At 47.0% G+C, this 124,112-nt stretch overlaps 6 protein-coding genes and 1 non-coding gene across 14 annotated transcripts; 1 reads left to right on the top strand and 6 right to left on the bottom strand.

Annotated features, from left to right (window-relative positions):
- Positions 1 to 13,349: 13,349 nt before the first annotated feature.
- Positions 13,350 to 32,980, bottom strand: ADAM11 (ADAM metallopeptidase domain 11). Of its 4 annotated transcripts, XM_036838355.1 has the most exons (27): positions 32,847 to 32,980; positions 32,207 to 32,382; positions 24,147 to 24,223; positions 23,917 to 23,983; positions 22,867 to 22,952; positions 22,710 to 22,785; positions 22,257 to 22,323; positions 22,119 to 22,186; positions 21,703 to 21,777; positions 21,551 to 21,622; positions 21,184 to 21,350; positions 20,561 to 20,645; positions 20,347 to 20,437; positions 20,179 to 20,230; positions 19,570 to 19,669; positions 19,416 to 19,487; positions 19,214 to 19,306; positions 18,750 to 18,830; positions 18,155 to 18,205; positions 17,988 to 18,051; positions 17,662 to 17,761; positions 17,334 to 17,453; positions 17,074 to 17,242; positions 16,870 to 16,984; positions 16,692 to 16,782; positions 16,025 to 16,042; positions 13,350 to 15,497 (listed from the first exon to the last, which is right to left on the bottom strand). In XM_036838355.1, exons 1-27 carry the CDS (start codon positions 32,911 to 32,913, stop codon positions 15,482 to 15,484), a joined length of 2,316 nt encoding a protein of 771 aa, XP_036694250.1. In that variant the 5' UTR covers positions 32,914 to 32,980; the 3' UTR covers positions 13,350 to 15,481. The 4 variants fall into 4 exon arrangements, with proteins under 4 accessions (XP_036694250.1, XP_036694249.1, XP_036694251.1 ...); XM_036838354.1 differs by having other exon boundaries at positions 13,350 to 16,042; XM_036838356.1 differs by lacking the exon at positions 17,334 to 17,453 and having other exon boundaries at positions 13,350 to 16,042.
- A 6,089-nt stretch (positions 32,981 to 39,069) lies between these two features.
- On the bottom strand, positions 39,070 to 72,586 carry DBF4B (DBF4 zinc finger B). 3 transcript variants are annotated; one of them, XM_036835921.1, is made up of 13 exons: positions 72,380 to 72,586; positions 71,854 to 71,916; positions 58,044 to 58,198; positions 54,664 to 54,849; positions 53,991 to 54,041; positions 53,116 to 53,203; positions 51,863 to 51,936; positions 49,858 to 49,891; positions 48,327 to 48,372; positions 45,895 to 46,011; positions 42,224 to 42,332; positions 41,961 to 42,085; positions 39,070 to 41,129 (listed from the first exon to the last, which is right to left on the bottom strand). In XM_036835921.1, exons 1-13 carry the CDS (start codon positions 72,399 to 72,401, stop codon positions 40,190 to 40,192), a joined length of 2,010 nt encoding a protein of 669 aa, XP_036691816.1. In that variant the 5' UTR covers positions 72,402 to 72,586; the 3' UTR covers positions 39,070 to 40,189. The 3 variants fall into 3 exon arrangements, with proteins under 3 accessions (XP_036691816.1, XP_036691817.1, XP_036691818.1); XM_036835922.1 differs by having other exon boundaries at positions 72,408 to 72,586; XM_036835923.1 differs by lacking the exon at positions 45,895 to 46,011.
- A 3,307-nt stretch (positions 72,587 to 75,893) lies between these two features.
- Positions 75,894 to 76,578, bottom strand: LOC118886336 (protein tyrosine phosphatase type IVA 1-like). Of its 3 annotated transcripts, XM_036835927.1 has the most exons (3): positions 76,474 to 76,569; positions 76,158 to 76,380; positions 75,894 to 75,994 (listed from the first exon to the last, which is right to left on the bottom strand). In XM_036835927.1, the coding sequence occupies exons 1-3, from the start codon at positions 76,567 to 76,569 to the stop codon at positions 75,894 to 75,896; spliced, it is 420 nt and encodes a 139-aa protein (XP_036691822.1). The 3 variants fall into 3 exon arrangements, with proteins under 3 accessions (XP_036691822.1, XP_036691820.1, XP_036691821.1); XM_036835925.1 differs by having other exon boundaries at positions 75,894 to 75,987; positions 76,148 to 76,578; XM_036835926.1 differs by having other exon boundaries at positions 76,158 to 76,578.
- Positions 76,579 to 78,181: 1,603 nt separating this feature from the next.
- Positions 78,182 to 78,703, bottom strand: LOC118886337 (calmodulin-alpha-like). The gene has a single exon (XM_036835929.1). The coding sequence runs from the start codon at positions 78,633 to 78,635 to the stop codon at positions 78,186 to 78,188; it is 450 nt and encodes a 149-aa protein (XP_036691824.1). The 5' UTR covers positions 78,636 to 78,703; the 3' UTR covers positions 78,182 to 78,185.
- Positions 78,704 to 88,481: 9,778 nt separating this feature from the next.
- CCDC43 (coiled-coil domain containing 43) lies at positions 88,482 to 98,937 on the top strand. The gene is made up of 5 exons (XM_036835924.1): positions 88,482 to 88,762; positions 92,671 to 92,758; positions 94,264 to 94,399; positions 96,101 to 96,159; positions 97,318 to 98,937. The coding sequence occupies exons 1-5, from the start codon at positions 88,559 to 88,561 to the stop codon at positions 97,503 to 97,505; spliced, it is 675 nt and encodes a 224-aa protein (XP_036691819.1). The 5' UTR covers positions 88,482 to 88,558; the 3' UTR covers positions 97,506 to 98,937.
- A 1,597-nt stretch (positions 98,938 to 100,534) lies between these two features.
- MEIOC (meiosis specific with coiled-coil domain) lies at positions 100,535 to 116,435 on the bottom strand. The gene is made up of 7 exons (XM_036836744.1): positions 116,430 to 116,435; positions 115,675 to 115,809; positions 110,376 to 110,491; positions 106,207 to 108,076; positions 105,568 to 105,702; positions 102,675 to 102,855; positions 100,535 to 102,241 (listed from the first exon to the last, which is right to left on the bottom strand). The coding sequence occupies exons 1-7, from the start codon at positions 116,433 to 116,435 to the stop codon at positions 102,012 to 102,014; spliced, it is 2,673 nt and encodes an 890-aa protein (XP_036692639.1). The 3' UTR covers positions 100,535 to 102,011.
- On the bottom strand, positions 110,034 to 110,163 carry LOC118887591. The gene has a single exon (XR_005018070.1). It is a non-coding gene; the product is annotated as a small nucleolar RNA SNORA11 (small nucleolar RNA).
- Positions 116,436 to 124,112: the final 7,677 nt, after the last annotated feature.

Here is a 124,112-nt window from a genome sequence, read left to right as displayed (position 1 = left end):
AAGATGCCCTTTTTCATAGCTGGGTTAGAACTCCTCTGGGATGGCTGTGGCTAAAAGGATTTGGCGTGTTTGTGGCATTAGTCTGGAGGGGTAGGTGACCTTAAGGGTGGAGGCTAAGGTCTAAGCACAGAAACCAGGAACATACCCGATCTCTGGCTCCCTTTGGTTCTCGAGGCCTGGAGAAGAGGAGTGCCTTCTGAGAAAGATGCTCCTCACAGATGTAGACCAGTCTTGGTATGACTAATTCACTTTGTGAGAATAGAGGATGTGGGAGAGGGCTGAGGAGAGGGTAGCATTTATTCCAACAATGCCCTCTGTTACCCCAGACACAGAAGAGCTGACTGAGTGACAAAATAGTTCATGCGTCAAGCCCACCCTCAGCGGCACAGATTGTAAACTGGTCAGCCAAACCATATTTGGTAATAAACTTGTGAGCCGTTTGAAAGCTGTTGGAGCTGTTAAGTCACTGCTAGTTTGGAAAGCGGATTCTTTGGCAGATTTGCCATCAGAACAGATATTAGTACCTGGAAAAGGTGTTGCATCAAAGTTAAAGTCTGTTTTCTTTACTACATAGAGATTAAAACAATATTTCTAAGGGTTGAAGGGCTTATACCAATCTTAACATGTAATACTTTTAGGGTTTGCCTCCTTTAGTTATTTCAAGTTGGAAGCATGTTACACAGGGGCATAAAGGATAGGGGGGTTGGGGCGGAGCTGAGAACAGAATACACGTCTGCACATTGATTGCCCAGTGGCTTAATCCAGCATCCTATGCCCTTTTCCTAGCGAAGTGCAGAAGCAGATATTAGTGGGGCTCTCACTGTGGCAGGGGGTGAATCCAGCTGGGTAGACCTTGCTGTGTTTACAGCATTTTTTCCAAATGTGACCCTTGGACCACCTATGAAGAAGTAACAGGGAATTCCTATTAAGATGTTGGTTCCTTGGACCCATCTGAGGCCTATGATAAGAACTAATAAGTTCTCCAGGTGATTTTTAAAAAAATCTTTTATTAAGGTGTAATTTACATGATGTAAAATTCACCCTTTTTAGTGTATAGTTACAAATGCATGCATTGAGCAACTACCACTGGAAGATACAGAATAGTGACATCACCCAAAAATTCTCTCTAGGTAATTCTTATGTATATTAAGGTTTGAGAACCACTTAGGAAAAAAATAAAAACGTGAAATGTGGGCCAGAATAAAAGCGAGAGGGAAATTGTTTTGAATGATCTCTGTTCAAGGAGGTTTAAACCTGACATAGCACATGAGTGTCATCTCATGTGTCAGCTCAGATTGGTGGCTGGCTGGAGTGGAGGACTGCAGATGATTCAGACACTCATCTGGAATCAGTGGGATAGTCCATAAGTGATTTGGTGGAGGGGCGGGGGCCGCTGGGAAGAATGCTGTCTCCAACTAGATGTTTAAACATAAGTTTTTTTTTTATTGGAGTATAGTTGATTTAAAATGTTGTGTTTCTGTTGTACAGCAAAGCGAATCAGTTATACATTCACATATATCCACTTTTTTAGATTCTTTTCCCATATAGGTCATTACAGAGTATTGAGAAGAGTTCCTTGTGCTATACACTAGGTTCTTATTAGTTATCTATTTTATATATAGTAGTGTGTATATGTCAATCCCAATGTCCCAATTTATCCCTCCCCCCGAAGCATAAATTTTCAAAACATCCTCCAATATGCACTCAGGACTTCTGGCTTCTGACTATGACTAGACCAAGAACCATCCCACCTTGTATATGAACGAGTTGGTGTCTTTACTTCAGAGTTTCTCCACCCTACATTTTATAACATCTTTGAGGAAATTAGAAATAGGAAGTGACTCAGGGTTGGAAAACAAAAGGAAAAAAGATGATGACATGGTAACAAGCATCCGCTGTCAGTTGGTTTTCTCTCCTGCCCTCTCAATCCTGAGGAAATGGCACAGCATTTCCTTGCCCTGCCCTTGACATGCTATGCCTACTTTAAACGAGATTCAGGGATTGTGAAAGAAAACCTATGGAAGCCCACTGCTAGCGCCTCAAGGAAAAGCTGACCGGATTCCCTCTTTACCCTCGGCCGAACCTCCCACAAGTATCCTTGTCTGCTCTGCTCTGCGGGGCCATCACACAGGGTATGGGCTGGCTGACAGCCTTAAACTCCAGGCAAAGCAGAACCAAGCAACTGTTCATAACCGATTTCGGTGCATAGCCAGTGACCTGAATGGGACCTGACCATGGGGAAAAATGATACAGAACTAGATAGCTTTTTTCAATTTTATTTTTAGTTTGTATAGTCAGTCCCGTGAAAGTGAAATTTTATCTTTGCTCTGGAAACATTGAAAAACACTGACAGGGAGCTCCTTCAGCCTGGCCCATTTTCCTGAAAGCGTGTTGCAGCTGTGGCTTCTGCCCAGCAGGCAGAGACTGATGTTCGATCCTGTACCCAGGTGCTGTTGAGAGCAATGGCAGGCCTCAACTTCTGACTGCAGAGTGGTCTGCGTAAGGATTTAGGCTCCTTAAGACACTTAATGCCAAAAGCCCTGGAAACAGAGTGAGTGAGAATTGTCAGTGGATTGTTTACTTCACATTCAGATGGGGAAATGATCACAGACAAAGGAGCTACAGCTTTTTTTTAATATATAAATTTATTTATTGTTGGCTGCGTTGGGTCTTTGTTGCGCATGGGCTTTCTCTAGTTGCAGCACTCTTCGTTGTGGTGCGCGGGCTTCTCATTGCGGGGGCTTCTCATTGGGGTGGCTTCTCTTGTGGAGCACGGGCTCTAGAGCGCGGGCTCAGTAGTTGTGGCACACGGGCTTAGTTGCTCTGCGGCATGTGGGATCTTCCAGGATCAGGGCTCAAACCCGTGTCCCCTGCATTGGCAGGCGGATTCTTAACTACTGCGCCACCAGGGAAGCCTGAGCTACAGCTTTTGAACCAGTTGTGATTATAGACCAGCTTGTGATTATGGTGTTTAGTTCCAGTGGTCTGCTTTGGGGGGCTTGTTGACCTAGAAGACACATAGTGTGGGGTAGGAACTGCTTTTCCTTTATCTTAATTGACCCTAGGCAGTGAGCAGCCGCTCAAGCCAGCTCTTTGAGTTGTCGGCTATGATCCCAGGAAATAGCTAGAAGAAGGAAGAGTAGGGACTTCCCTGGGTCCAGTGGTTAAGAATCCGCCTTCCAGTGCAGGGGACACGCATTTGATCAGGGAACTAAGATCCCACATGCCTCAGGGCAACTAAGCCCGTGTGCCACAACTACTGAGCCTGCGCTCTAGAGCCCGCGAGCCGCAACTATTGAGCCCACGTGCCTAGAGCCCGTGGTCCACAGCAAGAGAAGCCACCGCAATGAGAAGCCCGCGCACCACAACGAAGAGTAGCCCCCGCTCGCTGCAACTGGAGAAAGCCCGCACATAGCAACAAAGACCCAACGCAGCCAAAAATAAATAAATACATTTATATTTTTTTAAAAAGTAATATACGTGCACATGTCTTAAAAATTCAAAGTACCAAAATGTGTTAAGTGGGTGAAGAGTAAATATCCCTTTCCCAACAGTTTTTCTCCCCAAGTGTAAAATGCTGGTCTGCTTTTGTGAATTCTACACAGGTTTCTCCTGTGCATATGTCAGTCTACGTATGAGGTGTCATCCTATAGACACCTCCATGTCTTATTTTTTCACTTCCTACATCTTGGAGCACTTTTCACACCAGCATTTGTAGACCTACTTCGCTGGATGCCTTCAGTTTTATACTTTGTGCTCCTAGCAACCCTCAACACCGTGTTCTAAAGAGAACAGGAGAGAGAGCTTCCCAGAAGTGAATTTGCAAGTGCTCACCAAAAACGAAGACTGTGCAGGTGCTTGATGGGGCGTCTTCAGCTGTCTCTCCGAGCGTAATTTCGTAATTTCTAGTGTCTTCGTATAATACATCCTCTGAACAAGGATTGACATGTCGTTTTGGCTCCTTCCTAAAAACAAAAAGCTATTATTAAATTTAGCCCCCCATAACTTTCTCAGATTTAACATCTACAGATTTAGGCCAAATCATGGTAAGATGAAGACCAGTAAATACACATTTCTGATGTGGTCTGATCAGAGCACAGTTACTGCTTCTGTAGAAGTGAGGTTTCCTCATCAAGGATGGTAATGGGCCCGCTGCTCTGGCTCTATTGGTCGTGACACACTGGAGTATTCTCTTTTTCTGGGCAACGTGCTTTAGGAGGAACATGGGTAGGTTGGGGCATGTCCAGAGGAGAATAACAGGACAGGGCAAGACCTGGGTCCCTAGCCTGTGAAGGGCACTTAAGGAATTCGAAAGGATCTTTAGCTTGAGGGAGAGAAGACTTGCACTGGGGAAATAGGAGCAGTCCTCGCAGTTAAAGGACTCGCCTAGGAATTCCCTGGTGGTTCAGTGGTTAGGACTCCAGGATTCCACTGCAGGGGGCACTGGATTGATCCCTGGTCAGGGAACTAAGATCCCGCATGTAGCGGAGAGAAAAAAAAAAAAAAAAAAAAGGACAGTCCTAGGAAGATAAGAGGACACTAGGAAGGAGGAATCGGAGGGAGGAAGAACGTGGTTACAATTTAAGCTTTCTGGTAAAGAATCTCTAGGGTTTTGAGGTGGTGTGTTTCCCATCATTGTAATTCACACAAAGGCTAAACTGGGGGTTTTGCAGCAGGAATCAAGCGGGAAATAGGACAGATACTTTCTCAAGTCCCTCTCATTTTCCGATTCTGCAGTTCTGTCTGAATAAACAGGATTTTAGTCTCCATCCCCCTTTCAAAAACACTGACTATTAGGATTTTTTTTTCTTTTATTCTTTCCTCTGAAGCTCCTGGAGAGGCTGGGCAAGTATTTTAGTAAGTAAACACTATAAATCTTTGAAGTTTATGAATTACTCAGAAAAGGGAAGAAGCCATGGAGGTCCTTTGAAGCTAGTGGCCGGCTCTCGTGTTGGAGCAGGAGGCCTGTTCTACCTCATAGCTCCACCGTCTCCGCTCTGGGCCACGGCAACTGCACAGGGTGTCATGTATTAGCGTCCTCCCCAACAAGGATGTTAGGTAGCCCCACATAAAAAAAACTCTGCAGGGCTTCCCTCGTGGAGCAGTGGTTGAGAATCTGCCTGCCAATGCAGGGGACACGGGTTTGAGCCCTGGTCTGGGAAGATCCCACATGCCGCAGAGCAACTAGGCCCGTGAGCCACAACTACTGAGCCTGCGCTCCGCAACAAGAGAGGCCGCGATAGTGAAAGGCCCGCGCACCGCGATGAAGAGTGGCTCCCGCTTGCCGCAACTAGAGAAAGCCCTCACACAGAAACGAAGACCCAACACAGTCAAAAATTAATTAATTAATTAATTAATTATTTTTAAAAAGCAAGTTAAAAAAAAATACTCTTAAAAAACAAAACCAAAAAAAAAAACTCTGCAGAAGTTGCAAAAAGACGGAAAACGAGACTCCCTGAGTGCCTTTCCAGAGTTGTAGAAAATAGGACCTTTACATCAAAGTTAACAGGGTCAGATGAACGTTACAAGCAACATAGTGGGTTCAAGGGGGCGTGTCCTCTAAGGCTGGGTTTCCTTATCTGTCAAGCGGGGCTAAAATAGGCCTGCATTTGGTGAGTGTGAGCGTCACCTGAGATGCTGCGCCAGTGCCCGGCCCACAGTAAGCCCTTACTAACTAGGGGCTGTGAGTTCTAAGGCTTCATACATGAGGGTACTTGCTGGGAAGAATGGTGTTTCCACCGATAAACCTGGAAAGGCTCAGAGGAAATATGGTTGAGGGAGAGGGTGTGGGATTGGGAATATAATCCCAATTCTTTTTTACAGTAACAAGTCAGTTATCCTTTCTGTTGTGCATTGGGAAAGAAATTTCCAGAGTGAACACCTGCTGTGCGGTATGTCTCAAATGAAACTGTTTTGCTTCCACACCCCAAAGATCATTCACATTCCAGATTAAACCCCAGTTCAACACGACAGGGGCTTCCCTGGCGGGCCAGTGGTTAAGACTCCACGGTGTGGCCGAAAAAAACAAACTAAAAAACAAAAAACAGGACAGTTGTGAGCCAGTCTGGATTTTCAGGTCCAGTTTAATGTTTCCTATTTTTTTCCCCTAGCCCAGTGCACAACTCTCCAATCCAGTCCAATTTAGTCTTTGGATGGCACTGCTTTTTTTTTTAACTTGACAAACATTAAGCACCATGAATATTGCAGGCACCAGATTACATGCTGGGAATATGATACTGTGAAAGGCAGGCTCTGCCCACCCGTCATGGAGCTGATGCTGTCTGGAGGGTGGGAAGCGTGCGCGGACAGGCTAGTGTGATGGAGTGTGCTGAGTGCTCTGATCTAGGAAGGAGAACAAGTGTTCCAAGAACATGTGGGGGAGACACCCAACCCAGGTGTCTTTCTGGAGCAAGCCACATCCATTCAGACCTAAATGATGAATAGGAGTTAGCTGGATAAAATGAGGGTCACGTCATAAATGGGAAGAAGGTCCCAGGATGAAAAACCTCAAGAAACTGAAAGAGATTCCTAAGGTTGGAGTCTAGGGGAAAGGTGGACCTGAAGTGAGCTGGAAAGGCAGGTAGGGAACAGGCAGGTGTGCCAGAGCTCCGCATTGAGGAGCGACTGGAGAGGGCGTGGCTGGAGGAGTGGAGCTGGCCGTTGCCAGGATCCGGATGCTGGGATAGAGAAGGAGATGGATTTGGAGTTGACAACCTCCAGTGTTTGCTCCAAGGACTGGATGATTGATGAGGAAATGTGATGGTAGGAGCAGCCAATTCCATCAAGAAGTGTGGCTGGGCTTCCCTGGTGGCGCAGTGGTTGAGAATCTGCCTGCCAATGCAGGGGACACGGGTTCGATCCTGGTCTGGGAAGATCCCACATGTCGCGGAGCAACTGGGCCCGTGAGCCACAACTACTGAGCCTGCGCGTCTGGAGCCTGTGCTCCGCAACAAGAGAGGCCGCGATAGTGAGAGGCCCGTGCACCGCGATGAAGAGTGGCCCCCACTTGCCGCAACTAGAGAAAGCCCTCGCACAGAAACGAAGACCCAACACAGCCATAAATAAATAAATTAAAAAAAAAAAAAAAAAACGATGAGAGGCAGCAGAGGAGAAAAAAGGAGAGAGGATAGGGAGAGAATCTAGAGAAAATCTCTAAAAAAAAAAAAAACAAGTGTGGCTGTGAAGATTCGGGGCTGGTAGCCAGGGGTGTTCCGGTGGTGGTGGTTTTGTTTGTAAAGATGGAAAGGTCTTGAGTTTGGAAAGAAGTAGAAGCTATCAGGGGAGAGGATTAGTAAATGACAGAATGGGGACTTCCCTGGTGGTCCAGTGGGTAGGACTCTGCTCTCCCAATGCAGGGGGCCCAGGTTCGATCCCTGGTCGGAGAACTAGATCCCACATGCATGCTGCAACTAAGAGTTCACGTGCTGCAACGAAGATCCCATGTGCTGCAACTAAGCCTAAATAAATAAATAAGTAAAACTTAAAAAAAATTAATGGCAGAATGATGTCCTGAGAAGGTAGGAGGGGTTGGGGTTCAAGGTAAAGAGGGATTGACCTTTGGGGGGAAGGACTCAAGAGCACTGGTAAGAATGCAAGTGGGACCCTGGCAGGGCTTAAGAGTGGGGTTTCAGTTTGAGTGTGAAGTAGGAGGCGAGTGGTTATCTGGGTGAGAAGGGGTGGGATGGGGTGAGTTTGTAGGGAGCAAAGGAGGTGGGATTAAATGATGGGGAGAGGGAAGAGCATCAGCCAGGCAAATGCAGGTGTGCCTGTGCCATTGCTGCGAGCACCCACCTGAGGTGGGAGACTACTGTTTTTTTTTGGTTTTGGTTTTTTTAATTTTACTTACTTATTTCTTTAATTGAAGTATAGTTGATTTACAATGTTGTGTTAATTTCTGCTGTACAGCAGAGTGATTCAATTATACATATATATATTCTCTTTTTAAATTCTTTTCCATTATGGTTTATCATAGGATACTGAATATAGTTCTGTGTGCTATACAGGAGGACCTTATTGTTTATCCATTCCATACATAATAGCTTACGTCTGCTCACCCCAATCTCCCACTCCATCGCTTCCCCAAGTCTGTTCTCTATGTCCGTGAGTCTGTTTCTGTTTCGTAGATAGGCTCATTTGTGCCATATTTTAGATCTCACATATAAGTGATGTCATATGGTATTTGTCTTTCGGACTTACTTCACTTAGTATGATGATCTCTAGTTGCATCCATGTTGCTGCAAATGGCATTATTTTATTCTTTTTTATGGCTGAGTAGTGTTCCACTGTATATATGTACCACATCTTCTTTATCCATTCATCTGTCCATGGACATTTAGGTTGTTTCGAGACTACGGTTTTGTAATGATGTCAACATGGGAGTCACTCTCCCCCTACGATCAGCCCTGCTTCCCACCACCCTACCCCTGTGCCCTCAACCACACCTCAACCTGGGAGTGACCCCCAGAGAAGTGACAATCATCTCATGACAAAACAGAGTTTTCTGGGACAAACTTCATACGGTCTGTCCCCAGTGGAGACGCTGGAACACGTTCCTGCGGTGGCCTCTGGAGTGACGGCGGCCCCTTACTTTCAGCAGCTGCCAGGATCAGGCTTAACCTGGAGGAAGTTACAGGGTTCAGGCTGAAGAAAGGCAGAGCGTGAGTTTATTTTTAAACCCAAGTGGGCACTCCAGCTGCCAGGGAGGAGCAGACAGCTCTTGGGGAGAATAGAGGTTGGCAGTTGGTCAGACACTTGTCAGGAAGCATGTAGGCTGCCAAGTGGGCAGGGGTTCAGGTGGCTGAAGGCCAGGACTGTGCCTGAGGGGTCAGGGTGGGGACTGCAGGGAACAGCGGTTAACACTTCAGAGCCCAAGACGGCAGTGGGGGCTGGAGGCCTGAGCCCAGCGGTCCAGGCTGCCCTGGGGCCGTGAGTGTACCGAACACGGCCGGCATCCCTTCCCGGGGGGTGGGTCAGGCTGGGTCTCAATTCGTGGTCAGATGGACCACGTGAAGAGCTCTGTGCAAGAGCAAAGGGCAGTCCAGCATCAGCGATGCTCTGTTGGCATTCTGGGGGACCAAGTGTGCCTCGTCCCCTTACAGCTGAGCTGGAATACAGCACTGCGTGGGGGATGGGATCCAGGGCTTCACAGACTCATCAAGCTCAGGAAGTAGGGAGATACTTCTCCCAAGTTCAGGCGACAGCAAGTCCTCCTGAGGACTCCTGCCCCAAGGGCTGTCACTGCACCTTTCAGGAACTGTCACCAGGGATGGCGTCCAGGTTGTAAGGTCATAAAAGAACAGTGATAGTTTGAGTCACAGCACCGATCGACGTTTATTTCCCACCTTGCTTTCAACACCAGGAGGCCTGAAGAGCCCCTGTGAATGTGGAGCTAAGGTTGGGGTGCGGAGGGTTCCTGGGCTTGGTGGGAGCTCCTGGGGGCCTGTGTGAGCCAGGGGTGCAGAGATCTCACTCCCTTAAATGTATCTGTAGCAGCTCAAGAAATGAGAATTAATCTCCATCTTCAAAGGCCAAATGTTGAAGCTGAAGCCATTACTGACAGCCCTTGAAGTCCTTTCGGCAAGAAGAGTCGTCCTCAGCACCAAGCCTCGGGGCCGGGGCTGCCTGTCTCCCGCTGACCTTCTGAACAGGTTGATAGAAGTCTGACTGTACCTACAGCAAGTGCCCGGGGGCCAGAGCCGCTCTGAGGGCAGGACACATCTAGATCTCTCAGTCTAGGTTAAGTTAAAATTCCCCAATCCTGGGACTTTCCTGGTGGTGCAGTGGTTAAGAATCTGCCTGACAGTGCAGGGGACACGGGTTCAATCCCTGGTCCGGGAAGATCCCACATGCCGCGGAGCAACTAAGCCCGTGCGCCACAACTACTGAGCCTGTGCTCCAGAGCCCGCGAGCCACAGCTACTGAAGCCTGTGCGCCTAGAGCCTGTGCTCTGCAACAAGAGAAGCCACCACAATGAGAAGCCCACGCACCGCAACGAAGACAAAATAAATAAATTTATAAGAAAAAAAAAAATTCCCCAATCCTGCCAAAGTCATCCTAGCCTCTCTCTCGCCTTCTAGAAAGGTACACACAGGATCCCTCTGACCTCTTTCACGAGATCTTGTCCATTGCAGCTGATCCAAGTCTTTCTTGCTGTAATTTGTTTCCTCTCTTCTGTCCTTGCCTGATTTCCAAGTTGCCTGGGTTTAGATATTGCAACTTAGTAATGTTAGTTATTTTCTGAACCTGTGCTGTCCACTCTGGGAGCCACTGGACACAGGTGGCAGTTGAGCACTTGAAACACCGCTGGTCCAAACTAAGATGTGCTTTAAGTAAAAATACATTCCTGATTTCAAAGGCAGAGGGCAAAAAACAAATGAACCCCCCAAAAAACCCTCAAACCCAATATAACATCTCAATGATTTTGTTGATTACATGTTGAATTGAGATTATTTGGGATATATTGGATTTAGTAAGATGTATTAATATTAACTTTGCCTGTTTCTTTCTTTAATGGGGCTACTAGAAAATTTTAAAATACATACATAGCTTGTTTCTGTGGGCTGCATTCAATTCTGTTGGACACTGGGATGAGCCAGAATGAATTTGTAATCATTTCTTCAACTCCACGAGTAAGCTCTGAGCAAATTCAAGGTGCTAACGTCCCCAGCTCTCCATCCCGGCCACCTCCAACTCATGAGGGCACCAAGGGTACCCACACATTAGCCTGAACAAATAGAACTGGGAATTGAAATCCGCACCCATGATTCACCCAGAAATCCTCAACAGGTGGGTGCTGGTTTAGGGAGTGAGACTCAGAGACAGTCTGGGATAGTGATTTTATCTACTTTTTTGTTTCTACTTTTGAAAAATCAGATACCTGGGAATTCCTTGCAATAGGTGGTCTTTTTAAAAAAATTTTGGCTGCACCGTTAGGCATGCAGGATCTTAGTTCCCCAACCAGGGATGGAATCTGCACCCCCAGCAGTGAAAGTGTGGAGTCTTAACCACTGGACCGCCAGGGAAGTTCTGCAATAGGTGGTCTTCACAGTAAGTTTAATTTCTGGTTCCACATCACACTTTTTAGGCACCACTCTGCCAGAACTGCCTAACATGTTCTGAAACCCAAGTAAGTACAGGTTTCCCCCACTATCTGAAAGTAGAGCGTTCCTAGGAGAACTTTCATAAGCCAAAATGGAGTACAGCAAAGAAGCAATTACCTTAGGACACATCTTGCTAACGAATGCACAAAATAAATCAAGATAAAGCACCAATGCTCACAGTGCATCGGCAGCGTGGTTCTGCGTGTGGTTCCTGGGGAAGGAGCTTGGCGGTGCCGCTCTCTCTGCTTGGGATGCTCGAGGCCTCTATAAGGGCTGTTGCAAACATGCTGAACGCTATTTTCACCTTTCATCTTTTTTTAAATTTTATTTTATTTATTTATTTTTGGCTGCGTTGGGTCTTCGTTGCTGCGCGCGGGCTTTCTCTAGTTGTGGCGAGTGGGGGCTACTCTTGCGGTGCGTGGGCTTCTCATTGCGGTGGCTTCTCTTGCTGAGGAGCACGGGCTCTAGAGCGCGCGGGCTCAGTAGTTGTGGCGCGCGGGCTCAGTAGTTGTGGCTCGCGGGCTCTAGAGCGCAGGCTCAGTAGTTGTGGCGTACGGGCTTAGTTGCTCCGCGGCATGTGGGATCTTCCCGGACCAGGGATCGAACCCGTGTCCCCTGCACTGGCAGGCAGACTCCTATCCACTGCACCACCAGGGAAGCCCTTTCATCTTTTTTTAATAGAAGTAAAAATCCTCTTCGAATTTCTTTCAGTTAAGAAAACAGGTACTAGTGTAGGTCTCTTGTAAAAGCAAAGGGGCATAAATTGAACTTTCAGAAAACGGGGGATGTCTGTACTTTTCAGATTATCTGTTTGGACCAGATCTAATTGTTCCATTCCAGCCTACAGAGCCTGGCACCTGGGCAGATGGGAAGTGCGCTGGCATCAGAGGTGCTACGTCCCCGGCATTCCCGCTGCCCACCCCCCTCCCCTGCGCCTGCTCCGTGGCCTCCTGCACCTCTGTGCACCCACGCAGGTAACATGTGGGGCTCCGGGCTGGGCCTGAGGCTGAGCGGCTGTTGTGAGCGCCGACCTACAAGGGCCAAGTGTGCCGACCTACAAGGGCCAAGTGCTGAGCCTCCCGAGTCCTCCGCCAGTGCCTGTCGGCAGGCACACTTTTCACCACCTGAAGTATCAGCTGTATCTACACATCAGACCGAGTTTGAAGGTCACCACGGGCCCAGAACTGAGAAGGGGTATGCACGGGGATTGGCAGAGTTGAGAGGCAGGAGCAATGAAGTTAAAAGCAGGGTTTCCAGCCCAGAACAGAGAAGAGAGGGCAAACCTAGACTTCCGGTCATGACTGAGGTTTGAGAGCGATTCTTGCCGGGCTGCCTCACCCGTGAACCCAAAGGGAAAAAGCTGACCTTCTGCAGTGGGGGAGTCTGGGGGTAGAGGTTCCAGATGTGCTGGGGGATTGAGATGCCGGAACAGGGTGGGGACCAGGAATTTAGGCCAGCACTGCCCCGAGTCCTACTATGTCTGCACGTGGAGGTGGTCCTAGGAATCCTGCCCTTCCGGCGGCAGCTTCTAGCTGCTCGCTCTCCCCAGGCCCTTGCCCACTGCAGCTATTTCTTGCTCCCCTTATCTCTTCTCTACCCTCCCCTTCCTTCATCCCTGCCCCAACCTCTCTCATCTTATCTTTCCCCTGAACAGGCAGGACTTTCAGAGCAAGATATCTGCAGGCCCAAAACGCTCTGGAGGGGAGGACAGGAGGAAGAAGTCCTTGGCTCAAACTGGGCCCCCCGTGGGGGAGGGGCTCTCAGCCTTGGCCTTGCTCAGCCCCTTCCCGCCCCAGGCACACTGAGGAAAGAGAAAATTCTCTGCAGGCTCAAGAGCACAGTGCCCTTGGGACCAGATAGCGGTTTTATCCAGCTTTCTGGACTCTCTTGGGAGGTGAGGACAGGCTGCTCTGGCTTCAACCATAAAAGGGAAGTTGGGTCTTCTGCCTGTTGGTAAGATGCTTTCCTAACTCAACTCCCATCTGCTTTGCTGAAGCCAGAGACGGCAGTTATCTTTGTCAGGAGAGCAAGGAAGCGGAAGCGCCAGGCCCTCCACCCAGTCGATGCCTATTTCCTGTCTGGGGATGGAAAACTACGCCCTTTCCTCCCAGCCTCCCAGAGCCCAGTCCTGGGTGCTCCCTTCCCACCTCCAGTGCCCGGTCATCACACCCCCTCCTGGGCCAGAGAGGACAGGGAAGGGTCCTGGGCCACCGTGTGGTCATTTACAGAAAGGAGAGACACAAGTCGGTGTGAGCTCCATGGAAGCCCCCGGACATGATCTTTAATTGATGTTCCTGTCCCCGCCTCCCCACCCCGAGCCCCAGATGACATATTTACAGGATGCTGTATGGAGCCAGTTCCAGGCCCAGGTCAGTGCAGCCTCCCCTCCTCCCTGGGCGCTGCCAGGGTGGGCACTGCCAGGGTGGGGCAGGAGGGTGCGGACAGCTGGGAGCCAGGTGGACTGGTCACAGGAAGTCTTGTGTTCTCCACATGCCCACCCCCACCCCCATGTGCACGCACACACAGACACGCCTGTGTGTGCAGAGGTATTCAGACTTGTGCGGAGATGTGGATCCAAATGCTTGTGCCAGATGCATCGCCACCTGTGTGCACGTGTGTACCACCAGAGGATGCCTTAAGGTACCGCAGCAATAGTGCAAAACCCGGCCCTTAGCCTCCTGCCCCTGCCTCAGTTTGTATAGCTGGTGGGGCAGTACTGGCCAGAGGGGTACCCCATCCACCCCCCTCATTTGGGCAGTGCCAGCTGGAGCTCAGTATCAAGGACCCCACTGCAGCTGCATCCGGCCACCTTAAAGGGTGTCAGTGGGCCTCAGTCCCCAGTTTGCCCTGAGGGGTGGTGCAAATAAACAGGGAGCCATTTCTTCCATGATTCCTCCTCAAAGATGCCCCAGGGGGAGGCAGCTCAAAGGCCCTGGGGTGTTCAGAAACCCCTGCTGGTCTGGGTGGGGGTATCCCTGGGAAGAGGGGCTCCGTTCATTTGTGGCTTTCATCCAGAAGGTAGCTTGCCCCCCAGCTTGCCCCTGCCGGCTGGTTTTCAGCAGTTAAGGAGGCAGCTCCTCTGTCCCAAGCGAGGGTCATGAGGAAAGGCCCTGGGCAGGACTGTGTTTGTGGGGGGACTGAGGAATTCTGCCAGCCTCGGTCTCGGGCTCAGCTGCAGTGGGGATCACAGGACTAATGGGGAAACCGACTGTAAACTTACTACTCTGCCCTGGAGTGGGGTTAGGGAGCAGAATGGGTTTGACGGGGACTTGAGGACTTTTCTAGAAGCTGAGGATCAAACATGAGACTTGCCTTTTCCTACTTCCTCTTGCACATCACAGGCAGAGCCCCTAACCCTCCAGGCACTGGGCCACCCCTGGCCTTCCCGCCTTGGGAGAGTGCTCCCTGGGAAGATGGCCCAGCCTGGAACCTCCAGGCCACGCCAGGGGGCACCTAAACCCTGAGTCAGAATCACCCTTCTTGAAAGGGGGAAGGTGCCATGTTATTTTAGGGACTGTATTTTCTAGGACCGTCCTCCCAATACATGTGTCCTGGCAGGGACAGCAGGACGGTTGTTTTGGAATCGAAGACAATCTGGGACATGTGGTTGCCGTACCCATAACCTAGGCCTTGGGCACGGAACAGGCAGCTTTGGTTTGAATCAGCACTCGTACTTCTCTCCAAGCTCAGCAGGGCTGGGCGGAGGGGGCAAGCAGGGATGCCAGGCCCCTGCCTGGCTTGGGGACGACGTCTGTGTTCAGTGAGAAGATTCCAGGTGTGACCATCCCGGGGGAGGGATGGGGGGGATGGTCAGACCTCAGCTCCTCCAGTCCTTCCTGAAAATGTCAGAACATCCCCACAACTGCCCTGGCCCCAGCACCCCCAAAGTTACATTCATCAGTTGAGATTCAGTTAAAAAAAAAAAAAAAATGTAGATGTCAGCCCTCCCCCCCTAGGTCCCAGAGAGCTTAAACCCTGCCTGGTCCCAGCTGCCTGGTTTTGAGGAGGGGCCATCCCAGGCCACGCCCACTGGTGGCTGCCTGCCCCACTGGGGCACCCCTCTAGCCCTCCCCCCGCCCAACTTGAGCTGTGGCAATCTGTGATGATGGAAGGTACATTCACACAGGGAGAGTTGGTGTGCAAGGCCAAAGCTGCATGAGGTGGGGTGGGGGACCGTGGGGGAAATGCCCTCCAGGCCTGGTCCACCCTGGTGGTGTGAGGGCAGGGCCACAACCCGGCCCCAAGCCCCTGTAGGGCCAGGAGTTGAAGGGCTGAGCCCGGAAGACATTTGCACGATGCCTCCCTCCGTGGCTGGGCGGGGGCAGCCTCCTGGTTCAGGGCCGAGATGGTGGACGCCAGGCTCGGAGGGAGGGGGAGGGCACTTAGGCCCCTCCAGACCTGGAATGGAGAGGGGCATCAGGGGAGGATATAAGGCAGGGCCCAGAAGGAGAGCCCTCGAGCCGGGCCCCGGGAGGTCAGTGCTGGGCCCTGGAGGCGGCAAGTCACAGGCTGGCCAGGGAGGGGATCTGGCGGGAGGTCAGACAGCGGTGACATGAAAGACAAAACAGATGGGACGCAGAGGTAGGCTCCCTTCCCAGGGGTTGGGGCCTGTGTGGGCAGGGGCACAGCTCCAGGGTCCACGGGGCCAGAGGTGGTCTGGCCGTAGGAAGGGCAGGAGTTAAATGACCAAGGCCTGAGGGGGTGGGTGGACTGGAGGAGGGGGCAAGGGGCAAGTTGAGGACTCTTCCTGGGGTGAGTGGGGTTCTCCCACCCCTATAGTGATGGCAGTGACAGCAAGGGTGGAGGAACCAGCCCCAGCTCCCCAGCCACAGAATGCGAGGTGACGAATGAGATGGAGGAGACAGGGACAGCGGGAGGGATGACGTGGCCGGCGTCACACTGCCCCCTGCTGGGTTGGGTCATACCTTCCTCGGCGGATGTTTCTTCAGGAGCCAAGCAGAGGACAGGCAGAGAAAGGAAAAGGAGCCATCTGTGACCTTCTCCTTCTCCCAGGGAGGGGCCTTCTGGCTCCCGGGAGACCCTTTGCCCCAGAGATGGGCCAGGGGCCCCGGGACCTAGACGCTAATGACAGGCCCAGGGAGAGCTACCAGGAATACCTACTGAACTTGGGTCCTGGGTTTGAGTCCTGACTGCAACTAACTCACCGCATGACCCTGGGCCTCAGGTCCTCCTCTGTACACTCAGGGGTTAGACCAGCTCGAGGGCCCCGGACACGGGTGCCCACAGAGCACCGTAGGCTGGGTGGGGCCTGGGGACGGAGGACTCGGGCAGCCCCCTGCTCAGCTCCACTCTGTGGCCAGGCTGGGACGCACTGAAGCACAGGGGCCCCCATCTTCTCATGTTTCAAGAGAAGCTGGAAATCAGGATTCTTAATGTAAAATCTCCTGGTTTTTTAAATGTGAGCAACCAGTTTTTTTAAATGTTAAGATGCTGTGGGCTGGCTTGGATTGTGATAGGCGAGCTCCGGTTTGGCTAACCTCTCAGGGAGGCCCCCTCAACTCCAACAGCCTGGGGTTCTGATAACCCCAGAGGATGCCGGGGGGGTGGGCAGGGGCCGTGTGTGTATCTTACTTAAATCCCCAGCCCGTGCCGCCCAGGACGATGGCTGCAACCAGGACAGCCCCAGCGATGGAGCCGATGATGATGTTGGTGCCGCTGGGACCTAGGGAGGAGGGCAGGGCTCAGTTGGCAGGGACAGTCATGGAGGACAGGAAGGATGGAGCCCCACCCCGGCCAGCTCCAGCCTCACCCTTATATCTCTCCGTCTCCCCTGTGGGCAGAGACGTGGGCAGGGGGTTGTGGATACTGCAGTCCTTGCCCGTCCAGTCTGGCTGACAGATGCATTTCCCTTCATTGCTGCAGACCTAGAGGTAGGGTGGGGCCAGTAGAGGTGAGCAGGGCCCTGTCCCCACTTGTAAGCCCTTCCCCTGATCCCTGACCTCCCGGCACCCACCCCTTGGTGGGAGCAGATCCGGTGCTCCCCGCTGCCAGGGCAGGTGCTGAAGTTGAAGGCAGAGGCTGGCAGGCAGCGATGGTCCAGGCACAGCATGTTGGGCCCGCAGGCTGTGCCGTCCTCTACGTAGCTCAGGTCTAAACCATCGGCCAGCTGCACATGGCCACCCCTGGGGAAACATCACAGCCGACCTCTGCCCTTGCCCCCGACCCCATCACGGCTGCAACCTCCCCTTCCCCAGCCATGGTCCCAGCCCACACCTGCAGTCCAGCTCCTTGCCCTGGTGGTAGAAAGTGACGCTGCTGATGTCTCCCCCTAAGTCCCCCAGCCGAGGAGCTCCAGAAATGTTGACACAGAGGAGGAAGCCACAGAGCACATCCCTGTTGGGGTAGTGTGGAGACAGTGGGCCCCAAGTCTGACCTCAGACCCAACAACTGACCTCGTATCTGCCCTCTCCCCATCCCCTGATTTTTCACATAGTCTCCCACTGGGACTCATAGCCCGCCCCATCTCTGAAAAAACCCTGCCCAGCCCCAGAGTCCCAGCCCCAAAACTGGGGAAGCCCAACCAGGAGCTTTGACTACTCACTGTTTATTGCACTGGACCCAGCCTGACCCCTTGCGCCCACAGTTCCCACGTTCTGTCCCCTCCACGTTCAGCTTCTCGTAACAGAAGCGATCAGCAGCCGCTGTAGGGAGATGATGCCAGGCATCACCCCACCCACTCCAGAACCCACCTGGGACCTCAGGCCTGCACCTCCAACACTGGCCTGACCCCAAGTCCAGCTGGGTCCCTGAGATCCTGGGGAGCTGCACATCTGGTGGAAGGCATTTCAGCCAGAGCCTGCCCCCGCTCCAGCCTCTCAATTCCAGGTACTGCACAGTCCCCTCTCCCATCTCCAGCCAAAGACTCACCATGGCCCCAAAGGGCCTGGCACTGCCGGTCCCGGGTTTTGCAGCGACCTCCGTAGCAGCGGCCCTGAGGGACAGACAGGAGACAAGGGACACAGACACTGAGGACAAGACAAGAGACTGCACTGAGTCAGAGACCCAGAGGGGGTGGAACCTCCACCCCATCATACCTGTTCGTGATCACAGTAGTAACCATCCAGCTTGTGCAGGTTGGGGGGACACTGCGGAGAAAGGGGCTGGACTGAGTAGAGCTGACCCAGGACTGGGAGCTGAGGTCGGCCCCAGGGAAGAATAAAGGGGTGCCAAAGGCCCACCAGGTGGGGGCTCAGGTCACAGGGCTCCTCCAGGTCAAGGACAAGAGGAGGGAACTCAGACCACATGGATTGGCAGGTCCCATAGCTTCTCCAGTCTCCCTCAGTTTCCTGCACCTCCTTCACAGGGCTGGGAAGACTAAATGCCTGGTATGTAATAAGTACTTAGAGGTTAAATAATATTATTATCCACTGTGATCCCTAGTAGACACCAGGCACTGCGCCAGGCACTGGGAACACCAGCCAGACTATAAATACTGGTTCAACGATTGGAGGAGCAAAGCCAGAAGGCATGAAGAACTCCTTTCTCAGATGAGAAACTGAGGCTGATCAGCGGCGGCGACTACAGCAGCGGAGAGGAGGGGCGCGCAGAACAGTCACCCAGCAGAGCCAAACGGATAGGGATAGTGGTTGCCTCGCTCGGGACTCCGCAGGGCGGCCGGGACGGACGGACCTGGCTCGAGTCCCCGGTGCAGGTCTCCGCGACGTCGCATTCGTTCACGGCCTCTCGACAGGACACACCCCGCGGCTCGTACTAGGGAAGGGATGCATTGCGGGGCTGAAGCAAGAACCACTGACCCCTCGTCTTCCCGCCTCCTCGGCCCGGTCCCTGCCCGCTCCCTGCCCGCTCCCTGCCCACTCAGCACCGCCCCCAGGTCCGTTCACGGCTCCGCCCACCCCGCTACTTCTCAGCAGGTGCTCCGCCCCACTCCCCGTAGCTTCGCCTTCAACAGAACGGAGAGGGCCGCACGCCCAGCTCCTCCCTCCCCGTTGGTGCTTTCTTCGCGTCAAGCCCCGCCCCTACAGATTTGCCTCCAGCGGCTCCTCCTCCTTAAGTCCCGCCCCCTATCTGGACGTCCGCAGCCCAGTCCCTCCCGGTCCCCGCTCCTTCCCGTCCCAGCGGCGGGTCCCCCTCACCTTGCAGCGGCGACAGCAGAGCCCGTCGCTGCACATGGCGTCGTGAGTCAGGGTGCATTTCTTGCAACAGTTCCCGCCCGCGCGGCTGCACTCCTGAGGGAAGCAGGGAGAGGGCGAGCCCTGACCCTCCCCACCCAGACCCTCCCTCGCACTCACCCCTGCGTTCCCCGCCCCCCACCTGGCACCAGCACCAGTCTCGCACCTGCACCGAGCCGCAGTCGCACTCCTCCCCCGCCTCCACGAAGCCGTTCCCGCACTCAGGCGGGTCCAGGAGCTGGACGGGGAAGGGGTGTCGGGAGTCTGGCCGGGACCCTGCCCAAGCCCTGCTCCCACGTTCCCAGCCCTGGGGCTGGTACCTTGAGGGGCTTGTTGAAGAGGCAGCTCCCGCCGCCCTCCTGCAGAAACTGGTTATACTCGTCGATGCTACAGCGCGAGAACTTGCGGGGTAGGTAGAACCTGGGTAGGGATGAGGGGACCGTGCCGCTAAGTCCCCGCCAGCCCACTGTCTCGCCCCTTCTCAAGATTGGGATGGGGTGCACCGGCGGACTCGGTCACCATCTCGAGGAGGCTGAAGATCTATGTGCCTGGACACTGCATGAGAATCCTCCTGCCTGCCCATCAAGGGGGAGTGGGCAGGGGACACCGCTCCTGGTTTCTCCCCGAAACCTCAGGACTCCGGGAGTCGGAGGTTTGTGCGCCAAGGAGGGAAGGTGCCTCCAAATGAGGCTTTGGCGGCGCCCAGTGGCGACAGTGCGCACCTACAAGCCTGAACAATTTGGGCGTCCTGCTGGGGAATGTGCGTCTCCCTATGCAGTGTCCACAGACAGCTGCGCTTCCTGGAATTCTGAGTGGTCCCGAGAGAGAACTCGGTCTCTTGAGGCCACCGGGTCCAGAATGTCACCCAGTGCTCGCTCTGAGACTCCCTTTGCCCAAGATCCTCCCCCATTTTGTCCCCAAGAACTCACCCAGTGTCCTCCATGATGCAACCCAGCCAGTTGTCCGGACATTTGCAGTCCCCTGAGAGGTGAGCCAGGTGAATATAAGGGAGGGTGAAGAACCGCCCCCCTCCCGTGGACACCCTCTTCATCTCTAGAGTGTGGGTCTGGGCGGGGTGTGAGGGTCTTCACTGATACCTGCCGAGCTCCGGTGTTTATTCCACATCATGCCCAGGTTCTGCCCCAGCGTCTGGGCCAAGGTCACCGCCATGGCCCCCATGTTGTCATACTTGGGGTGAGGAAGATGGAGCACAAAGATGTCTACATCCCTCCCAAAGGCACAGGGCTCATGCCCTTCGCAGCCCCTCTCCTTCCCACCCCGCACCCCAGCCACGCCCCCCACACTGCTCACCTCGTTCACACCCCCACCCCTGGACAGCGAGCAGATGCCCCCCACGTAGGCAGCGCCACTGCTGGTGCTCTGGAAAGTTCTGCCCCTGGAAGGGAGAGGCTTGTCAGGAGAACCCACTGCCTTCCCCGTGGTGGCTCCCCTGGGCTCTGATGGGGAGACAGGTGAGCCCCCCCTCCATGAGGAAGTGAGTTCTGCCCTTCATGTCAGTCTGTGTGACCTCAGGCAATCCCCTTCCCTTCTTTGGGTTCATTTACCCTTAAGCCAAATGAGGGATTCCTAATAGATCATCTCTAACTGCAAGGACCTTTTATCAGATTTTTTTCCCCTACCAGGGCATTGGAAGGGATGCCCTGAGGAAGGGATGCTGGGACCATTTGAAAGGGGAAGAGGGGACGAAGGGGAGGTTATGAGCAGAGGAAGACCACCGGTGGTAGGGAAAAGGGGCCTGAGCCTAAGATGCAGGGGAAGATGCCCAGCCACTGCTGCAAATGGCTGAGAGTAGGTACAAGGGGAGCCCAGTCCTCACACCCTGCAAGCGCGCCTGGCCCAGAGCCATGTTCAGTAACCCTGTGCACCGCAGCCACCAGCAGAGGCTGGCAGGGTTCATGGGGTGGGGGACTCACGAGAAGAGGTGGGTGGCATCACTGGGCTCAGGCAGGCCCTCCCGCCGGTAGACCATGAGACGGGCCAGGGTCTCCAGGAGGTCATCCTGCACCTGGATCTTGTCCCCATCTGCCCACGTTTCCATGGCAACCAGCACGATGCGGGTATTGAGCTGTTCCTTGTACATCTAGGCCAAGAGGGGAGAAGATGAGGAGGGGGCTGGAGGGTGGGAGTGGGTGTGGGGCAACAGGGCTGGAGGAAGGTCTCAATCTGTCCTTCCAGGAAGTGGGGGTCAGAGGCTGACAGTGTCCTTGAGAGCTCACCCCGAGGATGCGTGCGGTGGCGTGGGGGGTGGGAGGAGAGGGAAGGGAAGGGAGGGCTGCTCACCACATCTGCCAGGTTCACCACGGACTTGGCAAAGTTGCTGGTGAGGACCACCGACTGTCGCATCTGCTCAAACTGGGAGAGAAGAGAGTGGGCGGAGGGCGAGTCTGCTTCCAGCCCCTCCTCCCAAAGTCGCTCCCAGCCTGGGACTGTACCAGCTGGTGGTCGTTGATCACAATCAGCTCCACATACTTGGTCTCACTGTGCACTGTAGGGTGGCCCCGGCGGACCTGGGGGGGGAGGTGGGCACTTGGAATCAGTCCCCTCCATGCCTGGTATCATGGCCAAGCCACAGACAGACTCAAGGGGGGGCTGGACTCCAGCCAGAGACAGTGTCAGCTCCCCACTGGTGCGGGTCCCATCCAGCCTTGGTACCAGGGCAGGCAGCCTCGGTTTGCCTAGACACTAGTGGTAGGGCCTAGGGTGGGCGCTTCCTGCCAGAGGTGGTTCCCTGGCTTCCAGCCACATCAGTCTGAGCCCTCCTTTGCCCCGCCTATGGATGGGGGTGTCCTCGTGCTCCGGGCCACAGCCCGAGGTCTCTGCAGCAGGAGGTCTGTGCGGGCCCCCGTACCTGCCTTTTCCTTCTCAGCCTTGGTCGGTTCGGAGAAGCAGAATGGGCAGGGGCAGCAAACAGGCAGCCTGGGGGGAGGGTGCCGGTGAGCGGGGGGCACAGTCGGCCCCCTCCCTAGCCCCATTTTCCCTCCCTTACCTGGTTCCCTGCATCTGAGGGGGGCTGGGAGAAGAGGGGTCCGGTAAATGAGGTGGGGAAGGGGTCCCTGCAATGAGGGGAAATTAGTTCTTGGGGAGGCCGACCAGATCTGCTCTGAGCCCAGTTGCGGGGGAACATCTCCATCCCTTCCCCCCACCCCACCCCAGGGTGACCCAGAACTGGCCAGAGCTCCCATGTCGGATCTGATCTCCCAGATGCTCAGATTCCGGGGTCAAGACCTGGGGGCACCCTTAGAGATAGGGGCAAAGGACACTGGAGCCTGATGGGAGGTTACCTGGGGGACAGAGGGGACATTGGAGCTGGGGGCACGGGAGAGGGCAGTGAGGCTGAGGTTACCATGGCAGGAGGATGAGGAGGCAGCAACAGCCACTGCGGTGACAGCCATCGGGACGAGCGTGGCAGGGCTGTCAGAGGGGCCAGGGAGGGGCTCACCTGGAGGGTTTCCCGAGGCCTGGCCACCTCGTGGGGCTCCACGATGTAGGTGAAGTTCCCGTCAGAGAAGACCCCACTGCAGCGAGAGAGACGCAGCTCCCCACCGTCCCCAGGGCTGGAGGCTCATCCCGGCCGCCCAGCCCCTCCCCATACTCACTGCAGCCCCTGGCAGGTGGAGAGGGCAGCAAAGGAGTGCGGGTTGCCTCGGAGCCTCCCCTGGTAGTAGCAGTGGTCTCCAGCCCCCTGGGGGAGCAGAGAGCATGAGTGGACGTGCTCCCTTCCCCGCATGAAGGCAGGAGGACGGGTGAGGGCTGCGGTCCCTGGATACACCTGGGGGTCTGGGGCCGGGCTCTGCTCGGGCTCTGCTCCTAATTTGCTGTTTCACCCTGGGCAAGTTCCTAGCCCTCTCTGGGCCTGCTTTACCTCACCTACAACGTGAGGACTTTGGGGCACATCAGTGGCTCTTAAGCATGAGTTGGGGCTGGTACAGGGATCACAGGCTCATCTGAGAATAGCTGACGTTCATATAGCACCTACTGTGTGACAGGCACCGTTCTAAGCACTTACCATGGATCAGCTCACTTAATCAGATGAAAGCTATGGACTCACCCCCAACACACACACACCATTTCACACACGGTGTGTTCACAGACGCCACAGCCTCTGTGGACCACCCCTGGACGCATGGTCTGTGGCTGAGGAAATGTGAGCAGCGTGTGTCCTCCTGGTCAGGCTCACAGATCAGAGGGGACGAACACCCCCTCCCCTCTGCTTCCTGCAGAATTACTTGTGCTCCAGTTACTGAACAGTCTGGAGGGGGAGGGCCGAGGCTATTTATAGACACTCATTCATCTTTGCTTGCACCCCTGGGCCTTCAGGGCTGGGACCCTGGGGTCCCAGGCAGCCCGGAATTCCCAGGGCCTTGGTGCTGAGCAAGAGGGGCATTCCCCCAACCGCTCCCTGCCAGAAGATTCTGGGCATGGAGCAGTGGGGGTCCTGGAATGTCTCCATGCTGGCAGACAGGGTGGCTGGGGGTCAGCCCTCTGGAGCTGGGCGAGGGGCGCTGAGGGCACCATGCCATTCGACAGGCCACCCTGAGTCCAATCCTGGAGGGGCCAGGCCCATCCCGAGTGTAGAATATACCCCAGACCCCATCTCCACCGGCCACCTTCATTCCACCTCCCCATCCCCTTCCAAAGGCACTCACGGTGCTGTGCTGGGTTGGCCCCTCCCGGCTGAAGTGGCGCTCCACATATTGCGAAGAGAGAAGGTGACTGGAACAGAGTGGCAGGAGGAAGGAGCGGGTCACAGTGGGGCTGGGTCCTGTTTGGGTCCCACCACAGCTCAGATCCAGGTGCCCTGCCCCGCCAGCCAAGCCCAGGCCATGCCTTGCCCGCCCGCCTGCTGCCCTTCCCTCAGATTCAAGGCCACACTCACTGGTTCAGCTCCAGGTCCAGAGTGAAGTTTGAGTTGAAGGCTGGGATGACGAAACTCACCTGGGCCAGGTGGACAGGCTGGGAGAAAGCGGGGGAAGGCAGAAGGGGAGTCAACCTGGGGAGGCCTGAAGGTGGGAACTGGGGGGACTGGGGAAACCCAGGGAGTAGCCCTGGGGAGGGGATGGCCCAGGCCCAGCAGCTGTGGGTACCATTGATCTAGGGGGAAGATGCTTTCCTCCAAGCTCATCTTCCTCCAAGACCCTGTTCCTTTCCTGGGGGGAGGGGCAGGAGCGCGCATCCCGGGGCACAGGCCTCCCGGCTCTCTGGGTGCCAGCCCACCCTCTCTGGTGTAGGTGCCTCCCTGGGGCCAGTCTACAGTAGGGATGGGCAGGGGCAGCTCAGCCTGCCCACTGCCTCACGCCAGGCCCTCCCTGCTGCTGGCAGGGCCACGCTCACCCACAGGTGAACTAAAGGGAGGCCCCGAGAAGTATCATGGGAAAGAGGCAAACAGGAGATGGGGTGCAGTGCCATCCTGTCAGGAGGAAAGAACTTGGCTCCTCTACCCCCGAGTCCATTGCCCTCTTCCTCACCCAAAGCAGCTCATCTTTGATATTTCAATCCCATGGTTAATTTTTAAACACGGAAGTTTTCCTGATAAATTTTTCAGAGGGGCCTTTGCAGTGGGGCTGGGAGGTTCCAGGTTGTCATGGCAACGTACCAGGCCAGAGCAAGATGGCTGCCCTCCCGAGCCTGGGTGCCCAGCTACTGTAGCGGGTGGGGATTCCAGACCTGACGCTAGTGTTCCTGGAGGGAAAGCGACCCCAAGAGAAGAAGGGGCAGGAGGGTCTGGGCTGAGGAGAAGTCAGCCTTCTCGGCCCCCCACGTCCCCACCCCAAGCCTCAGGTCTTACAAAAGATCTCAAAGCACGGGAAGGGCCTGAGAGGTGCTGAGCCTTCTCACCCCGTCCGTTTAAGAAGACTGAAATCCAGATCCCCAGATGAGGGGCCCACCACTGGGCTGTACAGATGTGAGGAAGTTTGTTGGCTGCCTTTCTTTCGGGGGGAGCAGGTTACAAGGTGGAGGGGAGCCCCGATGTCACAAAATTCCAGAGCCTGGTGCTAGTCGGCTTCCTGACCAGCCACCTAGACTTCTAATCTTCATGAGCGCTTGTATGTGCCAGGCACTGTTCTAAATACTTCACAGGTATCATCGTATTTGATCTTCACTACAACCCAGTGGGATAGATGCTAATGTTATCCTCATCCGACATATGGGGAAACCGAGGCACAGAGAGGCTAACTAACGTGCCCATGGTCGTAAGGCTAAGAAGTGGCAGAACTGGGATTCAAGCCTAGGGAATCAGCTTCTAGGGCCTTCTCCCCTCAAAGGCGAGGTAAGATGGAAACGGCCCAGTGTCCATGAGAGGCCCTGGGAGTCAGGGTGAGGTAGGCAGCCCTCTGAGCCCCAAGGACACTGACTCACCCCACCCCAGGCTGACCGAGGCTCCAAGCTCCATCCTGAGCCCCTAGAGCGTCAACCAGATTTGAAATAGAAAGTCAAGGACAAGGAGTCACTGCTTCCCTCTCCCCACCTTGGCCTGGACCATCTCTGCCCTTCCCCTGCCCCTGGGCCTCGACCAGCTCTGTCCCCAATACCCTAACTCCTTGGTCTGGACCATCCCTGCCCTCCCTCTCCCCTCCTGGACTTGGACTATCTCTGCCTTCCCCACCCATCCCTGTCTGGACCACCTCTGCCCTCTCTTGCCCTCAGGTCTGTTCCTGCTTGTTCTTTCTGGCCCCCACCGACAAGCCTCTATCCCGGCCCCTATGCTGGCCACCCAGGAGAGCAGCCTGTCCAGGTCCCTTGCCTTGATTCCACTCTCTAAAGTTGGTAGCCTCAGGGATAATCCAGCAACCTCTCTGAGCCTCAGATTTTCCCACTGAAAATGGTAAGATGAGCCCAGATGCAAGGCTGCAAGGTTGCCTTGTGTGGTAGAGGTTGTCCTGGACCTGGAGGATTCTGGAAGAGTCGACCTTGGTGCTTGCAGAGTCTCCCCCGCTCAGAAAGTCAGCGAGCTAACCCATCTGGCCTCCCCACTCTCTGTGCAGACCAAGCTGACCCCAAATCAGGGTAAAGCCAGGACCGATGCGGGAGCAGACACCAGGTGGCCTTTGTCCCCACCACTTCCTGCAGCCTGCCGAGGCCTCATCCCTCTCTTTACCTGGCAAGGCCTAACTGTGGGGCTGGGAGGCCCTCTTCCCCAGCAGGACACAGGGTTCAGGCCCGGTAGGATCCTGGGGCAATGCAAGGGCAGCTGCTGGGTCTGGGAGACAAGCCCAGGAGGGGTTGGGGGAGCCACCAAAGGCTATGGGAAGAAGAGGAGGGAAAGTAGATAATGGGGCACGTTTGCCTAACCTGGCCCAATGCAGGGGGACTGGAGGGGACACCCTCTGTCTGCAGGAAGAGAAAGATCAGGCAAAGCCACCTCAGTCCCCAGGACCTCTGTACCCCAGGCGCCTGGGTAGGGGGTTCCTGCTGGCACCAGAGTCTTAACCTCCCCCCCCAACTCACACACTCCCAGACAAGCTTTCAGCCCATGTTCTATCAAAGCCAAACTGCTCCTGGCCTACTTCCTGCCGGACCTGTCCCTGACCTCTCTCGTTGTCCCTCAGTCCCTCCCTTGGGAGCCCCTTCTGTCCCCGACTGCTGCCCTCCTTTGCGCCCAGCTCAGCGCTGCTGGTGACCGGCTGACCGGGCCTCCACCCTGTGCCCCGTGCTTGCCTCTTGCTCCCCGGCCACCGACTCTCACGTGCTCAGGCTCATTTGATCTCAACCTGCCCGGGCAGTCTGGTGCTCATTTTATAAACGCCAGGGAGGGACACTTGGAGGTGACTGGCCCAGGGCCACGCTGGGGAGGAGTTGGGTCAAGGCTCACCCTCGGGCCGGAGTTCCTGTCTCTCATGGCCGCTGTGACCACCTGGCTGCAGTGACCTCACCCTCCCCTGTCACCAGCTGGTCTACTCTCCAGGCACCTGCTTGCCCCCCACCAGATATGAGTGTGGAGGCAAGGAGGCAAAATCCCCGCTGAAGTCCCAGAATCACAGATACAGATGCCAGGACTCCACCCCAGACCTACAGAATCACAGTCTCGGGAAGGGGAAGCCTAAAGATCTTTCGGGTTCCCAAACACCCCAGAAAGTCCGAACATCCAGGCGCTACCCCTCAAACAGTTACCCTGAATTCCCTCCTCCCGAGCCTCCATCTCCTCCCGGGACCTTCTCCTCCTCACCCTCGTCTGTGACCACAGAGCATGCACCCACCCACCCCACCTGACGGGGCTTTGGCCCCTCTCTATCCCTGGGACCTCAGGCACATCGATTTCTTTGGTCACTGATTCAACTTTTCACAGGGGTGGCCTTTAGTCCCCTGGGGTTCGGGCTACACCCACCTTTTTCCTTGCCCAGGGGCTCAACACTTATGTTGAAGGAAAGGCATCAGAAGGCACGAGTGAGCTGCATACCCTCTCTGAGCCTCAGTTTCCCCATTGGTAAAATGATGTTGTCATGAGGACTAAATGAAAGCCCTTTTTAATGTGTTATTCTCACAAGGATTAGTAATAATAATAATAAATGAAAAAGGAAGTGTAAATGTTCCAGCTGAACAGTGCTTTGAGGCACTGGAGAAACCATGTGGGCTCGGGGTGGCAGAGGGGGAGGAGCCAGAGAGGCAGGAGCCCCACCTGGGAGAAATCCCCGCCTTCCCAGCCCTGGTCCCCCAAGATGCGCTGAGCCTCCACTTTTCGGCAGGACAGCGGGAGTTCCAGATAGTGAGAATAGTTGGACCAACTTCCAATAATGGGATTTGACCTAAATGCTTGAGGACAGAGTGACTCCTTCCAGGGTCATTAGTCTCTCTGGGGACAGACTCTGGGCAGCTGGGTCCCTCCAGGCAGCCAGGAGGGGTGCTTTGGTGAGGCCAAGCCCACGGGCTAGAGTCTGGCTGGGGAGGACTCAAGACTCCTGCCACGTTGCCCCTCCCCCAACCCTGCGCGGAGTCTGACAGGTAACCCCAAATGCCCTGGCTCCTGTTCCTGACACCCAGCCCTCACGCCACACCTGGCCCCGGACACTCAGGAGGCCAGATGTTGAACATCTGCTCTTGCCGGATCCCAGGCAGGACACCTGACACCCATTATCTCCTCTAATCCTCGCAGCAGCCTGGACGAAGTGGAAACTACTGTTACCCCCATCTCACGGATGAGGAAGGTGGGGTTCAGAAGGCTTGCCCAGGTCACTCAGTCAGAAGCAGGGGAGCCGGGACCCACTGAGGTTGTCCCACCCCAAAGCCCCAGGTACAGCGTTTCAAACGGAAGCTGAGCTTCCTGCACGAACTCTCCCTCTGCCCAACCTCATGGCAGGGTTGCTTCAGGGCCCTCCCCGGAGCAAGCTGGGCCCAGCACAAACCCTTCCAGCCACCAGCCCCCTCCTAGGAACCCCCTCCTGCCTCTGATCCCAGGGCAGAGCTGTGACCTTGGCCCAGGTCGGGTACTAGGGCTCCAGGCACAGACCCTGTGGCTTCCTGCCCGTGACTGCCATCTTGCAAGGGGCTGGGGACTGAGCCTTGCCTAACTGCCCCCCACTCCTCTGCAGCAAGAAAACACGAACACCACAGCACACGCCCTCGGTTAAGGGCTTCCAGGTGGCAAATGCTGGTCTGGGCAGCTCTCACAGGAGCTCAACCCAGTGACTGAGGTCCCCTCTGCCAGCTGACTCCTGGGCCTGGGACCCTCCATCCCCCGGTTCACTAACTCACATCCTGCCCTCTCCTCGGTTCCGAAGGAGGCTGGGTTTTTCAGGGGGAGGCACAACCTGCACAGCCGCTTTGTGTGGATTAGAAAAATGGTCCCTTCAGAACACATGCAGCCTCATGAGCCCTCCGATTCATTCAGCCCACTGGCCCGGGCACCCTTGTGCAGTGAACAACCATCCCAACTGTACACTGTGGCCCTGCTTGTTCTTCTGCCTCACACCCAGCTGCAGGCTCCCCGTGATCCCAGGTTTCTACACTTCCAGAAGCTCCCCGACCTTTCGGCCTCAGGCCTAGCCTGTTTCCAAACCGGACAGAAGTGAGATGTTGAGAGCCGTGGCAAAGAGGGCAGAGTCCCCTGGGCCTCTCTTTGCTGTACCCTTGAGCGAGGGGCCGGCATGCACTGGCTAAGAGGGCTGCCCTGGAGATCAATCTTGACCATGCTGCTTAAGTGCTGAGTGACCTGGGGTAGTTACTTCACCTCTCTGTGCCTGTTTCCCCATCTGTGAAATGGGAATAATAATAGCCCCACCTCCTGGAGTTGTGATGCGGATGAAATAAATTAATAACATAGAAAGGTAGAACAGCACCTGCCTCGTTGACGGCCCAGTAAATTGTAATTTCTCTAGCTTCGAACTCCTTCCTGGACAGCTTCCCTCTCCCTGGTCCCCCCTCACAAAAGCCAGGAGTCTTTCCCCATCACTACCTCCTGGCAGTGGGTGGGTCCGAGATCAATGTTCTCGTCATCCTGATTTGAGGGATCCGGGCTCAGAAAGGTGCTGGCCCAAGGCCAGAGCAGGTGAGCACCCTGGGTCCCACCATCCCAGCCCTGCCGGCCAGCATGTGCCCCCAAACTTGTCACATGACCCACATCAGATGGAGATCTTGCTGCTGACCCAAGACCTTGTTTGGCTTGAGATCCCAAATGGGTGCAAGAACTTCAGACAAAACCACACAGCGGCAGGGTGGGACACTTCCTGTTGGGACATTGGGCTCAACGTTGCACGGGCTCCACCATTGGCCCCTGGGGTTCTGAGGCCAGAAGTGCTCCAGGGAGAAATGCCAAGTGGGAGCTAGAGGGGCCTCCTTCCGGTCAGGTGAGAATATTCTGGACGTGTCTTTCTGTCTCCCTTGGTCTTCCTCCACCTTGTGCTGGGGGGTGGGGGGGTTGGGAAATGCCCCCCCCTGTGCCAAAACCCAGAGAGTGCCTAGAGGCAGAACGGCACTGTGGGAAGAGCCCTGCTCTTGGAGAAAATCACCCCACTGATTAAGATCTCATTGACTTTGGGCAAGTTACTTAATCTCTCTGAGCCGCAGTTTGCTCATCTGCAAAATGGGCAGACAAAAGTTACCCGCCTTACGGAGTTGTGAGAATTCCACCCCAGGGGAAACTAGGGTACAGACAAGTCAGGACAATGAGTGAGTCTCATTGGGAGGCTGCAGGGAGGTCCCAGGGAAGGCTCAGTCCCAGAGAGATCCCCACTGGAATCGACCGTGACCACTGCCCCACAGCTCCACAGAAGCTCCACTCCCACCCTCCAGACACCCAGTTGGGCTTATTCAGACTTGGTCACTCACACATGTAACACATACACACATGCCACCCACTCACCCAGCAGAGCGACACCCAGAGAGACTCCCCCATCCTCTGCATACTCAACCCATCCAGTCCAAGTGCACCCATCTCCATCTCCCCACCGTCACAGGCGCCACCATACCTCAGACTCCTGCCCCCACTCTCTCTCTTCAGGAAGGACTAAACTGAAGGAGCACCCACTCTTCATCCTTCCCTGGCCCCCCAGCTTTCCCTCATCCCTGTCCTCTGACCCCACTGTGGCAGCACCCCATCCTCCAATCTGGTCATCCCCTAAAACACCAGTCAGAGTCCCAGCAGCCAGGAATGCAGTCAACTCCCAGCCAACACAGGCTTGGGGTGCACAGTTCACAGGAAGGGGGCCACCAAGGAAGAAAGTCAGACTAAGGGCCAAACCCAGCCAGGACACCCTATCCCTGGCCCTGGGACCATCCCTACTGCCCATCTGCCACCTGCCAGGGAGCCTGGGCAGGCCCCAAAGGCAGCCTCCACCCCCTTCCCCTCCCTCCCAGCCCACCTCCCCCGCCCCTCCCCATCTTCACCAGGCCTGCCGGCTCAGGACCATTAACCACCCCCTCCCCCTCTCCGCACTGCCCTGAGTGATGGTCCATCTATTATGCATGCCGCCTTCCTGCTCCATTCCATTTCCCCGAGTACCCCCGCCCCCCCACCGCACCTCCACAGCCCCCTCCACCCCCCCTAAGGGCTTTTAACCAAGTACATTAGGCAGGGCCAGATGCCAGTCTGACAGATGTCCTCAATGTTAGCCTCCGTTTCCCTGCTTCCTCCCTCTGCCCAGCCCAATCTACCTCCCACCACTCCCAGCTGCCAAAACTTCCCAGACCTTGGTTGTACCCCTCCTTTGAGTCTCTCTCCTCCTCCTATTTCTGCCAGGCCTTTGCCGTCCTGCCCTCGGTGACCCCCTTGGCCTGGCTAACTTTCAGCTTCGAGCTCCTGGAGAGCCTAGGCATGCTGAATGAATATTCCATCTGGGTGATTATTATTCACATGATATTAATTAATTATTAATTGCAATTAATCTCCATTCCCAACCTTCCTCAGGGAGGCAGGAGGGGCCTGGCAGCTGAAAGGGACAGCGGGTGAGTGGAGTTGGCATTTGTGAGTGAGCTTGGGGCCTCGAACATTTTCCCAAGGCCCCACCCACAGCGAGAACGGAAAGGAGAACAACAATTCGATCAGGGCACAGGGGGAAACTGAGGCAGAAGCAAGCACTAAGCTGGTCCCCAAAGAAAACCACTGAGGGTGGCTGTGGCGGGCACCCAGGAGCCCTAACCCCTGGCCTCTTAGCTGCTTCTTCCTGCCTCTCACTGCCCTCCCCAAGCCCCATCTGGTGTAGGACGGCTTGCTTTGGCAGGAGAGGGGGCTGGCGAAAAGCTGACCAAGGCTGGACTGAGCCCTGGGCCTTCTGGGTCTGCTGAGGGCAGGGGATCCCCACCCTGATGGGAGGGGGCCTGGAGCGGGGCAGGTGGGTGCTCCCACTAGTGGGCTCCAGCACCCCCTTGGTAGCCCATTGTACAGAAGGGGAAGCTTCAGGAGCCGGCTGCTGGGGAGGCAGGCACCCAAGCCCTGGCTGCCCCGTGGTCTCCCCTGGGCTCTAAGGCCTGCTCCAGCCCCTTGGCCTCACTGCCAGCCCCACTCACCGCGCCACCAGGAGGCTCCTGGCGGACCCTGGTGTCCAACTGCTGCTTTCGGACCTCTCCCCCGGAGCTCTCCCCCACCAGACGGCTGGGCTCTGTGACCTCCGGGGCTTCTGGGCCCCCCAACGGGGGAGAGACCCTCCAGCGCAGAGCTCCGGCGGGACCCCGGGTCCCCACACCTGGGGAGAAAAGGCCATAGCTGCAGACAGATGCCCACCGTGGGGCAAGAAACGGGAATGGGGTGGGTACGGCACGCCCATCCCCCACTCTGATGTGGCCCCTGGAACCCTGGGGGGATCTGGGTGGGAGGATCTGCTGCCCTGAAGAGGGAAGAACCCGATGGGGCGGGGGCCAGGAGCTGCACTCCAGCCCGACCGTCACGACTGCCCCCCCACCAAAGCCTCAGAGACCTGCAGAGTCCGCCGGCCGGCGGCAGGGGGCTGGCCGCGGTGGGGGGCAGATGTGGACAGGTGGGTGCACGCCCCCTCCCTCCCTCCCCCCCCCCCCCCACGCCCTCCCGCGCTCTGGACCGGCTGCCACCCCGAGCACTGCAGGAAAACGTGGCTGCAGCAGAAACCGCCGCAAAACCCGGGGCGGGGGCAGGGAGGGGGCGCCGAGGCCGGGCCGGGCGGGGGTCACTCACCGGGCGGGGGGAGCAGCGGCAGCAGCAGCAGCAGCGCCGCGAACGCCCAGCGCCGCAGCCGCCTCATGGCTCGCTCATAATCCTCCCGGTCCGGGGGCTGCGGCGGCGAGCTGCGCGGCGCGGGCGCGAGGAAGGGCGGGCGGGGAGGCGCGGGCTGCGGGAGCCGCGGGCGGGGGCGCCGGGCAGTCGGGAGAGGGGCGGGTGGGGGGCGCGGGACGGCGGCGGCGGCGGCGGCGGCAGGGAGGACGCCCGGCTCAGCGCGCTCCGGCCGCGGCCATCCCGGCGGGGCGGCGGGCCGGGTTAAGAGCCGAGCGGCGAGCACGTGAGCGGAGGGCCCGCCCCCGCCCCCCGCGGCCCCCCACCCCCACCCCCAGCCAGGCAGGGCCGGGGCCGCCGCGACGGGAGGACAAAAGAGGCGCCGCCCGGGACCAGCCTTCCCGCCCCTCTTCGGCCCCCTCGGCAGGTGCAGGGCTGGGCGCACGCGGTGTCCACCTCGCGATCCCCTCCTCGGCTGCCCTTGCTTGGGGAGCTCCGAGGACCCGTCGATTCATAGGGGGAGGGAGGCAGGGTACAGAGGGACCCCCGGGCTCTGATCTGGTGACGGCCCTTCTGGGGACCCGCGCGATCCAGGTGCGGGGGCGTGGCTGCCCCGCCTGGGGTCACCCCTCTGGCTTCGTACCCTGGAGAGGGCTTCCCTGGACCCAGTCCCCAGAGCCCTGCTCCACTGAAGGCTATTGGAGCTGGGAAGGCTGAGGCCCCAGGGATGGAAGCGAGGGGCAGGGCCTCTTGTGGCCAACCCGACTCGGTGCCTCTGGGATCTCTCCCCGTGGAGCAGGGCACTGCTGGGTCCTCTCAAACGCTTGGGCCAGACCCCTTTCCATCCAGCAGCCTCCTTCTCTGGGCGAATGATGCCCTTGCCTCCAGGAGGGCTTCAGGCATTGCTGTCACCAGGGGGGCCTCCCCTCACTGGGCTGAGTCCCTCACACAGGGCACCCCAATTCTTTCCCCTTCCCCTAAATATGTAAACTAGCCAGGTAATTTATATGAGGTTAGCATGTCCAATTTCTGTCCCTCCCTTGCCAGCCCACATCTTGAGGAGTAGAAGATACCTCTGCAGCCTCAGCTTCCCCTCTCTTGCCAAACTAGGTTGCCCTGTCTATAGACCATCTGGCCTCCCAACCTACCTCCCCAGCTGTGCCCTCAGCTCAGCTCCCAAGTTCCTGGGCAAGGTGGGTGCCCACACTGGGGGCTTGGGATCTCTGACCCCTGCTAGGGATCCTAAGAGTCAGTGATGGGTTAAGGTGTGGTAAGACGTGAGCACCGCTGGTGAGGCCTCACCCTGACTTTGTGCCCCAAGCCAGAGCATCCTCGCACCCACACTGGGAGACCACAGATCACTGAGGAGCAGGAGTGGAGGCAGGGATCCCCTTGCTGGGTCCTCTGCTTCCCCGGGGACCCAGGGCCTCTGCCAGGGAGGGAGCTGCCTCTGGCTCGTGACAGGCCCCCCCAGCTCTATTTTAGGCCCAGGAGAGGTGAGAAGGTGATTTCCCAGGAGGCACTGACATCAATGCTGGGAACAGGGTGACTCCCCCTCCCCCCCATCCAACCACCTGCCATTCCAGACCCAGATGCTCAGCAAGTCTGAATCAATTGTTCCTTCATCCTGGAGACATCTTGGAAACGTCCTCCAGGGTGTAGGGGCTCTGAGGAATTAGGACCTACTGTGTGATATTCCCTGGAAACCCACAATTATCCAGGAGGGGGATACTGTGTTTCTCATTTTACAGGTGGGGAAACTAAGGCTCCGAGAGGCTACGCGAGCCTCCCAAAGTCAAACAGCTGGTCGATGAGAGGTACATCCCATATTCCAGGGTCCCCCTCCTCCCTGGCCACCCCTATCCCCACCTTTGCCTTCTGTCTGGGACCTAGAAGGGAATGGCCCATCTGGTCCATCTATCCCACCCTCTACCCCTTTGGTTGGCACCCCAGACACTACCAGGGTGAGTCTGTCCTACCTTACCCTCGCCATGTTACAGGGCCTCCCAGGATAGGTGGGGCTTCATTTCACCATGGAGGGCTTTGGGCCTGTGGGAGTCTGGATCCCCTCCTGCAACATGCCCAAGACCACACAGAGACCCCAATCTGTGGCCCGGACCTCCTAGGCTGAAGCACATTCCTACAACTTCTGTGGCCCTGGTTTCTTGGGCTTCCTGGTGGGGAGATCTTGCTGGCCCTGAGTGACACGTCTCCCGTGGCTTTCTGGGCCAGCTCCCCTGGAGCTCAATTGTAGGGCCCACTGGCCTCCAACAGCCCCTTATCTCTCTGGGTTCCCAGCTTTGAGCAGACCCAGCTGGACAGCTTGACCTTCCCTTGACCATACTCCACTCCCCGCCCAAGGCCCCTCCTCCCCATCTTGTCCTCAGTGGCAGCTCTGCTACAAGCTGCACGCCACTCCCAAGCAGGAGGCTTGCTTCAATTCCCTCACGCAACCTCTCGCCTGACATCGGTGGGGGCGGCTGTAGACAGCCTCTCCTCGGACTGGGACTTCACAAGAGTAGGGATTGCCACCCCATCCTACTTGGCCCCTGATAGCAAGGATGGCTTTCTCCTTAGATGGGGCCCCCTAAGGGCAGGGCCTGTGTCTCCCCCTCAAACAGGGGTTGGTTTCCCTGGGGGAATGCCCACCCTAACCCCACAGCTATGGTGGGCTCCTTTGGACCCTCTGCCCATCACTTGTTTCCCCACATGGAAGAAATCAGAGGTTGGTGGCCACTGCTGTCTTGATGCCATCCTCGGGCCACCCTCTGGGGGAGCTGTTAGGCTCTGGTCCCCACCCCCAGCCCTCTCTCAGGAGCCCCCCTACCATCAGGAGGCTGGGGCCTCCTTCCCTGTACATTCTTCCTGCCGTTCAGCCAATTTTCCCCTCAAATTTTCCTGCACAGGGGCGAAGCTGGGCTTATGTGGGACCAAGACCTAGTCCCAGCAGCAGATGCAGGTAAGGGAGGGGTGTCTGCTGCCCCCGCCCTGGGGTGGCATGGTGGGCGGGGATTCCTGCCAACAGAGGCAGTCTAGGCCCCCTGCCTAGTCTGCGAGGCCTGCAGCAGAGATCACGCCAGGCAAGGGGGCAGGGTGGTGAGGTGGGTAAGAGTAGGACTCAGGGCTCCAGGCAACCCACTGGGGTCCCAATCCTGGTTAACCGCTGTGTGACCTTGAGCAAGTCCCGCAACCTCTCTGAGCCTCCGTTTCCTCATCTGTGAAATGGGGGTTAAAAAGTCTTCCCTGCAGTGTTGCGGGGGAGATAAATGAGTGGATGAGCCTCAGGTGCTCAGAGCAGTGCCTGATGACAGAAGGGCTCACCCACCCTGGGCTCACACTGTTCATGTTGCCCTTACGGTGCCAAGGAGGAAACCAGCTCCTGGCTGTTGCCCAGGACCCAAGGGACTCCTTTTCCTTTACGGCTTGGGGGCCTCGGGGTCCTCTCTACCCAGCACGTGGGGAGACTGTGCCTGATGACATGATATTGAGGGGTGGGGGGGTGGAATAAGAAGTTCATTCTGCTTCCTCCCAGGTCCCACCCAGTGCCCTGTCCTTTCCACCAGGAGAGGACGGTTCTTGTCATCTGAATATCCCTCCAAGGGAAGCCTCATGTTCCTCCCTCTTAGTTGTCTGGGTGGCCCCCTCCTTTAATCTCTGAAGCTCTGAGGCCTCGCCTCAGGGAGGAGTTGGAGGTGCCTGGCGTGCCAGAATCCTGGGGACACCCATCCTTTGAGAGGTTCACAGTGCACAAATGCAGTCGTGCCCCCAGGGGGCCAACAGTACGCCTGCCCCACTGCCCCTCCTGTCCCATGCAAGGGATCCTCCTGGAGTTCTGGGGAACCGGCTGTTGGAAAGTGGGGCGCCCAGGGATGGGGTGTCTCACAGAGCCCCTTAGCAGCTTCATCCACAAATTTACACTGGAGATGGGGCTATGGGTCAGAGAGCCATCATGAGGTGGGAGAGGAGTGAAATTCATCTCTGTTGAAATGTCTAGAATGGAGGCCTCGCAGGTGTGTGTTGGTGGGGGGATGTAATAATAAGTTAGTTTGTTGAGTGTTTACAACGTGCCAAGCACCTCGCTGACATAAGATTTAATTCTTACTTCCTGGTGACGTGGCAATGACAATTACTTCCATTTTTCAGATTAAGAAAACTGACTTTCAGGAGTTTGCCCAAGGTCACAAAGTGGCAGGATCTGGATTTAAACTCAGGCCTGTGTGGCCTGAAGGCTACAGGGTTCGTGGAAAATATGGAAGCTGTGCCTTGAAGAGTGGGCATTCCAGCTGTTTTGGAGGGTCATTCTAGGTCAGGGTCCAAGAGTGAGGACGTGGGGCTGGACTGCCCGCGATGGTCTGGCTGGACGGGGTCCGGGAAGGAGGGGGCGGAGAGGACAGGGAGGCAGGGCGGGTTAAGCGGAGGACTGTCAGCAGGGAGAGCACACAGGAGGGCCTTGGGGCTGGCAGAGGAAACAGGAGAGACGTATGACGAAGTGGGCAGGGGATCCAGGCTCGGACCAGAGTCCCTCTGTGGTGGCAGCAGGACAGGAGGGACGCAGGGATTCCTAGGAGGTTATGGTATTTTATTATCGGAGGAAGGACCATTGAAATCATCTCAAACAAGCCCCCTCACTTAAAGATGAGGAAACCGAGGCCCAGAGTAGTAAAGGGACTTGTGTTGAGTGCGGCTAAGTCTCCTGCCTTCCCACCCAGCACAGGTGAAGACTGGAACTCAGAAGCGAGTCAGGGGTGGAGCTACCAATTCGCCCGAAAGAACCAGAGCTCAGAGGCAAGGACAAGGTCCCAGGCTCACATCTGGGGAGGCAGTGAGGGCTGGAGACTTGTGCTGCTCAGGGAACCGGTGCACATGGTAGAGAGGGCAGAGGCTGGGGAGGGAGGGGATCCAGGCTAAAGTGGGGTCAGCAGGAGTGGGGGAGCCCAGTTTCAACAAGGTGGAAAAAGAGAGAAGGAACCTGACTTTGGTCATTATCAGGTTATCTGGTGACCTTGGAACGGAAGATCCCAGTGGAGTGCATCAGGCAGAGGCAGCACAGAGGTTGGCTAGGGAAGGAGGTTCAGGCATGGAGGCCGTGGCTGTGGACCGCAGGAAGTAGCCACAGAACAGGAGGGAACTTTCTTTCAGCTGCTGTATCAATGCAAGTGTTTTCCAGGCTGGAATTTTTGGGCAGAGAGGAGAGGTGGAGAGCTGGAGGAAACTGCCAAGGCTGGCGAAGTGGGCTGGAGAGCACGGGGAGGAAGGACACTGCATCCTTCGAGAGTCAGATGTTGAAGTGGGATGCTGAGCAGGGCGAGGCAGTGCCTGCTGAGTCTGGGCCAAGGTCATCTGCTGAGAGGGAGGGAGTGGAAGGTTTGAACAGTCCCCGTGTGGAGGAGCCACCAAGGGGGCTAATTTATGTCAAGCAGCACCTACCTGTCCCGTCTCAGATCTCAGACGTCCTGGGTTCCTCTCAACTTATATCCTGGAGGCCAGAACAGAGACATGGCTGTGGAGAGATGTAACCTTGGGGCTCGACCTGGCAGAGATGTGATGTCCAAGGTCACATGAAGTTGTTGAAATGGGAGGGGAATTCCATACAGTTGGATGTGAAGTCCTAGGCAGATGGTGATGAGGGCATTAGGACCTGGTGCATCGGTCTTGGAGTGAATAGCACGTGAGGCTATCAGAAGTCTCAGAAAGGGGCGGGGGAGCTCCCCACCCAGAGTGGCAGCATCATGGGAAAGGCAGTGGGGGACGAGGCACGCCCATGTGTCACAAAAGGAAAGGGATGCACCTATCAGGGAGCTCAGAAGGAAGCTACTGTCTGGGTCCCAGGGAAGGGGAGAGGGCCTGGAGCAGAACGCTCGTTAGGGCAAAGGAGTTTCTTTGGGAGTGGGCGGCGAGCATGCCCTCGGCAGGCGACCACTCAGTGGGCAGCAGGGCCAGTGAGTGACCTGAGGAGACTGGACAGGCACGGCCCCACCTCCCCACAGCCCTCAGGAGGGTGGTGACACCCACACATGCTCTCCCACTTGCAGGAGGCACCCGTCCTGTTACCAGCTGTTCTGTCTGTATCTGCTGGGCTGTCAGCCTGCTCAGGTCCCTGGAGGGGAGATCAAGGCCCAACACACATACTCCAGCCCCCCTCTCTTTGATATTTGTTATTAACAAATTTATTTTACATCTCCTGAACCAAGATTAATTGCGAAATTTAACAGGATGGCATAAAAAGGACAAACATGACCTCTATGAGGGTTGTACACATAGTTGCTCTATTTCCAAACTAACAACTCAGGTCCTCACCCGCAGGTAGGCCCCCCTTTCCTCCTCCAAAATGAGATACAGAATAGCACCAGGCTTCTGGTAGCTTCCACATTTAAAGAGACAAACACACAGAGGCAGAGAAGGGTGAGAAGAACCACAGTACAAAATGTAAAAAAAAAAAAAAAAAAGTGGCCGAAGAATCGATAGCAAACTCATCTCCGTCTCCAGATTAATGGCTTGGCTGAAAGAAATGGGGGAAGGTCCTTGGGGAAGGAGAGAGGGAGGAGGGTGATTGCAGAAGTTGGCAGGTGAGCCACTGACCCTGGAACCGAACTCTGGGTGGGCAGCCAGAGCTGAGCGGCAGGGAAGAACTGAGAGGGGTCCCCAGAGGGGGCTCTGGCTACATCCTGGGCTCAGGGGAGAGGTCAGTGCTGGGCCCCCACTAAGTGCAGCAGGGAGGGAGCTCTGGAAGTGGCGCAGCCGAGCCCCTCCTCTGCTTCATATGTTCCTGAGGATCTGTGTGCACCAGCGTGGGGGGTTGGGGGAGGGGACAACATGCAGGCATCTCAGAAAGCAGGAGAGCCACATGCTTGTGGGAAAGGAGGCTGCTGGGGGTGGGGAACACCGACAACTAACCCTCTCGGCTCTGCACAGCAAGTGCCCGCAGAGGGACGGTAAGCCAGGCCAGGGCGCCTGCTGCTCTAGCTTCTCTGTGGGCCCTCCCTACACCAACCTTGCCTCTGCCTGCTGGCCTGGGCAGCTGGCCATGGCTGCACAAGCCACGGCTGGAGGAAGGAGAGAGGGCAGCCCCCAGCCCAGACCCTCTTGGTCCCACCTGAAGACCTGGCGGGTGGGAGGACTGGCCCCGTCAACTCCACAGAGCTTGGCCATGACCACAGCTGTTCACGTGGACTTCAAGGGCCAGGCCCCAGGCGCAGGTCCTCCCCGTGTGCCTGGTCAGCCCGGGCTGGGTGTGCAGCACTCAGCAGAGGTGTAACTTGCCCTGAGTCGGGAGCCGTCTGGCCCCAGAGCTGCGTGCCCGGAGGGACTCAAAGGAGTAGTTCTCTGCTGGCACTGGGCTGGGGTTGGGACTGGGAGACAGGGAGAGGCTGGGGGGTCCAGAACCATCGGGAGCGGCTGGCCCCCCCGCTGGCTGGAAGGGGCGGGGGCAGAGAGGTAGCCTGGCTCTCTGCAGGTCCTCCTGGGGTCTGTGTGCCCGCAGCTGAGTGCAGGTGGGCTGGCAGCTGGCCTGGAGCTGCGGGGCCGCTGGGGAGCTGCTCAGCCTGCTGGGAGACAGGGCCAGAGGCTGTGCACTCAGAATCCTTAGATCCTGGGGGCCATCCTCCCCCAGGCCAGGGGGCCTGTGTGGCCCAGAACTCTGCTGGCCTGTCTGTGGGCTGCCCGGGAAAGGGGCCTGGGAGGGAGAAGCAGGTCTGCTGGTGGCAAACGGGCTGGAGGGAGGCCAGAGGCCCGGGCTCATGGCCTGGAAGGGGAAGGGAGAGAAGATGCTTGCCACTGGTTGTCCTGGTGCCACAGGGGCTGGGGGCTCTCGGGACGAAGAATGAGGCCTGTGGCCAGGACACCCCTGCCCTCTTCTCGGCATTGCCACTGGGGAACTGAACCTTCCGCTTGTGGCCAAAAAGTGCCAGGTCTGGGCCAGAGGAGAGTTCAGCAAATCCAGAGCTGGTCAGCAGGCACTGGTAAGGAGGGCTCCTGGACACTGGTGTCTCTTGGGGGTCCACAGAGACATCAGCCGACCCTCCCGGCTCCTGGTGGCTTGCTATTGGTCCAGGTATCTTGCCAGCCTCCACAGGTTCAGCTGCTGCTCTCATGCCGCCCACTGTCCCATTGTGCTCTGAGGCACCTGGGGCCTGGTGATCGTCTTCTTTCCTCCTCCTGGGAGATGCTGCCCTGAGATAGGAGGGCTGGCCGGGAGGCGGAGTCTCAGGACACAGAGGGTCACAATCGGAAGCCAAGGAGCCTGGCTGCCTGTGGGGATAAAAGCACCCAGAGGGACATAGCGTTCAACTCCAGAGCAGGTGGCAAGTTGGGGTCCTCCCGGGCTGAGGCTGGGGCTGAGGGCAGAGTGGGGGCCTTCTGTGCTTTGGTTGTGCTGAAGACAGCTGGCCATTCTGGGTCCCTGTGAGAGGCCCGTTCTTGGCTCTGCGGCCTGTGCTCGGGGCTGGCCAGAGGAACAGGTTAGAGGCTGTTCCATTTATTAACTTCACACAGGAGGCTGTGTCCTTTGGTGGCTAGAGAAAGCAGCACAGGTCCTGGCTGTCCAACCTGAGCCCAGGGAGGCTGCCTGGGGTGGAGACTTGGGGTGGGAGGTGAAGCCACAGCTCCTTGGTGGGCAGCAGCGGGAAGCTGGGGCTCAGAGGGCCCTGGGATTCTGCTGAATCCCCTGCAATCCTTTCTGGGGGTAAATGTCTAGAGAAGCAGAAAGATCCTCCTCTTCACCCACCTGGGAAGGACCCAGGAATCCCCCTCCCCACTTCTAGAAGGCCAGAAAGGCACACGACCAGGCACATGCCAGGAAACAGCAGCTGAACTGCTCCTCTTGTGCCCCCAGCTGTGGCGATGCCTGGGCGTTAAAAAGGGAGCCACACTCTGATCAGGGTCCATCCTGATCTGATCAGCTGAAACCACAAATGGAGGTCTTCCCCCCCCAAACCTCCCGAACAAACAGGACAGAAGATGGCAGGAAAGAAAGGGAAGGAACGCCATAGCCTGGTCCCTGCTGCCGCCAACCTGAGGGTCCTTCCCACCTCAGGGCGGTTGTGCCCGCCACCCGCGGCAGGGCGGCACGGTGGCGCTCACCCGGGGAGGCTGGCCTGGAAGGGGATGTCCGCAAAGCTGTGGCTCAGCTGGGCGACGATCCGATCCACTTCGGCGTACGGGCGGGCTTCCAGGGCAAAGCCCCGGTGCTGGGGGCTCTGAAGATGCTGCCCAGGGTGAGAGGAGGCAGGGGCATTAGACCAGACCAGGGCGGGAGACAAGCGGACCAGGCGGGAGAGACCGGGCGGGGCAGGCGGCCTCAGGACAGGCTGGGAGCTGCTGCGTGTGGTGGGGAAGGAGCTCACCCTGCGCAGCTCCTCGAAGGCCTCTTGGCAGCACTCGCAGTACCCCTTCTTCCTCCTGGGCACCGTGCAGGCGGCCGATCGCCGGCTTGGCTCCTGATCCTTGGCTTCTCTGGGGAGGGGACAGGTGGGGGAAAGCGGTCACTGCTGGGGCCCTCAGAGCGGGAACTGCTGCTCCGGGGCCTGGAGCCCAGACCAGGGTGGGGATGGACCAAAATGGCCAGAGCCGGGCAGGCACAGGCTGGCCTGCCTACACTTGGCCTCAGGAGAGGCAGCAAGGAAGGCGAGGCCTCCCTGTGAGTACCCTTTCTTAGCTCTGTCCTGTACCTGCCCACACATCTCAAACCACAGGTGAGGACGGCTGATGAGTGGCAGCAAGAATCCCTGAGGACATTCCAGCTCTACGCGCACACCCAAACCCATGTTCATTTGACCCGCACAGCTGCACCTTCACTGAGGACTTTCACATCTTTCTCGAACCTGACCTCTCCTCTGAATTTCAGTCCTGTATTTTTTTGTTTGTTTGTTTGTTTTAATTGAAGTATAGTTCATTTGCAATGTTGTGTTAGTTTCTGCTATATAGCAAAGTGATTCAGTTTATATATATATGTGTGTGTATTTTTTTCTTTCTCATATTCTTTTCCATTATGGTTTATTATAGGATAGTGAATATAGTTGCCTGTGCTATACAGTAGGACCTTCTTGTTTATCTATTTTATATACAGTAGTTTGTATCTGTTAATCCCAAACTCCTAAATTATCCCTCCTCCACCCCCTTTCCCCTTTGGTAACCATAAGTTTGCTTTCTATGTCTGTGAGTCTGTTTCTATTTTGTAAATAAATTCATTTGTATTATTTTTTAGATTCAGCATATAAGTGCTATCATATGGTATTTGTCTTTCTCTACCTGATTTACTTCACTTGTATGATAATCTCTAGGTCCACCTATGTTGCTGCAAATGGCATTATTTCAGTGTCTTTCATGGCTGAGCAGTATTCCACTGTGTGTGTGTGTGTGTGTGTGTGTGTGTGTGTGTGTGTGTGTGTGTGTATACACCACATCTTCTTTAGCCATTCATCTGTCGATGGACATTTAGGTTGCTTCCATGTCTTGGGACTGATGGATCATATGGCATCAAAACTAAAACTCTAGTTTTAGTTTTTTAAGGAAACTCCATACTGTTTTCCATAGTGGCTATACCAATTTACATTCCCACCAACAGTGTAGGAGGGTTCCCTTTCCTCCATACCCTCTCCAGCATTTATTATTTGTAGTCAGTCCTGCATTTTTAACAGTCTGTAGGGTAATGGTATTTGGCTGTCCCAGCAAACTCAACGGGTCCAAAATATTCCCCTAAGGACTTTCTAAGTATGACACAAAACCCAGAAAACAGAAAAAAGCTGAAAAATTCAACTACATGCAATTAAAAAATATATATGCATGGCAGAAAACATAAGCAAAGTTAAAACACAAACCATAAACTGGGGAGGATATTTATAACTAATAACATAGCAAAGGGCTCATTTCCCTGAAACACAAAGGGCTCCTTACAAATCAGTAAGTGATCAATAACTGAATAGAAAAATGGGCAAATGATATGAAAAAGGTTTACACAAAAAGAAATTCAAATGATCCATCATAGGAAAACATACTTAAGCTCATTCATAAAAAGAAAAAAAAATTAAAATTACAATTACACTGAGATACGGTTTTTAATCTATAAGATTGGCCGGAGTCAACAGGTCTGACAGCTCACAGTATTAGCCAAGGGGATGGGGAAACGGGCTCTGGTCCAGTGCGGGTGACAGCGTACCCTGGCTTCACCTCCATGAAAAGCAATTTGGCCGCGTTTCTCAAAATTATAAATGTAGGGACTTCCCTGGTGGCGCAGTGGTTGAGAATCTGCCTGCCAGTGCAGGGGACACGGGTTCGAGCCCTGGTCTGGGAGGATCCCACATGCCGCGGAGCGACTGGGCCCGTGAGCCACAATTGCTGAGCCTGCGCGTCTGCAGCCTGTGCTCCGCAACAAGAGAGGCCGTGATGGTGAGAGGCCCGCGCACCGCGATGAAGAGTGGCCCCTGCTCGCTGCAACTAGAGAAAGCCCTCGCACAGAAACGAAGACCCAACACAGCCAAAAATAAATTAATTAATTAAATAAAATTAAAAAAAAAAATTATAAATGTAAGCATCCTTTGACCTGGGATTTCCGCTTATAGGAATTTATCCTGCAAATATACTTGAACAGTCATAAATTTACTCTGAACAGGACTACTCACTGCAGCACTGTTTATGATAGCCAAAGACTGGAAATCATCTACGTGTCTGTTAAATAAAACAGGGTAAATCCATACCATGGGGTACCCTGCAGCCATTAAGGGGAATGAAGATGCTTTTTAGGTACTAATAGAAATTAATCTAAGATATATTAAGTGGAAAAGCAAGATCCAGCACAGGGAAGAATATTGTGAGAAGAGGGAACAAAGGGTACACAATGTACTTCTGTCCATAAACTCTCTCTGGAGTGAGACTCACAGGCTGGAGATTGGGGGATGGGTGTAGAATACAGGTTTTTCACTTTAAACCCTTTGTAACTCTTGAATTTTGAACCAAAATATAACAATTTTAAAATTAAACATTTCCTCCCACAGATTTTCTATGCACACCCCCAGAACGCTGGGCCACCCCCTCTCCGTTCCTCACATCTGGTCACCAAAGCTTCACTGCTTCATTGTCTTCCCTTTACAACCTGTCGGCTCCTCTGCCATGCCCAGGCCATCCCAGGCCGAGCACCCCGCCCAGGCCCAGCCCGGGCGGCCTCATGACTTCCTCTCTGCTGTCCCTCGCACCTTCTGGGAAAGGGATGAAGGGCACCTGGACTTCACCCCAGCCTGTTCTTGCCTTCCTCTGCTTTCCATATACTGCCACATTCCCTTTCTGTTTTTCTTACCATTAGCACTGTTTCCTGACCATGTGGCCCTTGTCTGCTGGTGGAAGCCACAGGTCCTCCTTGGCCCTGGGGACCCTCGGGCTGAACATCTGCCTTCTATTCTCCTGGTCTGTAAACTAACCCTGCGGCCCACAAGTTAGAAAGGGGCTGAGAAGGTGTCCAGGCCATCACCCGAACCGCCTTCCTTCTGTGATTTGGTCAGTGAAGTTTCAAACTCTCACCCATCTGCAGAGTAGGAGTACTGACCAGCCTACAAGTCACTCTGGACCACATGGTGTGGCAGGTCCCCTAGATCCCCTGCCCCCATGTTTAGCCCAAAAGGCCTCGAACTTTGATGTGCACTGAAATCACGTGGGGAGCCCATGAACATGCATGCAGGTTTGGGGGCTCCATCACCAGAGACTGTGATTCTATGAGTGTGGAGTCCAGGACCCTGCATTTTTAAAGGGACCCCAGTGGACTCTGATGAAGGTGGTCTATAATCCGAGTTTCAGAAACTGGCCTCTTGCCCTCTGGACACAAGTCAAATTCTTCAGTATGGATGGAGAACACCAAATAAAACGGATGAACACTCCTGGTGTCTCTCTTCTCTGGGCTAAGTTCCCGGAATAGACCTTGCCTAAGGAGCTAACACATGGCCATTCCCAAATCTGACCAGCAGGCCCCTGACGGGGAGGACTTTGGCCTGGAACCAGCTCTTGGTACTCAGGAACCAGAAAGACCCACCTGGTACGGTGTGAGCTGCCTGGAGTCGTCGGGGCCTCAAAGGGACTTGCGTCTTTGGGTCCCAGAAAAGAAATTTCAGGAAAGGATTTAAACTGATGGTGGAAAGGACGAAACTTCCTGAAACACAGAAAACTTCCACTTTGACTACAGTGGGGAAGTGGAAAGGGTGAGGAAGGGGGGCTGGCCCAACTCCCGAGAATTCCACTCTCACCTGCCCAACTTCTAAATTCTAGAACAACGCTCTCATCTGCCTTACTAGGTTAGATTAGTATTTTAAATTAACACTCTTCCTGTCTACTTTCCAAGACTGTTTACACTTACTGCCTCCCCTGAATCCTGTAACCTCTGAGCTGAGCGGAACAACGGTGTTACCCTGTTTTACACCAGAGGAAACGAAGCCCGAAAGGATTTGTGACTTGCCCAAGGGCTCACGACCTGTAAGTGGCCAAGTCCAGATGGGAAGTCACGTCTCCCAACTCCTGATCTAGTTCCTCCCACCTTTCCATTTTGTTTCTCGATCTTCAAGCGACCTCTGAGGACTCTAGCCTGGCAGAATCTAAATGCAAGGATGTTTAAACCAGAACAGTGATCTTCCTGTTCCATGAAGAGGAACATCTTTGCTCTGGGCTGGTCCTTTGTACTATCTGAGGGGTGGTGCTCTGAAAGGAAAAGAGAGGTACAGTGAAGGTTCTGGATAGTCAGACCTATACTGAGTGGTTTGGGGGGTTTGCTTCAAGTTGCTCACGTTCAGGAGACTTTCAGAGCCAGATCTTGTGATCTGTGGATACTCAGCAAACCCTGGGCACACCGTGTTGGGTTGCAGTGGCCGGTGCTCCAGAGGAGAGCAGGCCCTGGGTTCCTGGGTGGCACAGTAAGAGCCTCGTGGCCTCAGGAGTGAATTAACAAATGAGTCTTCTCGGGGACTTCCCTGGCGGTCCAGTGGTTAAGACTCGGCGCTTCCACTGCAGGGGGCTCGGTCGAACTTCGAGCCCTGGTCGGGGAACTAAGATCCCGCAAGCTGTGCGGCACAGCCAAAAAAAAAGTCTTCTTGGACCCTGAAGGAGAAGGCGGCGCCCTTCACAGCCCTGGTACCCGCCTTTCGCCTCCTCCATGTTTCTTTGTTCCTGCTTAGGAGCCTGGAAAGTTGAGGTTGGTGTGGCTATGTTGGGCTTTGAAGACCGCCTGCTTTAGAACCACACGTAAAAAAGGATCGTGAGAAAACTCAGCCCCACTTGGATCTTGCCTACGATGCCAGGGGCACACAAACCCATGTACCCTGCTCTGGTAACAGTGACACAGCCTGTGCATGCCGTGTGCAGAGATACTGAGGCCCTGGCGGCGTCTCAGCCACTGCGTTGGAGTCATGACTACTTGACTTAGCTGGTCGTGAAGGGGCTGAGCATGAAGGATGTGTCTCCTGGCCCACTGGAACAGCAGACGAGAGGGCCTCCTTCCATCCCTGTGTTCTTTCTACTGGCTTTCGAGCTGCCAGACCCAACTCTGTACTGTGTGCCGGTGCCATCTGGAGGATGGGCAGGCAGGCCAGGCTCCTGGGGCTGGGTCTTTAGCTGGCCCACCTGAGCTGAGGGACACAGACAATTCTGGTCCAGGAGTCGCTGCTGGGTACATGTGGGCTTTTTCTCTTTTAAAGAACTTTTCGGGTTAATTCTGGATTCTCACAGACTCCTGATCTAGTTTCTACGGACGAGTCAGTGGTGACCCAGGTGGCTAACAGCTCGTCAGGTTATCATCGATGTGACCTTCCTGCTCTAGGTAAGAAGGGGCCCTCATGGGGGACAGACAGGGCAGAGGGGAGAAGGCGCCAGGCTGGATGTGGATTCTAGCTTTGGGCTAAGACTCATTAGGAAAGTGGCCGTGTTCATGTCCCTTAATTTCTCTGACCTCAGTTTCCCCACTGGGAAGAGGATGGACTCTCCTCATGCCAGTTTTACCCAGGGCTGTCACAAGATAACATGTGCCAGGAAAGGGTTTTACACAGCCAAACAGAAAGGCTTCATCAAGTACAGGGCGGTCTGACAAGGGAACCCCAATATCACCCCAGAGATCTTCACTTCATCCAAGACTGTACTAGCACTAATACCAGCAACGATTCGGTATTAAGCGTCAGTGTACATGTGGGGGGAAACGAGGAGCAAAACTGAGCCTGGATGGGACACCATGGACTCATAAAAGCGGAGCATTAAACGGAGGGAATTCACACACAGGACCATTAACCTCTGACTCGTGACCAAGAGGAGTGCCAGCTGGGCACGGTGCCTCCTGAGAGGCACCGTGTGAGACTTCTCCATGACAGAGGGGACAAAGTGGCTTCCGGGGAAGACAAAAGTGCAGGGCTGAGGGGCTCCACGTCCCCATGGCAGCTTGGGGCCCCCGAATACCTCTCCTCCATGTGCGTCTGGTGGCCCACTCACCTGCTCTCATCTTCGACTTTGAGGAACGGTGCCTTCAGTCTGGCCACTGGAAGGAAGAGTGCGCCCGTTAGCCATCTGTCTGCTCCGGTGAGGGGCCTGAGCTCTACATGCAGGAAACGCTCAGGGAGGCGAGGCTCTGCCAAAGCCTAAAAGGCTCTCGGAGCTGGAACACTCGCCGCCCCGAGGTGCGCCTTTCCATTCGCAGAGCGAGGCACCCACTCCCAATTCCTCCAGCCTCTACCCTGGGAGAGAGGCAGCAACTCTTGGGGGGAGAGGCTGCAGGGTGCCCGGGGTCCTAGGTGTGCCCGCCCTCAGCCTCCTGCGTGTGGGTGCTGGAGGCTGTCAACCTCGACCGTCAGAAACTTGGCTGCGTGGGAGAGACCTAGCCCCTGTTGGTTTCTGCTAAAAGCCTCAGCTCCTTCCCAGACCTTTACTCCTGGTGTCTCAGAATCCCAGGGGGCCTGAGAACAGCTCCTAGACAGAATTCTCCATGAGGATCCTGGGTGTTTTGAGGGGAGGAGCAGTGAGGAAGGGAGCTAAAGAGTGTTTCGAGGTCTTGGCAGAAGGACAGTAAAAAAATATCAAAAGTGAAATCTGGTTCCTGAAAAAACAGGGCAAAGGGGTGCTGAGAAGACAAATTTGGAGTCAATTAATCAAGAGATTCATCCCCTACTAGCTGGCTATCTGCACAGTTTACAGACTCTCTTGGGCATTACAAACCACTTCCACGCTCCCACAATGACCAGAAGTCCTGTCAAAGGGGCAGCCAAGGCACTGGAAGCCTGGGCAGAACTAGCAGCCACCAAATCCCCCCAGAGGCTGCCCCTCTCAGCTCCCCGACCCGCTCCAGGCCGCCAGTGCCCAAACAGAAGCAGCCTTTCTCCTTGCGCAGCAGCAGCTCCCATTAATTACTTTTTGGGGCGACTTCTCATCTTTCTAATTAAGTGAGACAGTGATTAAAATCTATTCCCCTACAGATTTCCTTGAATTTCAAACGTGAGAGGTGCCAAGTGACTTTTCTTAGCTCCTGTTTGTGCACGAATAAATGCCACTTAAAGAGCATCTTTGGGAGAAACATCCAGGGGGAGAAACTCTCCTGCTGTCCAAGAGGAGCCGGGAGCCGGGCCTATCAATCTGCCTGTTTGTCAATTTCAGGGAGTCTGGCATTTCTGAAAGTGGTAGGCAGCTGTCAAAGTGCCCACCCCAAACTGCTCCTGAATCAGAAGGAAAAGGATGCTGAACTTCGATCAATGACCAGGAACAGCCAGAGGATTCAGGAGCCAGAGCGACCGCATGAGGTCTTGGCTCTAAAAAGAAGGCCCCGCCCAGCAGCCCGGGACTTGCTCGTGGAGGCCTCTCTCCCACCACTCTCCTCTCCGAAGCTCAGGCCCTGGAAACATGATGGGGCAATACAACCTGGACTTGCTTCCTGCCGCAGAAAAGTGAGCAGACGTTGCCACAGAGGGAGTCGTGGGGAAGCATTTAGGGAGGGAGGGATGGCAATTAAATGAGGAAGAGCTATCACACTGACCTTTCCGTGTTCTTGACTCTGCTGGACATGTTCCCTAAATGGAAAGGGAAAATAGGTTAAGGATGTGAGGGAGCCGGGGCGGGGGGGGTGGGGTTGAGGAACTGGGCCCAGGGAGCCGAGTTGCCACCAGTCTGCCCCACTTAGCTTCCTGCCCGCGGCTGGACCGTGAGCTGCAGCAGACCTGAGCACCACGGCTCCCTCCACCTCCCCAGGGACTTGAAGCGTGGTGAACTCTGTGCGTGAATCTCAACGGCAGCTGACTTTGTGCAGGGAATGCAGGGCAAAACAAAGAGCAAGGGCTAGGGGGCCGATGTGCGGAGTTCCCACTTAACTCTCTGGATGTGGCACAGATGAAATTCCAGCAGGTAACAGACTTGACGCAGAGTAGGTGCTTGCTAACGGCAGCCTGTATTTTCTAGGCACGGCTGCCATTTCAGGGCAGCTGATAGGAAAAGGGTGAAGACAACGCCTTTTGCTTACGGTGCCCTATCTTGCATACCCTGACTGTGTTTGTCAAAATCAACTTTTAGGGGACTTCCGTGGTGGCGCAGTGGTTAGGAATCCGTCTGCCGATGCAGGGGACACAGGTTTGAGCCCTGGTCCGGGAAGATCCCACATGCTGAGGAGCAGCTAAGCCCGTGCGCCACAACTACTGAGCTTGCGCTCTAGAGCCCGCAAGCCACAACTACTGAAGCCCGTGCGCCTAGAGCCCGTGCTCCACAACAAGAGAAGCCACTGCGATGAGAAGCCTGTGCGCCACCACGAAGAGTAGCCCCCGCTTGCTGCAACTAGAGACAGCCCGCATGCAGCAACAAAGACCCACGCAGCCAAAAATAAATAAATAAAATAAATTAAAAAAAAAACAACAACCAACTTTTAGGCCAAGGTCAAACAAAGCTAATATTAAAAACCAAATGGAACACATTTTTAAAAATCAGTTAAAGAGTTGGGAGGGTGTGGATAGGATGAGAGATCCAATGGCTCCATGACTGTCTGTGCCTCTGGGCCCGAGGAGGTTCCAGATTCTCCTCCAGGCCACACCGCCAGGGCAAACACAGCCCGAAGAAGCCTTCCACCTGCCCTCACCTATTAGCAGATTGCACCCAGAACTAGCTCCGAAAGGGTCCCAAGTGACTACAAAAGAGATTATTAAGCGAACAAAGCAAAGTAAAAATACTGTGTATTCAGGTAAAAGGGGGGAGTTTTGACGTATCTGCTTGTAGATGCTTGGAGTCCTGGAAGGACACTTGAGAAACTGTTCACATTGTTGACCTCAGGGAGGGAGCTCGGTGGCTGGGAAGCAGGAGTTGGAGGGGAACGAGACTTTCATCGTATACTTTTCCCAAATGCGAGCAATGTAAATCTATTTAGCAGCGGCAGCAAAACCCTAAAGATGCCCAAACCAGAGGGGGTGGGGCAAGGGGTGTCGAGCGCGCCATCTGGTTTGGATGTGGTTCTGCTCCTGGGTATCAGGCCCTGGATGGACCTGTAGGGCTTAATTTTTCCTCGGATTCAGGTTGGGTGAATACCCCGTGGCTTTAAATCAGCCCGGCTCTCTTGATGTGGTACACATCAATTTCTAACTCCAGCAAAGGAAGGAAAAGCCAAACAAGAATTTGGAACATGGCAGCTATTTCCAACACCATCACCCTGCTGCCGCCACCCATGCAATCTGTAGGCTCATTCCCGGGCCAAGAGCCATCCCCAGAAGGGCAGCCTGGCCAGCAGGCCATGAGTGTTTATGTTTTATCCAGGCCAGGACTACCCGCAGGCAGTCCACAGCCCAGGCTGCAATGAACGTCTCAGTGTAGCATGGGGGATGCGCAGGTAGCACAGGGAGGAGAGAAGACAGGGCAACGCGGGGCTGTGAGCACCAGGGACGAGCTGACCGAGAGGCCGAGCTCCTCTCAGTCAAGGCCAGAAGGAGGTGGCTGGAGTGGGTCATGGATTTACCAGCGTTGTCACAGACTTTACTGTTGCCCTTCAGTTCAGGGGAATGACCTACCTCTGGCTTCTTTGGCCCTTGTTTCTTCACACATGGCACATCAAGAGACAGCTGCTGCACATGCATCATCATTTCTGTGGAGGAAACAGAGGGCTGCGGCCAAAGCCTTCCTCTCCTCGTTTCCCCAGCACAGCCCCATCTTGGGGCTGGGGGACTAAACTTCTCACCCGGCCTGGCTCACTGGATCACACCAGCCTTGCCTGCCACCTTCTGGCTACATGTCATCTCTGCACCTGCTGATAATAAAAGAGAGGGCTGGGTCCTCTATCCCTGGAAAAATACCTAAGCTGGCTTCATGCTCCTCTGGAGCACTGAATACAAGTCTTGAACAGGAGGTGCCTTATGACCCATAAAGGGCTTTAAGGTACTATTGAAGAGCGGCTTCTGTGGGGGAGACCAAGCCATGGCAGTTACTCAGATGCACCCTTAGGTGGCAGACCCAGCAGGGGCTACACATGCTGCAGCTTCTCTAACACACGGAAGGCAGGAAATTAGATCAAGTGAGCAATGGCTGGTTTTCCAGTGACGATGGAACCCCCCAGCATCCCAGACCAGGACCTTCCCCGGCACAGTTCCCTACCAGCCGCACCCCCCCACCGACCACAGATCTAGGGCTGGATCTGGACCATCCCCCTTCAATGGGTCAGAGAAAAAACCCCAGACTCAAAGTGGAGCTGGGTGTGAGGGCCAGCCACTGCCAGCAGATTCAAGACAGCTATTCTCACGTCAATTTATCATAACCTGCAGACAGGCGGGTATAGTGTGAGGCAACCCTAGAGGAAAGAAAACCGTGAAATTTAGTTGAGCCAAAATAGGTGGGAATGTGAGCCACACTACTGACTCCTGGTGAGACTATGAATAATTTACTTAATCCATTCTCTGAGGCTCAATTTCCTCATCTGTACAATGGGCAGAAGACTGTGGTGAGGATTAAATAAGGCGATTCCTAGCACAGCGTAAATACCTGATAAGGGCTCATGGATATTAGGATTTGTTTCTTATTTGTAAAACAGGATCATCACACCAGCTGAGGAGAGCTGTCGCGTGGGTTAAACAAAGCAGCATCTCCCAGCACCTGCGCTCTGCTATCGCTAGTGCTGCTCTCCACGCCCCCCCACCTTAGCAGAGCAACACGGTAAGTAACTGAGTACATCTGGCTTCAACTTGTACACGACTCTGGTCTCTATCACAGCCGAGGTTCCCAGACAAAGTCGGCAACCCTCCCCTCCGCAGGCCCCGGGCAGGAAGGGTACCATCCACGTGGAGAATCCGCACCCCCCAGGAGCGGGCGTTGCTCAGGAGGCTGCCGCCGCGCCCGCCACCGCCTCCGCCGCTGCTGCCCTGGAAAGACAAGCCAAGTCAGGCAGGAGCATGAGACCCCCCCCAAGGCCTGACCACCAGGGGACAGGCTGGCCTGGCTTCTGGGAGCTCCGGGTCATCCATGCGTGGGGTTGTTGGGGGAGGGCGGACAGCGGCGAGAGCACAGAGCCTGGACGGTTGACCCCAACCCCCAGGAAGACCCTGTCCTCCGCATGGGCTGGCCACATCGGGAGGGCACGGACTGCTGATCTGCCTATAGGCTCTGCTCCGGCCACCTTGGGACCAGAAGGACACAATAAGCACTGGTGACAGTCACCATCATCGAGCAGGAAACTACGCTGGCTGTCCGAGTCCGGCGACACCACCCTCCCGCGTCACAGCCACAGCCAAGGCATCCATTGATGGCACCTGAACGACTCCTCTGCAAGATCACCTTAACTCCTCCTCCTGCCACTTAACTGTAATGGCCCTGGATTCTCACAGAAGGGATAAACAGCTACTTGTGAAAGCCGTACAAAGTCTGACACGCCCTACAGCATTTCTCCCAAGTTCTCTTAGGAGGTCCTGGAGTTGGAAAGATCATGGAGTCAAATCCTGGCTCTACCACCTCCACCCTGGGTGACTCTGGGCAGATCATTTAACTTCTCTGAGCCCCACTTCCTCGTCTGTAAGGAGGAAATCTCGACAATTCTACACGTCTGCCCGGGTGTGCCTTTTGTGTTAGTGCTTCAGAAGAACCTCCGGAGGCAAGGCTAACTCCGTCCCTGTGCCAGAGACACCGGCCTCCAGCCCGTCCCCCTCAGCTCACCTGGTTTCTGATGGCCTTCTGCAGGAGCTCCTTCCCTCTGCTCAGAGGCACCTGGCGGAAGAGAGGAGCAATGGGGGCAGCTGTGGAGACCACCTGTGCACAAACAGATGTTTCCACGGGGGCTGGCAAGGACGTCTGGGAGTCACGTCCCTCGGAAAGCTGGGAGCAGTGACAGCTGAGGAGTGGCAGAAGTGAGAGCCCGGAGAACCTTTCAGAGGTAAAGGTAAAGCCACACTCAAGTTCAGGTCACCCACAGGGAGCTGCAGCCAAGGCAGCTTGGAGCCTGGTGAAGGGCATTCTGAATTCACCCAAGATCAAGCATTACAAATGTCCTGAGACCTCTCTTGAAGAGCCCGCACTCCCCGGCAGACAAGCTTCGGCCAATCCAACAAGCCCTCTCTGGTTTACAGAGGACTCTCCTACTGTTTCTGAACCTCAGACTCTGAAGTCCCAGAAAAAGTGAACATTTATCACAGAAGGGAGGGCGTGGGGATAGCATGTTGCTAAGGTGTGTGGATCCAGAGCTATGATAAGATAGTTTCAGCCCCTGAATTCAAATGTGAGATTAAAATAAACCAGATGAAACTAAAACCAGAAACTGCCGAAGCGGGCTCACCGAGGCCTACTTCCATCGTTTATCGGACACACACTTCCTGCCCCACGAGGTTCTTACCGAGTCCACGGCTTTCTGTGCGGGTCTGGCACGGCTGCCTTTTGGGTTGGCTACGGACAGTGTTTCCACTGTGACCTCGCTGGGGCTGGGGGAGCCTCTGTGACTTGTCCCGCTGCTCTCGGCCTTCGCCTCCCTGCGGCTGGACACGATGTAACTTACTTCTTTGCTCAGAAAACCCTCAATTACCTGAAACCAGATCACAGAGGTGGCTAAAACCCAAAAGGCAGAAGTAAAATCATCAATATCAAGAGGTAGGGGAAGAAAGTCTTGGCCGCCAGAAGTTCTAGAATCAATGTCTTTAAATAGACCAAATGCAGTTCAGTGCCAGGCCCCCAAGAAGACATCATCTTGAAATACAACAGGGTTTATATATATATATATATAAAACACAGGTTCTTGTCTCCAGAACTGCAGCTCCTCCTGACCCAGCAGCAGAAGCCCGGAGGCTCTGAGTATTTGACTAGTTTGAGTTTGCATGCAGTCAGAGCACACCGAAGTGATCGGAGAAGATTAGAGCTTGGCTAAGCCATGATTGCTGTGAAGATACACTGGGACATCCAGACGCTGCATCGGTAATCTTGACCACCTTACCAAAAGGAGCCTGAAACAGAAATGGGTTTTGGCTATGACTCAGCTGCCTAAATATCTGCTCATCCTACCTGTGAGCCTGTCACGGCACTGAGAGGGTCTGACTCATCTTGCATCCCAAGAACCCAACACAGTGCCGGAAACACAATGACAAAACTCACGTCTGTGCGAAGAAGAAAAGATGGAAATAAGCAGTAGTGAGCTGGCAAATGCTTAATGACCAACTCTCTGGGTGAAAAAACCTGCTTTGTAGCATTTGCCAATTTCTGTGGGGTAAAATACTACTGTGGCTGATTTCAAGCTAGCCAGATGACATCAGTGAATGTGGAACTGGAAAGAGACGGTAACAACTGGTTCTCGTGAGCCGGCAGCTGCCAGCCCCAGCACACCTGTGAAAGTAAGGATGGACGATCTCTCTGAAGTGTGACTGGACGAGAAAGCTGACACTCAGGTTTAAAAAAATAAAGTTTAGATTCCTCAAAAAGCTAAACATGGATTACCATATGACCCGGCAATTCCACTCCGAGGTATACACCCAACAGAATTAAACACAGGGACTCGAATGGATGCTTGTTCACCAATGTTCACTGCAGCATTATTCATAATAGCTAAAAAGCAGAAACAACCCGAGTGTCCATCAATGGATGAATGGATAAGCAAAATGTGGTCTATCCATACAATGGAGCACTATTCAGCCATGAGAAAGAAATGAAGCTCTGATCTATTCTACAACATGGGTGAACCTTGAAAACTTTATGCTAAAGTGTAATAAGCCAGACACAAAAGGACAAACAGCAGTGATTCCACTGATATGCGGTATGTAGAATGGGCAAATTCAGAAACATAATGTAGATTTGCATTACGGGGGCTGGGGGAGGTGAAATGGGAAGTTATTGCTTAAAGGTTACAGAGTTTCTGTTTGGGGTGAAAAAAGTTTTGGAAACAGATAGTGATGCTTATACAACAGGATGAATGTAATTAATGCCAATGAACTTAAAAGAATGAATTTATAAATGGTTAAAAAGGCATATTTTATGTCATATACATTTTATCACAATTTTAAAAAATCTTTAAAGCCATGGCTTGAAGGAGTGTGTCTATCTTCTGTAATATGGCAAAAAGACAGATGATTTCAGGGCCACACGTTCCTCCCATCCCAACAAACCCACTCCTTTGACTTTGCTGTTCCTCCCATCAGGAGGTGGAGCCTATGTGTCCACTCCCTTGAACTGGACTCCTTTTGACCAACAGAATGTGGTGAAAGTAATACGTGTGAGTTCTACAGCCTAGGCCTCAAGAGACCTTCTGGCTTCTCCCTTCATCTTCTGGGAAAGCTGCCCTAAGACCACCTTGTAAATTGGCTGGTCTAGCTCACTGTATGTACATATGATGGTGTATATACGTATGATGTATGTAAGACACTTCTCATACAATATGTGAGAAGTCACATAGAGGCAGCCAGCACCAACTGCCAGCTGTGTGAGTGAGGTCATCTTTGGTCCTTCCAGCCCAGCTGACCCTGCAGCTGAATGCAGCTGCAGGTGTGAGCCCTTATGAAACCAGCAGAGAAACCGCTCAGCCAGTACACAGAACAGTGAGAAACAATAAATTGTTTTAAGCCCAAGTTCTGCGGTGGTTTTTTACACAGCAAAGGCTAAATGAAAGAACAGACTGAAAGTTCGACATGTAATTTTGGGCCGGTTTGGGTGTATAATCCTCATTCTGTCCATCCCCACTGCTGAGTTTCTATATCCCTGAGTTTCCATTCATTTGATGGCAAAGAGCCTCTGCATTCTGATCCTATTCATGCAATTTCCCCAGTTACCTGCCTCTTTTGGGCCAAGTGTTATCGTCCTATTTCCTAAACACAGAAATACCCCTGTCAACCCCTTACTAAAAGTACTGTATGATGTGCTCTAGAAAATATTGTAATGGACTCAGATACAGCAAATGCTTTTTCCCCAAAGTTACACATCATTATCATTCCCATAATGCTTAAAGTTGTTCACCACAGTACTATTTATAAGAGCTAAAATTTAGAAATAATCTAAATGCCCATAGGTTAACTGTTTAATAAATTAATAATCCACTCAAAAGGATATTATATACTCATTACAAAGAATGTCCATGAGGGATAAGAATGATAGGAAAGTGCTAATGCTTTAAGGTTATGGGCAAAAAGTTGGCAATCAAAAATGTATTCACGATCATAGCCACACAGAAAATAAGCATTAAACTAAAAAAAGTAGATGAGTGGTTATACAGGGTTGAGAGTGTTGAGGGAAATGGGGAGTGACTGATGATAGGTATGGGTTTTTTTGGGGTGGGGTGATGAAAATGTTCTAGAATTGACTGTGTAATCACACAATTTGCACATCTCTGTGAATATACTAAGAACCATTGAACTGTATATTTTAAATGGGTGAATTGTATGGTATGTGAATTATATCTCAATAAAGCCACGAGAGAGAGAGAAAGAAAGAGGATGGGAAGGGAAGGGAAGGGAAGGGAAAGAAGAAAAGAAACAACAAGAAAATAAATATACCACAATGATGGTTGTTACTTGAACAGTTCCATGTTCTCCAAAGTCTCTAGAATGAACAGATATTACTTTTCCAATTAGGGAACAAATTTAACTTTATTTTTAAAAAATGGTTTATACTTAAATTGCTTTGGAAAATGTAGTGATACCCCTGAAAATACCTGGAGGTCACAGATATAATCCCTCTCCAGCTCCTGGCCTACAACGCGCAAAGGCACATGGTACCACAGGAGAGAAGCAGGTTACCTACCCCACCCAGCTGCTGGATGGCCCCCGTCAAAAACTGGAGGTTCTTGCCAGCGGGCAGATCCAAGTAAAAGGACTTTCCAGAAAAGGGCTGCCTCCCAGCATCTGGTGAGCTCTTCTGGCATTTTCCCAGACAACTGGAAACTCCTAGCTGAGCCCCTAGAAAACAACAACAAAGGGGAGCAAAGTGAGAAGCCTGAGGTAAGAGAGAGTCCTGCAGGTCAATCAGCCCTCGCCAACAGCCCCTGCATGGCACCTGGCCAGGCCCCGGGCACCCGTCCACCAAGGTGGACGCGAGGCTTGTGTTCCTGTCCTCGGGAAGCCCAGATGCGGAGAAACCCAACCCTCATACATGGATGGTGGGAATGTAAAATGGTGCAGCCACTTTAGAAAACAGTGTGGCAGTTTCTCAAAAGGTTAAACATAGAGTTAACACGAAACCCAGCAATTCCACTCCTAGGCATTCCCCCACGAGAAATGAAAACATACTTCCAAATAAAACTTGTGCAAGAATGTTAACAGCAGCATTATTCATTTTGGCCCCAAAGTGGAAACAATTCAAATGTAAATAAAATGGTAAGCAAAATGTGGTCTATCCATACGATGGAATACTATTTGACAATAAAAACGAATGAACTATGGACACAGGCTACAGCAACAGGCTACAGTTCTGAACCTCAGAAATATGCTGAGTGAGAAAAGCCTGACACAAAAGACCACATACTGTAAATTACATTTTTATGAAATGTTCAGAAAAGGAAAATATATAGAGACAGAAATTAGATTAGTGGCTGCTTAGGGCTGGGGGTGGGGATGAGGAGTGTTTGCAAACTGGCATGAGGTTCTTTTTGGGGTGATGGAAATGTTCTGCAATTAGATTGTTGTGTTAATTGCACAACTCTGTAAATTACCTAAAAAGCATTGCAAGTGTACATTTACAAAAAATGAATTTTACAGTATGTAAATTATAACTCAATAAAGCTAAAAAAACCCCACCTCAATGAACATACCTTTGAGAATTGTGCATTTCATTGTATACACATTTTACATTAAAAGGAAAAAAACTACAAACAAGTATGGAATTCTGGTCAATGAAATGCATGTTGAATTATTATAATGTCTACAAATTACTTGAAGTGTATCAAAAATAAGATGGATAGATATGTGATAAAACAAATGTATTAAAACATCAATGATAGGGAATTCCCAGTGGTTAGGACTCGGTGCTTTCACTGCCAGGGCCCAGGTTCATTCCCTGGTCAGGGAACTAAGATCCCAAAACCCGCATGGTGCGGTCAAAAAAACAACAAAACAAAACAAACAAACAAAACCCCAAAACACATACACACACACACACACAACAAATAAAACGTCAATGATAAAATCTAAGTGGTGTGTCTGTGCTCACTGCTGCTTTCGACTTTGTTGCAGGTTTGAAAACTTCCACAACAAAATGTTAACATTTGAAGAGATAAAAAGGATTCAAGAGAAAGTGGCAAATACTGAAGATAAGCACAGAAGTTCTAATATACAGATAATCAGAGTCTCTGAAGACAAAAACTAAAACAAACAAACAAAAACACCCAGAACTCTAAAAACTCTAAAACTTTCCTGAAATAAAAATACATATTTGAAACTAACATATTGAAAGAGCAAGACACATACTTATAAAATTGACCCAGAATAGCTGATACCAAGATATAGTTAGTAAAACTGCTAGACTTTAAATGAGGGGTTTGGACCTGATTTTATTTTTTTTTAATATTTATTTATTTATTTGGCTGCGCTGGGTCTTAGTTGCGGCACGCGGGATCTTCGCTGCCGTGTGCGGGATCTTTTAGTTGAGGCATGCGGGATCTATTTCCCTGGCCACGGATCGAACCCGAGGCCCCTGCATTGGGAGCGCAGAGTCTTAGTCACTGGACCACCACGGAAGTCCCATGGACCTGGTATTTTTAAAAATCTTCTAGGGGGAGCTTCCCTGGTGGCGCAGTGGTTAAGAATCCGCCTGCCAATGCAGGGGACACGGGTTCAAGCCCTGGTCCGGGAAGATCCCACATGCCGCGGAGCAACTAGGCCTGTGAACCAAAACTACTGAGCCTGCACGCCACAACTACTGAAGCCCGCGTGCCTAGAGCCCATGCTCCGCAACAAGAGAAGCCACTGTAATGAGAAGCCCGCGCACCGCAATGAAGAGCAGCCCCCACTCGCCGTAACTAGAAGAAAGCCCGCGCGCAGCCACAAAGACCCAACGCAGACAAAAATAAATTAAAAAAAAAAAAAAAACTTATAGGGGCTTCCCTGGTGGTGCAGTGGTTGGGAGTCCGCCTGCCAATGCAGGGGACACGGGTTCGAGCCCTGGTCTGGGAAGATCCCACATGCCGCGGAGCAACTAGGCCCGTGAGCCACAACTACTGAGTCTGCGCGTCTGGAGCCTGTGCTCCGCAGCGGGAGGGGCCACGACAGTGAGAGGCCCGTGCACCGCGATGAAGAGTGGCCCCCGCTCGCCGCAACTGGAGAAAGCCCTTGCACAGAAACGAAGACCCAACACAGCCAAAAATAAATAAATAAATAAATTTATAAAATCTTCTAAAACTCTTCGATTCCATGAATTCCTGCGTTTTTCCTATCTACCACCCAGTCAGACTTTTGATTGGACCTCCTCAGTTAAACCCTGCTTGCCCTGATGAGATACTGTTTTTCTTTCTCTGAGTTCCATATTACTTATTGTCTGTCCTCTTAGTATTTTCAGCTTCATATTCTTGTTTACTCACTCCTTCAGGTCCACCTCTGACCTCCCCAGTAGACTGGGAACCATTTTGGGAAGAGACCTCTGACTTAATCATCATCATTCCCATAATGCTTAAACCAGATCCTGCTCGCCCATCCTCAGCTGGCACCTGACCCTCAAGCACTTGCCTTCTGGTCCCATAAACCTCCCTTTTCCTGAAAGTCCTAGGTATATAGAGACAGAAAATACTGGAAAGTCAGCTTGGCATTTTACAGAAAAGGCCTTTGTTCTGAGTCCTGCCTCACCCTCTTACTAGCTGTGTAACCCTGGGTAAGTCACAATAATCTCACTCAGTGTCTATGAAACCCTATTTCCTCACTTCTGAAATAGTGATAATGATAAATACCCACCCTCACTGAGGAGCTATTCAAACACTTAACAGGCACCAACCACTCAGAATGGAGACTAGCCAGAAACACGTGATACGGCCGCACCAGGAGTATGCGCTGAGTGTCAGCCAGGGGAATTATTATAACCGTAGCCACTTTGGTTCCCTCCCCAAGGCCACCTTCTCCAGAAGGCTTTCTTTTTCTTTGCTTTTCTAAAAACTAATTAATTAATTAATTAATTTATGGCTGCATTGGGTCTTTGTTGCTGCGCGGGGGCTCTCTAGTTGTGGCGAGCGGGGCTACTCTTCGCTGCGGTGCGTGGGCTTCTCACTGCGGTGGCCTCTCTTTTTGCGAAGCATGGGCTCTAGGCACGCAGGCTTCAGTAGTTGTGGTTGTCGGGCTCTAGAGCGCAGGCTCAGTAGTTGTGGCGCACGGGCTTAGTTGCTCCACGGCATGTGGGATCTTCCCAGACCAGGGCTCGAACCCGTGTCCTCTGCACTGGCAGGCAGGTTCTTAACCACTGTGCCACCAGGGAAGTCCCTCTTTTTCTTTTTATTGAGGTATTACTGACATACAACATTATATTAGTTCCAGGTGATACAACATAAGGATTCAATATGTGTATAGAAGGCTTTCTCAGAATAAGCCCTTTTGACTTTCACACAAGGCCTGTGACTTTCTCCACAGGACCTAATCCTAGGAAAGCCACTGAAGAGGGAATTAGATGGATGCCAGAGTCAGAAACAGAAGGCTGGGTGAACAGCAAGCCTGGAGCAGAATGCCAGGACTCGCAGGAGGGTGAGACTGGAGAATGCCTTCTAGTTGTGCTCAGTGGGTCACTGCCAGTGCCAGATAAGCAGCCCAGCACCAACCAGAGACAGTAGGGTAACATCAGGGCAGTGGTGGAGCCTACCTTGGGGTGAATATGCTTGTGTGTGTGTGAGAAAGAGAAACAGTTAACAAGAGGTCAAGCTGGCACGAATGAGCCTCCCTCCCTAGCCCCATCCATTTGGTTAGTTTGGTAATTACAACTCAAGGAAACAGTTCTTGCAAATGAGTAGTACAAAGCAATGTGTGTGTACTGGGGGGCTCAGAATGCTGCTGCAAATGGGGGGGTGACTAAGCCCACACTGGAACCAGGGGCTCCCCACCTTGGGGTGGTTTTCCTCTTCTATCCAACCCCCAACCCCTAAACTCAAAGGAGGGGCATAACATGGGAACCTAAGCTTTTGCATCTTCTTCCAGGAGCACATTACCAATCAGAGTGGCTAACAGTCTCAAGAGAACAGTAGCTTCTAAGAAAATATGAGGCAACTGAAGAAAGCAAGTACTATAAAAGATGCTTTCTCTGGTATAGGTTGTCTTTCTCTTGTAAGTAATGGACCAGACAGAAAAAAGAATTTTAAAGCATAATAAATATCCTCAAGAAGGCAAGGAGCATACTAGAAACATAAAATAGGAACAGCAGGTAAAGAAAAGAATTAATTGGAGATAATGGACGTAAAAAATATAATAGTTAAAAAAACCCTCAAATATTAAAAAAAAAATCCAATTTAAAAATGGGCAATGAATAGACATTTCTCCAAAGATATACAAATGGCCAATAACCACATGAAAAGATGCACAAGGTCATTAGCCATTAGGAAAATGCAAACTGAAACCACAAAAAGATACCACTTTATACCCACTAGGATGGCTTTAACAAAAAAAGACAGATAATAACAAGTGTTGATGAGAACGCAGAGAAATTGGAACCCTCATTCTTTGCTGGTGGGAATGTAAAATGGTGCAGCCAATTGGAAAAGTCTGTCAGTTCTTCAAAAGGTTACACAGAGAGTTACCATATGACCCAGCAATATGACTCTTAGGTGTACACTCAAGGAAAAAAATATACGTCCACATGATAACCTGGAAACAAATGTTTACAGTACTATTATTCATAATAGCCAGAAAGTGGAAACTCATGTCCATCAACTGTTGAATGGATAAAATGTGGTAATCCACACAACAGAATAATATTCAACAATAAAAAGGAATGTTGTATGTCAATTGTACCTCAATAAAAAATTTTTTTAATTAAAAAAAAGGGAATGCTGCACTGATTCATGCTACAACACGGATGAACTGTGAAAACATCATGCTAAGTGAAAGGAATGAATCACAAGAGCTACATATTGTAGGACTCCAATTATATGAAATGTTCAGAATAGGCAAATCTATAGTTAGAAAGTAGATCAGTGGCTGTCTAGAGCTGGGGGCTTAGGAGAAAATTGAGAGTGACTGTCAATAGGTGTGGGGTTCTCCTTTGGGGTGATGAAAGTTCTAAAACTGATTATAGTGATGGTTGCACAACTCTGTGAATATACAATACTAAAAGTCACTGAACTGTACACTTTACAAGGATAAACTGTATGGTGTGTGAATTATATCTCAATAAAACTGTTGTTAAATCTTTTTTTAAAGCAACAAGGATATACTGTACAGCACAGGGAATTATAGCCATTATTGTACAATAACTTTTTTTTTTTTTTTGGCTGCGCTGCGTGGCTTGCAGGATCTCAGTTCCCCAACCAGGCAGGGATTGAACCTGGGTCACGGCAGTGAATGCCTGGAATCCTAACCACTAGGCCACCAGGGAACTCCCTGTAATACCTTTTTTAAAAAATTTATTTACTTATTTATTATTTATTTTTGGTTGCATTGGGTCTTTGTTGCTGTGCATGGGCTTTCTCTAGTTGCAGCGAGCAGGGGCTGCTCTTCGTTGCTGTGCGCAGGCTTCTCATTGCAGTGGCTTCTCTTGTTGTGGAGAACAGGCTCTAGGTGCGTGGGCTTCAGTAGTTGTGGCACATGGGCTCAGCAGTTGTGGCTCGCGGGCCCTAGAGCACAGGCTCAGTAGTTGTGGTGCACGGGCTTAGTTGCTCCGTGGCATGTGGGATCTTCCCGGACAAGGGCTCGAACCTGTGTCCCCTGCACTGGCAGGCAGGTTCTTAACCACTGCGCCACCAGGGAAGCCCCCCTGTAATAACTTTTAATGAAGTATAATCTGTAAAAATACTGAATCACTATGCTGTACACTTGAAACTAATATAATATTGTAAATCAGCTATACTTCAATAAAAAAACTTTTCTTTTTTTTTTTTTAAATTTTTGGCCATGCTGCGCGGCTTGCGGGATCTTAGTTCTCTGACCAGAGATCAAACCCGGGCTCACTGGGCCCCAGCTCCAGTCCTAACCACTGGACCGCCAGGGAATTCCCAAAAACAATTTTTAAACTTCAATATTTCCTTATCTCGAAGTGTCTTCCCATAAGATAAATTATTAATTACAAAAGGTAAAAGAGTGATTTTATATTGGAGAAACCCAGCAGACACCACTTTAATCAAGGGCTCAAAGTTAATGTGACCAGTGATGAGCCTTATCGTCGTCATGTGCCTCCTGACACCATACACTAAGAAGGGCACAACATCACTTCTGTGTCAACCTGAATTTGATCATGGGGACAAAGCAAGCAAACTCAAATTGAGGGACAGTCTGTCCCTCAAAAGTATCAAGGGCGTGAACAACAAAGAAAGAATGAGAACCTACTCCCAAACAGGAGGAGAGGAGGCTCAGGAGACATGACAACTAAAAGCAACAAGTGATTCTGGGTTGGATCTGAAGCCAGGAAATGGACATTGGGGACGACTGGTAATCTGAGTAAGATCTGTAGATTAGTTAATATTTTACACTAGTTTCCTCATTTTCTATCTGTACTATGGTTACATAAGATGTTACTATTTGGGAGAAGCTGCGTAAAGAGTATACAAGAGCCTGTCCACTATTTTTGAAAAGTTTCTGTAAGTCTGAAATTATTTCAAAATGAAGAATGAAAAGAAAAATAAAACCTCAACAGATGAATTGAATATCATAACATAGTGTAAGCTGGTAGATCAGGCTGAAATCAGAAGGTATCAGGAAGAGATAAAGAACTGGACATCAGGGAAATGAAGAAATGCAAAGGCTAGGGAAAGAAGTGTTAAGAACATCAGAGGAGTTGCAAAGATGAAAAAAAAATAATGGGGTGAAGAAATAATGGTCCAGGCTTCTGAATAAATGTGGAGAACTTTTGTTCTCTCCCCAAATCCCATTAAAATGACAAGAGAAGGAGTAAAAGTGAACAAAGACACTGGCAAGAATATGATACCAGGTAAGAGATGCCGTAAAATTTTGGAAGCTGGAAGCAGATGGATGAGTGAAAAACAGACAGGAGACACGGGAAAGCTGAATCTGAAGCCAAGAAGAAGAAATCTGGAGTTCAAAAGGCCCCAAAACTGGAGGGAGCAGATGTAGGAGAATGCCAGAGTAAAATGGGGCTGAAAAAGACGATTATCTGAAAGCCTTTAAAAGGAACAGCTAGACTCCCAGAACCCTCTCCCACCCCAGCAGAAGACTAGAGCTGCGGTTCTTAACTGGGGGAGATTTTGCCCCCTCAGGGGAAATCTGGCAATGTTTGGAAACATTTTTGGTTGTCACAACTGGGAGTGGGGTGTGCTACTGGCATCTAGTGGGTAGAAGCCAGGCATGCTGCTTAATGTCTTACAAAACACAGGGCAACCTCCTACAACAAAGAATTATCTGGCTCAAAATGTCAATAGTACTGACATTGAGAAAACCTGCTGAGAACAGGGATTAAGCCCCAACGAAAATACAGAAGATTGGGGGAGAGGCAAGATAGGGGTAGGGGATTAAGAGGTACAAACTACTATGTGTAAAATAAATAAGCTACAAGGATATATTGTACAGCACAGGGAATACAGCCAATTTTTTTTTTCTGGCTGCGCCGCACAGCATGCAGGATCCTAGTTTCCCGACTTGGGATTGAACCCGTGTCCCCTGCAGTGGAAGCATGGAGTCTTAACCACTGGACAGCCAGGGAATTCCCAGCCAATATTTTATAATAACTATAAATGGAGTATAACCTTTAAAAATTGTGAATCACTATGTTGGACACCTGAAGCTTATATAATATTGCACATCAATTATATTGCAATTTTAAAAAATTTTTAAAAAAAGAAAAGAAAATATAGATTAAGAGGATGTCTATAGGGCTTCCCTGCTGGCGCAGTGGTTGAGAATCTGCCTGCTAATGCAGGGGACACGGGTTCGAGCCCTGGTCTGGGAAGATCCCACATGCCGCGGAGCAGCTGGGCCCGTGAGCCACAACTACTGAGCCTGCGCGTCTGGAGCCTGTGCCCCGCAACGGGAGGGGCCGCGATAGTGAAAGGCCCGCGCACCGCGATGAAGAGCGGTCCCCGCACCGCGATGAAGAGTGGCCCCCACTTGCCGCAACTAGAGAAAGCCCTCGCACGAACCGAAGACCCAGCATAGCCAAAAATAAATAAATAAATAAAAATAAAAGTAGCTATAAAATTTAAAAAAAAAAAAAAAAAAAAAAAAAGAGGATGTCTATATACTGAACAGTGAGACACGCAGACCAATTCCCCCACTGAGCTACCAGAATGCTGACAACCACACTTACACTTACCAGACAGAGGATCAGAGGAATTCCTCTGTAGGGAACTTACTGGTTCAAGACAAAAACATACAAATAGTTACATTTGGGGTTCCCCTTGTCATGCACTGAATATCTGTGCCTCCCTAAATTCCTGTGTTGAAGCCCTAACTCCCACTATAATGATATTAGGAGGTGTAGCCTTTGGAAGGTAATTAGGTTTAGAACAGATCACAAGGTAGAGCCTCCATAATGGGACTGGTGTCCTTATAAGAAGAGGAAGAGGGACCACAGCTCACTCTCTCCGCTGAGTGCATTAAAAAAAGAGGACATATGAATACACAACAAGATGGCACCATCTGCAAGGCAGGAAGAGGGCCTTTACCAAGAACTGATTCTGCTGGCACCTTGATCTTGGATGTCCCAGCCCCCAGTACTATGAGAAATAAATGTCTGTTGTTTAAGGCACCCAGTCTATAGAATTTTGTTAAAACAGCGTGAACTAAAACATCTTCCCAACTGCCAGGTACCAGCCAGATTACCTACAACAAAGTCTGCCAGCTGAAAAGCTCCCTCTCATGAACTTCCAATTAGCATTTGATTGCCTCACTCTTAAATATGAATGTGTAATCAAAGATCACCAGACATTTAAAGAAAGCTTTGAACGAGAAATTAGGCTAACAAACAGAAAAAGGAACTTAGAGGAAATAGAGACAATGCAGGAAGCAGAAGAAAACTGAAAACAAACAAAAACAATACCATTAGTATCCTCAGAGAGGTAAAGGAATATGTACGATGCACCCATTAAACACAGACTATAAGAAAGGAAACATGCAGAGAAGAAAAAGTTCTTAGAAATGTATAAATATGCTATGGAAATAAATTCAACATAAAGATTTAAGATAAAGTTGAAGAAAATTTCCAGAGAATAGAAGGCAAGACAAATAGATGAAAGATGGAAGACCAGCCCATGAGATCCAATATCTGAACAACGCAGAGTATCAGAAACAGAAGAGAAAGAAAATGGAGGAGATGGCTATTACAGAAATAATGCCAACAACTTCCAGAACTAAAGAATATAAGCTTCCAGGGCTTCCCTGGTGGCGCAGTGGTTGAGAATCTGCCTGCTAATGCAGGGAACACGGGTTCGAGCCCTGGTCTGGGAAGATCCCACATACTGCGGAGCAACTAGACCCGTGAGCCACAGCTACTGAGCCTGCGCGTCTGGAGCCTGTGCTCCGCAACAAGAGAGGCCACGATAGTGAGAGGCCCGCGCACCGCGATGAAGAGTGGCCCCCGCTTGCCGCAACTAGAGGAAGCCCTCGCACAGAAACGAAGACCCAACACAGCCAAAAAATAAATAAATAAATAAATAATAATTAAAGGTGCTAATAATTAAAAAAAAAAAAAAAAAAAGAATATAAGCTTCCAGATTGGAAGTTTCCACCTAGCTCCATGAAATAAAATGGGTCATGAAATTTCAGGACACTGAGGAGAAAGAGAGGATTTTGGTTTCATTTCAGGCAATACTGGAGACCAGGTTATCTAAAAGCCCTCCTAATACAAAATACCTCAAAATACCAGCTGAAATATAAATTCAAATCCCATCTAACTGATAAGTCCACTGATAAGTAAGAGGACAACAGAAGTGCCCCAAATTTTGAGAAAACTGACAACCACAGTGGTGAAAGTGAACGCTGACTGCCCTGAGGAAGTCCATGGGCTTAAAAGCAAAGGGTTTAGGATCGAAGAGCCCGATGGAGCCCTGGAGATGAGGTCTTGTGCCAGTCTAAAGTGGGGAGTGAGGATTGAGAACTCCTGCACGAATCTAGGAGAAAAGGGAAGCCAGAAAATAATTCATCCACCAGAAGAGACAAAAAGGAATACCATCTACCTTAGCCTGGGCTCCACATGAAAGGAAAGTCTTAACTGAGAATCCAAAACCACAGGATTCCCAAGAGTCTGGAATTCAAATTCATACTAGTCACGTGGTCTAAGAACCCACTACTACCACCACCAAACAGAGAGATTAACGTAAAAAGTAATCCCAGCTAGTAACACCTTGGCCACACCTCAAATAATCAAAAGCAAAACAACTCTATAGAGGTCCATAGCTCAGTCCAGAGTTCCCTGAATTTCCTCAGATAAAGCATCATCAAACATTAGCTCACACTCCAACATTAAAAAACATACAAAGAAAACAAACCATCATGGATAAGAATCAGCAGAAATTAAAGACAGCAAGATTGGATCCCCAAGAGCTTCAAACAGAATGATCAGACATAGACTATAAAATAAGCATTTAAATTATTAAATACTTTAATTTTATTAAAATAAGTATTTACAATGCTGGGGGAAAATAAATGTCAACTTTGAATTTTACATCTGATTAAATAAAGAATGAGGGTAAACTACACACATTTTTTAAACAACAGCCCAAACAGTTTACCATCAACCAATTATTACTAAAGGACTTCTAAAAGGTGTACTTTGGAAAGAAGGAAACTGAACCCAGAAGGAAGGACTGAAATGTCCCCAAACTGGTAAAAATATGTATAAATCTAAACAATCACTGACTGTGTAAAACAATCATAATGACGACTAATTCGGAAGTAAAAAGGAGAGACATATAATAACAACAGTATTGTTGCTATACAGCAATCATGCTAGATGGGGTAGGGGTGGTTCAGAGCACATGGGGTCTAGGCTCTTGCAGTGTTCAGGAGGAGGGTGGAAATACAACATCAGACTTTGCCACAGCACAGTGGAAGCTAAAAGATGAAATGTGTCTTCAAAACTCTGAGAGAGGGCTTCCCTGGTGGCGCAGTGGTTGAGAGTCTGCCTGCCAATGCAGGGGACACGGGTTCGAGCCCTGGTCTGGGAGGATCCCACATGCCGCGGAGCAACTAGGCCCGTGAGCCACAATTACTGAGCCTGCGCGTCTGGAGCCTGTGCTCCGCAACAAGAGAGGCCGCGATAATGAGAGGCCCCGCGCACTGCGATGAAGAGTGGCCCCCACTTGCCACAACTAGAGAAAGCTCTCGCACAGAAACGAAGACCCAACACAGCCATAAATAAATAAAAAAATAAATAAAATAGTGTTTAAAAAAAAAAAAAAAAAACTCTGAGAGAAAACTATTTCCAAACTAGAACTCTTTATGTGGCATAAAGAACTCTCATACCTACAAGGTCTCAAAAAATTTATTTGTCACATACCCTTTCTCAGGAAGCTATACTAGAAGATGTACTCGACCAAAATGAGGACGTAAACGAACAGAGAGGAAAATACGGAATTTAGAACACAGGGAACCCTACAGAGGAAAGCGGCAAAGGGAATTCCACAGAATGATGAAGGGAGATCCTAGGATGGAATCAGTGCAACAGACCTAGTGCACAGCTGGACCATACTGTGGTACTAAGACAAATGGTCTCAGGAGGTATGTCCCCCAGACAAAGAAGAAACTGATTCTCTGATGAGCTTGAAAGTATTGAGAGAAGGTTTATATTTTTGGCAAAGAGTTTGGACATGAATTAGTGATCCATACACAGAAAACAAAGCTTATTTCAGTTTGCTATATGGCTCAGCTAATATCATCATAATGTAAATACAAAAATGACAACAAAAATTACTACATATATATTGGGGGGATGGGAGGAGAGGAGGGAAATGTGTATGTTTATGTGTGGTGTAGAGGAGAGGGGGCCAGAAAAATCTCTTTATCCTCTATATTAGAAAATCAATAGATATAATTTAAAATTGAAAACAACAAAAGCAGTATGAGCATGCTATTTAGAAATAAGAAGGTAAATACTAGAAGAACTAGCTAAAAGAGCATAAATGGTTGTACGCTAGGGAGTGGGAATCAGGAGTTAAGAAAGGAGGAGCAACTCCCATTCTTGTGTGTGTGTGTGTATGTGTGTGTGTGAGATATACCTTGGCCTTTTAAACTGTGCAAGCATAGGGACTTCCCTGGTGGTGCAGTGCTTAAGAATCCGCCTGCCAATGCAGGGGACATGGGTTCAAGCCCTGGTCCGGGAAGATCCCACATGCTGCGGAGCAACTAAGCCCGTGTGCCACAACTACTGAACCTGCGAGCCACAACTACTGAAGCCTGTGCGCCTAGTGCCCGTGCTCCGCAACAAGAGCAGCCACTGCAATGAGAAGCCCTCGCACTGCAGTGAAGAGTAGCCCCTGCTCACCGCAACTAGAGAAAGCCTGCGCGCAGCAACAAAGACCCAACACAGCCAAAAATAAATAATAAATAAATAAATTAAAAAAATAAAATAAAAAATAAACTGTGTAAGCATAAAACTGTAATTTTTGTTTTCATTTCTCATAATTTTATTTTTATGAAAACTAAAACCCTCCAGAATTCACACATGGTATGGTATAGTGAATTTTAAGAACAAATATAAAGAGAATAATCTAAAATCTTCTACAGAGAAAAGCAGGTCACAAACTAAGGAACAAGAATCAGACTGACATCAATTTTCAACAGCACCTACTTTTTGCAAGAAGAAACCACTGTCATTTTTCAATGTGTTGAAGGAAAAAAAACTTTGACTCAAGAATTTTAATACAAGGGTGAAATAAACATGTTCTCAGGCATACAAGCCTCGGAAAGTTTATCACATAAAGCCCCCTTTTGAAAACACTCTTGGAGAAATTTCATCAGCAAAAAGAGAAATAGATCCAGAAGAAAGCAACAAGACATGGGAAGGGAGAGTAAATAATTTAGTGAAGTGTATCACTGTTTAAAAGGCAACAAGCAAATGGCATATCTGTAACAATCCAGAACTCAAACTAGATAATGCTAAGAGGGGAGAAGGCAGTACTGAGGGAAGTGACTACATGCTAAAATACTTATCTAATTGGGTGGGGCCGTTTAAGTTTATCGATAACTTTAAGAATTTTATGGTAAAAACAACCATGAATACGGGTTTTATAAGTTAATAATTAGCAAGTCTTCTAATCTTATTCATAATATCTGACTGAAAGCTCTTGTTTGACCTTTATCATTAATTCCTAAATGATCCATGACATCCCTCAACACATACTCCACTCACCCCCTCCCCCTCCGCCACACAAAGTAATTAGAAGACCCTAAGAGAGCTAACATTTCTCGGCCTTTTCTTCCCAAGAGACTCTGGGGCGGGAGTAGCAACTGTGACCTTGCATCCCTAGGTTTGACCTGTTACCCACCTAGGTCCGGAGCCCGGAGCCTACTCTCAGCCATTGAACTCTCCAGTTCAAGGCAATCGTTGCCTGAAAAAGAAGGACAAAACAGCAGCTGAACCACCTTCACTAGCCTTCGACCTTCCATCATCCCCTCCTCCCGCCTCCCAAACCCCGCACAATTCCCATCGAGGGTCCCGGGAACCCCAAGACTCAACTCCATCCCAACCCACGTCCCCTCTCCACTCCCGCGCCTCCTTCTAGGCTCTTATCCCTCAGTCCCTCCGCCCCCTTTCACACTCTGCTCCCTCAACTCCCGTGGCCTCTTGGCCACCCCTTGCCTTACATTTCAATTCCCGTGCCTCCCTCCAGGCTCTTGTCCCCCCAGTCCCTCTGCCCCCTTTAGACCTCTGTCCCCTCTATTCCTGTGACCCCTTCCCGGTCCCTCTACTCTCCCCAGCTCCCGGACCTATCTGTTCCCCAATTCCTGTGCCCACTTTCCAACCCCGTACCCTTCTTTAACTCTTAGGACCCTTTCCGCCTTGCTTCTTACCCCTGCTTCCCCTTCCCGGCATCCGTACCCTTTCCCGGCTCCCTCCTCAAATTCTCGGCTCTTTCTCGGCCTCCGTACTCCTTTAAGGCCGCCGTATCACATTCGCGGGTTCCATGAGCTCTTTCAGCCGCCAGTGCACCGGCTGTTCCTCTGTAACTATAACATCACTCTCTAGGCGCCCTGGGCCGCGGCTTCAGTTTAAATTTCCTGTCGGCTCCGCCTCTAAAATTACGTAAGAGCTGCAAGACTGCCCTACGGAGGCCCTGGGAGGACAATATTAACTCAGCAAACCTTTTCCCCCCTTCCCCTTCGTTTTCCGCTCTGTTCTCTATTTCTGTCTCTTCATGTCTCGGCTTTTCATAGGCTGGAGATATTTTGAGCCTTAATAGCCAGCAAGCTGGAGACTAGCAGTAGCATCTTAGTGATTCTTCACACTCAGCTAGTTTGAAATTCCTAGGAGTTCAATAATAAATAACAAAATAAGCCTAACGCTTGTAGTTTACATAAAGATTTCACGTACACATAATTTCATCTTCACATCTTTTGTCTCCCTTTTTCCCCTTATCCCCCCCCCCCCCCCCCCCCAAAATTCTCAAAAGTGGTGTCTCCATTCCTCACTTCCCATTTTTTCTTCAACTCACCCAATTAGAGTTTGATCCTCACCCCTCCACTTATCAACTGTGACTTGCGTTTTCCCCAATCCTATCTGACTTACAGAACATTGAAACAGACTACTCCCTCCTTCTTGAAACACTTTCTTCTTTTTGCTTCCATTTCTACCCATTTTCATCTTACCTCAATGGCTCCTCCTCAACCTCCTTTGCTGGATCCAAAGCCACTTCCATTTTAAAATGTTGGCGTAGGCCAAGGCTTTAGCCCTTAACCCTCAGCCCTCTTCTCTTCCCTATTAACACTTTCTCCCAAGGAGATCTCTTCCAACTCCATGGCCTTACAATTTAGCTCTATGCTAACGCCCGAGTTCTGACATCTCCCCGGATCTCCAGACATATATTCAAGTACCTACTAGACATTTCCATTTAGGTGTAAAATAGGCATCTCAGGCTTAACATGTTTAACATTTGTTCCACCCCCCCAAAAAACCTCACCTATCCTTTTCTCAGCCTATCCCATCTCAGTAAATGTCACATCATCCACTCAGTTGTTCAAACCTAGAAGTTATCTTTCAGTACTTTCCCTTATCCCCACCCCCTCCCAGAACAAATTCTACCAATTCCATCTTGAATAAGATCACTGCCACCACTGTAGTCCAACCCACTGTTACTTCTTGCCTAAAGTACTGCAGTCAATTCCTAACATACTTCTACTCTTGAATAGCTTCCTACCTCTTCCCAGTATAATCCATTCTCTGTGAGCAACCAGTGATATTCTTTAAGCACCATGGTAGAAGTTTATATACCACATATACTTGGTATCCCTTCCCATGGGGCCTCTCCCTGCAGAAGATTATACATTTCAGCTCTGAAGAATCCAGCTTGGCCATGTGACTTGCTTTGGCTATGAAAAAAGGAAAAAAGTCACACATCATTTCCAAGAATAAGTTTTAAAAGGCAGGCTGGTTTACCAAGTTCTCTCTTCCCCTATCTAGCAATGTCCAGCCAAAGGGTGCCCTGTCAACATGGGTTCTTTGCTGAAGAGTACCTGGAACAGAACCATGGGCAAGCCATAATGGATGTGTAGCATGAGCAAGAAATACGGCTTCCCTGGTGGCGCAGTGGTTAAGAATCCACCTGCCAACGCAGGGGACACGGGTTCCAGCCCTGGTCCGGGAAGATCCCACATGTCGCGGAGCAATTAAGCCCGTGCGCCACAACTACTGAGCCTGCGCTCTAGAGCCGCAAGCCACAACTACTGAGCCCACAAGCCAAAACTACTGAAGCCCGCGCTCCTAGAGCCTGTGCTCCACAACAAGAGAAGCCACCACAATGAGAAGCCCGCGCACCACAAGGAAGAGTAGCCCCCGCTCGCCGCAACTAGAGAAAAGCCTGCACGCAGCAACGAAGACTCAATGCAGCCAAAAATAAAATAAATAAATTTTTTTTAAAAAGCCATTCACCTTAAAAAAAAAAAGAAAAAAAGAAATAAACCTTTGTTGTTGTAACCTACTGAGATTTGGGCATCATTTGTTACCATATCAGAATCTAGCTCAAGATTGTCAAAGTGTGGTTCAGCCCTTTCAGAAGGTTCCATGAGGTCGAAACTTTTTACAGTGATACTAACATCATTATCCTTTTTTTTTTCAATGACGATAAATGCATTTCATCATTTATTTAAGGTTTAAGCCCTCGCACTAGATTTTTACAAGCTGGTGAACACTGACAAATTATTTCTCCCACAGAACTATAACCACATGTTCCCGGGCAGTATAAATATATGGTTGAGCTAACGTTAATACACATCACCATTTTATCAATTACATAATAAAACAAACTGTCAAGTATCCAAATATTAAGTTACACAGCTCAAAAGGCATATAAAGTATTAAATGTAAACCCACTTCTTTTTTTTTTTTTTTTTTTGCAAGAGAGGTTGGGAATCACACTTCAAAACAAAATTAAGTTGGTAAACAACTTCAGATAAGTTTGAAAAATTACAAGAATTTCAGAAATTTTATGATTAAGAATTGTTTTAGCTACAATAACAAAGTATTTCTACCTTTTAAAAAATATTTACTAAGTTAAAGGGCATATTCTGTATGTCCTTCACAGGACAAAGGCAACATTTTACTAAAAGTACTTAATAGCCCCCTCCCATTCTTTCATCAGGCCCTCCCTGTAAGTTGCACCCCAAAGTGCAAACATTAAAATTAACTGTAAGGCTTTTTTGTCTGGAGACATTAAAGACATGTGCTTCTGTACAATGTAGATTTTCAAAATGGAGGTCTTCTATAACAGCACAAAATGAGATGTACAGAAAGACATTAGATAATCACTGTAAGACTTGGTTAATTAAAAAAAAAAAAGGAGCAAATCTGATGTATACTGGTATGAATGTGGGAATTGTGAGCAAAGAACCTTATAGGCCCTACTTTCTATGTTTGAAATGATGGAAGGAATAAACTACACAAGGTCCAGAGTGTTCATAGTTGCTGGGATTTTAGTCCTATATGATACCAAAAATATACAAGTATTGTCCTGGGTATTTTGGCACCTAGTCTTTCTAAATTTCTTATATATTGATAAGATTCTGGCATGGAAACAGATTTAAAGACATGACTCAATACTGCATGATTTCAGGAAAGGTCAATTGGTAAAAATGATTAGCACATTTTAAATGCTGAACAGCAAGAATCCTTTGCTAAGTGTCCCAAGTAGATTGATCATAACCCAAACATAGAGGTTGCAATTCTGCCAGGTTTTGGCCTGGTAAAACTGCTTTTCAACACTCCTATGGAAGCTTCATCAGACTTCACCAAGCCAACGTGCTGGCTAACACGTATGACAAATTCCATCCCTCTAGTTTCCACTTCCAAGCAATGGCATCAGGCACCCCAGTTTTACTGAAGGCAACAGTTGTTTCTATGACCACTGGAGTCTTTGAAGCACAGCCACATTTTAGGACGATACTTCTCCAAATACAAAAGTTGCTTGCTTCTGATTTGTTCATTTGTAAAATATTTTGCAAACTTGTTGTGAGGGTGAGATATGACATTTGTAAAAGCTGACACAATGTTTCAGCCATAAGGGGCACTAAAAGAAATAAAATTACTGGTACTCATTTTTTAAATTAAAAAAAAAAAAAAAAAAATGCTTGCTCTTCAAAGCTCCAAGCCGCTTTTGTCTTATCAACTGTACTGCATCTTCACATTTCATTCCACCTTCAATTAATGCTAGGGCAACAAGCACTGGAGCTCTCCCAAGGCCTGCAACACAATGAACGGCAATACAACAACCAGGGTCTTCACGGAACTTAATTTTCACAAGACTTAACCAATCATCAACAATCTGGTTAGATGGTGGTGTGCCATCATCAAAAGGCCAGTCGAGAACATGGATGCCTTCTTTCTCCACGAGAGTAGTGTCATAAGTTGCTTCACATACTCTTACTATTGTGGTAATTCCATGCTTCTTAAGGTCCTCTATAAATTTGTTTAAGGTCACATTTGTTGGATTGTGTGTAATAAGAAATCTCATGTTCTTGTAAGTGACTTCCACAGGAGCTGCGTGGATCATTTGAGCCATGTTAATTTAGTTAAAAAACACTCAATAGGGTTATGAAAGAATTTTAAAAACTGAATACAGAAATGATGCAAAGAAACTGAGTCTACTTCAATACACTCCACTTGAAATTCTCAGTGCTTTTGAGTATGAAGTTGGGAGTAATGGGAAATGAAATGAACCTCCTAACAAGAAGCAGCAATTCTTCAATCCAGTAATACTGAGGCAGTAGAAGGGAAGTACAACGCTCTGAGGATTTCAGTTCAACACTTCTGTGTCCAGGTTAACCACTTTTATGGGGGCTTCTTGGTGGAGTAGTAATGAATTTCTACAGTTCACTTGTCTGCACAGAGGTCATGCTGTGCCTGGCAGTAATCTCCACTGCCCTTCTGAAATTCCATAAATGGGTGACCAAGACCACCACAGAACCTGTTTCCAGCCCGTTCTCTTGGCGTAGGTTTGGTTATCCCAAGAAAGGTCCACTCCTGTAGCTTCACTCTCAGGGCACCGAATGCTCATTACCCATTTTTGCTCTCTTTCTCTCATGAATGTTCAGTGGAGTATGCAGAGGCAAAAATGAGAATCCAACACTCTTCTGTTAAATCAGGTATTAAAGAGATTTGCAGAAATGTACAATAATGCCACTCTTCTAATTCTATTTCCATTAAAAATACATCATTTATGTTAACACACAGAGGGCTTATTTTTATTTATTTATTTATTTAAATATTTATTTATTTATTTATTTTTGGCTCTGTTGGGTCTTCATTGCTCCGCGCGGGCTTCTCATTGCGGTGGCTTCTCTTGTTGTGGAGCGTGGGCTCTAGGCGTGCGGGCTTCAGTAGCTGTGGCACACAGGATCAGTAGTTGTGGCGCATGGGCTTAGTTGCTCTGTGGCATGTGGGATCTTCCTGGACCAGGGATCGAACCCGTGTCCCCTGCACTGGCAGGCAGATTCTTAACCACTGTGCTACCAGGGAAGTCCCTCAGAGGGCTTATTTTTATTTATTTATTTATTTTTTAAATTGTAATTTTTTTATTGGAAAACAAATATACAACTTGGAATGGATTTGAGGCAAATTGTGCCATAAGCAGATTTTCTTTAAGTGGCTAAAACAAAGTTTAAAAAGCAAGTAACAATAAAAGAAAATGTTTCTGGTACAGGACCAGCAGTACAAAAAAATAGTGTACGAGTACCTGGATAAAACACCTGTTTTGCAATAGTGCAACTTTTAAGTACGTATTGTTGACTGTCCATAGTCTACGCAGAGTTACAACTCCACACTTCAACAACAACATGCTGACAGTTCCTAAAGAAAACTACTTAAGAAAAAAAGGCATAACCCAGATGTTCCCTCATTTGACCAACTCCATCTAAGTTTAGATGTGCAGAAGGGCTTATTAGATATATCCAGAGTAAGCCACATGCAACATGTTATTTGATCAATTTTTCTAAAATAAGGTTTCAGGACAATGACAGTAAGATAAGGGAAGAAAACATGGAGGAATGAAGTCCTAATTACTATACACGCATATTTTTTTTGACAATAGGGGGAAACCTTTTACAGATAAGTTACAAAGGCAAATAAACAATTTTGTACAAGAAATTTAACATGTTCTGTACAATGTCTTCAGTTTGCTGTCATCATTTGTAAAAACTCTTCATAGTTTACTTGACCATCACCATCAATATCTGCTTCCCTGATCATTTCATCAACCTCTTCATCTGTTAACTTCTCTCCAAGGTTTGTCATCACATGGCGGAGCTCTGCTGCACTAATATAGCCATTACCATCCTCATCAAACACACGGAATGCTTCTCTAATTTCTTCTTCACTGTCTGTGTCTTTCATTTTTCTTGCCATCATTGTCAGAAATTCCAGGAAGTCAATTGTGCTGTTACCATCAGCATCCACCTCATTAATCATGTCCTGTAACTCTACTTCTGTGGGATTCTGCCCAAGAGACCTCATTACAGTTCCCAACTCCTTTGTTGTTATAGTTCCATCACCATCCTTGTCAAATAGTGAAAAAGCTTCTTTGAATTCTGCAATCTGCTCTTCAGTCAGCTGGTCAGACATGCTGCAAGCGCTACCGGTCTCCGGGACTCGACTACACAACCACTCAGCTCGCTCGCTCCACTCGGACCCGGCTTATTTTTATTTTTAAAAATTTATTTATTTATTTATATTTTTGGCTGCATTTGTTCTTCGTTGCTGCGCGTGGGCTTTCTCTAGTTGCGGCGAGTGGGGGCTACTCTTCGTTGTGGTGCGCGGCCTTCTCATTGCAGTGGCTTCTCTTGTTGCAGAGCATGGGCTCTAGGCACGCGGGCTTCAGTAGTTGTGGCACGCAGGCTCAGTAGTTGTGGCTCGAGGGCTCTGGAGCACAGGTTCAGTAGTTGTGGCACATGGGCTTAGTAGCTCCGCGGCATGTGGGATCGTCCTGGACCAGGACTTGAACCCGTGTCCCCTGCATTGGCAGGCGGATTCTTAACCACTGTGCCACCACGGAAGTCCCTATTTTTAATTTTTATTTTTTTTCACATCTTTATTGGAGTATAATTGCTTTACAGTATTGTGTTAGTTTCTGCTGTCCAACAAAGTGAATCAGCTATATGTATATCCCCTTCCTCTTGAGCCTCCCTCCCACCCTCCCTATCCCATCTCAGAGGGCTTATTTTTAAATGAACAAACTAGTATTTTAAAACTTTGGTTTAATTCCTAAGATGGTAAATATCAAATATGATTTTATAAGAATATATATACACACACAAATACATAAAATATATTTATTAGTATAAATTTAAAGATACCCACATTGTGGTGGCTGGTCTCCAAGATGGCCTGCATTGACTATCCTCGACTCCTGATAGCATGCCCACATCCAACAGGGCTATGTACCAATAGAGTATTGAGGAAATAATAATGTGTGGCTTCTGAGGCTAGATCATAAAAGACATTTCAATATCTGTAGTGCTGTTTCTTAGATCACCTGATATAGGGGAAGCCAGCAGCCATGACATGAGGACACACAAGTATGCCTGTGGAGAGGCTCGCGTGGAGAGGAAGGGAGGCTTCCTGATAATAGCCGGCCCCAACTTACCCATCCTGTGATTGAGCCATCTGGCAAGCAGATCCTTCAGCCTTAGTCTAGCTTTCAGATGACTGCAACCTCACAAGAGATCCCAAGTCATAAAATCCCAGCCAAGCTGCTCCCAAACTGCAGGCCCGCAGAAACCCAGAGAAAATAAATGATTAGTGTTGTTTTAAGTCATTAAATTTTGGGGTGATTTGTTACACAGCAATAGATAACAAATACACACATAAACAAAAAAGCTGTTTGGCATTCTCCATTTTAAAAAATGGAAAAGGGCCTAAAACCAGAACTTACCTTATCCTCACTGACAAAATCACATCATATTACCCTCCTTTTCAAAAACTCCGAGCAGCTTTCCCAGTTTGCTCCTCAGACCAAACCTCTCTGAGTCTTGAACAAGCCTAGCTCGTTCCTGCCTTAGGGGCTTTGCACTAACAGTTCCAAAAGGAAAATGGAACTTTCCTTTTAGGCATCAGATCAAATCTCATTTTTTTTTCCAGCTAGGACTTCTGAGACCACCCAACCTAACAGTAGCGCCCCCATTCCTTGCCAGTTACACCATTTCGGTTTATTTTCTTCACAGCACTTACCACTATCAGAAAGTATCTTATTTGCTTTCTTGTTTGTGGTCTATACTTCCGCCCTAGAATGTAAGTCCGTAGAACAAGGACCTTTTCTGTTTTACTCACTGCTATATCCCCTAAGTAAAGAATTTAGTAGGTTCTTTTTTTTAAATTTTAAAATAATTTATTTATTTTATTTTTGGCTGCATTGGGTCCTCTTTGCTGCGCGTGGGATATCTCTAGCTGCAGCGAGCAGGGGCTACTCTGCTGCGGTGCACAGGCTTCTCATTGCAGCGGCTTCTCTTGTTGCGGAGCATGGGCTCTAGGTGCGCGGGCTTCAGTAGTTGTGGCACACGGACTCAGTAGTTGTGGCTCACGAGCTCTAGAGCACAGGCTCAGTAGTTGTGGCGCACGGGCTTAGTTGCTCCGCGGCATGTGGGATATTCCCATACCAGGGCTCAAACCCGTGTCCCCTGCATTGGCAGGCAGATTCTTAACCACTGCGACACCAGGGAAGCCCCCAAGAATTTAGTAGGTTCTTAATGAATATTTGTTGAATGAGTGAAAAAAAAAACGAATCTCTCTGATCTTCAGTTTTTTTCATTTGTAAAGTGAAGATAATATTATCTACCAGGAAGTGAGGTTTTAAAGATTAAAGATGTGTTTAGCACAAAGTCTGTGAACAGAAAAAGGTAGCTTTTACCACTTGGCAAAAATATTTTGAGATAATAGTTCAAGTTGTTCTCTCTCATTGTTTTTCTTGATTCCTGAGAGGAAGTGTTTAGAAAAAAAAAATCAGCTTATATCATAGAACAAGGACTGATTTCCCAATATCTAAAAAACTTGAACAAATAGATCCAGGAAAGATCAACCACCGAATTGAAAATGGGTAAGGGAACATTCATAGAAAAGGAAATACAAAGAACATTCAAATATGCTCAACCTCACTTAAAATAAGAGAAATGCAAATTACATCTATACTGAAATACCATTTTTCACTTAACAGCCTGGCAAAGATCAATTTTGCTAGATAGTGCCAAATTGCCTTACATTGGGGTTGCACCAGACTCCTATGTAAGGCAATTTGGCATTGTCTAGGAAAATTACAAATGCACATATCTTTCCACCCAGCAATCCCATTTCTAGGAGTTATTCTAGAGATACACTCAGACATATGGGATATGACTTATGTAATAAAGGTATCTACTGCAGCATTACAGTATCTAGCAGCTATATGGTGTTTGTCAGAAAAATACCTATAAAATAATGACACAGAAAAGGGCTGCACATATATATTTAAGTATTTATTTTATAAATACCTATGGAGTGCTTACTATGATGTTCAAAGTGCTTTAAAAATAGTAATTAGTTTAATCCTCATAATAGTCCTTTGAGGTAGGTAGTAACTGCGCCCATTTTATACATGGGAACACTGAGGTTAAAACCTGCTTGAGGTCACACAGCTAGAAGGTGTCAGTGCTGGGATTTGAACCCCAGCAGCCTGACTTCAGAGTCCATGCTCTTAACATTGCTCTCTGCTGCCTCTCAGTGTAGGGCAAAATGGAAAACTGATACGGTGATATTGAAATCTGACAGGATAGATTTCAAGAGATAAAGGATTATTAGGAATACAGGTGTCATTCCTTGACGATAAACAATTTGCCAGGGAAGAAATAACCTAGTACTTATATGACTCTAACAACATCAAAATATTTAAGCCAGAAATACAAGGGAAGACTGTAAAATCTACAAATATACTGGACATTTTAAGATACTTTTCTCCAAAAAAGATGATAGCTGAAACAAAAATAAGACGACATTAGCAACATATAAAAGATTCAATTATATAACTAACAAACATTAATATATAAATATTAGAAAATATGTTCAAGTACACATGGAACATTATAAAAATTGACATACTATGCTACTAAAGTATCAACCGATATCAAAAAATCGACACGATACAGAACACATCCTATGACCACAATATGATGAAGTTAGAAATCAAAAACAAAAAGGTAAGTTTTTTGGTTTTTTTTTTTGTTAAAGGATAAAACAAAATGCATTACTCTGGAATTTAAAAAACCACATTTCTAAATAATTCATGATAGGAGAATAAAACAATTACAATGGAAATTGTAATATATCTAGAACTGCAACAATGAAAAACGATATATCAAAAGCTGTGAGATTCCTTTTAAAAAGTTGTAAAATTCAGCTAAGTAACCAGAGAGAAATATATGACCTTAAATGTATATGCTATATTAGAAAATAAGACAGACTGAAAATGAATCAGCTAAGTGTTCACCTTGAGAGGTCAGAAAATGAAGAGTACACCCAAAGATTACAGATGGTCAGAAATAATAAAGGATAGAAATTAATGAAATTAAGAAAAATTAATGAAATTAATGAAAAAATTAAGAAAAGAAAGAAAAAAGGAAAGAAAAAGTAGACTCCTACAAATTAGCATGGCAAAGACAAATGATCCAATAGAAAAACCCAAAAGGGATATAAACAGGCAATTCAAAGATGAGGAAATTTTTTTTTTGACTTTTTTCACTCAGAGTGGTTTTTATTTGCATTTCTTTTATGGCTAATGATGTTGAACACCTTGTTATGTGCTTATATGTCACTTGTGTTTCTTATTTGGTTAAATATCTTCATGTCTTTTGCTCACTTTCTTTTTTTTTTTTTATATCTTTATTGGAGTATAACTGCTTTACAATGTTGTGTTAGTTTCTGCTGTACAACAATGTAAATCAGCTGGGACTTCCCTCGTGGCGCAGTGGTTAAGAATACGCCTGCCAATGCCGGGGACACGGGTTTGATCCCTGGTCTGGGAAGACCCCACATGCTGCAGAGCAACTAAGCCCGTGTGCCACAACTACTGAGCCCGTGGGCCACAACTACTGAAGCCTGAGCGCCTAGAGCCCGTAGTCCACAACAAGAGAAGCCACCGCAGTGAGAAGCCCATGCACCGCAAGGAAGAGTAGCCCCCGCCCGCCGCAACTAGAAAAAGCCTGTGCGCAGCAATGAAGACCCAACACAGGCATAAACAAATAAATAAAAATTAACAAACAAACAAAAAAACAAAGTAAATCAGCTATATGTATATATACATCCCTATATCCCCTCCCTCTTGAGCCTCCCTCCCACCCCTCTAGATTGTCACAAAACATCAAACTGATCAAAGATGAGGAAATTTTAATGGCTGATAAATGTATTAAAAGTGCTCAGACTCACTAGCAGTTAAATGCAAATTAAACTAGTAATGCAAATTAAATTAGATGCTCTTTCACACCTCTTTGACTGGCAAAAATTAAAGTATATTAAAAGCAAGTTTTAGTAAAAACGTGAAGGCAAGGGTGGGAATGCAAACTGGGACAAGCCCTTGGGAGAGCAATATGATGATATCCACAAGGTTTATGCCCTTCAACTCAGCAATTCTGTTTCTAGGTATATGCTGGTCTCCAAAGAGAGGTGTGCATCCCTCAGACACAAGATAATCACAGAGGTACCAAAAGGAAGCATTAGTATTTAAATATATTTTTTTATCCAAAAGAAAAACAAGTAAGTTTTACTAATCGTTAGGAAACAGACTGATGCTGGTGCCCTCCCTGTGCTCTTGTCAGAGATCCTGGGTTAGGAAGTAAAGCAAATGAGTTATCTGGGTAAAGGGTAAGGGAGCTTCATATTTGGAGGGGTTGTCTGTGTTTTCTTTTCAGGGTTTGGTGGTGTGTTTTTCACTGTTCTCCACAGTTTACATATCCCCAGAAAAATGGAATTACAGATTATGCTATCTGGATTTTCCTAGCCCCCAAAAGTGAACAAGAGGCTTAACAAGATTCCTCCAAAGAAGCAAGATTAAGATTACAAATAATCCTAATGACTCACACACAAGTGTGAGTACAAACTCTCAGGTTCAATGAGAGAGTCAGCTGGTCAATGGGTGAGAAAAATCACTGAAGTTCAAGAGAAACTCTTGCCAGTAATGAATCTTTAACACTACTGAATTCATAAAAGTGGTTCAGACGGTAAATTTTATATTATGGGCATTTTACCACAATTAAAATTTTTAAAAAATAATAAATAATAAGGTGGGAAAGTAATGAAGCATATTCAGCCACACTATTTTCACTAATGATTTTTTTAAAAAAATATTTATTATTTGGCTGCACCGGGTCTTAGTTGTGGCGTGTGGGATCTAGTTCCCTGACCAGGGATCGAACCCGGGCCCCCTGTATTGGGAGCGCGGAGTCTTAGCCACTGGACCACCAGGGAAGTCCCTCACTAATGATTTTTGTACTACAAATAAATAAATATTTGTAATATATTATTTCCTTCTCTTTTCAATTGCGCTTTTTACAGTTATCTTTTTGTATATCTTATGATGGTCATACTAATTTGGAATAGTGGTTCACATATGTAATTCATAAATAAATACATATTCATATTTTAGGGGTGCACAGCAAAAATATTTTTACTGCTAAGAGGATGTGGCAAAAATATGTTTGATGCTCACTGGCCTAGAGAAACTTTTCCACAGGTGGGCAAGGAGACATAAAAAAGAATGTGACTTGAAGCACTGTTTGAAGAACTGGGAAATAATCTGAACATCCATCAGCGGAGGAATGGATCAGCTGGGCTATATTCAAGCAGTGGAATACTATGCAGTGCTTTAAATGAATGGATAAGAGCTACATGTATCAACATGGGTAAATATTTTCAAGATCTTAAGTGAAAAAAGCATACTGCAGAATGAAAAGTCTAACATGCAAAACAATGTGATATATTGTTTATGGATACATACACATGGACACATACACACATACATTATAATATGTACTACATATGTAGTAATATGTACTATGTTTAAAAACATTCAAGAGGAGGACAAATACCAAATTCAGGAATAGAGGTTACCTCTTGGTAGGGAAGGAAGCACAGGAGATTGGAGGCATTATTTCTTTAAAATAAAAAGATGGGGCTTCCCTGGTGGCGCAGTGGTTAAGAATCCGCCTGCCAATGCAGGGGACACAGGTTCAATCCCTGGTCCGGGAAGATCCCACATGCCGCGGAGCAGCTAAACCCGTGCGCCACAACTACTAAGCCTGCACTCTAGAACTCGCGAGCCACAACTACTGAAGCCCTCAAGCCTAGAGCCCATGCTCCGCAACAAGAGGAGCCACTGCAATGAGAAGCCCGCGCACTGCAACAGAGTAGCCCCCACTCGCCGCAACTAGAGGAAGCCCGCACGCAGCAACAAAGACCCAATGCAGCCAAAAGTAAAATAAATATTTTAAAAAGATGCAAGGTAAATTAATATAACAAGTAGCTCATACTTTTAAAACAAGATGTTTTAAAACTAGTCTCCCTGAGTTCTCCTCCTCAGTGACAACCATCTTCACATTCCCTTGTCTGTCTTTCCAGAGATATTTTATGCACATGCCAGGTCAGATATGTGTGTGTATTTCTCCCCATCCCTCCAACTATTTAAACACAAATGGTAGCAAACATTACATACTGTTCTGAGCCTCGCTTTTTTCTTTAATAATGTATCTTGAATTTTGTTACATGTCACTACATAAAGAGCTTCTTCCACTTTTATGGCTGCACAATACTTCCTTCTGTGGCTTTTTTGAGTCAGTCTCCTATAGATAGAATGTAGACTATTCCTGTCTTTTCTGTGGCTTTTTTGAGTCAGTCTCCTATAGATAGAATGTAGACTATTCCTGTCTTTTCACTACAATTAGCATCACTGCAACGAACATCCTTATAAATATGTCATTCTGCATGTACATGCATGTACATGCATGTATTATAATAAATTCCCAGAAGGATAAATGCTGGGTCTTTTCAAATTGCCCTCCAACAAGATTGTACCAATTTACTTTCTGCAGAAACATTTTCCAGTGCCTGTTACCCAATCTCAGATTAACACAGTATTATCAGACTTTCAAATCTGAGAAGAAAACATGTTATCTCATTGCAAGTTTAATTTGCATATTTTAAAAATTATAAATGACACTATTTGTTTTACAGTGTAAAAAGCCATCTTGATTTTTTCTGTAAGCTTTCTGTCATTTGTCCAGTGGTATGAATTGGTTTTTTGAACTATAAGCTATAACTTTTGTAATAAAATAGCCAATGAGGATTTTTTAAAATGCAGGGTCTGTAGAACCTTCACTCAGTTTTGTAAGAAGTTTCTAGGATGTCTTCAAAAAGACTTTGTGCACTGTACCAATATCGATTTCCTGATTTTGATATTATACTATAGCTATGTAAGATGTTACCATTGGGGGAAACTGAGTGAAGGTGCACAGGTCTCTATGTACTACTTTTGCAACTCCCTGTGAGTCTGTAATTATTTCAAAGTGAAAACTTAAAAAGGAACAAAATTTTGTGTTCCTTTTTCTTTTTTTAATATTTATTTATTTGGTTGCACCTGGTCTTAGTTGCAGCATGCATGTGGGGTCTAGTTCCCTGACCAGGGATCGAACCCCGGCCCCCTGCATTGGCAGCTTGGAGTCTTATCCACCGCGTCACCAGGGAAGTCCCCTGTGCTCCTTTTCTGATCGTGGGGGCTCTGACCTCAAACTATGATCCTTGAGTCATGATGGCTCCCAAGTCTGTTAACCAACAAACCCCACCTGCAAGACAGCCACTGGGTTAGAAAGTACATCTGAGTATCTGAAATAGGGGCAAGTCTTTGGGGGCTGACTCTGGCCTCTGACTCCATTATTGTCACATTCTAACTCAGGGAGCACACAGAAGCCATGGGGCTAATAGTCACAGTATCCTGTATTTCTACTGAGCTTTACAATGTTCCATGTTCATTCATTTACATTATCCCAACGATAATAAGGGTAGAGGATTCTCTCAGGAGGTGCTCTGCCAGGTATATAAGACCCTTCCTTTCCTTTTGTTGTCATCCCTTGAAAATCTTCTATCTGAACTCTGCTGCTCAAGCCATCCATGATTCTCTGGAGGGCCCACACAGTGCCGTGCATCTGGGCCTGCTCCCTTTCTCTCCTAGTCTTTCTGCCTAAAGAACTCTCACTTGTTCTTCAAAAAAGTGAAAGTATCACCTCCACCAGAAGCCTTCCCAGATCTCCCATCTCCAGTTTCCAACTCCAATCCAACAGGCAATGTTAACCTAATCTTCTTCCAGGCAACCTACTGCAATCTCCATTAGACATTGAAACACTTATCTCACTGTATTGTCATGATTAAACATGTCTGTTTCCACTGAAGACCCTTTGAAGGGAGAGCTTTTGTGACATTTATCTTTATATTTCAGTGCCTAGCAGCAATGCCAATAAATATTTAGTGAATGAAAAAGTCAGGCCAGTGACCTGCCAGTCTCCTCTGCAGTTCAGGCAAAGCCAACCCGGGTTCTTGGGTAATTCATTTCAGCCCAGAGCCTGGTGTTTTGAGAGCCATCTGAGGCTCCGCCGGCTGTGCAGGAACACTTGCCTCTGGTTAGGCTCCCTGTAACTGTGTGACTCTGTGTTTCATTTTCCTTATCTTTACTATGTGGACAATAAAAGCATCTCCTCACACGGTTGTTGGGAGGATTAAAGAGATAATGTATCAGAAGGTCTTAGATAACGCTTGACAATGGGTAAAGAAGGCTCCTCAGAGTTATTTCTGTGTAAGTGTTGAGTGAGTGAATGAAAGAAATGACTCGAGGTTGCCTGTTCATTTATTGAGCACCCACTATGTGTCCGGTAGCGCGTTAAGCACAGCATGTAAATGCAGAGAAGCAACCGCAGCACACTGGCGTGGTCTTAACACAGATTGCAGGGAATCAGGGAAGGTTTTCCGGAGCTTGAGTTTTCATACGGGAGGAGCATGCAAAGGCGCAGGTGGTAGCAGTTGAGAGAGACAGTGGGCGTTCCCGACAGAGCCAGCTGTTTCCTCCTTGAAAGCTGTGTGGGAGTGGGTGGCTTAGCTTCCCACGAGTGGCGTGAAAGCGCGTCTTGGTGAGGCCGGTCGAGGCGCTAGAATCGAAGGTGAGTTCCAGTCCCGTTTAGTTATTAGCCGCGTGACTTTGGCCAAGTCACTGAACCCCTCCGAACTTCCCCAACTGTAAAAAAAGAGTCGGTTAAGACTACTCACCAGCCAGGATTCCTGAGAGACCACGTGACCGTGCGTAAGCCAAGATGCACTCTACTTAGAAGGTACAAAACGCCCCGGCAGGTCACTACGGGTCGACTAGATTCTACGCCCCGCGCGCCGGGGCGTGGATTTCGTTTCTGAGCACGCGCAGTGAGCCCGTGGCGCGGCCCGTCAGGCGCTGCGGTAGGCGCCCTGGGGGCTGGCAGGACCCTGGCCCCAAGATGGCGGCGCCCAGCGCAGTGGCTGCTGCTACCTCTGGCGAGAGCGATGGAGGGGACAGCGGCTTTGAATCGTGGCTAGACGGACGGTTGGAGGCGCTGGGAGTGGACCGAGCCGTTTACGGTGCCTACATCCTGGGTGTCCTTCAGGAGGAGGAGGAAGAGGAGAAGCTGGACGCTCTGCAGGGTATCCTCTCTGCTTTCCTGGTGAGAACCCCGGACACATTCCTTTAGCCTCTCTGCCGGCCCCCGTCAGTACTTCGTATCCCCTTTCCCCTACTTGGTGTCCCAGAGGATTAGTGGTCTCACCTGGGAGAGGAATACTCTTCTGAGCCCTGGGCCTCGGGGGAAGGGAGTTGCTCCCCATCCAGGGTTTTGGGAGCCGGAAGGTTGCAGGTGCATAGAGAGGAAAGGCTTTCCCTTATTCTTGAGGACAAGGCCCTCTCAGATGCCTGTGGATGAGCTGGGTGAGTATTCTTCCAAAGGCGTTGAAATGTCTGAATGAGTTTTATCATAAACGTCTCACAACCAATTTCATTCCCATCCGCTGACGGTGTTCAGAGGGGGGAGTTAAGTGCTCTGAGATGTCTGTGCCCTTTAAGAGGCAGTGCCCCTGACAAAAGCCTGCAGGAGGTACCCTCTCGGTTTCCTATTTTGGAGGTAGGGGTCCAAAAAAGGTCAGTTTAGGCGGTAGAGGTCTTTTCACGCCTAGGCAGAACGGAAACAAATTTTGTGCTTGATCCTTTACTGTATTTAGAAATGCAGTAATCATTGGGGGGAGTAGGTTGGGGAGTAAGAGAGATCAGAGTTTTAAAGAAGAGAGATAAACTTGATACTTAGCCTTTTAGAAGCAGATTCAAGAATTCAGAAATGTGTGCTTTAAACTCTATTTAAGTAGTAAGTCACCAGGATGTTCACTTTTCCAACCTGATCATTTCTCCTGCCCTAATCTCTACGTACACTTACTTGGTGAAAGTGCAGTTCATTGACTGATCACGTGGTTAAAACATAACACTAGTGCAGCTGTCCCAGGGCCTCCTGGCAAGGGCCCCCTTTTAGTTCCAGAGCCTGCTCTGGTGAGATTGACCTATAAATGGGAAAGCCTTAACACAGCTTGTGATGCAACTCATAAGTTCAGTGGAAATACAACACAGTGGAATAAATTGTTTTCTTGAACCATTACATTGCAGGTCGTAGAGGGAAAGAGTAGGAGGCAAGCAATTTAAGTTACTTTTTAAAAGATTTCCCACTGGGAAGTTTCTAAAGATTCCATGAAAAAGAAGTTGAAGTAATTTGGGTACTCATTGGTACCAGCTCCTTGACCTGTTCTTTACATTGTATCATTACTTAGAACTGTATGTCTGCTGATAAAGGCAGGCATGAATTTGCCTTAGACTCTTAACAGTCTCTTGGTAGAAGAGTTATCTAGACCAGATTTGGTTCTTTGTATCTCCCTCTTGTTTGCATAAACTGCAGAAGACAAACTCATTTTTAAGGTGGCTTCCCTCCCTCTGCCCAATTCACACACCATGCTTAATTTTCTCACAGTTTTCCCAACCCCTTCTATGTAGAAAATGACTTTGGGAAGAATTGGCCAGGAATGATATGGGGAGGCAGGGGTCCTGTCCATGAAAACTGAGGAGCAACTTTACAGGGCAGCAAGGCCAATGAGTATGGTATAGACCAAACACATCACTCATAGCACTGCTTATTGTCTGTCAGTCAGCTGGGCTGCATATAAAAGCTCCCGACTATTGTACCAAATCCCATTCTGGGAAAAACAAAAGGCATAGCCAAATCAATCGCCATATTGGGCTAGATTCAATATTAGGAATTTAGAAGTTTGTCAGCAACAATTTGAGGTAAGATTCAAGAATAGTATATATAATTGGGAGCAAATGACAGTAAACAAAAACTTCTGTCATCCTTCCCTTTATTCCTTCTGATTGCACTTGCGCTGATTGATTTTTTTTTTAAGTCTTTTATTGAATTTGTTACAATATTGCTTCTGTTTTATGTTTTGGTTTTTTGGCCGTGAGGCATGTGGAATCTTAGCTCCCCCACCAGGGATCTAACCCGCACCTCCTGCATTGGAAGACAAAGTCTTAACCACTGGACTGCCAGGGAAGTCCCACGCTGATAGACTGATTAATCAAATTTTTATAGACTGATTAATCAGATTTTTATTGATGGATTACTCTCTGCCAGGCACTGCCCTAAGTGCTTGGGGTACTTTAGGGAACAACACAGACAGAAATCCCTGCCCTCAAAGGGTTATATTCTGGTAAGGAGAGACATAATCAGTAAATTATATAGTATGTTAGAAAATGATTAGTGCTAGGAAAAAAGGAGCATTGTAAGAGGATCAGGAGTGGAATGGAGGGGTGAGCAATTTTAAGTAGGGTCATAGCATTAAGTAGGACGTTACATTTTTTTCTTCCAGTTGTATTGAGATATAATTGACATACAGCACTACATAAGTTTAAGGTGTACGGTATAACAATTTGACTTACATACATCATGAAATGATTATCACAATGAGTTTAGTAAACAGGATATTACATTTCATCGCAGCTGTTTATATACCAGCCTTCTAAATTGTAAGTGTTATGAGGCTAGTGACTGTTTCTCATTCATCTCTTAGCATTCATCTTAGTGCCTTGAATATGGCAGGAACCATCTGGATGAATAAATGAACGAATGGAGGAATGAACTTCTTTGGTTTGGATGAGGAGATTGGGGGAATAAACCACCTCGTCCTCCAAGAGTGCCCTTTCTCTTTTGCCTCTCCATTCCTTTTCCTACCCTTTTTTCTTTTCCTCTCCCTTCGCTTTTCCTGCTGGGGATCCTTGCAAGACAGGAACTCTGGACCAAAGAAGTTCAATATGTCTGGCATGCATGCTAAAAGGATGCAGGGTAGAGGATGGAATCCTTTGTTGGGTACAAAATAAGGATATCCACAGTAAGTCTGTGTTCTGCCTCTCCTTACTTTTCTCTGAGAGATGGTGTAATATAGTGGTTGAGAACGTGGGCTCAAAGCCAGACTGCTTGGGTTCAAATCCTGTTTAATCCACTTATTACTTGTATCACCTTGGGCAAGTTACTTAACCTCTGTGCCTTGGTTTCCTCATCTCTAAATTGAGAGTGCTTCTTGAGATTGTTCTAAGAACTCTGAGAGTTCTTATGTATTTGAACAGTGCCTGACACGTTAGGAAATGTGAACGCTCACAGCTCATCCTGAGGGGTAGAAGATGAAGATGGTGAAGGCAGCCATAATGAAGGTGGAGGGAAATACCCATATTTGTTGCAATGCCTGTTCTTTGCCCAGTGGTGTAGGCCTTTTTTTTTTTTGGTGGTGCACAGCATGTGGGATCTTAGTTCCTTGACCAGGGATTGAATCCTGGCCCACGGCAGTGAAAGCACGGAGTCCTAACCGCTGGACCACCAGCGGTTAGGACTGTAGGCCCTTTATACACATTCATCCTCTCTAAAATCCTGGGAAGATGTGAAGCTTGGAAAAGTTAAGAAACTTGCTCATAGATCTGGGATTTGAATTTAAGTAAGTCTGACACCAAAGCCAACATCCTTTTTGTCATACCATGCTAAGGAGGAAGATTGGTTGGTGTGCAGAATATGTCTGCTTATGAGAAATGGACAGAGGGATGGTTGTACAGGAGACCATCTACTCACTTAACTTCTCTTTATTATGGATCAGCAAGCTCGTGGATATGTTCCAGTAAGAAAGTTGATAAACTTTGGAGAGTGTTCTGAGTTGAGTAAATTGGCCAAGGAAGATTTCATAGAGTTTTGACTCAAGCAACAGGTTTTTGCCCCAAAAGGAGAAGGACTGCCCTGAGTTGGTGAGAATCCTTTCCTTTGGAGCTTGGCAGGATGGGGTGGGTGCTCTTGACCTAGCAGGTGTGGCTTCTGGGACTCACACACAGGATTACCTCTGTGTTTGGAGCCTCAGAAGAGAAACATAATCTCTATTCTGTGGCTCCCAAACCCTCCCTGTGATTTCTTCTCATCACCAGCAGGGGGAGCTCTGCCCTCTGCATAGACTTTGTTCAGGTTGAGGGCTCTCAGGAAATTAATTGGTCTACTTTTCCAACCAGGAAGAAGATTCCCTTCTTAACATCTGCAAGGAGATTGTGGAACGATGGTCGGAAACTCAGAATGTTGTCACCAAAGTGAAAAAAGAAGGTAGAGTTGGAGTTTTTACGTCCAATCTCCAACAACCTTTACTCTACAGCTGTTAGAGAAAGAGTTTTCAGTTTTCTCCAGTGGATGTTCATTTGCCCTAAAATAAGTTAAACTGGCAAACACAGAGCAGCTTACTTTAACTTTTTAACTGAACATTGGTTTTCTTTTTTCCTTTTACATTTTTCCGCTTCAGCTGGCCATGGCTCTCTTCATTGTGGTTTTTTCTTTTTTCGTTTTCATTCCTCTTCCCACTCCCCCTTGTAGATTTGCTCTGCAGGTATAGGGTCAACTATATTTTCCCACCTTTTTCATATTCTCATTTCTTAACACAAATTATGATTGGTCTTTTGCTTTATTCAGCTAAACCCTCCACCCTTTAAAATGAAAGAGATGTTACCATTAGGATGACCAATCAGCTGCAGAAAGCTCAAATCATAAATCCAAACTTGAATAGAATCTATTCTAAGCTATCTATATGTTGGTTCTCAGTTGTGGCTGTACACTAGAATTGCTTGCTGTATGTTTAAAAGTGCCAGTGCCAAGACTTCCCTGGTGGCACAGTAGTTAAGAATCGCCTGCCAATGCAGGGGACACGGGTTCAATCCCTGGTCCGGGAAGATCCCACATGCCGCGGAGCAACTAAGCCCATGCGCCACAACTACTGAGCCTGCATGCCACAGCTACTGAGCCCATGTGCCTAGAGTCCGTGCTCTGCAACAAGAGAAGCCACCGCAATGAGAAGCCCGCCCACCACAGTGAAGAGTAGCCCCATCTCGCCGCAACTAGAGAAAGCCCACGCGCAGCAATGAAGCCCCAACACAGCCAAAAATAAAATAAAATAAATAAATTTTTAAAATAAATAAATAAAAATAAAAGTGCCCGTGCCTGGGCCGCACCATGGACCAATTATATAAACATCTTCGGGGTGGGGACCCAGGCATTGCTATCTTTTTAAAAGCTCCCCCAGATGATTCTAATATGCAGCCAGGCATGAGAACCACTGCTTGACACCATTGCCTCCTTTCTTTGAGAATGGAGAAGTTAACATGATTTTATTTTAAAATAATCTAAGAATTTCACCTAGCATAATTATCAACATGAAATAGACCAGCTTAAGTTGGTGCTAGATTCCTTCTTTGGTTTCTGAGTTGAGAAGAGAGAAAATTTCATGTTTGGAGGCTTGATTGTCTATGGTTCTAATGCAGTGCTTTTCAACCTTTTTTTTTTTTTTTTTTAAGCAGCAGAACTTCAATATATAAAACAAGTAAAAGCAGGGCTGCTCTGATTGAAGACGGACATGAGACCTAAAGCCTGGCCTGCATGGCCTTTCCTTGCCTTTCTCATTGGCCCCCGAGGCACCTCCTTTGCACCCCAGAGCTCTAAGTAGTCAGCAGATGCCCTTGCCTTTACTCCAAGCACTGCCAGCGTGGACTAGTGGTTCGGTGAGCGTGTTTCCTTTCACATACAACCTTGTTGTCCCTCCCTTCCCTCCCACCACCTCCCAGATGAGGTCCAGGCCATTGCCACCCTCATTGAGAAGCAGGCGCAGATTGTGGTGAAGCCCAGGATGGTGTCAGAAGAGGAGAAGCAGAGGAAAGCTGCGCTCCTGGCGCAGTATGCTGACGTGACAGACGAAGAGGAATATCCTTTCTGGAGTCTCAGCGCCATTCCCTGAGGCTTGAGCCAAAAGCCTTTGCTGGTTTACAGTGAGCTCTGGGAAGCTGCCAATCCCCCTCTATAGCTTAATTTTCTCCTCTAAAATGGCAGTGATCTATAGCCCTTGGTGGGCATGAGGAATGATGTTGGAATGGTTGATACTGGACTTACATTTTTTAAGACACAGTCTATATGTTCCTGAAAACTTCAGTGTGAAACAAATAATGCCTGAATGGACCACTGTTATTGTGTTTTCAGAAAATATGCTCTAGCTATGATTCTTTATAGTTGATTTACACTTATGATTCTTTGTATTTGTATAATACCTTTCTATGAAGTACAGTGTTACATGTATAATCCATCTTTATATTTTTTCACAGTTGATAAGGAAACTGAGGCACTAAGAGATGAATGGGTGATCAGAGACAGTCAGAGAATTAATAGCAAAACCAGGACTAGAACCTGGATTTGAATTTGGATTCCCAAATTTGGAGCAGTTTCATTTGAATCTTTTTTTTTTTTTTTTAATATTCCAGTGACCACATAATTAATAAAAGTGAGACTGAACCCCCCAAAGCAGCACCAGAATAAACCTGGAATTTGAGTGGGGACTGTGTAAAAAGAAAGTGTTGCTGGTAGGGGCAGATTTGGTTCCCTGTGAATTTGAAATTTGTTTAGGGAATGCTTAGCTTACTGAGCCTGCTTGAATGGAGTGGACATCGTACCAGAAACGTCACTAGGTTAGGAAAGAATTCTTCGGCTCTTTGGGGCCAACTCCTCTTCTAGTTTTCCCTCATGATTTTTCTTGCCAGGTTTGGCAGAGCTGAGGTTCCAACTACAAAAATCTCATTTCTTGGGCTAGAAAAGAATGTTTTAAGCAGTGGTTCTCCTGGAGGACTTGTTAAAACAGATTGCTGGGCCTTATGCCCCACAGTTTTGGATTTAGTAGATCCAGAGTGGGGCCAAAGAATGTGTATTTCTCACAAGTTCTCGGGGAGTTCTGGGAACCACACTTTGAGAACCACTGTTTTTGAGGTTATCTTGCCATCCCCTGACTCCCAGGTAATGTGGCAGTCCACCCAGACCAGCTTCAGTTTCTTTTCAGCCTCTGACAGATAAGGATTTTACAGAAGCTCTGAGCAATCTCCCCGAAGTTGAGACTTCCAGAGATGACTCTCCTGGGTCTACCGTCATATCCCTGACAGAGTCCTTCCATTCAGCGTGCTTTTGCTACCCATCACCTTAGTCACTATTTTCTTTTTTTTTTTAATTTTTATTTATTTATTTTTGGCTGTGTTGGGTCTTCGTTGCTGTGCACGGGATTTCTCTAGTTGCAGTGAGTGGGGGCTACTCTTCGTTGCGGTGCACGGGCTTCTCATTGCAGTGGCTTCTCTTGTTGCGGAGCACGGGCTCTAGGTGTGCAGGCTTCAGTAGTTGTGGCATGTGGGCTCAGTAGTTGTGGCTCACAGGCTCTAGAGCACAGGCTCAGTAGTTGTGGCGCATGGGCTTAGTTGCTCCGTGGCACGTGGGATCTTCCTGGACTAGGGCTTGAAGCTGTGTCCCCTGCATTGGCAGGCAGGTTCTTAACCACTGCGCCACCAGAGAAGCCCAAATCACTATTTTCTGATGTTGGGTTGGGATGTGCTGACCTTTGTTTTCCATCCGACTTTCCTTAACGTCACTCACTGAAGCAGATGAGAAGGATGATTCAGGTGCCACCATGATGAGCACTGGTTCTGAGAAATGTATCCTTCTCTGTGTCCATCCCCATGTGTTTCTCCATAGAATATTCTTGTGGGTCAGTTTTTATTTTACTGTCCTTGCTGGGGCCTCCATTTACCTCCAAGGACACAGGTCAGGCCAGCATTGTGAGCCCCAGTCCTAGGACAGTACTAAATAGTCAATTTAGCAAGAATTTTCCCCAAAGAAAATATGTTAACATGAACTGTGAAGGGGTTAGTTTAGAGAAAGGATTTCTAAGGGAAAATGAGAATCTATATTCCTTGCGTATAGCGCTGGGTTTCTGAGCAATGTGGAAGCAAATAGAACAATACTGCAGTTTTGGTCTTTGTCCTCAAAGACCTTATAATTCAGTGGAAAGAGACTACAAACACTGAAGACTTTAAGTTAAAATACGGACAGATTGAAACATACGTGCTGAGGACAATCCCTACCAACAGAATCACTTATGAGCAGCTTCCTAGAGAAGGTGGATTTAGAAATCCACCTTAAACGTGACAAGCATGGTGGATTATCTGAGAAGGGGGGTTTTTTCATGGAGACTTACTCATTTTAAAGCACTAAAGCAGAAAAAAATTATGTTTTAAGAGTAAAGAGGAGCTTGTCTGGTAGTAACAGGTTATGTTTTAAAGTTGTAAGAAATGAAGAGTAAAGTTTTTGGCTAGGTATTTTCTAACTGGTTAAACTTATTTCCTTAGAACATGATTTTCACTTAAGCTTTAGTGGTCTAGGGAAAAAGGCAACCTGATAAAGTTTAGTTAGGTTAAACAACTTAACTCTTTTCAAGCATTTTAATAATGCCAAGTACATAAAAATTTTGCCAGTTACTTTAATACTCTAGTTACTGAAACTAGCCTGGATACTATACAATAATTCCATCAGTGAATGATATAAGTACTTATTCTAGAATGAAATTTCATTTTCACGAAATATTTAACACTCAGATAAGTCTGAATGAGATTTTTATTCTAATTTTTTACTAATGGTAGTTTTAAGATTTCCCATTAGACCGAAGATAAACGTAAGTGTTTTTTTTTTTTAAGACTAGGGATAGGTAGAGAGTATTGAAGACTCAGCATGTAGAGAGACGACAGCAAGAATGAGGAGAGAGCAGTAGTTGAGACCTGTGTGACCTGGACCCTCATCCCTTAACTCACCTGTAGCTCTGTTTCGAAACACCAACGTGGAAGATGTCCTCAATGCCCGAAAACTGGAGCGAGACTCTCTTCGGGATGAGTCCCAAAGGAAGAAGGAACAGGACAAGCTGCAGAGGGAGAGGGACAAGCTAGCCAAGCAGGAGCGCAAGGAAAAGGAAAAGAAAAGGACTCAAAGAGGAGAGCGAAAGCGATAACCTTGGTCCACTCTATTCTTTCTCCTCATGAACTTGGTCAAAGGGAGAACTGGTTGTACACTTGTGTATTTAAGAGAAATGAGAAAACATTGCAAAAGTGGTTTCCCAAGGCATCTCCCCTTTTGTTTACATGGTCAAAAGGAAAATCACAAACACTTCAAATTACAAAATGTGCCATGTCTCTGTGGTGTGGGTAAACAGATTATTGTAGTTGATGTCTGTACCAAAGATCTGGAATGGGGGCAACCTTTATATTTTAATACTTAAGTCCTGTACTCCTTTTGGCCACTTTAAAAAGTCTTCCCTCACCTGGGATAAAGAGCAGGAATATTCAGAAAGCTGACAGTTTTTGTCCTGAAGGAGCAGAATCATGACCACTCCTTCCCTGGGATGAAATGTAGGAGTGTCAATTGCTTCAGAAGTAGTATTCACCCCTAAATGTATTGTTTTATGGCTGAAATAGGAAGCTGATGAAGAGCCCTACCTGAATCCAGACTTTATGTTACATGGCAACAAACTGAAAAATGAGAAGAAGTTATTTGGTGGATGTTCTACATTTGAGATTTTTTAAAAGTTTCAGCCTATGGTAGGAAACAAAGTGTCTTTTAATAAGAGATAGTTATATATTTTTCCTCATCTGGGCTGTGATTTTAAGAAGGATGTGTCAGTATTGAGTGTAAGGATATCATTGTTAGCTAGATTCATTTTTTATAATCATGAATCCTCTTGAGTGCTAGTAGAGATTTTAATCCTGATCTGCCCTAAAACATATAAGGACCTGATAATTACAAGTTTAGAGAAACCCTTTTAAGGAAGAAACACTGGAAATCTCTGCTAACACAAAGATATTTAAGAGTGTACATAGTAGGTGCAACAAATTTATTGAATGAGTGAGTGAATGGAAAAACTGCTTGGGAGAGTCAAAAGTGAGTAGGAACTCTCCTCCATGTCTTCTTTTGTCACAAGCCACATTCGGTTGTAAATAGGCCTTTCCCTACTTCAGGCAGTAGACTGTCAAGAAGCCTGAAGACAGCAATTCCTCTGTCAAGACAGAAAGTAGATATTTTATACCAGGGGTGGGCAAACAACTGCCAGCAACCAAATTTTGCCCAGTCTGTTTTTGTATGGTGCAAGCTAACAATGGATTTTACATCTTTAAAGGGTTGTAAAAGAAAGAATATGTGACAGAGACCTTATGTGACCTTTAAAGCCTAAAATATTTACTACCTGGCCCTTCGGAGAAAATGTTTGCTGACCTCTGTTTTATACCATTAACTAGGAGATTAACAAATATTTTTACCTTTCTGCAGAAGGTAAAACGCATGGTTAAGGAAACGATGTGTCACCTCTATACACTCCTATAACCGTGGCATTGCAAAATTTTTTTTAAAATAACCACCTTTTAAAAAAATAAACTATTTAAATCACTGTCTTCTGATTTATTCTGATTCCTTCCACCTGGAAGTGAGTTGTGTGTGGATAGTCACTTAGGAATGGGTTTGAATTTTACTTATGTTTTGATTAGCCCAGTTATCTCTTCTGCTAGTAGAACCTCTTCCTGGAATCCATAAATTCTCTGCCTCAGTTTTCCTTTCTATGAGTTGGATATTAGGAGATCAGAAAGATTACCTTCTTTTTTGGACAGTCAGTAGACTGGCTTTGAAGTCTCTGAAGTACTGCTGGAGTCTTAGTTTCATATGTGGCTGTGGCTACAGATAGCATATGAGAGAGCCTATTTTAATTTAATAACCCATATTTTGGATTTTTGGTTGGTTCTCACCTTCATTTTGGTCTCTGAAGCAGAGTCAGGTTATATCCATAGACCCCTGAAGGGTTCTAGTTTCAATCTGTTATAACAGTAGGCAATTCTTTCTTCTGAGACTCTATTACATAGGTTATAGTTAGTGTACACTTGAACTAACGCTTAAACAGAAAAAAAGGATAAGCTCATTAGTCTCTGAGTAAGGTTATCCACTTAAACTCAGGTGCCAATAAATCCTTTATGTCTAAAATATTCAATACTGCAAAAGGCAGATTTTAAACAACCATGTTTTCTGTGGTATGATTGACATTTTAGGCCAAATTTGGAATTTCAGTCATAACATTAATTCCCAACCCTCTAAAACATTATAGTACCAGATTATTCATAGGTTGTAATTCAGAAGTACAATGCTTAAGAACCATCCATTACATTACATCCATCCATCCATACAATAGAAAGGAACAACCTACTAACTTGAGAGTTATCCAAAGCATGACTCGATTAACAGAATTTCAAAGAATTTTTGTGTTTGTTTTTTGTTAATGGACTAGTGTTTAATTTCTGACCACTGTCATGTAAAAGTTTCCCCAGAATTTTTATTCTGGTTTGCCGGGATTAGCACAAAGGCAGAACAAAAATTTATTTGAAGGAGGTCAGGTTAGATCTAAGGATATCTGAATGGCATTGGTTTATTATCTACCAACACTATTATTTATGTGTTAATAATGAAATTTAACTTACCACCAGTTCTTATCAGTTAAATGAAATTTAATTGGTTTTCTGGCATGAGTGACTCAATGTTAGAAACTAATACAGGGACTTCCTTGGTGGTCCAGTGGTAAAGAATCCGACTTGCAATGAAGGGGACGCCGGTTTGATCCCTGGTCGGGGAACTAAGATCCCACATGCCGCAGGGCAACTAAGCCGGCGCCCACAACTACTGAGCTCGCGCGCCTCAACGAGAGAGCCCGTGCGCTGCAAACTACAGAGCCCACGCGCCCTGGACAGCCTGTGTGCCACAACTAGAGAGTAAAACTCGCAAGCCACAACTAGAGAGAAGCCCACACGCCGCAACAAAGAGCCGGCGCGCTACAAGGAAAGATCCCGCATGCCGCAACTAAGACCCAACGCAGCCAAAAAAGAATAAAAGAAAATAAATAAATATTTTTAAAAAAAACTAATACAAACTTAAAAAAATGAAACTAAATATTTTCAACAAAGTAATTTATTTATTTATTTATTTTTCCTGAGAGACTAAATTCAGTTCAATATTTGTTTTCGTAACACCCAACATGTCTTACATCAAACTTAACCACTTTCTATGCAGTGACTGTGGTGAGATGATCTATTTTATTTGACTACCCTCAATGTAACTCATTTGGGTAGTTCTAAGGCATTTCAGTGATCAAAGTGTTTCTCCCTACAGTTACTCCTGCATTCTCAATCAGTTTCTTCTGAACATCATCTAAAGAAAATTTATGTGGTGTGATTACACTCTTTTTTTTTTTTTTTTAATACCAGGATTTCTAAAACTAGGAAAAACACCAACATTTAAAACATTAGTGTTTCTAGTCAAGGATAGTTCAATTAAATTTCATCAGTACATTATATTATAGTTTAACTCATGCTAGAAATGTTAAAACCCAAGATCTTCTGAGTCACATAATACCAACATTTCATATTAATGAATAAATTACTCGGGTTCCATACAAAGATATTAAGTGATGAGAAACAGAAAAAGCCAAGCTTTCAAGACCGCTTTTAAAAAAATACAGAAGCAAACTAATGAACAGAACTACACAAAACATACACTAACCAACTGCAAACTAAACTAGTTAAAGATTAACCTTAAAAAAATACATTTTAGAACTTCGTGATACCCTCATAAAAGGCAGCAAACTAAGGGTATTAAAACAATAATCATTATTTTAGTTACTGTGCATCAAGTTTAAAAGATCCAGATAAAGGAAATGTTTTGTTTTTGATTCAATTAAAATACTTTTAAAACTGGAAATATTTAATAATTGATAGTATAATTAAATTTAAAAGAATATACACAAATGATTTGAACAGGTTTTATATTCAGTAACTTGCATGGTTTTTACACTGGCACTTTTATCCCTACTTTAGGAGAATCAGATGCATTTTCTTCCATATACTTAGGTACTAAGATTTCAAATTTATAAGTATGGTAGTATTTTAAATATTAAATTTTACATGAATATTGGGTTCATCCTTGTTTTCCTTTGTTCCCTAGGTATTATCCAGTTTTGTAAGGAAAACACTTTTATATCACAATCAAAACTATGTCTTGGTTACTAGACTGTAGCCATAATTGGGTTACAGTCACTTAGATTCATTATTTGGAATTATATTTACTAAGGCAGACCTAAATGAAACTTATCTTCTAGAAGAATTTCACATTTGCATTTACCTGCACTGCAGAATGGGTTTCAGCAATATTTTAGCTGTTAGGAAATATTTAATTTACTTAAACTTGTTATCTTTGACTACCCAGGAACCCCTAGTCAACTTTACCTTTGAGTTCACTTTAAACTACATCTGATTCATTCCAAATAGAAGATTTTTAAGTAGAAGTTAGACTTCATTAAGGTATTACCTTTAGATCTGAAAGAAAATTAATGTAATGAAATTTTCAAGTTTGACAAGTTCATTAACATTTTTTAGCATGTCTTGATACATTTACTTATCAGCTTTTTATTCTTCTTTCTGCTGGCATTTCCTTAATGTTTGTTTGCTTCACCTCTCCGGTTCACTGGATTGCTACTATTTAGGCTTTCATGGACTTTATCTTCACAGTTTACTATATCTTGTAAAGCCTTTTCCACATCTGTTTGGCCAGCTGTACTGGCTGGTTTTGGCAAGGTCATCTGCAGCGCACACCACAGGGTAGTGCGTGCTTTCCGAGTAGCCACACACATCTCTTTAATTGCTGAAGCAAGGGCAAAAACATCTGTAAAAGAAATATTTGGGGTCAGTTCATATCAGATGCCATTTAAGTACCCCTTAACTCATAAAACCCCGTGCTGTGCTACTAAATGATCAAACATTATTTTTATAACAGAAGGATGGCTATTGACTGAGCTAACCAAAGTATCTGACTTAATATTTAAAAGTGTTGATACTTGTATTTATTTCTGACTTGTATAACCATGACTATGCTTTAGGTAGAACACAGACTTTAACAGTTATTAAAATTAAATGGGTAATATTAGCAAAATAGATCAAAGTACTTCTGGAGTAAATTATGTGGGCACCATTTAACAATTTATTCTTTAGATAAGTATAAATGTTAGAAATTCAACCTTTTAACTTCAGAGTCTGATTTTATTAACATTCAAATTATCTCAGTGCCTTATCAAAAGAATATGCATTAATGTTTGTACCTCTGTCATCTTGGCATCTAGGAGCACCTTGCCTTTGCCGATTTGAAGCATTAACAATTTCGTCCTTTCTACGTGACTGTACAATGTGAATGGACTCCAAGTGTCTATCAAGAGCTGTAGAGATACTGGCATGAAGGGGAGAGCTTCGAAGCCGTTCCATCTTGCCCAGTAAAGTCACAACCTGAGGGAAACATTTTAAATTTTGATGAGGCATATAACCACACTGCCCTGTCATTAACTTAAAACAAATCTTCAATGAAGCAGAATAGAGATGAGAGCAGTAATATTCAATCAATAAATAAGTGAATGCTTACTATGTCCTGACACCACGCTGGGGGAAACAAAGATGGAAAGTCAGTCTTTTGTACCTATTTGTGTATGTTAATTCTAAAAGGTTTAAGGGTAGTCAGTTACTGGGAATAAGCAACAATGAAAAAGTCAAACATTCAAATATTTCCATGTTATTAACAGTAAGTGCGAATATAAGATATGACATTCTTTTTGGCAAATAAAAGAATAGCCTGCAAATAGAGCATTATTAGGAGTTACTGTAATTAAAAGGGAAAAAAATTGAGCTAAAAAGGAGAAATCCTAGATTGATTAATCTTGACCTCAGCAATTCCTTTCTGGGCCTCCAAATTCTCCTTTTGGAAATCAGAAATAATACTGGCTAGCGGTAGTTTTAAGGAATCCATAATCCAGAAAATACCAATTTAAGTTTATGTGGAACTAATACAAAATAAATCCTATAACTGTCAAAACTGCTAAGGAAAATTAGGAAGTCTCAATCTTCTGGTTAAGCTTAAAGAAGAGCACTGTACATCAGTAAGGGTAGTACGTTTCATAGTTGTATATGCCTAACTTGTTTCAAATTCTAAACTTGGAAGGTGTAAGGAAAGAGCAGTTTTTGAGTAAGTAGGATTTGGACATCAAATAAATACAAAAATTGCCTTTGGAGGGCTTCCCTGGTGGTGCAGTGGTTGAGAGTCTGCCTGCCAATGCAGGGGACACGGGTTCGAGCCCTGGTCTGGGAGGATCCCACATGCTGCGGAGCAACTAGGCCCGTGAGCCACAACTACTGAGCCTGTGCGTCTGGAGCCTGTGCTCCGCAACAAGAGAGGCCGCAATAGTGAGAGGCCCGCGCACCGCGATGAAGAGTGGCCCCCGCTTGCTGCAACTAGAGAAAGCCCTCGCACAGAAACAAAGACCCAACACAGCCAAAAATTTAAAAAAATAATAATAATAAAATAAATCATTAAAAAAAAATTGCCTTTGGGAGCTAAATGATTTAAAATTCACATTAAGAACTTGGTGTTCAGTGATTGGAGAGAGTAGAAAAATACCTCTCAATTAATAAGCACCTGAATGATGCCTCTAACCTCACACTCCTATCAAGTTTCTTTGGAAACTATCCCAGTTTAAGCCCATGGAGAAAACACAAGTGTACAGGTATTAAATATTTTCCTCCCAACTGTACAACCAGCCAGATTCTTGAGGGGAAAATAAGACAACAAAAGAAAATACCATAGAAAAAACTCCAGTGAACTACAAATCATGTATTTTTAAAATAAGACAATCATTTTGAATAAATGATAAGTGTAAAGAAAGAAATTTACACAGGTGATTTTTAATAAACTTTTAAAAGATTTTTTTCAGAATTCCACAAAACCAGCAAACTAGAAAGTAGTACACATAAAAATATTTTTGCCCTTTGTGTATTACTGATCTAATGTTGCTAAATATAGATAAACAAAATTATTATAACAGCTATAAACATAACCTTCTAAATTAGGGTGAAGCCTAAGTAAGGCTGGAAAAAGTATATTTCTTAATATCCACAGTTAGCAATCCTTTGATTTATTGCCTAGAAATGTATTACTGAGAAAAAGGAATTTTAACTTGGAACAGTTTTAAGAAAAAAACAGAAGACCTAAGTTTTTATAACGTTTGGCTATAACCCATGTCAGTGTCTGACTATACCACTGATAAATTCCATTGTACAAATTTACAAATTTGATTAAAAATTACAACTGAATGAGGCTGAAAGCTAGGTAAAATCAATCTTTTTCCATTGAAGTAGTTCATATCTGTATTTTAAAGACAGCATGGTACAAGAAACTAACGTTCAATAAAATAAGACTGTGGGCTTCCCTGGTGGCACAGTGGTTAAGAATCCGCCTGCCAATTCAGGGGACACGGGTTCAAGCCCTGGTCTGGGAAGATCCCACGTGCCGCGGAGCAGCTAAGCCTGTCTGCCACAACTACTGAGCCTGCACTCTAGAGTCCGTGGGCCACAACTACTGAAGCCCGCGCTCCTAGAGCCTGTGCTGCACAACAAGAGAAGCCACCGCGATGGGAAGACCGTGCACTGCAACAAAGAGTAGCCCCCGCTGGCCACAACTGGAGAAAGCCCATGCACAACAACGAAGACCCAACACAGCCAAAAATAAATAAGTAAGAGTACAGGATTAAGAAAATGAAATATGGTAATTTCCTGTTAATTTACTATCTTGTATAATGCAAGCACAGCTTGCTCATGAAGCTAGGAAACAAATGTTTGTGACTAAGAAATGGGACTTTCCCTGTAAATAAGATGCAAAATGATTTTTGCTTAAAAAAAAATTTCTTTCTGTTGAGGATTAGTTCCATTGCTAATTCGGGTTTCTTGAAGAGGAACCACTTAGACTATTAAACCTACTATTTCAATGACTGAGTGGGGCTATTTTCCCTTTCCTAAATAACTAATAGTTCTAGGTCCAAACATGGAAAAGAATACATTTCAGAGAGTTACACATAAATGTGATTTTTAAATCCTTCAGAATTCTAACTTGCTGAAGCATTTTAAAATTTTATCAGTTTAAAAAATCTGCTATTGGATATTTTCACAGCTTACTCTGGCTTGTTCTCGAAGTTCATCCACAATTAAGCGATCAACTCTAGATGGGTTGGAGGTCAGCCTTGGAATTGGAGTATTATTAGTACTCGATACCTTTTTCCCTGGATAATTTTTGGTAAGGGCCAATTCAGTCTGTAAAAAAATTATATAACTTTTAGATGCTAAATTTTCTAAATATGATTCAATCATGAATAATATTTCTCATAGGCCTAAGAAGTAAATTGAAAATTACTCCTTTAGATAAAAATTGTTTTGGTATCAAAAGGCAACAAATACAAACCACAGTACCACAGTACTTTTCTGTCACACTTAATGCGTAAAATACCTAAACACTCCAATAGTTTAATACTTAGAAAATTCAAAGAAATAAACTTTTAACCCATTAAGGAAAAAGTCTACCTAATAGGCAAAATAAACTTTAAAATAACAAATTTTTTTAAACCCCAAGCATTTTTAGTCTCTAAATTACCTAATTAATTCTCTATAGTCATGAACTTAACAAATACTACACATTATAGAAAAATTCAACTTAAAAATAAGGCAAATACTCTTTCTTAAACTACACTAAGGTAAATAAAATGAAGATAGGCAAAGGGGATATACTAAGTTACACCTAAATGGATAGTTTTGTGTTACCTTTTTTCTCTCCTTTTCTAATGCTCTCCATTGTTCATAGCACCCTTCTAGACGAATATGAAGTTCACTGGCTGGTCCACTACGGGTTTTAATTGGTCTTTGAAATCCAAAAGTTGGCACGAAACCAGAAAAGGAATTATCACCATACATCATATCATTAAAATACGGGTATAAATGGCTTAAGTCATCATAAGAACACAAATCATAGGAATCCAACAGTGGAACAACTGAATGGCCAAACGGGTGCGTGGATCTTAGGGGAAACCCATTTGAACCAAGTTGTTGAAAACTCTGATTATGCCTGAAATCTCCCATCATATAATTATTAGAAAAGCATGACACCTGTGTGTGATTCACACGGCTATTAGTATTGTTGTCTCCACTTCCCTGTCTGTGGCTATTAAAATGACCCTGTGACTCCAACAGATCTTGATATGTATTTTGAGATAAGCTATCTAAATGCTTTGGCCCTTCCTCGGGGTCATAATGGCCACTCTGGGGCATAGCTTGAAAATTATATTTATTTACATTTTCAATGATCCCATACTGCTGAGCTGAATAGTTATCACAAAATCCATTTGGCTGCTTTATTTTTTTATCAGTAACAGATTCAAAGAGATTTTCTTCTCCAGTCTTTGTCAGTCCTTCCATGTGACTGACAGATTGAATTCTTTCTGCACCATTGTAACCAAAATCACAACTAGAAAATGCTGAAGGGTTTTCTTGGCAATACTTCTGAAATAAATTGCTATTTGCTGTTAAATTTGTAGAGGATAGTTGCGGGAAATCTGAAGAATGGTTAAAACCTTTTGAAGCTGCACTTAAATGAGTATTTAATTTCATCAAGTTAACTTGATTTCGATAAGGAATACGAGTGTTATTTTTTGTTTGGACATTCATCCAAGTTGGTCTGTTTAAGTTGATACTGCCTGAAGATGCTGCTGAGTTTGCTAGTACATTCATTGACCTAAAATACTCAGAATTTGGGGGGTCAGGTTTAGTAAACTGTTGCTTTTCTGTGACATTAGCAAAATCATTATTAGCTGGACAAGCTGTGTGAGGTTTTAGTCCATATTCTGATTTTAAGCCAAAATCAGCAGTAAATGCTTCCTTTGAAAACTGTTTTTCTGTCAGATGTGGTATAGTTTTTGGAAATGTGAAATTCTGCTGGTCAGGTATTGTCTCCTCCATTTTTTTCTGATTTGCTGGTTTAACCTGAAATAACTTTGTGTAGGTGTCTGCTTCTACAGTTGGTGTTTCAGGTGTGCCACTGGCTAATTTTTTACTATCTTGGACACTAAAATTTGAACACTTATTCAGCTTAGCCTTATTAGGATAAGCATATTCTGGGTATCTACAATAATCTGCATTTTCATTGTATCTATTAAATTGGGAAAGAAACATCTCTGCCCTCTTTTGCTGTAATGGTGCTTCAAGACCTTTAGCACATATTTTCTCTCTTCCATAAGAATAAGTATCAACTCCTGATTCTTTCATGATGTCAGACAGACCAGTGTATGGTGTAAAACATTTTTTGATAGATAGATATTCTTGAAATGTCATCTTAGCTGTATCATTTGTCTGAATACTGTAACAGTTAGAATGATCACTTCGTGAGGGGTACATCCATTGTTCTTCAAGGTCTAAACCAGTAAATCCATGATAAAGTTCATCTATTTTTTGTTGTGGTATCAGATTACTATTACGCAGGTACTGCTTTTCCACTGCTGACACAGATTCACCAGTATAAAAAGCTTGCTGAGAGATGGCTGTATCTATTGGCCTTTTGGTTCCTGTTAAGAGGTCATGGTGATCTGCAAATCTGCTTGTGTTCACTGGCCAAACTGACTTTAAATTGGAGGAGCAGGTCCTAGAACAAGTAAATATATTTAATTACAATTTAGGTTTTAAAAGTCTTTATTTCCTTTGTGGAGAAGGTAGGAAAGGCTTTCAAAAACATTTATATTGCCCCACCTCACCATTCTCTAATCCTTTCCAACTCTGCCTTATAAGCTGACATTACATCCAAATAACTATCACTTGAAATGTGCTATATGCTATATAAATATGCATTTTAATCTTTATATGTCTTCACTATACTCTCCCAAGAGACATATACTAAGGCCTGAGGCTGGTGACTACATGGTCTTACATGAATTGTTTTGTTTTGTTTTTTAATTTATTTTTCTTTCTTTCTTTTTTATCTGTGTCAGGTCTTAGTTGCGGCACGTGGGATCTTTGTTGAGGCATGGGGGCTCTTTTTTGTTGCGGCCCGCGGGCTTCTCTCTAGTTGTGGTGTGTGGGTTCTCTCTCTCTAGTTGTGGCGTGCACGGGCTCCAGAGCGTGTGGGTTCTGTAGTTTGCGGCACGCGGGCTCTCTCACTGAGGCGCATAAGCTCAGCTGCCTGCAGCATGTGGGATCTTAGTTCCCCGACCAGGGATCGAACCTGTGTCCCCTGCATTGGAAGGCAGATTCTTTACCACTGGACCACCAGGGAAGTCCCCACATGAATTATTTATATATAGTAAGTAGAAACCAAAATAAGTTTTTCTTTTAATTAAGTTATTATATAATACAAAAGTGTTGTTGAGGAGCTTCCCTGGTGGTGCAGTGGTTGAGAATCTGCCTGCCAATGCAGGGGACACGGGTTCGAGCCCTGGTCTGGGAAGATCCCACATGCCACGGAGCAACTAGGCCCGTGAGCCACAATTACTGAGCCTGTGCGTCTGGAGCCTGTGCTCCACAACAAGAGAGGCCGCGATAATGAGAGGCCTGCGCACTGCGATGAAGAGTGACCCCCGCTTGCCGCAACTAGAGAAAGCCCTCGCACAGAAACAAAGACCCAACACAGCCATAAATAAATAAATGAACCGCAACCAAAGATCCCGCATGCTGCAACTAAAGATCCCACATGCCACATAACATGGCTTCCACACCCAAATAAAACGATTAAAGCATACTTTAAAAATTTTTACCGTATGAATAAAATCCATACATATTTCTGCACAGCAGTAATGATAGTTTTATTTTTGGAGGTATAAGTATAAAAGTCCTTGGAATTTATATTCTTTAAGCCAAATTTTAGCTCATGAACTCAAGGGAAATAGCTCTGAATTATGCAAGAATAATTATGCAAGTTTCCAATGAAAGTTCTTTTTTTTTTTAGATTAATTTGTCTTTTATTTGCCAGTACAACTACAGTAGCCTGCAAACTTTTTTAATCTAAAAAGCACATCACAATCCAACAAACACACACATATATAATGTGTATACATATATAAAAGTGAAACAAAAGTTTTGCCAAAAATGTCTACCCCGAGTGTTAATTCTTTTTAAGACTTTTTTTTTAACCAAGGCTGAACTGCATTGACACATCATAATCACCAACGCCCCTAGTTCATCTTAGGGGGTTCACTTTACGAAGTGAATAGTGTTTCATGTTCTATGGGTTTGGACAAAAGTATGATGACATAAAATCATTATAATGTCATACAAAGTATTTTCACCGCTCATAAAAACTTCTGTACTCTATGTATTCATCTCCCCTCTCCCCCCAAACTCCTGACAACCACTGATCTTTTTATTGTCTCCATTGTTTTGCCTTTTCCAGAATGGCATATAGTTGGAATCTATTTTTCTGTTTTCCTTGAAGAGAGGGGTTCAAAGCCTTTATGCCTATAAGACCACTCATGGCCCACCCACACGTGGACCGGACAGGCTCCAGGTGGCAAACTCCCCCACTAAATAAAAATACCGTAGCTTTCCTTCCAGTACTGAGCCCTGTCCCACTGGTCCTGCCCAGCAGCCACATGGAGGTGCAGGGGGATACGTGTTGGGTATTTGTTCATAGGAAGGCCACAAGTTTTGTGCCCCTTGTCACAATGAACCCAGATTCCTGTCGGGTGTGTTGTAAACAGACGAGCCATTTCTTCAGACCCCCTGCTCTGAGCACACCCCAACAAATGAAAGTTCTTAATAGCAAATTAAACTTTCAATTGTATGGCAAGCACCACAGCAAAATCAAGGCTTCTCGAAACAAATATCTGAATTAAGATGTCTACTGTCAGATGATCCTCTATTAACTAAAAATAAGTTAATAAATAGGGTAATCTAGTACTTGGGAATTTAAAAGTTTACTACACACTGTATAGCTTATATAATATACTAACCCCTCAGTGAAATATGGCTGTGATTTATCTTGCTCTTCCAAAATGTTAGACACAAGTCCATATAAGTCTGTTTCACTACCACAGTCATTTCTTTCTGTTTGAATCCTAAAGATAAACAAATATCACATGTAAATACTTTTGCTCATATTGAAATACAATATATTGATTTCTATTTCCAGACTTATTCTGTCATTATTTTTCGATAAAATGTTTGGATTGACTCTATACCATCATTTCAAATAAAAAGGGAACAGGAACTCAGAATATTTTCCACTTTAGCATAGTGTTTATGTTACATAAGTATTTCTCCTTCATTCCAAATCCTATGTCTAGTTCACAATGTATGCTTACCTCTTATTTCTCCAAAACACATGCTATTCGTTTTAGGTGACCAACATACAAATCTCTGATCCATGATGTTGCAGACACAGTTGGTACCATGGCTGCTCCTGAAATCATGTCTAGTCCTAGTATACATCATTACATCAACAACACTTGCTCATTTTTCCATTTGTGATTTTAAAACCATATGAACCTGTTGCTCTATTTTGTGACTCTTTATACTAAACGTTGGATTAAAAAGTGAAATGTGATATGGTCATCCTAGATATCACAGCAACATTGCAGTTGTCCCTTAAAAAAGATTTGGAGGCTACCCCTAAATCTCTGCCGAAGAAGTGACTGGTACTCCATGTACCTGAAATCCTACCTAGTGACTAAAACTATCTAAATAATACAAAATGTAAAAGCCACAAGGAGATGGAAAATTGGTGCCTTTTTACCACTTATGGATTTTGGGTAATTTGTTCCTAGAATATGTTGTTTTAAATTGTAACTTTTTGTTTTTTCATATTTTATGTCTATCATTTCATAGTGTTAGGACATTTTAGAAATAAATAAAAATACCTTATATATGCATAACATTCAAAATTTCATTGATCTTCATAACATAGGAAGGGCAGATATTAGTAATCGTTAAGCTGTTGAATAAATGATCATGTGTGATATTAAGAAACTTGAATTTTGCAAGGGCGTATGATTTGCCATGCTTTACTATACACTTGCTGAATAAATGGTCTGCCTACAAGTCTAATGCTTTTTCCACTACATCTTGTTATTTCAAAAAGATTCAATATAAAGTTTTTTTGTTTAATAATGTGTTAGTATATATCTAGAAAAATATTCTATGTAATATATACCAAACTGTTAATAGTTGTTACTGAGAGGTGGAGAGGCAAGGTTATGGTAAACTTCTGCTTGCCTTTATATATTTCTGTAAAGTGTGAAGTTTTTCAATGAACATGTATCAACTTAAAAAATATTTTTGTTTTTTGTGGAATTATATGTTATATAGTCCTTCTAATAAAATCACTATTTTAGAGAACTTATCAAATTTAAAAAATTTTTTAACAATTATTTAATTAATTAGTAGATTTTTAAAAATAATTATGTCCTGGTTAAACTAAAGATGCATCGGCCTCTATTAACTGCTCCCTTATTATAATTAACATAAAGGTAGTGTCACTCCCTTAAGCTTCTCTTGGCAGTAAGCTCCCATAATATTCTATACTACTTCTTTTAAACCTCACTATACTTGCAGTGCCTGACAAGTTGTCGTCGTCATCATCATCATTACTGTAAGATCTACAAAGGCAGGGATAATTTTTGCCACATTAATTCTAATATCCCCAGTAGGAGAGAATCTGACATAGAATAGGCCCTTATTATTACTGGAATTGAACAGGAAAATAATGGAAGTATCTAATGTTTGATAAAATCCTGTTTGTTGTATACTTGTGAAGGAAAAATTACTGAAAATTTAGAATTGGATTAAAAAAATAGACTGAAAAACTGTAACTCATTTATATAAGTTATCTCTAGAAAGAGGAACTTAAGATTTACTCAGGGTTGCCTCTAATGAATGAAAAAAAAGTAATAAGAAAAAATTATATACATGTAACTATCCCATATAAGATTTCCTAAAAGTTTGATAAACAAAATTATAATGCCATAACATAAAAATGCTGATATAGGGAAAAAAGAGCTAATACAACTAGGTTCCCATGTAATCAAACTTAAAAACACTTCATTTAGCCTGAGAAATCTAATTTATTAATTTACCTGTTCTTTACATTGATCTGAGAATTAGAGGGCTGTTTAATATCATCTCCATACATAGACCATGGTGCATAGAAAAGTGAAGAATCTACAGAACTTGCATATTCTGTTGATGAAGAAAGTGGAGCATAGGTCTGCCTTAGGCCAACACTGTCTTCACTCTGAAATTTTAAAGACATGTTTGTATACCAGACACAATCAAAACTGCATTTATTACAGAATATTAGCCAAATAATAGGAAATTTGAGGAGTTGGGAGACAAATCTAGACTTAGCCACTTAAGCTTACTTTACAGTAGGGGTTGGCGATTTTTTTCTGTAAAGGGCCAGAAAATAAATATTTTAGGGTTTGCTGTGTTAAGGTCTCTGTTGAAACTCCTCAACTCTGCTGTCCTAGCACCAAAGCAACTATAGACAGTATGTAAACAAGTGGGCGTGGTTATTCCAATAAAATTTTGGCCCGTTCAGTACCTGTTGCTTATCACTGGTATAAAACACCTACAGTTACTGCAGTTTTAATTTTTTGAACAGATGAGCATTATGTAGACTACAGCAGTATTATTTTTAATAAATCATTTACAAAACTCAGTCTTACTGCCCCCAAACTGTGAAAAAAAAAGTGAATGTACATTTACATAGAATTTTCAAAGAAATTCCACAAACATTATTGTATCCAGTCAACCTTGTGACATGGATATTCTCTATATTTTAAAAATGAGGAAATGGAGGCTACAAGTTACTGAGCTAAGAGGTGACAAAACTAAAACCCAATCTCAAGGCCTTCTTACTCCTACACTAGGGCCTTTTAAAACAATATCTTTAATTTTCAGCCTGGTTTCTATTTCCAAGAGAAAAGTGTAAAAATGAGACAAGACATAAAATGTTATATCTTAAGAAATTTTAAAGATATTACAATTAGAAGAAAAAATGAGCTCATTTTCTTTTTTCTTAACACTTCTATAATGAATTTTGAGTAAATAAGATAAAAAGTTTGAGTTTTATGATTTTAATGAATTATTTAAAGTCCTGCCTCCTTCCCAAAGGGATTGAGGTACAGTGAAAATACTGCCCCTCAAATTTTAAATACTTAAAATAGTCTGAAAGTGTAGATTCACAATTTTTAACTCTCCAAATAAGGAGCTAGTAAAACGTGAGATGTAATAACTATAAATATCCAGGCATAAACACAGTAGAAATAGTATTTTCTTATAAATATAGAAGGTATATAATCCTGGTTAAAAATATTTTCTAATTGCTTTCATTCTCTTAATCGAAATTTATGTAAAAAGAGATAAAACATGTTTAGATCAAAACGTTCCTAAATTTTTGATCTTCATAGACATGATAATTGAAAAACAACACTTTAAACATTCACTGAGTTTATACCAATAATATATGAAAATTAATACCTTCTAATCACTCACCTTCAAGAATCTCAAATATTTTACAGCCATTTGTTTAAATTCCAGTTATGATTACTATTTGAAACCTACACATTATAATTTTCTCATTTATAGCTTGTATTTTGTTGACTGTTCTGAAGCTGGAAAAACTGAGGCACAGAAGGGATTTTGCTAAGAGTGCCACTAAAAACTGCCTTTCCAAAATTTCTGTTCGTTAGCAGTAACTTTTATAAAGGATTTTATTGTTAGAACCTTTCATAATTTTATTCCTTTAGTTCTGCAGTTTTTATCACAGACCCCCTTAACTCTCTTTTAGGTTTGAAGTATCCAAAGTGACGTAAATAATTGTTCATTTTTTGAAAGAGTTGCTTAAACAAAATAAGCATTTTCAGATTATATAATATCAAATGAAGTAAACAGTATTTGAAACTAAATGTATTTTGGGAGTATTATTTCAAGTATATTTTATATTTTAAAGTAAGATTTTGAGTATTAGAAAAATTAAGTCCTTTTAAAAGATTGATTTAAATGTAATATGCTAGGATAAAACAAGCAACTAAAGTAATGTGGTGGATTCAAACAATTATACTTTAAATATCTGGATCCTTTTCAGTCAAAATATTTCTGGAAATTAAATATGCAAATGCTTAGGGTTAGCACATTAATTAGTCTAGATAACTGCAAAATGTATCACTTTATCCTTGCTATGCTTAATCAACTTAAATTAAATCTAAGTAAATTTTAGTAGTCATGTAAACATTACAGAGAGCAGTGGAATGCTGGTCTCGGCAGTGAAAAAGAGTTGGGTTCCACTTGGGCTTTGTCACTTAGGGCACAAGTCAAACTCTCTGAGCCTCAGTTTCTCCATCTGTACAGTGGGTATAATACTATACAAGGTTGTAGTGTGAATTAAATAAAATTATTTATTTCAGGATATTGTTATAATTCAAAGTATAACACTATCAACAGTGATGTCCTGGTTAAATAATTTCAAATGAAAATAACTTACATTAACCTAAGCCTAATTTAACAGGATTAACAACAAAACTAAATGTTTTACGTGAGGTAAAAGGCAGCATGTCATCAAAGACATTGTTAGAGCCAGAGAATAAAAGAGTAAAGAAAATTTAAATTATAAAACGTATGTTTGCACCAACTTGGAATAAACGCCGGAAGGAAGAAATATTTTATGGTCTTAGTAAATACAGATTTTTCTTACATTTCTGGCATCACGTCATGCTGAGGACAAGACAAAAATAAGAATCAACGAAAAATCTTATTCCTTAACTTGTTTTCGAAACCAGTGTGTATCCTGCAGACTCTGTATTTAAAATGCTGTTACCGGGGACTTCCCCGGTGGCGCAGTGGTTAAGAAACCACCTGCCAATGCAGGGGACACGGGTTCAAGCCCTCGTCCGGGAAGATCCCACGTGCCGCGGAGCAACTAAGCCCGTGCACCACAACTACTGAGCCTGTGTGTCACAACTACTGAAGCCTGCGGGTCTAGAGCCCGTGCTCGGCAACGAGAGAAGCCACCGCAACGAAGAATAGACCCCACTGCCGCAAGAGAAAGCCCGCGCGCAGCAACTAAGACCCAACGCAGCCAAAAATAAATAAACAAATAAATTTATAAAAAAAAAATATTGTTCCCGGGTGTCTGGTCCTAAACATGGAGCAATTTAAACACCTATGTGAATGGCCTGGGGGGTGGGGGTGGGGGTGGTGCTGGATTTGATGGAGAAAAAAGTCCTCTAACAAAGGCAGAGCCGAGTAACTGACCTGCGATTTGTAGCAATCATAGAAGGAAGAGGAGCCAGTCAACATCACGCTGTTGAAGACATCTGTTAGCCGACTGCTGCAGTCGGCACCGAGGTTCCTGCAGCGATTCGCACCTCCACGTAACGCGACTTTCGGCTGCACGAAACGGGGATAGGAAACGGGAGACATCACGCAGGTTACAGCCAGGACCGAAACGGCCGGACGACGGCTCCACGTCGGCTGTGCGCCCAGCTCCACCCGAAATCAGTTCCCAGGACACTCATTTGGGGCCCCGAGCTTCCGCCCCCCGGGTTCCCTCTCCACCTTCCAGCCCGACCCTAAGGCGCGGCCCTCGCCCGCCCGACGGGCCCTCGCCGCCGGCCTCCGCCTCAGCGCCGCCGCGGCCCAACGTGGAGGCGGCGGCGGCAGCCCGGGCGTCGCGGGCCGTCACCTCCTGCCCCAGCCCGGCCGCCCGTCCTGTCAGCCCGCACCGCGCCCCCAGGCCCCGGCCCGACCGACCGCCGCGACCCCCGCTCACCCCCGCGGCGCGGCCCGGGCGCCGTCGGGGCTCCTAGCTGGTGACCCGGCCTCTCCCGCCCGGCCCAGCCGCCTCAGAGACCCGCATCCAGGGATGCGCCCGCTCCTCAGTCTCTCCTCACCGTCGCTGTCCTCCAAGACCGGCCAACACCCGGACCCGGACCGTCCCCGCCGGTTACCTCAGGTCCCTCCCTCAGGCCTGAGGGGTAAGAGGGCGGATGGGCGTCTCCGCCGCTCACCTCCATGGAGCCCCCCAGCCCCTCCTGGGCTAGGCACAGCTCCTGGGGTACGGGGGTGAGGGGGAGCGTCGACGCCCGGCTCCCTCAGCCCGCACCCCGCCGCCGCCTCCGCCCCCAGCGCTGCCTGGAGCCGATCTGTCGTTGCGTGGACCGGAGCAGGGAGGGAGGGGCGGGGGAAAGGCCGTTACATTACCTACACCGGGCTCGTGACCCGCACGCGACCCGGCACCGGCCCGCCTCGCCCCGCCCCCTATGGCAGGGCCGCCCCCCTCCTCGCACCCCTCATTGGCCTGCTGCCCAGCCAATGGGCGGCCGCCTCCCGGGCCTGTTACCACTCTCCCACCCAGAGACAAGGCCAAGAACCGGCAGTTAGGCGACCTCGCTCTCCCGGATCTTCTGAGACTTTCCCGCTCAAAGTAAACGTGTTCGAGATTGGCCCGGCCCGTCAAGCACCCACCCGATGATTGGCTAGTAGGGCAGCCGAGGGGGCGGAGCGTGGAAGGAGGAGAAGGAGCGCGGGCCTATCCGGTGGAAGAAGTGATGGAGGTGGTCGGAAGATTTGAGAAATCGCTCAGCAACCAGCCGATAATCCTGAACCTATCGGCTGCTCACCTTGGGCCAACATTTCATTTTTGCCCCTGGCCCCGTCCTTAACTCCCAGAATCCTTTGGAGCCACCTGGAGAGTGATAGACTTGGGCCCGCTTACGGAGCGTGAGGAAGTAGTTATGGAGTTCGGTGTTGCTGGGAGAGCCCCTTCCCAGGGGGAAGAGAGCTTTTCTCTGTCCTAGGCCCCACACTTCGGTGGGGGTGAAGGCATCTTGGTGCTAATGGAACTCCTGAACAAACTCTGACCTGTACCAGACAGGCCGTTCACATCGGCGGTCCCATTTGGGGATGTGATATCTCAAGGTTTTGTCCCCAGACAATGCTAAACAATTTCGTGTGCGTTGAAATACTGAAGACGATCAAAGTAAACACAGTAGCCACCTTTAGGGCACGCATGTTTAAAATCAAAATTTGAGAAGTGCTCAATTAAGTGGAAGATGTTCTTTTTAACTCCGGCACAAATGGAAATAGGATAGGGGGACACGTTTTATTGGCCCATATTATTCTGAGAGTTATTTCGGATTCTCTACTCAGCTTTGAGTTAAGAAAGCTGTTTAGGTGACGTGGCTGTACCAATTACATTTCTTTCCCTACCTCACCCTTAAAGTTGCTGACGTGGAGCATATTCCACCCTGCCATTCACAGCGTACTGTCTTTTCTTTCTCTCCCATAACACCCAGAATGATTTTGAAAAGCTGTTAATCCTCTTACGTATCTTTTTTATTGTAATAAGATATACATAGGATTTAGCATTTTAACCACCTTCGAGTGTAAAATTCAGTGGCATTAAGTACACTCACAATGTTGTACAACCATCATCACTATCCATTTCCAGATATTTTTCATTATCCCAAACAGAAACTTTGTACCCAATTAAAAAATAACTCCTATTTCCCCTTCCCTCCACTCTCTGGGAACCTTTATTGTACTTTCTGTCATTATGAACCTGCCTATTCTAGGTACCTCATATAAGTGGAATCATACAATATTTGTCCTTTTGTGACTGTCTTATTAACATAATGTCAAGGTTCATCCATGTTGTTGTACGTGTCAGAACTTCACTCCATTTTATGGCTGAATAGTATTCCATTTTATGTGTATACCACATTTTGTCCATTCATCAGCTGATGGACACTTGGATTGTTTTCACCTTTTCATTGTTATGAATAATGCTGTTATGAACATTAGTGTACAAATATCTATTTGATTCCCTTTTTCAATTCTTTTGGATATACATATACCTGAGAGTGGAATTGTTGGGTCATATGGTAATTCTGTTTAACATTTTCCACACGAAATTTTCCCACAGCAGCTGCACCATTTTACATTCCCACAACAATGCACCGGGATCCCAATTTAGCACATTCTCACCAACACTTGTTATTTTCCTTTTCTTTTTTTTTTAAATAATAGCCATTCTAGAAGGTGTAACGTATCTTATTGTGGTTTTGCTTTGCATTTCCCTTATGACTAATGATGTTAAGCATCTTTTCACATGCTTCTTGACCATTTGTGTATGTTCTTTGGAAAAATATCTATTTAAGTCCTTTGCTCATTTTTGAGATTGTACTGTCTTGTTTAGTATTGATATGGTTTGTTTTGAAAATGAATATTACAGGAAAATGTAACACTCCATTGAACTCAAGTGAATACATTAGTAAAGGGAACATTTTGGTTATGGAGCAGAACAAGTATTCAGTGTGTAGTTAGTTCTTTCTTTCAGTTCTTGTACTTGTTTTTTGGAAGATCTCATTCTGAATGGGTATGTTGAGAGGTGGATGGGATTGGTTTCACAATATTACCTAAAGATATATACAAACCTCAGACTAAAATGAGAAGGGGTTAGAAATACTCAAATAATTGTTTTATGTGTTCTCTGCCTTCATCTGAATTTAAAGTTTTGGGGGAAATGGTGACCTGTCTCTTTACTGAATGTTCCTATATAGGAGCAACCAGGGAATATCTTTACATAAGATGACCACATTTCAGTAACTTTGATCCAGCTCAGAATTATGGTGCCCTCAAGTAATAAATTCATTTTTTTCTTGGTATTTTCGGGATAAGTAAGTGAATCTGAATTTATGATTGGTTTTTTAAAAAAAAGATATTTAAGAACATTCTTTAAGAACAATTTAAACATATTCCATCCTGAAAATTTATTGCAGAATGCAGACTTTCTCCTCCAAAATATATTTAAAGGTTAATTTCTTCTCCTTCTCCTTCTCCTTCTTCTTCTTCTTGCAACTCTGGAAGACAATGTACAATGTGGTACTCTTCAGTTACATTAGTGAAGCCCTTTTTATACTTTTACAAATATTTAAACCTTCTGTTTTGTAAGAAAAATAAATTGTTGGTTTCATTAAAAAAAAAATCAGCCTGCCCTGTAGAAATGTTTTGAGTAATAAATAGTATTTCATTATTCTCCTGAGAAAAACTTTCAGTTCAAATCAAGCACTTATTTTTACAAAATTTATTTATTTATTTATTTTTGGCTGCATCAGGTCTTAGTTGTGCTGGTGCAGGATCTTTCCTTGGGGCGCGTGGGCTTAGTTACCCCACGGCATGTGGGATCTTAGTTCCCCGACCAGGGATCAAACCCTCATCCCCTGCATTGGAAGGCAGATTCTTAACCACTGGACCACCAGGGAAGTCCCCAAGTGCTTAGTTTTGAAAGTTCAAGGTGTATTAGTGGCACAACCTCAATGCCAAAGAGAGAACTCTGAATTAATCCTCCATAGAAAGTCATCATATAATTTCAAATCAGTATATAATTAAATCGCTGCAGAATTGTTATATATGCTCACATCTGTATTAAATGAATTTTCCAGCTTCTCAATGGACCCTTGGTCCAACAATTCAAATGGGCTGCAAACCTGCTGTGATTTCGACCATGCAATTCTTCACAGGCTTCTCTGATTTGAGGGACTAAACTCCTTAAATTATACCTTTTGAACTTAACTGGGCTGCCAGATACTATTTCTCAACCTCTAATAGCTTGTTGGGAGGCTTACAAAATGCTCTTCATTAGAGCTATTTAAAACTACTTTTCCTTTTTTGTATACTCAAATTAGTGTTTTTCTGGATCTCTAGCATTATTTTTAGAGCTTCCTCCTTGGTAGGTAGTAAGCTTGTTTCTGCTTTTCCCCTTCCGGTTAGATGGGGTTCTAGGTCATTCTCTCTTAATCTGTGCTCCAGGAAACTTGTAGGTTTCTACTTAGTTTGAGATGAGACCCTGAAAAATTCATGCATTTACCTTTGCTGAGTAAATGTTTCTACTAGGAGTGGGGGGAGTTACTTGAGTTGATATTTATCAAAGATAACATTAATGTGCATTTCATATGGCAAATACTTCTCTTATCCCTTCAAAGGTCAGAATTAACATTCTCTTTCATCTTTTAATATTCTGATCTTTTTCTAAGTATCACATTTATTTCTTGGATGGATTCTAATGTGGGTATATTTGATATTTAAGCTATGAATTAGGCATGGAACTAGGGTTTTCATTGTAAATTGAAATGTTCTGAATACCTCCGTTACATGGCTCTCCAAAACTGAGTTGCTATTTCTCAGTGTTTGATTGGAACCAGAGGTTAGAAAAGATTCATAAACGAGTGCCACCAGAAAAAGACATTTTTAAAAAAGATGTCTTTATAAATTTCCTTTAGGCCTTTAAAATTCTCTTGAATTTGAGGGATCCCCTGGCTATCGAATGAAAGGTCTTTTGACACCAAGGGACTGGAAAACAGCTTCTTCTTCTTCTTCTTTTTTTTTTTTTTGATTAAGATCTAGAGTTTTAATTTAGACCACAGAGTTTGAGAACTTAGAAGAGGTCCATTTTTAAAGTTCCATTAAAGCTTTGTGTTGTGCTATACTGCTGCAAGCAAGCTTCCCTCTAAAAGGTAAAAAAAAAGGACATTCCTCAAAAGATGTGGTTTTCAAATTGAATGATTTTGTACCCTTAAGGTGGGAAGTAGATTCTGGATTTATAGAATCTTCCTGAAAACACACAGCCCACCTCCGTTTTCCAATCTTTCAGCAGCCGAATTTCTATATTAGAGCCTGGAAATAGTTGTTCCATTGCAAAAGCTTTAAAACCTGCTCAGGTTCTGAGCTGACCCCTAATTAGGCAGAGTTCTCCAGCCTGTTCTTTCCTAGGACACCTACAAAATTAAATACCAAGGAGCATGACTGCTGGATTGCATAGTAAAAGTATATTTAGTTTTGTAAGAAACTGCCAAACTGTCTTCCAAAATGGCTGCATCATTTTGCATTCCCAATAGCAATGAATGTAAGTTCCTGTTGCTCCATATCCTTGCCAGCATTTGGTGTTGTCAGTGTTTTGCATTCCGGCCATTTTAGTGTGTAGTGGTACCTCATTGTTGTTTAGTGTTCATTTTTTACCTCTTGCTTTTACATATACCTGGCTCCTAATGCTTCTCTACTATCTCCTACTGCTCAGCTTCTAGACAATTTGTTCTCAAAGTGTGGTCCCCAGACCAACAACATCAACACCACCTAGCAACTTGTTAGAAATTCAAGTTTTGGGGCCTTCCCCAAATCTACTAAATGAGAAGCTCTGGGGATGGGGCCCAGAAATCTGTATTTTAACAGCTCTTCAGGTGATTCTGATACAAGCTAAAGTTTGAAAACACTGTTCGAGACATGCACTGTCCAACATGGTAGCCTCCAGCCATATGTAGCTATTGAGCTCTTAGAATATGGCTAGAATGAATCGAGACGTGCTGTAAGTGTAGAATACACCCCAGATTTTGGAAACTTAGTATGAAAAAAGGGGAAGTAAAATATCTCATTGGTAATGTTTATATTGATAACATTGAAATGATAACATTTTGGATATATTGGGTTAAATAAAATATATTATTAAAACTAATTTCACCTGTTTCTTTCTAGTTTTAACATGGGGTTACTAGAAAATTTTAAGTTACATACATGGCTCTCATCATACATCTATTGGACCACATTAGATGAGTTTGCAACTATAGCCTGTGGACCAAATCTGTTGTCTATTTTTGTATGGCCCATGAGCTAAGAATGGTTTTAAATTTTTAAATGGTTGGAAATAAATTTTACAAAAGAATGGTATGAAAATTATATGAAATTCAAGTTTCGCTGCCCATAAAGTTTTATTGGAACATGGGCACACTCATTTATTTATGTATTGTCTATGGTTGCCTTTGCTCTACAATGGCAAAAGAGTAGCTATGACTAGGACTCTATGGCCTGCAAGTCTGAAATATTTACTACCTGATCCTTTACAGAAAAAATTTGCTGGCCCCTAGTCTAGACTGTCAGCTTCCACTTACTCCCTGGGAGAGGGCCCTGCTTTTAACTTGACCCTGTTCTTTGTTCCCAACATTTGCTAAGCTTTTAGGCCCAACTCCTTGACCATTATGCCCAAATCTCAGTAGTATTTTGGGGTTACAAGATTTAACCTATGCATTGTTTAGGCCACAAAGAGGCAGGCCAAAAATGTTCTTGCCTTCCAGAGCGGCACAAAGAATTTATGGAACCAGCAAAAAGGAACAGGGAGATGTTCAATAGCTTGTTTCTCCAAAGGTGGGGCCTTCTTTCTCAGAAAACAAGAGAACCCAGGATTGACACTTCCATCAGACTGAGATGTGAGCCTATGATTTAGGGCTGGCCTGCTTCTTTCACAACTCAGCAACACCTCTTGAGTTAAAACTCTCTCTCTCTTTATGAAGCTTATGGCTACTCTCAGCCAGTTTAGTTGGCTTCCATGACACCTTGTCCTGCCAGATATATTGTGGAAATTGCTATGATGGTTTTTCCACTCCAATAAAGCAGACGTCTGGATCCCTTTGTGAGCCTCTTGATCCTTATTCCCTACCGCCTGCACCAATATGCAAGCAAAACCTTGTTGGCTCAATGAATCTTTATGGTCTCATTTTATAGTCTCCCCAAAGAAAAGTATGGCTGTGGTTTCCAGAATGTTAATTGATAACAGTCCTTGGCAACCATGTTCTTTCTGACTTTCCTTCCTTAACCTGCTCCTTCCACCCATAATAATAACATCATTCCTTAGTAGATTGGCACCAGTCTTGAGTTTCTCTCTCTCCTTTCTCTCCCTCTCTCTTTCTCTCTCTCTCTCTCTCTCTCACACACACACACACACACACACACACACACACGCACCTTCATTCCTTTTTTCCTTGCTCTATGGATTACACCTAGGGCTGTTTAACTTTCTAATATGAGCTAGTTTGTAAGCAAACTCCCTGAACAGTGTTATGAAGTATCAATGACTAAAAGGGGCCCCACTGAGAGATGTTGCCCCTCATTTCAACCACACTTCATTGTCAAAGTTAAGAAGGGGTCTTGCATCTCTGTTCATTTAAGAACTCTCACTCTACGTCTACCAAACATATGGATGCCAAGGGGGGAAGAGGGGATGAGTTGGGAGATTGGGATTGACATATACACACTACTATGTATAAAATAGATAACTAATCAGAGTGAACACTACTCAATGTTGTGTGATGACCTAAATGGGAAGGAAATCTAAAAAAGAGGGGAGATATATATATACATATATGTATATATATGTGTGTATATATATATACACACATATATATACATATATATATACATATATACATACACACATACATACAGCTGATTCACTTTGCTGTACAGCAGAAACTAACACAACATTGTAAAGCAACTATACTCCAAAAAAATTAATTAAAAAAAAAAGAACTCTCGCTTTGGACAAGTGTCTTAGATTCTATAGTTGAGTTGAAATTAGACCCTAGACTGGGGATGGGAAGAGGCAGGAATCCTTTCACATGGGTAAACCCTAAACAAACCTGGCTTTTCTTATCTAGCTCATCTTAAATATTGGGCACCAAGAGGGAAATCTATTAGGGGTTTCTGTTGGGAAATAAGCTGGGGGATCAAGTGACCTAGTGTTTTGTTCCAGCTCTTGTCCAGACGATCTCCAAATTTCTGTCTTTTACCTTCTCTTGGTTTCACTTTTCTCACTTGTAAAATAAAGGGTCCAATTAGTCAAGCTTTAAAGTTCCTTATAGCTTTAA

Source organism: Balaenoptera musculus, chromosome 20, assembly GCF_009873245.2.
Source record: "Balaenoptera musculus isolate JJ_BM4_2016_0621 chromosome 20, mBalMus1.pri.v3, whole genome shotgun sequence".
Classification (NCBI taxonomy): Eukaryota; Metazoa; Chordata; class Mammalia; order Artiodactyla; family Balaenopteridae; genus Balaenoptera; species Balaenoptera musculus.
The sequence above is the reverse complement of the archived record's forward strand: the minus strand, read 5'-3'. Positions and strand labels throughout refer to the sequence as shown.

Bases quoted from the DNA above. Each gene is read 5' to 3' on its own strand.
- ADAM11 (XM_036838354.1), bottom strand. From the start codon at position 32,913: ATGAGGCGGCTGCGGCGCTGGGCGTTCGCGGCGCTGCTGCTGCTGCTG. The intron at 20,646-21,183 runs GTGAGTCCCCCA...TCTCCCTTCCAG, and splicing joins GATGCCACCCACCTCTTCTC to GGGCAGAACTTTCCAGAGCA. The intron at 19,307-19,415 runs GTGCGAGACTGG...TGCTTCCCTCAG, and splicing joins GCGACTGCGGCTCGGTGCAG to GAGTGCAGCCGCGCGGGCGG.
- DBF4B (XM_036835921.1), bottom strand. From the start codon at position 72,401: ATGCCGGGAAGGGGAAGCAGGG. The intron at 42,333-45,894 runs GTGGGTCTTTCT...TCCCCTCCCCAG, and splicing joins GGCAGCTCACACCGTACCAG to AGAAGCCAAGGATCAGGAGC. The intron at 41,130-41,960 runs GTGAGCGCCACC...TTATCCCCACAG, and splicing joins TTCCAGGCCAGCCTCCCCGG to GCAGCCAGGCTCCTTGGCTT.
- LOC118886336 (XM_036835925.1), bottom strand. From the start codon at position 76,578: ATGGCTCAAATGATCCACGCAGCTCCTGTGGAAGTCACTTACAAGAAC. The intron at 75,988-76,147 runs GCATTTTTTTTT...ACAAATCAGAAG, and splicing joins CTTGGAGCTTTGAAGAGCAA to CAAGCAACTTTTGTATTTGG.
- LOC118886337 (XM_036835929.1), bottom strand. From the start codon at position 78,635: ATGTCTGACCAGCTGACTGAAGAGCAGATTGCAGAATTCAAAGAAGCT.
- CCDC43 (XM_036835924.1), top strand. From the start codon at position 88,559: ATGGCGGCGCCCAGCGCAGTGGCTGCTGCTACCTCTGGCGAGAGCGAT. The intron at 88,763-92,670 runs GTGAGAACCCCG...TTTTCCAACCAG, and splicing joins GTATCCTCTCTGCTTTCCTG to GAAGAAGATTCCCTTCTTAA. The intron at 96,160-97,317 runs GTATCCTTCTCT...ACTCACCTGTAG, and splicing joins GAGCACTGGTTCTGAGAAAT to CTCTGTTTCGAAACACCAAC.
- MEIOC (XM_036836744.1), bottom strand. The intron at 108,077-110,375 runs GTTAGTATATTA...TACTTGTTCTAG, and splicing joins CAGCCATATTTCACTGAGGG to GACCTGCTCCTCCAATTTAA. The intron at 105,703-106,206 runs GTAACACAAAAC...ATTTTTTTACAG, and splicing joins TAGAAAAGGAGAGAAAAAAG to ACTGAATTGGCCCTTACCAA.